Raw genomic sequence first — 139251 nt, 5'->3', positions numbered from 1 at the left:
TGGAGAGCTTCTTCAGCTCAGGAGGAATCATTCCAGCCTCCTGTGACTCACTTTGGAAGGGTCTGAGTAAACGAATGTCTCATTCCTAAGATTATCCACAAGGAAGGTTAGTGCAGGAGAATGAGTTCCTTCAGTTTTAACCACAATAAGAAACCTGACTAGCAAACATAAAAGATTTATTTTCAAAGTTGATATTTTGTTATAGATGAAGCTGAATTTTCCGGACTCCAACAGACACATGATAGAAACCATCTCTCTTTTCTGATTATTTTCCTTTAAGCACCATGCAAGGTACTTTTCGCCCCTTTCAAAATAATCCGTAATGCTTATAAAGCAATTTCCACTGGGAGGTCTTAAATCACTTTAAAGAAAACTTAATGCTCAAGATCCCTTCACGTTAGGTCCTGCCTTGTCCCCTTTGTTTGCTTGCTGGAGAGATCAACAGCCATTTCCTTTCAGCCAGCTGACCCAGAAGAAAAACTGAAAGCAAATTAAACAGAATACAGTTTACTCTGAAATGGAGTCACAGAAATGACACTTTTGCCAACGCAGGAAAAGAAAGTAAAATCTGGCGAGAGGCTTCCTGAAGTGCATGCAAAGCAATTGCAATATATTTGGGCATTATTTCAATTGGACTTGCAGACTAACGCCTCTGCTCTTGTTGCTGCTAACATGGATGAATCCAGCTGCCACAGCCCATGTACCATACCACACAGTCACACAATAGAATAAAATAACACTTTATTGTGCCCAGCTTCTGTTTAACAACTATAACATTAAAGGCTTCCTCAGAGCAAAATGATACAGGGCAAAAAAAAATGATATGAAGGGGAAAACGGCACAAGAGAATGAGAGGGACAAAATGAAGGGGGAAAAATGCATGGAGTTATAAAGGCCAATAGCAGGAGAAACGGTGACTAAATGGTGCCCTTCTGCATGTGCAGGGTTCCACATAACACCTTTCTCTTTCAAACACCATTCTGAGGTAGGGCTGTGCTCTTGTGCGTTGTTATCAGAGCACGGAAAGAGCAAAAAATATTCCCTGATGGGATGTGACCTTCCAGGTAGGAGAAACGGGGCAGCATTCACACTGTACTGGTGAGTGTTTGTTCCCTCGTAAGGCAAGGCCAAGCAGCTCCTTTCTCCCCAAACCCTTTAAAAACCCAGATGGAGGATGCAGGCAAGACTGGCCAAGGCACCCAGAGCTATCATGGTGTAACTGTTTTTCACGCTGCTAGCACCACTGATGTTGCACAAGGAAGTCTCGCAGCAGCTGGTGGCAACACCGGCTATGCCGATATTCAGGTCAATTGTTGGGCAAAATGCAGAACATTTCTTGGTAATACGCTGGTTACGGTCATTGCCTGAAGTGGGAAAAAGAGAAAACAAGTAAGAAAATCAGGGGTTTTATCTTGTATATTTTTTATTAGACTTCAGTGACTGGCTGTGCAATATCCAGTGGGGAATACCTTCTTCTGTACTTAATGCTGTTGGTTTTCCCTTGGGTTTCATCACCCTGCATCATTATTTGTGTATATGTGACCTGTGGAGACCTTCTCCAGGCCTAATAATCCTCGGCTGTTTTCAGGGCCAGCTGAGTGGGACCAAGGGCAAGGCTTTGGAGATCTAATGCATTTGTACAGTGCAAGACTGCAAGACATTATCGTCACCGTGCCTCAGGATTGCTCCTTCCAAGGTACCTGGCCCTTTCCAATTCCACCACCTCATGAGCATATATTTGAGCCTGGAGATGAGACAAGGGGTTTGTGCAGGTAAATCCTCCCTCTTCCAATGTCTCCCTTTCCTGAGTGTGTTTAATTAGCAGTGCAGTATTGTTACGATATACTGCATCAGAGATAGGCTACGCTGAGTTCCCACCTGCTGCAAGATTTGCTCTCTGTGTGCTCTGATCCTCATTAATTCTTGAACCACACCTCATGGCAGGAGGAGGCTCTGCAGTCAGCCTAACCCAAACCCAGTCTTGTCATCAGAACCTTAGAAAAGCTTCACACTTACCAAGTCCCGTGGTAGAGTAGGTTGTGAGACAGTACTTCTCGCTGCCAGAGCATGTGGTTGTGCTGAGACAATGTATATTGGAAGGTGCATCTTTGCATGTGAAGCATGTCAAGGAGAAAGCTGCAAAAGAACCACACAACACCCGTCGATCACCTCTAGGAAGACCCACAGGAACACAAAACTGGTGGTGCTGGTCCAGAAGGAGGATCTGTTAAGCCCAGCAGCCACAGGCAGGCAACCTCCTGAGTGTGTGAAACTTGGCCCCAGCGACTCTCCTGGACCCAAATTACTTTAAGCTCCTATTCCTGGCACTGATGTGGTTTTGATCATTTAGTAACCCTCAAGGGATCCTCCTTCTGGATACTTGCTTGAGTGTCCCTTGAAGCCAGTTAAACACCTGGCATCCCCAGTGTGCTTTTGGAAAGAGCACCCCACCTTACTACCACTTGCAGCTTGAAGCTCTTGTAGTTTCTTTCCAGCCTGGCTCCTCCAAGCCTCAGCTGCTGGCCACTAGTCCTTGTATGGAAAGAGACCAGTGGATTCCTGCCCACACTTTTTCACATCCTCTTCAAGTCATCTGAAGAGCCCTGTTCTACACATCCTTTCTCAGAGTACAGAGACCAACACTGAATTATTTAAAAAAAAAAAAAAAAAAATTAATACAAAGGAGACACCTAAAAGTAACCCCTCTGGCCATACTATGCATGAATATTTTTACAGAATCACAGAATAGAATCATAGAATTGTCTGGGTTGTAAGGGACCTTTGAAGATCATCTAGCTCCAACCCCCCTGCCCCGGGCAGGGCCCCCTTCCCCCAGCCCAGGGTGCTCCCAGCCCCGTCCAACCTGGCCTTGAACCCTTCCAGGGAGGGGGCAGCCACAGCTTCCCTGGACACCCTGTGCCAGTGTCTCTCTACCCTCATAGTAAAGAATTTATTCCTGATATCTAATCTAAAACTCCCCTCTTTCAGTTTAAAACCATTACCCCTCATCCTATCACTACACTCCCTGATAAAGGGTCCCTCCCCATCTTTTTGCTGCATGCCCCTGCAACGTATCTCAAATGAGGGACAGGTGACCTAGATCTGCTTCTCGGTGTTTGCTGGGAAGATGGATACTTGCATCTGGCTGGTTCGTTTTCAGAGCTCTCTTGTGTCGGGAGAGCTTCTCCTGGAGATGACAGGGCTCAGCAAACCACCCCCTTGGCTGCAGCAGATTCCTTTTTACAGCCATCCGTGGGTGATAACTGCCTAACACTACAAAATGTGTACATCTGTAACACTGTGCATCTGCAAAGTGCTGTGCTAATATGAATGAATGAAAACAGCTTGCACTCAAGGAAGCTAAAGCAGTCATTCATAGCAAAGAGATCCTCGGGGAAGGTTTCTTTGCATGATAAGGGGAATTTCCTACTTGTCTGTTTATCTGGAGCAAACACTCCTGCAATAATGTCACCCACTGAGGATTCGACTCATTCGTCTCATTTCCAGGCTATCCCTATCTATGGCCAGTTAATATCCATCTTATTCTTGCACCAGCACTGTCCTTTAGCTTAACCTTCCTTGCTCTTCATCTCCTTCGCTCTTGCTCTTCATCATCCTTGCCCGAGCTTCATTGCTGTTGTTAGTGCCTTTGCCAGCAGTGTCCCAACTTCACTGCTGCCCTTGCTTGACCTTACACAAGCCCGTCTGGCCCAAACAGGCTCTCTGCTCCTTAGTGTCCTACTAGACCAGTCTTGCCCCCAGGTCAGACTGTGACCCCAAGTGAGCATGGTTGCTATATTTCATAAGAAGCCACAAAAATGCCTTTTAGGGCACTCTTCATCCTTCTCTGTGTGGAAATTTCCTTGTCTCCCCACTGCAGCTAGCAGCCCCTTCTTCCTTTTGATGGCCGCCCAGCGCAGACCTTCACTTTCCTCTTGAGGTCCGTAGACCTCACGGTTCCTACTCTCCTTCTGCTGTCTCTTGCTGAGGAGCAGGTAGCAGAGGACACGGAGGCCAGGCAACGGGGCTTGCAGTGACTCAGATCCCATCTCCATCTCTTCCCATGCTTGCTTATGATTTCAAGAGCCTCAGACCTGGCACCCAGCTCGTTCTGCCTTGATACCAAGACTACTGCAGTGTGCTTCCTACTTTGGTCATTCCTATCTCCAGAACTTTTCAACTGCCTTGCCTGGCTCTTGTATACAGTTTGTCCTGACACTGTAGGCTAAAGGTTTTTTGATGTTTTTCTTTTTTCAAGTCTGGGACCCTCCTTTAGACCATCAGCACGCAAAGCGGTGTGGCTTCATTCTCTTTGCTGTGCAAAGCCCAAGTAGGTACGTTTCTGCTCCACCCCACTGGGAACCACCCTCTCCTCCCACAATAACTGTACACTGGAGCAGAGTCCCCAAACTGGGTTTTCCAGACATGTAGCTTATTTTATTCCTTAATTAAAACATCTTCTTTAATCAAGCCCATTCCAAGAAAAACTTCCTGAATCTATGCAGGAAACGGTGGAGCTTGCTGCATGCCCAAGTCCTGTTTCATCCCAGCCTCCCAAAGCTGCTAATTTCAGAGTCTGGTTGACCTGGGACCTTTCTAGCCAGAAAAGGGGGCCAGCACCCTAAAGGGGTGATCTTGCCAACCCCTCTGCTCAAGAGGTTTCTCTCTCAGTTGCCATTTACTATAAAGGACTTTGGAGGCCCATGGGCTCCTAACCTGCTAGCTCAGTTAAGACCCTGAAGCCGGGTAGGACAATTTTGCGCATGCTACTGAAAAAAAACACCTCTGATTTTATTGCATCTGTTGAGCTATCTGTTGCAGCAAGGGCTGCCTGGGGAAGGGAACAGTATTTCTTTCGAAGTGTGCCCCACCCAGGATGCAAACCTGGGGTTAAACCAGGCTGCCCGTGGAGGTTCCTGTCGGCATCCAGCAAGACCTCTGCTCTAATTGAAAAAGAACATTTCTCAAGGAAGATTTTGATGTGAATAATTCGAGGCACCCAGATAAACAACTTACACATGTAAAGTATTAGCAAGTGCAAGTGCCGGCAGAGGCAGGATTTACACCGTTAAAATCAGTCAGGTTCAGGATTAATTGGAACAGCAAGCAGCCTTCTGGCTAGATCGCACAGCAAAGTGGTGCTGCGTATGTGTTAATTTTCACTCACTCTTTTGATAAGTTTGCTGTCTCATTATGTGATCCTTTGAAAAATGTGATTACAGTTGCTAAGCTTCAAGAAAGAATCCTTTTAGTGCCCTCAACCTTCTCAACCCCATTGCACACAGTGGTTTAGCACATGCTAAATTTAAAGCCTGTGAAGTCCCACAGTAAGAACATTTCCAGCCTCAAATTAAGTGTGAGCCTAAGTGCTCTGCTAGACCAGGACCACAGTGGCCAGTAATTTGCGGGTAAAACCCTACAGCAGAGCCTGAGAAAAATTCAGTTTGCAATAAGGCAAAAGCCCCACAAGCTGATGGCATCAACTACTCCCCTGGAATAGTCAGGAAGATATTCAGGGCTGTTTTTTGCCTGGCCCACAGCCCACCCCTCTGCAATGAGGACTTCTCTCAGAGGCACAGGCACCCATCCTTAGCAGAGCCCAACCAGGCAAAGTTAAAGTGCAGGTTCCCAGTGCATCCTTCCCAAAAAACTCAGGCAGTTATCAGCATGAGAATGGGACTCTGTGTCTCCATCCCAGACCCGGGCATCAGCAAAGTTGCACCGCAAAGCAACAAACTGCAAGAAAGAGGTGGGAGCCAGACTGGCATTTTCTTTTGGCATGACCAGCTCTACCAATTTAAGTAACGATGATTTGTAATTGCAACCAATAAACAAGCAAGTGAAAAAAAAAAAAAAAAAAAAAAAAAAAAAAAAAAAAAAAAAGAAGAGGCTGTAGTTAGTTATATGTCAAATCTGCAGCTTCACTGCACATGCTGCCTTCTCCCTGTCCAGCTCTGTATATCCCTCAGCTAATCCCCCTGCTCACAGAGCTGCACCAAAGGCTCTCAGCTGCCTACACTGAGCCACTCCAAGGGCTGGGACTGCACAAGGGAGTTGAGGTGGGTATCTCATCCCCCCCACGTCAGGTCCTCAGCATATTCCAACTTCTGGTGGGGATAGGTCCCCTGGCTTCAAGACTGGAATCTTGTCTAGAGTCTAATTAGCCTTCGGCTTTATGATTCATAGTGCAACATCCCCTCGTCATCCTGCAGTATCAAAGATGTGCCCCAACTCTGGGGGTTTTGCTAGTGCAAAGCAATCCTTGGAGACTCACCGCTCTCCGTGCACAGGGCAATGACGAGCACGACAAGAAGAAGAGAAGTCTTCATCCTTTATAGGTCTCGCAGCCTCCAAAACAAGCAGGACTCACCCAGGGCAGGTTTTATACCTCTGCAGTGTTTGCTTTGATGCTACGATAATAACTATAGGGTTGCTGTGTCAGATGGTGGATAATTGAGAGTAACGTGTCAGTGCTTGTATGTGGAAGTACACTTTGTTGGAAATCTACAGGCGTATGTTCCCCCCCCCCCCCTTCTTTTCCTAGTTGTTTCATAATGCAGCTTGTTCAACTGGTGTTAATTATGCAACAGTTTCTAATTCTGGGTAAGTGGAGGAAAAGCAAAACACAAAAACAAAACAGTGTCCACATAAGAAGAGGAATGTTTTCTTTGCCAGGCCAGCTTGGGTCTCAGAGCAAGCTGCATCCTTAAAGATCCTGTCCTCGTGTACTGTTTTAGTGCATATGGAAATTGGTTAAATTTAAAATTGAAATTGGGATTGAAACTTCTACAAAATGTCTCCCAGGATTGTCAGTACAGCTAGATCAGAAAAGCAGTATCCTTCCACTGCATTTCATAGGGGACCAGACGTCATTTTCTGTGGGCCTTTTTAAGACAGCAGTTCAAAATCATAAATGTTTCTTTTAAAAAATTGGATATTTTATATGAGGGAAAACGTTATCTTATTAGAAAATAAATTCCATTGGGCAATGAAAATGACCACTTAAATTAAAAAATAGAAATAGCACCCACTCCCATCACATTAAACAAGCTGTGAATTTTTTCACGAATTGCAAAAAATAAATGTCAGGGAGAAAAAAACAAACTAGTTAAAGCATGGAGAATGAGGGATTGCCTGATCAAGGATCTCAACTCATTAAGCCTTCAGAAAAAAAAAAAATCATAGCCAGCCAAAGTTATGTGAAATGCCAGATAGGAGTACTCCACTGGATTTCCATACGGTGCTCTTTATTCCTCCTTTTTTTTATCACGTTTCATCCTATCTCCCTGTGTAAAATCAGAATCTTTCCCATCTTCTTCTGATTGCTGTTGCTTTTTCCTCCCACTGTTGTCTTTCTGCCGTCTAGTCGTGGGGACGGAGGCACAGTCCCAGAAATGGTCCAGCTGGATCCCTTTCACATGACACTCAGAGCTGCAGGGACAACCGGTGTGCCCCAGGCCTCTGCCAGCAGCTCTGCCCCTTGCTGCTCTCCATCTGCTTTATTTCCCTTTGTTTTTAGCCTCAAAGTTGCTCAGATTTCCATCTCCCATTAAATATTTGGGCTTCCAGTGTGACCCACCTACGGTCCTTATCTCATCGAAAAGGCATGCCTCATTCTTGAGGTGATGTAAGTCTTTCCAACACCTCTAAATTGGACATATAAATATTGTTAGTATGGAGACCTGCATGACTAAGGTGAGGAAATTTCTGCTTTCTCAATAGGTAGAGAATGAAATTCAGTTGGAACAGAGGTGGCAATTAACCAAGAAAGCTCAAAGGACGGGCGTTGTTTGGCTTCATATGGCCAATGCCTTTGTAAGGCACCGGGCAGGAGGAAAACAGAAGCTGGCACCCTCCATGCCAGGCAGCGCAACCCTCTCTGCCTTGTGAAATATTTTATTTTCCCTGGTCCAGAAGAGATTTCATGAGTCTTTACGGGTAAATCAACTTTTATTGCTGACTATTTGAGGTAATAGCAGAAAAGGGGGCTCTAGTCACAAGGCAGTGCCATCCTGCAGCTCGTATGTTGCGCTGCAGAGGCAGCCCACATGCAGATTTATTTCAGCCAACAGCATCCATTAACAGGTACAGAAATAGCAGCTCAGCCAGGCACTTTTTTTTTTTTCCCCCTCCCTTGTAGTCTCATCCAAGCAACAACTAAAATATCTCTTGTCTCCTGCAAGCTGCTGAAATTTTGAGGTGGCAAGGCTGTATTTCTTAAAGGAGTTATTGCAGGATTTCTGACAGTTGAGATTTTCCATTAGATGGTCCTGCACTGTTCCAACTGGTCCCATATGTCCCCCTGATATTAATGTTATCTTCATCCCTCACCAGTGCCAGGTGAGATAGATTGAAAAGAACCCATGGGAGTAGAAAGGACACAGATGATTAACACTCCAGAGGAACCAAGGCAAAAGAGAAGATAATATCACAGTTTACAAGTATTTGGAAGCTATGAACTTCAGTAAGATTTTGGAAAGAGTAACAGGGGATTTAACTGGGGGTGGAGGATCGGGTGGAAAGATTTATTTCCATTGACACAGTTACTGAGTGGAGAAGGAAGGAGAGCATTTTGCTCATCTTGTTTTAAAGCTGGTTGAAATTGTCATGTGAAAAGGGCAAACAATTTTTTTTGTTTTGGTGAAAACATGTAGTTTTCATGAAACAAAAGCTGAAATTTGAAAGCAACTGCGAAATTCAGGATTTTTTTTACTAAATATGGATTTTCAAGTTGGTCAAAAGCTTTGAGAATCATTTCAGAAATTGCTGTGATTAACATATAGGAAAAGTGATGGGAACCGTGGTTAAAAAAAGCGCAAACCCCCCAAGTTTCTGTTGGTCCTCAGCACAGAAATGCTACAACATTCCTGTTCTTCAGTTAGCCCATCTTGTATTTAAATAAATGCCAGAACACTCTGCTTGCCCAGAAATTAAATTTTTTATGGCATGACTAAACCTAATCCCATGTTCACAGCCTTCAGCCAGCGCTGCGGTTTCTCCCCGTTGCAGAGGGAGACGTACCCTTTGCAGCTCACCTGGAGCGCTGGTGGAGCAGGACTCCCCTCAAATCCACTTGGGCTGCAAACATCAGAGCTTTTTTCCCGGGTGCCACTTATGCATAATCCTTCCCAAAATGCAGCATTGCATTTATAAACTCCTCAGATGGGAATCGTGAGCCCTCCAGCTCCGAGAGTGCATGTATTTTACCCATCTTAGCTATAGCCCCGCTCTTCCAAGAGCTGCAGGGGATTACCACCCCGTCTCCTCCATCCCCAAGCCTGGAAATGCAGCAGTGACAGAGGAAAGGGAAAGAGCAGAGACCTTCCCACCGCATCAGACACCCGTTCCCTCTGCCAGGCTTTTTTTCTGCTCGTTTTCCCTAGCGGGGAGGTCATGAGCAATCACAGCGGCGTCTTCTCCAAGCAGGCATGGAGCTCCCCTTCCCATGAGGACAGATTCCAGCAGCACCATCCTCATCTGGGCCACCTCCAGCATCTTGGTGCGGGCTCTTTACCTATTTTAAAAGCTGAAACCATCCGCCCTGCAGAGATCACAGGAGAACTTTGCAACACAGCCAACACCTGGCAACCCCCCCAGTCCTGTGTGTTAGCAGTTACAAAACAGTTCTAGCTGTTGCTTGCAATGGGAACAACACAAACATCTTTGACCTTTCCAGATTGACACCTTCATTCGTTAGCACTGAGTGATCAGGCAGAACATCTGGCTCCATGGAGTGTCTGTCTTGAGCTGCTGGATACAACAGAGTCAGTTGAGAAAGGCAGCCAGAAGACTCCCAGGTGTTAAAAAGAGGAATTCAATGTGAAGTAGAGATTCAGACTATAACCCTTTCTGGCAGCCCTGTTTTCTCAGACCGATCTTAGTGTGGATATAGCAAACGCACTCTAGAATAACATAAATCTTTATTTTGCCTGAAAATTGTCACACACTTGCTATCAAAAGAGCTTTCCCAGGGAAAATTAGTACAAAACAACAAATGATACAGGGGAAAAAAGAGGAGCTACACTGTCATGCCATTTTGTGGATGGGATCTGAAAGCGTCTTGGAAAAAACAGGGTAGCATAGACCCCGTTGGAGACACTTGACAGAGGATGTTGGTTTCTCAGTTGGGGAATACCTTGTAGGTTCTTGGGTTGTCACACCTTCTCCTGCCCCTCATCACAATCCTGCCCTGATGACACAGATCAAGCTGGCCACGATTCCCAGGAACATCACGGCATAGCTGATTTTTACACTGTTGGCACCACTGAAATTGCACAGGGAGGTACTACAGCATTTGGTGGAATAAGCTGCCATACCGAAGTTCACGTTCGTTTCAGGACAGTCTACAGAACATTTCTTGGTGATGCGGTGTCCCACGTCCTTACCTGGATGGAGAATAGACAAGAAAGGAGAGCTGTGATTTCAGATTCTTCCGCAAGAGCAGATCAGAAGACAATAGGAGGAGGTGTATCGCACTATGCTTAATTTGTAATGCAGCAATAATGTCGATCAGCAGGTTTGATGAGTGCTGAGCGTGGGTCCACACAACCTGGATCAACTGCATGACACTAGAAAGTCCTTGGTAGAAACCCACACCATGCTCCATGTGTGACAGCAAAAAAATCACTGCCAATGAATTTTCGGTTTCTAAAACCACATTGCTTACGTCCAACCCCTTTCCACCCTCCATCGCAAAGCAAGGCTGTGAGCTCTCAAATCAAGCAAGAGGGTCTGCTCGTTAAAATCTGTGTGCTTCAACCAGCGCTGCCACAAGGTGATGAGGAACATAACCCCAGGTTGTGGATCACAAAGCACCGCTGAGGGATTCACACACATTACATGCTGCAAACCTCAGTGATCAGTTCTTTCCAACAACACCAACTACTGCCCTAAAAAAAAACTATTGCCCATTAGTTTCTCTGGAGGAACAAAACAAAACAAACAAACAAAAAAAAAGCCTCGAGGTGTTGCTGGTACTCACCAAACCCAGCAGAGCTGTATGTAGTTGTACAATACTTCTCATGGTCTTCACACTTGTAGGTTTTAAGGCAGTTCCAGTTGGAATGCTCATTGTCGCAGGTGTAGCAAAACAGTGAGGAAGCTGGAAAGAGCGCACATGACACATATTAGTGGTTTCCAGCAATGCCTTCTTGGGAAGAAAGTGTCAAAAGCCATGTCCCTTCTTGGAAAATACAAGGTGAAAAGTACGTTACGAACAAGTTTTCATGACAAGTGAAATAAGAGGTTCGTTTTGATTAATGAAGCTGAAAAAGCAAACTAACAGAACAAAACCAGTTTTCTTTCATTGCTTGAGATTTTCCGTGATTAAACCTGAAAACATTTTTTCAGCCTGAGCAGCACTCTCAGGTGACCTTTCTTTCTCCCCAGGTCCACACTGGCCTGGTTGAGCGCCAACCTGTAAAAGCATAGCTCACAACATGCCCAGCTGGATCTAGTATAGATCTGGCAAGGAGAGGATGAACTCGCACTGTTCTCAAGTAGGAGCTTAGTTTTAGTATTTTCAGATTGCATCTGCAAAACACCGTACAGACATGAATTAATTAAAGCCTATGACACCCCTGTGAGCTAAATTACTGAGCACAGAGCCATGTTAAAGGGAGTTCCCTGGGATAGGTTCCTCTGGACAATAGAGAGATTATTTCTACCAGTGCCTGGAACAACGTGTTCTCCATGATATTATTAGCAGGGCTGAGCCAGGTCTATCTATTACAAATCCAGAAGGAAGTAGGATATGTATTTCTGAACAAAACTGAAGTAAATTGAGTCAAATTCCCAGGCTGGCCAGCTGGCCATGCTAGAAACACAGGCATGTGCCATCTCGTTCCCTGGAGGTGGATTCACAACTTGTGGAAACTGTGTCTCTCCTGTTCAGAATCCCATGAAATGTTCCTCATTTCTGAGCAGGGGTGACAGAGGCAGATAAGCTGCTCTCAGGACAGCCTGCTCCATTGTCACCAGGGGTGGGGAAGCTCTTGGTTGAAGGTGACCAGATTGCAAACCAGGGGAGGTCCTGCTTCAGTCTGAAATTTCCCTGGTTCAGTTCCTCCTGGCTTTATCAACCCAGGAAGGCTCTTATTTCTGCACAGAAGAGTCCCTTTCAATTGAAATTGAACTCGTTTTTAGCAAGGAAACTCCGCCCAGGGACTCTCCAAAGCCCAGCTGCTGTTGATTCAAATTCAAAATTGAACCTGCCCACAATGCTTGGTTAGACAATTCCAGAAGCGGTTTTAAAAGAGAATTAAAAGCCATTTTAGGCCCTAATTACCCCAGGTAGATGAAGAAAAGGCCTCCCCTTTGTGATGTGGGGAGCTCAGGTGCCTTGGGTACAGCTTGGATGCCTCAGCATATGACTGACTGTCTTGCTCTGAAACCTGCACAGATGCACATTTTTCTAGTGCCAGGTGTTGTGAGTGCAGGTGTTCTCCATAACAGCAGAAAAAAATCCATGTTGCATCCTGGTTTTAACTCCTCTTTAACTGACAATCCAGCACTCTCTGTTTCTGCATCACTTGGATAAGTTAAGCCTTTCCTCTCTCCTCTGGAGCCCGAGCTGTGGGCTACTGCCCTTTCGCAGACCGTGCCAGAGCACTCCCAAACATGCTGCCTAACAAACATTAAGTTCATTTTACAGACTCTGTAGCGCTCTCTGATCTGCTTTTCTGCCAAATCTCACAAAGTCGTTCAAACCACTTCCTGCTGCAGATGGAGCCGAGACCCCAGCATGTGCACGAAATCAACTGAAATGCTCTTGTGTTCACTGCCTGATGCAAAGAAAATCCCTCCCAGTCAGGAAACAATAACAGCTTAAACCATTATAGCTGTTATAAAGCCTTGCCTGCGTCTGGCCTCCACCCTCCATTAGCTCTAGTTTTGCGAATGCAGCCAGAAATAGCCTTAACGGTGCAAAAAGGCTTGCAGTACTCCTCAGGATTGCAAACACACACTCAGAGCCAATGTCTCTCAACTGGATATTTCTGCACAATTATCCAATTATATCTGCACCTCCTTTTGAAAGAGAACAAGCACAGAGCATTGTGGATCCCATTACAAACACACTCCCAGACATTTTAAAAAGCTCTTCAAACCTGTGAACAAAGAGCTGTTAGGCTTTCAGATATCTGCCAGCAACCTAGTTTCTTAATTGTAATGTCATTGCGGGAAATAAAGTGAAACGCTGGCCGAAGACGCGGTGTCAATACCAGCCATGCTACCTTTATCAACAACTCCTCAAGTTTCATTCAGGAACAAAATAAAACCAAAGGCAAAACTGTGAGCCCAGCTTAATTCCTATTAGCATTTTTCAGGTCACATGTCTGTCTTCAGATGTCAGTGGTCGGAGCTTGATACCTGAGGGTGTGAGAAACCAGAGCAGTGAGCTTTTCTTCTTTGGGTTATGGGTACGTCAACAGGACTCACCCAGAAGCTAAGACTCAACCATGCTAAATACTGCTTGATGCAGCTGACGCCAAAGAAAAGCTGCACTGCCAAGACCTCACCAATTGCAACCAAAGATGTCAAACCTTCTTGTCCCTGTGTTATCTCTAATATTTCTTCTGGTATTTTCATCCTCTCTATCTGGCTCTCCCAGCTTCCGAAGGTCCTTACCTTGCTTGGCACACAGCACTGCCACCAGCAGGGCAATCAGAAAAGCCTTCATGGTCGTTGTGCCCTCGGAGCCTGAACAATGTGGGCTGGTGCACCACGGTAAGGTTTTATACTGGGACCACGTTTACTCTGACTTCTGTTGATTACAGTAATTTGAGGTTTGGGGAGTGACAGCACATAAGATGTGATCAGTGATGGGCGTGTTTGCGCGTAGGAACCCATTACGAGACTCCGGGTAGCAATTCTTTTTACTTCCCATTCAGATCCAATCTTTTTTTCCAAGTCCTACTCCTGCTGACCATGTCTGCATTGCTAATTTGGGGAACAATTTATCTGATTCAAACATGGGAGTCTCATCTTACTCTGTTGGGCTGAATGGCAAAAGCTGGAGCAAAACAGAGCCAGCTGCACCAGTCTGGGGTGGCTTATTGCTTGCAAGATAGTAGGCATCACCTGGCATCCTCCATCCTTTCCCCCTACCATGATATGAGAGCTTCATCTCTGTGGGTAGTAGGAGAGGAGGCAAAAAAGATTTTCACTGGTTTGTCCACAGTCATTCAGAATTATCTCATTTGTACAAAGGCAGAAAACCAGCTTGTATCGTTTCTGCACTGACACTGTTTGAGCCTGGAGACTGTCACTCAGAGGCTCCCATGGTCCAGGCAGGGATGGGGTCCGATGGTTTTGTTTTGTTTTGCTTCTCTGTCCTCCAGAAGCATCCAGGGTTTCCAAGTGATGATGTTTGTTGCTACCTGTAGACCAATTCTGGAGTCCATCAGGTTTTTCCAGTCCCTCATGACCTTTCCAGTCCTTCTGGGCTGCCTCCTTCTGCTCCCACAACCACTACACCTTCTCTTGACAGATGACTCAGAATGCATCAGAGGCACAAAGTGCATGGAAATGGCTTCAGGAGTTAAACTACAAATGGGAGCAAAAATGACTGAGAAATAAAACAAGTCTTGGTCAAGAAGACATCTCAGCAGACCAGGACCTTTCACCTTTAGAGAGAGGAATGACCAAGGGGAGCTCAGAGTCAAGGTTTGTAAGGTCACAAGTGGTGTGGAAACAGAATAAGGAACAGCCAGTTGCTCTTTGTTTTCCCCAAATTACTCCCCAAGGAGTTGGTTCATAGGCTCTTCCTCTGATCTCCTGTCTGCAAGATCCTGGGCAGATGGCCCCATGCCCAACCTCTGTGATGAGTCTTTTGCTTCCAGTCATTCTTCCTTTGCCCAGTTCCTCCTTTTTTACAGCAACTTTAGCCCCCAACAATTTCTGTCTTTGCCTGTGCCCAGAGCAGGGTGGAAGGGATAAGCATCCAGTTTTCAAAGTCTTCCACTCTGTTCTCTGGATCTGCCCTGACCTTGAGCATGAATCTTTAATTAGCTCCTCTTTTATCAAGGATGGGAAAGACTCATGTGACAAGTAATGTAGCAACTATACATTGGAAATAATCTGTGAAAAAGCCATGCTCTCTGAACAAGACTGTGTATAAATACATGCATGAATTACATCAGGAAGGAAGCATGATCTGCTAGAGCATGGGGGAAAATAGCAGGGATTAGTCTACATGTTTGTTTTACGTATAATAGCCAGGCTTCTCTCAGTCATCTGGAGAAGTGGAAAACAAAACTTCCTTCCATTCCATCCACATCAAAAATCCAGAAATGAAACTGAATTACCGCATTGAATTCAGCTCATCTTGGAGCCAAGCAAGCAGAAAAATGCAGGTCCTCAGCAGGAAGAAGGGAGCAATGTATGAACACAGCCCACAAGAAGAAAGAAGAAAGGGTCTGAAATTAAAACAAATAAATGAACAGTAAATAAATTATACTGTTAAAGCGAAGTTCAGCTGAATAGAAAATCTGCAAGTGAGAAATGGGCTGTAGGAAGTAGAAATGTGAGAAAGCATTTAAATAGATTAGAGAGAGGGAAGGTTAATAATAATAAACAAGATTAATATTTCACCCAGAACTGGAAAGAGAGAAGGAGGGAGCTGAGAAATATTGGTGCAAAGCAAAATAAATCAAAGCAAAACACACAAAGCTTGGGGGGAAATAATCAAAGACAGTCAAAGTGAGGGTAAGAAATAAGATGGGATGGGAGGGAAGGATCGCTGCTTTGCTGTTTCTCCTATGGTGGCATTATTGTGCAAAATGTACATTTTGTTATGTGCAGACAACATTCAGGTATTGACCACAGTCCGTCAGGGTCTGAGGAGCATTTTCTACAGCTCCCCAAATCGAAGTTTAACCAGCCATTGGAGTTAAACTGTGGACTCTCCTGTGGGGCCTGGATGGGGAAAGCATCTGAGGCATCACTTGGCCCCTATCCCTGCATCCCTGATGGAAAAGACTGCAAAAGCTTTGGGACCCAGACTGGGGTCTGGCCAGGTCCCAAAAACACATTATTCTTGTGTGCTGTTGATATTGCGATCACGCCCAGGGCCACTGCAAGGGCTCTGGACTCCAACCAACACCACAGCCATGGGGTGGGGGACGGGTGGCCTTTAAAGAAGAGAGCAGCCCAGTTTTTTCAAGCAAGGGGTGAAGAGAGCTGGAAGGAAAGCCAGAGCAGGGACAACTAGGGCAGTGGGAAGTGCAGGTGGCGTCAGGAGAACAGAGTGGAGGTGTTAAAACTACATCCCCAAGGACATAAAAGAGAGGGGAGAGTAGCAGGGTGAACCCTGCTGCAGAAACTGAGCTAGGCGGGTGCTAAACCTGACGGTTGTCACAAAGGGCAATAAACAGTTAACAGAGCCTGGGAATTTTAAGGAAGAAATCTTAACCCACTTCAAGCTTGGCAGCTGACAGCATGTGTTTGTGCCAGACCTTGGGAGCATGTTGTGCAAGGCCTGCCCATTTTGTGTAACTGGAGACAGACAAAGCGTGTTTTCAACCCATGATGGAGGAGCGAGGTGGAGCAAACTGCCAGGTCTGGGAACGTTTTAATGTCAGCTCTCCCTATTTTCTCCCTTTTTCTTTCTGGAGGGCGGCTCCAGTTTCAAGTCTCCTCCACAGTGCAGGGAGAAAAACTCTCTGTTTCAAGTCAGGGTTGTAAACTACAGCCTCGACAGGGAAAAGAAAGGCCATGGGACAAGGTGAGAAGGTGGCAGCCATGGGCAGTGCTCCCAGTGTTCCTGAGACATGAAAATGGTTCATGCAGGGCAAGCAGTCCAACCCAGACCCGGACAGCATCACTGATCTGATCGTGTCCTCTCCTATTTCCTTGACAGGTCAGGGTGAGCTGGTTTGCTTCATCTGGCCATGAAATGGCAATAGGGTTAGGCGACCGAGCAGAAGGTGTAGATCATGGGATCCAGAAACCCCAGGAAAAAAAAAGGAAGACCAGTATGTGATGTTTTGCCTTTCTCACTGAAGGCTTGACTGTTGCAGGCAGCCTGCTCTATTCTTCCCTTTCCCAAAGCACATCTGGGTCTGGAGCTGATTTGGTAGGCTCCAAACAACAGGACAGAGCTCCTCAAGTCATCCCCTTGGCAGATGTCCTCCAGATAGGAAAGACAGGGGTAGCCCAGGTACACTGTGTCTGGCTGAAATACAAGGTGATCTGGGTAGACTTCCATCTCATCTTGACAGCAAGGTCACCAGGAGCCTTGCTGTTGTTCACGATGGGTGAGAAACCTGAGTCCTTTGGGGCTTCAGGTACCATCCGACAGGGAACCAGAGGCGTTTTGTTACGTTCCCTTAACCTCCAAGGTCCTAAGAGATAATTCAATTCTGCCAGGTTGGAGGCTTATGGGGAAATATCAAACAACACCATCATACATGGAGTCAACTACCATGATTCACAACCCCACCAATGCCCTGCCTGAAAGGCCAGATCAAGACCAGCTCACCAAACAGGGCACGAGCCCAGCCCCAACATCATCCGTGCCATTCAACCATCAACATATCTTGGTCACACCCCAACCAGCATTCTCTCAGACAGTGCCCTGACGCGGGGCTGCTCCTTGCAAGCAATTTGGATGTAGCCACCCTGTTCGTAGAAGAAAGAAGTTAGAGTTATGGACGTGAATCACCCTTCTCGGATCCAAGGCCAAGGTTTGTTATTCTGTGGTGGCATCTCTGCAGCCAGGAGAGGGGATATTGGAGACCTGCAGCGTCTGAAGGGAAACAGGCAGTGGAGAAGGATGGTTGGAGGGAGGAAAAAGAGGTGAGAAAGCCCAGCGCCCTCTTGGGATTCCCCCCAAAGAGTTAATGCCAGTTTTCCCCAAAGAGGACACCACTGGCCACAACTATGTTTGGGGAGAAATGATCCTCACAGGTTTATTTAAGTTTGCACTTGTAACACAGCTCATTTGATAATTCCCACATCTGTCACTGCTTTTTCACTGAAAGTGGAAAATTCCCCTTGTCCAAGGTCCATCCCTCCTGATCCTCTTCCATGACATGAGCAGTCAACATGCCAGCACTAAAATGGGACCATCCCCTCTGCTGAATGTTCATACCGGTCCTGACAAGCAAGGCTCTGAGCTTTATTTGGAAATACTGGGCTGGAATAGGCATCTGAACCGTGCCAATGTTAAGATATATTAGTCATTTGGCTTAAATAAGTTTTAAATATAATTAATTGCTCAGAGTCATTTAGCATTGGGATGCAGGGGTTACAGCATAACGTTGTGCGGTTTGGTATGCTGTTTAGCATTACTTGCTTAGCATGAGTAGCTAGATTTGCTGAAGCCTTAGGCCGCAAGCTGTGAACTTGCACCTAGATTTGCTGAACTTTTGCCTAGTTAAGCAAAAGAGAGCCTCCAGAGCCACCACAAACGAAAAGATAAGGAGGCTCCAAATATCAGAAGAAGCTGCAGCTTGACAAGATAAGAACAGTTAACGGCCTGCCTGGAGACAGAGAAGGAATCCAATCAGGTGTTAGAAGATCCCAGACCAGAAATCACCATTGGGCCAGAACACACGTGAAAGGCACGTGAAGAGCGCGTGAAGGGTGGGTGCATGGATTGTAAGTGCATAATTTCCCATAGATTTCTTTTTTTTTGAGTTTCCTCCCTGGAAGCACCTAGATCAAGCTGTTTGTTTTTTTTTTTTTTTCCGCCGTACCATCTGAATAAATTATTTTTCTAAGATTCAATGCCTGAGACTCCGTTGTGCGAAACTGAGGGCTGAACCTGAGGAAGGAGAAGCACTTGAGAGTGAGAAGATGTGTGTGAAAGGCGAAGAAAGGGGCACCCATTGGCTTTCGGGATTTGCCCACCACGAAGGGACCCTGGTCCTAGCAGGAAAGACTCGGGTGGTGTGAGTGCAACTGCTAGGATGGTGTATGTGTGCTCGAGTGGCTACTCCCTTAACAACGGTACAAACGCTTATGAAAGGCCAATCAAAAGCTTTGCCACAGCAGATTTTGGCCAGCCTCTCCAAGAAGAAAAGTAAGTGACAGCTGACATGTTTGTCTTCACAACTGTCTTTCTGATCACTGTAGGGGTTTTGTGTTTGCTTTGTGGTTTTTTTTAAATTAAACTTTACGATCCTGGAGTTACACGGTGGTGTAGAAAGCAGTCATTTGAACCTCCCAGGCCAGTAATAAGTGAGAGAAGCTCATCTACGACATAGTTGTGGTATCAGCTGGCCTTCTGAGAGCCTCCACAGCTGTCCGCAAGGATATCAAGAAAACCATAGTCTACTCATCCATTTTTCTTCTGTAAAAAATAAAATTTTCCATGTCTACCTATTATAAAGAGTAGACATGCATATCCTGCCCCAGAAGGCAAGGCAACAGTCACAATTTTCAAAATTGCTCTTTTTTTTTCTTTTTTTTTCTTTTTTTTTTTTTTTGGTCTGCTTTAGGTCTTGACTCATCGCTTGCATGATGGGTATTTCAGGCCTGGAAGTGATCCTCTGTGCTGCAACCTAATAGCTGAAATTTCCAAGGTTGGGTGAAAGCAGAGAATAAAATGAGAAAAGTGAGTTTCTCTGTCTGTGGAAAAGCTGTGATGAGCTCCATAGACAACCTCTCTACTCTTAATTTCTTCTAAGGGCTATGGGTCTGATTTTTTACAAGAGGGTCCCAACTGAGAGTGGAAAAACTCAACAAGAGTGGAAAAACTTGGCACAAACGTGGGAAGATCAGGATGCTCTGGTTTCTCTCCTGACCCACTCCTGCTGATCCAGCCAGGTATGGCATCAAAACCCCCAGTTGCACAGTGAGAAAAAGAGCTTGGGCCACCCCTTGTTACGTCTAGAAACTTGTCACACCTCAGGTAATAGCCATGATGAAACCTTGGCAACTGCGGCCCAGGAGGGCAGGGAGAACAGGGCTGTCCCCAGAGGAGGAGAGCCCATGGCATGCAGAGGAGCTGCAGATCAAGGAAAGATCCTGGCTGAAACCATCCCAGCCCAACGGGTGTGTTCAGCAGGGCAGAGAAACAAACAGGATGATATCTGGGAACACAATCATACTCCTCACTGGGCAAGCAGAAGGGTATTTTCCCAGGAAGGTTAGCCAAAAACTCAAGGCATTGTGTTGCCTTGGGGTGTTGAATTATTATTATTTTGGAAAAGTGGGGCATGGTTTTTCTAGGGTGTGTTTGTGTTAGTGGTAGGGCAGAAGGAGAGAAAGGCATCGGTCCACCTCAAGAGCATTCCTGCACACTGCAGCTGGGCTTTGGCTTCTCTCACCCCATCTCCACCACTCATGGGGTACGGTGAGAGCAGCTCACGTGCCATGATAGATCCCATCCACTGGCAGAGCAGCCCCTCTGAGCCCAGCTAGCCAACCACTCAGTGCAAACAAGAGCTTGTAAACCTCGTGGATGACAGCCTGGGAGGGACATGGGAACCAAAAGCCACCCACACTGATCCAGGGAGCAATACCAGGGTGGAAAACTCACCCTGGGTTTGAAGACACCCTCCTGCTTGCCAAGGAAAGGGCATGGTAGGAACGACTCAACTCATCTCAATTGCACATGCCGCATACCGGGCTTCGACCCACTCCCAACTTGTTAAAACGTCAGGAAAAAAAAGACAACCATGTCTCGAAGGGACCTTCCAATGTTTCAGCAAAGCCTTCTAGAGCCTCAGAATTGAGTCTGAGTGAAGGGGACTCATGCTCAAAGTGGGAGCGCGGTGCCTTTTGCCCCTCAGCCCATAGGAGCTGCAGTCAGTGTTCCCACCAGCTTTGCTTTGCAGCCCGACTGCTGCTACAGGAGCAGGGCTGGGGGGGGGGTAGCGGAAAGAAAACAGGATCGCTGATGGGAATAAAAGCCCACGAAGCTTTCCTTCCTCTGAGAGCAAAGCCCAAAGATGTGCCCTCCCATTTCTGGGCTGTAAACACAGCTCTTGGCATCAAGCCCTGATTTTGCTCACAGTTGCTCCCTCCCTGTGTGGAGGAAACCCTGCTTTTGTTCAAGCTGAAAGGGAGATGGGATGAAGGAAGCGCCAACAAAAAATAGCTCTGAGGTGAGCTCAGCACCATGAGACCCATTCTGCAGCCAAAACCTCATCCCCTGTCCTCTGCTTTCACAGCAGATATACAGGATATCTCATTTCTGACATGTCCACAGCACCAAGAAATGCTTCTGGTGGCACTTCCACAGCTAAAACCAGGTTCTGACATCTCCAATACCTTCGCTGCCACCCTGGTCCTGATGGTGGGATGGGTCCTGCCCACCCACTCCGATCCCATCTCATTTCCTCAGGGAAGGATGGCCAGGAAGGGGAGGGTGCAACACACTATCCTAAGCAAGCAAACCTTGCACGTGCTCGAGTCAGACATTGCTTCCTTTGGGTTTCTCATGCCAGTTGTACATCATGGTGGGATCCCAGCTGGACCCATGAAGTGCTCTGTTAGCAAAAAAGGGCTTTGGACCTACTTCTACACCAGTAAATAAGTCAAGGACAGGGCACCGGCTCTCACGTTTGCCCAATATCAGCATTCACCCATGCCAAGAAACACCTCCCAGACCATGCCCGGGGGACAACCCAAGGCCAGTCAGTCATTTGGATGTGTCCACCCCATTTTGGGGAGGGAAAGGGTGCCACAAAAGCATGCTATATCACCTAGATTCGGGGCTGAAGGATAGACCCTGCCCTGTGCTGTTTACCTGTCTGGATGGAGCCTCTCCCTGGAGCATTTAGCCTCAGAAGCTTCTTTTTCCCCAGTTTGCTTCTTCATACCATGAGGCACAGCATTTAGCAAGGAGGATCTGGAGTGGGAGGTGAGATTATCTGTGGGCATGCTGCTGTGACAGCCTCCGACCCAGCTCCCTCTTGCTCCAAATAAGAGGAAGAGGGCCACGCAGGTAGGGCCATTTCAGTAATGCCTGGGAGATGCTGAGCACCACTCCTGCCCGTTTCCTTGGAAGCAAGGACAGCATCTCGGGCAGCACTGGGTTTGTGCCACCACACCTTGGCGACGGTGGGTATTTTGGGAAATGAAATAAGGTCAGACCCAGAAATTCGCCAAGCTCCGCTTCCTCCGAATCCTTCAGCCCCACAGCAGGCAGCAAACCTTGGGGAGAGCACCCCAGGTACATCCACCCCAGAAGCAAGGTCCACATGCCCAGGGAAGGCTTTACACCACTCTAAGCATGGGGAAAAGAGACACAGAGGAGGCTGGAGAGCCTTTCAAGGCTTTCTGAGGACACAGGGCTTTGCATCTCATCCAGGGATCAAGTCCTGGAGCTCCTCTGTTTGCACTCTCAGGAGACTTGAAGTTGAACAAGGGGTCCTGGACCCCATCAGACCTACTGAGCAGCCTCAGCCCATCATGAGACCGGCTGCCGGGCTGACAATAAATCAGGCGGCGGTCAAGCGACTGATGCACTGAGCAATGCCTGCACCCTCGCCCTCACCTCTGTGTCTACACCCACCCATTATAAAAGATCCCGTGTGGTGGGGAAGCTGGGGAGAGATGTCTTTCTGTGCTGTTTTGCCTGCCCCACTTCTAACAGAGTGCCTAACAAAAGCTCCTCGGCACCACAGTGAGTCAAAGAACAGCATTTCTGGAGGAGTGAGTGACGTGGGAGCAGCCCCGGCTTTGCCACTACAGGTTTCTGCATCACATCACGGAGAGGATGAGTGTTCACACCGGTTATAGCAGCACAACGCTGCAGGGGCCTGGGAGAGGCAAGCTCTGAGTGCACAGACATCTGCAGTGGGTGGGCAGGCTGGACCTTCCCGGTCCCAGTGTAAGGACATCCCTGGACCAGCTGGGTGAAACATCACCGAGATATTGAGGGCTGAGATCCAAAGAGCCCTCCAGGTCAGGGCAAGAAGCCCTGAATTGTTGTCTCCATCTTAAGCACATGAATCAGAGACACCAAATGACTCTCCCAAGGTCAGACACGGGGAAAAGTGGTGGTAGAGCTTGATTTGAAGTCTTGCCTAGACCGCCTTCTCCCTAAAGACCTTCACCATAGACTTCTTCCCTTCTCTACTTTCATACAATTGCTGAAGGCATCAGGCAGTGGGTTGACGACAGGGTCAAAGCCCACAGGTGAGGAAAAATATGGAATTTCCATTATTTACATGCATGGTGGGTTGCAGGTGCTGGACTTGCTTTTTGGCTGTGACCATTTATGAGAGGAATGGAGGGAGTTAGTGGAGTTTAGTATTAGAGTGGCAGGAAGATGTTTAGGGAGTCATTGCAAAGAGGGAATGTGTAGGAAAATCAGAAAGAGGGGACAGAATCACCCGTAACGGGACAAAAAGGCGCAGTACCCTTTGATTTGATTCCCTCTTTACTCCCCAGGACCTCGTAGATGCCAAGAAAATAAGGTTCCCTTCATGCTGCCCAGGACCAGCCCAGCAATTCTGGGGACTCCCAAGCACGCCGCAGCTTTAGGAGAGGGAGGGACAGAAGGTCGCGCCCCACTTCCAAACAGCCCATGGCCACAGGCTCTGGATTGAAACCTTGTGCAGGGCTCGGTACCAGCTTGGGAGTTCGGATGCAAGTGCCACCTCTTCTAGCGCAGGCAACCCAGGAGCTTATATTAGATGCACAGCCCAAACCAAGGCACGTCCCCGGCGTGGGAGTGAGCAGACGCTGGAGGCTGGCCAGGGCTCGCCATCAGAGCTCAGCGCGGCTGGCATCAGCAGCGCGGTCCCGCAACCATCCTTTCTTGGGCTGCTTCCAGCACAGCCATCTCATCCCTCAAATGGCTGCTGGTTTTTTTTTCCACCCCCCCCCCTGGAAATTGCTCCAGGAGCATCGGCTTTCTGCAGGCAGACAGCATTTTGTGGCCAGTCCGGCGCCGCACAGAAACACCAGCTCCCTCTCGTGGGCTTGGTCTGGCTCTCTGCACTGAAAATCCTCCAGGATTTCCCAAGAAAGTGGTATTGTTGTTGTTGTTTGTTGTTGCTGTTCCTCCCACCATAATTCAGAATATTCATTAGTGCACCAGACATGGATGTTTTATGGAAATGTGCCAACTTCCATCAAGTTTCCTCTTATGGGTGTTTTTTTTTATAGTTTTGCCACTTTTTTTTTTTTTTTCTCAACGAGGCTGGGATTCAAAGCAACTAATTTAGGCATATAAATGGTAGGTCTCTCTGATTCACTTGCCCTGGGCCTCTGAAAAGAGTTGGGAGTCTCCATTGAGCCCTTCAAGTGCCATCTTCAATGCCTGTCCTAGGAGGGGGGAGTCACCCCAGAAGTCCACAGCTCTCTGCAACTTGGGGGGCAGGCAGAGACTGAGGCATCCAGCACTAGATAAATCAATGAAGGCCACAGCATGAGTCCCCAGAGGCCATTTCAGTTTGTAATGCTTGAAATGAAGTATATTTTATGAAGTCAAAGTTCAAGAAAGAAAAGGAGAGTAAAAATTAAAAAAAAAAAAAAAAACCTTTGGTTTGTACCGCAACAACGTGTCTTGACCCCAAACAGTGCCTGGGAAACTGTCATTTCAGCTTCTACCTTTGGTTTGGAAAACTCCCGCTTTCCCCAGATTGCTGGAGTTTCCCCCACCCCAAGCTGAATTTCCTGCAGCATTTCCACCCAAACCCCCAGCCGGGAATTGTCACCAGTCCGGAGAGGCATTTGTCCATCCTGCAGCACACCCTGCTACCTGATGGGGACAGCCAGGTCACTTCCCCCCCTCTCCCTCCTCCCTGGGTTGTGTGATCCAACACATCTCACCAACGTCCCCGATGATGCTGGCCACCCCGCAAAAAAATCACGGACCTCACACCCAGCCCTGCACCCCACACCCCCCCGCCCCCCATCCCCGTCTCGAGCCTTTCAGATAATTGAGCAACACATGAGGGGCTGCGCTTCAGAAAGGTGGTTTTGTGATTTCCTGCCTGGTGTGATATTCATCTGGGTGGCGTGGGTGTCTGTGGGTGACTGCTGGCCACAGGAAGGCTTGGTGGCCACCACCCATGGGGACCTCTCCCCCTTTTTGCAAGGCTTTGACGGTCCCCTCCAGCCTTGTCCACACGCAGGAGTAAATTTATCACGTGGGTTTGAGTGTTCGAGGTAACCCGGATAGCAGAAGGGAAGGGTGACAACACACAACAGCGAGTCCAACTGTCCTGCAGCCTGGACTTGAAGGAATCACGTCACAACTCCCCCTCATGTCCATCCAATGAGTCCCTTCGGTATTTAAACTGCTGGTTATTATCTGCAACCAGGCATTTATTGCGCCATTTGTAATTGTTTATTGCTTCATCTCAGCGCTGCCTCTGCCTGCCAGCTCCAGCCACGGAAAGGACTCTGTGTTTGCTTTGTGCTGCCTCTCCTCAGTGCCATGGGCACTTCTTTCTCCGCGGACCTTTCGCCACGCCTTGCACCGGGGTCTGTTAGCCCCTTTGGAGGACAACAGCCCTCTCTCCCCATGGCTGGATGGTTGGTTAACCCCCCTTCCCCAAATGCCTGCAATAACGTTGTGCTGAGGCTCTGTAGCATCTTTTTCCCACGCTCTGGACCATCTCCAGCTGAGCTGTCTCTTTTGCACTGTGGGATGCCCTGAACCACTGGGATGATGCACCTGAGCCCTGCCTTGTGCCGGGGAGAGCAGAAGGGCTCCTTCACCTTTCTCCCACCTCTCCCATCACCATCACATCAATGAATCGGGTCAGAGAAGCTCAGTGCAGTCTACAGCAATGAGAACAACTAGTTCCTATCCCCTCGGTGCGCAGCCCCTTTCTGTTTGGGGTCCTCCAACCATCTTTCAAGCCCAAGGGGTGAACGTTGCTTTGCACGATGACACAGCAAGGGGCACAGGCTCAGGATAATTTTCTGGACAGCTTCATCCATGTCTTAATGATTGCCATCACTCTGTGCTCCGGACTGGCTCTAATTCCCGGTCAAAATCAGTGGTTAGAAATCACACCCACCTCTTCTTCCTCCTCACGTGTCTCAAATGTATTGGAGAGGAGTAATTGCCACCAAGGTAGCTTTGTACCATGGGAGGAGGGCAGATTTCGATGTCCTTGAGCTGCAATGCCCTTTGAGCAAGGGAAACAGCCCTTTGCTCTTCAACTACACCCAGGATGTTTTATTTCCCCTTATGTTAGCCATGGGATACAAGAATGCTTTTCTGCAGCAAAGGCAGACCAAACCAAGCAAAAAAACCCAGTCAGTTTTGCTTTAAAGTGGCAAAAAAATACTTGACTGTGTTTTCCTGCAGGCTGTGGGGCACTCTGTCTCCACTACTGCAGGACGTGTAAATCCAATGCAATGAAATATTAATTATTAGTCTGCCCAACTGGGATTCCTCAGTGCTTTCAGAGAGCTGAATAATTCTGGCACACAGGAAAAAAAAAAAAAAAAAAAACACACACACACAAGTCCCTTTTTTTATGAGAAAATATTGCATGAGGAGTAAATTAGAGCTTTTGAGCATTCAGGCTGAGGGAGAAGAGGAGGCTTGGATTGCTTCAGGGCAAAAAATGCAAATTTCTAAATAGGAAGAGATCCTAAATGTGAAATAATATTGCTAAATATGAAAAAGATCATGATCTGATGAAGAGGCAAAGGGAAGTGGATCACCCAGTGTGGCTCCTTCGACATGGAGATCTGCCCTCATGGCATGGCACAACTGTGAGAAGGATGGGGTGAAGGAAAGTAGAAGTTGATTAATAAAAGAGAGCACACATCTCCGAAGACTCCTGTTATGCAGCACTTCAGAAGAAGTCATTCATCCAGAGCAGCCATGGGCACTAGCCCAAGGCCGATGTGCTCAGCGCAGCTCAAAACCCCTTTTGTCCCTCTTGTTTACCAGGGCTGGGTTCGAAGCACAGCACAGAGCATCATCCCTCGGCTGAGCAATGTTTTGCAGACTTGGGAGCCCAGGCTGACCCAAATTTAAGCATTTCCATGCTTTTTTCCAGAGCAAAACTCCTCCAAAAAGTGCTGCTTGGGAGGAAGGAGAAGCATTCAGCAGCACCTCTGGCAATGAAAAATCTCCGAACTCTCATCATTGTTCATTTTTCCAGATTCCTTTTACCATCATTTCTCGGCAGCCTCTGGAAACATCTACATGAAATATCTGGCCTCTCTGAAATCTGTATTCTTCTCTTACAAACCCCTCTACTGTTCCTCAGCAGTTCAACCCGAATGCTGCAAATACTTTTCATTGTGCTGCGGTTGCTTTGGGGGATGTCGGAGGGACGGGTAAATGAATGGCTTGCTGGGAGACACATTACCAAGCTGTAGGTCCAGGGCAGTGCTAGCCCTGGCTAAGGTCACTTGGCTGAGATAACCACCAGCAAGCAAAGCAACATGATGTACGGGATGACCGAGGTCAGCTGCTGGAAGTGGAGGTGGGGACAAAGCCTGCAGATGTGCGTGGATGTGCAGGCTGTGCAGATAAGCGTCGTTTTGATAAAACTGTGGCACTGCAGGCAAAGCCAACAGGAAGAGGTGTGTGGCTGGTGTGTCTGACTGTTAATGGGGCACCCGGGGATGTCATTGTCCCTAGCTGGGGACTGGGAGCAGGAGGCTGGACAAAGAGGGTAGGAGGTGCAAGGGAGGAGAGTTGTGGTTAGCACCCATGGCCGGCTCAGCCTTTTATACACAGATCTGCCTTTTTCCCTTCCCCAGCAGCAACCTTGTGAGTTTGCACTCTTTCCCTTCTGAGCCGGTGTGGAGGGGGTTGTATTTTTTGTCCACCCCACCTCCCCGAGCCTGGAAGCTGCTTCCATGCGGCTCCCAGCTGCCCCTGAGATAAGGTAAGGTGGGAGAAGAAACCCCTCTCGAGATTTGCAGGACATGCAGAAGCAGCATCTCCCTCCCGCAGGCTGCAAGGGATGTAGCACAGCCGCTTTCTCCACCAAGCTGCCAGAGCGCCAGAGCTCAGACACGAGAAGCAAGAGAGAAGCTACGGGTTGGGAGGCAACACAGGGCAGGAGATGATGACCATAATACTTTATCTACTCTGCAGCATGCTTGGTGTCCGTACCCTTTCGGAGGAATCTGACCGTGCCCTTCAGGCCTTCAGGAGGCCCCTTTCTCCCACCACCGCTGAGCAGGGTGAAGAAGGACACGGGTACAGGACCCCCCCTGCCATCTCATTGCCGAGCTAGCCTGGGTCCTGGGCATGCGCTGAGGTTGCACAAGAAGGTTTTACAGCAATAGGAGGTGTAGGAGGCCAGGCCCAGGCTGAAGTTGTGGTGTGGGCAGGTCTGGGAGCACTTCTTGGTGATCCTCTTCCACAAAGACAAAAAGCCTTGTCCAAAGAAGGGAGAGAGCCGTATTAGCAATGAGAGTTTTTTGAGTGCTCCTTGATGTTGTACAGGAGGGAGGTGGGCTAATGGGTCCCACTGTCCCTCCCACAGCCTTAGAGACCACCATTGCCAGAGAGACCCATCCCAATCCCACCACAGCCCCATAATTGCTGGTGGCCAGCAGCACAAGGCGTTCAATATCCCTGCTGGGCAACTGGCACCTCCCAGCATGGACCCTCATTTCCAGGCTTTTTTAGGTGTACGATATCATCCATGAGACAGTGCTCATGCCTGGATCGAAAGCACATTTCCAGGTTTCTCTGCTCAAAGGAAATAATTTTATTCACCTCTATATCTCTCTGGACCTTCTCATCCACCCTGGTTACATGCTTATTTTCATCTCCTTGACTAATCAAGGTTCAAATTTGTTCTTCCTCTGAAGGATCCTCTCTTTGTCCTTCTTCTTACCCCAGTGTCCCCTGACTTCCCATGCAGGCATAAAACAAAGGCTAAAGAGGATAATCTCAGTGTTTGATGAGGAGGAGCATTTCAACCCGCCCAAACTTCAGCAGTGCCAGGCTGGGCTAGCAAGGGCTCCACCTCCCACACGTGCTTCCCCATGACTCCTCAGCCCATCCATCAACAAAGGGCAACCACAACAACTCCGGTTAAAACCCCTCATCCCATTCCTGAGTCCCCATCAGAGGATAAACAGCCAGCACATACCAATTCCTACAGAGGCAACATTGGTCACACAATACTCATCCTTGTCCGAGCACTTCTTGGCCTTCAGACATCTCCAGTTGCTTTGTTCCCAGTCACAGGTGTAGCAATACAGGGCTTTTGCTGCAGGAGGAGACACAGGATGTAGAAGACGGAGACAAAACATCACCAGTCCTGGCAGCAAAAATTACTACCACCTTTCTGTCGACTCTCGAATGCACGAGGCGCAGGGCTGCTGGAAGTAATGGATCTGCAAGACCCAGCCCTAACCTACTCTGCTGTCCGCACACTTGCACATTTACACCCCACATGTGCACGCGGGCACACACACCGATGGTGCAAGTCTGCCCTTCCTGCCCTGCGCTCAAAACAATAGCGCCATGGCCCAAGGGCACTGGGTTTGATGTGGTGCAGGGAGCTGGGAAGGACCCGATCCTCTGTAAGAGGCTACAGGGATGTCCCAAGTCTTGGGGGTCACCCTTTCTAATTGCTGAAGACACTATAACATAGACTATAGCCTAATTGGGTGGTAAGCACTGACAGCCGAATAGAGTTAATTGGGACCTCCACAGGCTAAAGAAGTCAATGCCTGTGTCTTTGGGTGGGACTTCAATGCCCTCGAACATATATCCATTACCTCGGTTAAAATAAAGTGAGGAGAAGGGCTTTTAACTCTTCGCCAGGTGAATTCAGCTCTAAGACACGTGCAGTCTAACATTTCATTTTTATTGCCTAGGTTATCTAACACGGATTAGGGCAGTCTTCGTTTTGGCACTGAAGACAATCTCTCTGTCCCCTGGGCCTTGTTAACACTTGGAAATTTGTCAGAATCACTATTCTGGTAAGTGAACAAAGCTAAATAGCAGAAAGGTATTCTTAGGCCACAATGAGACAGAAATAACTGTTCCAAGAAATTATTTTCTGCACCAGACAATGTGGCAAATTTCCAAGTGCTGGCAAACCCTGTTCCTCTTTACAAAATGAAGATAACATTTATTCTCTCTGGTTGCTTAACTGCCTTGTCTATAGAGGCTATAAGAGCATATACTTAAAGAGGGCTCTGATTTAATAGGTAATCTCTCTGTGAAATAAAATACATAACCTATAATGCAAATAATATGCAAATATACATCTCCACCCAATATCCCAGCATAAGGCTGCTTAACCCATTTAGTCCGCAACCCAACTTCTCCCTAATTCCCCAACTTTGTCCCGGAATCTCTGGGATCAGCAGGCTTGCTGGGTCTCTGAGATGGGAGGACAGCAGAGGCATTCAGCAGGCAGCCACACGAAGCCAGATGTTGTACATCTGGCCCTGTCCCGCTCCTGCTAGAAACGGCGTCGGTGCCTGCAGTAGGAACCAGGTGCCTGGGGTTGCTGATATATTGTGCTATCGTAGTCTAAAGCACTTCATCAATATTTAGAAATAACCACAGTCTTGCATCATTTCAACAGACACTGGAAAGTCTCTTAACAAAAGCAGAATGGTGGCAACTGCTTCCTTTTTTCTATCTTGCTTTCATAAAATCCAGCAGTACGCGCGTCTATAGGGAAATTTCCCTGCAGAAAACAAACATTTCACACATCCTGGCTGAGACTACAGATAAGAAACCCAAAGAGGAGCACTGTGTCTTTCAGCTGCACCATTGCAAGAGCTAAAGCACCCTCTCCCATGACTTCTTTCCCTGGCCACGAGGCCTCCCTAACTTTAAAACACGTAACTAGTCTTTGCCTAGTAGCAAACCGTGATACCTCACCTTGATTTGCGCACAGGATCAAAGCCAGTATGGCAAGGAGGGAGGCCTTCATCTTCTCTCAGTTGTCTCCGCAGTCCAGAAAAAGCACCCTCACCTGGGGACAGGATATATAACTTCCCTGCCTTTGGACTGAGTGATGATGAAGACAACAATTTTGAAGGAGTGGGCAGGGATCACGCATTATTTGAGAGGCTAGGAATGCATGTGGGCTGTTTTCTCACCTCAGCATTGCCTTCAGGCTGGTCTGATGGGTCCTGAGAGGAGTGAAAGCACTAAGGCAATTCATTCCATTTATTGCTTTTAATACTTTAATTTATCTATGGTCAGGCTAGCAGTGCTACTGATGTCTGAGTGGGGTTTTTGTACTGTTTAGCTCCCATCCGATCATCACATCTGTGGCCAGATAGTTCAGTGAAGGCAGCTACTCAAAGCTAAATGGTAATAAGTTGCATAAATTGATGGCTTCAGCTGGGTGGATTATTGCCAAGTGCATTTCCACGGCTAGACCTGGAGAACTCCCAATATCTACAGTCAAGGTATATCTAGCTATATATTCATGGTTGTCAGTATAAATAGGAAATGTCTTATAATTTCCTTTTTGCCTATAAAAGCTGCTGGTCACCTACAAAGTCCTAAATGCTCTGCACCCTTGTTTTGAGAGCAGCTGCCACAAGACAGCAATGGTTTGGGGGTTCAAATGCAGAGGCCAGGACACTTGAGGTTGGTTTCCAGCTTTGCAACAGCTTTCCTTTGCTACATCTGAGCAAAGGGTAAACATATCTTTGTCCCCCTTCTACATAGAGCATCCGATTCAAAGTCCTGCTAGATACCAGTCAGATATAATGTTCTCAGCCTTTACGATTTCTCTGCATGCTTACATTTGGGTGGAGTTGGAGATGATAATTTCAGCCCTTCTGGGGCCTCCTTTTGACTGCCTGTCCCACTTCTGCTTCCAAGGTAACAGTTACCAGGAAGTTTGGAGCTGGATATCAGCAGACATCACCATGAGTCACCCCACACCAAGCCACCAAAGAGCAGAGAAGGTGAAGCAGGAGCAGCCCCTCTGAATAAAGCTGCTTGGGCAATAAGCCATCTGCTCGCCCCTTCCTTCTCCACCCTGCAAGACTCAGTCTGCAGGAAAGAGAACTGAGACTCGGCTGTAGCTACGCAGCCTGGGGTTTAGAAGATGGAGATGCAGAAGCAGAGGGCTCAGAAAACATGTGGAAGAAAGACATTAGATGGACAAGGGGAACGCTAAAATGATTGGGGGCCAACGTTTCTGGGTAGGATTTCAGTCAGATAAGCAAATATCCCTGAATCAGGGGTCATGTTCATCAGAGACATTTAGAGCATCTGATGGGACTAATCATTGCTCATTACAGTGAAGGCATGGCCAGAGGAAGTTCAAAGGGACACCAAAACCCATAGCATCTTCCTTTTCAAGAAAAAAAAAAAAAAAAAAAAAAAAAGGACGGGCAATTACTGGGGTGAGATGTTTTTGGTTGATTTGCAGATATTTCTGAGGTTTCTGACACCAGCGTTAAACCACTGGGTCAGCCAATGCAGCTGACATAAAGCAAGATCAACAGGATGGTGAAGTCAGCTCTGATAACCCCATGAGCACTAACCATTCCCCGCCGATGGACATACATCTTCTGGGTGTGGAGAGGAGAAGCCACATCTCTTGCCCAACAGATGAAGTTTTGCCAGACTCAGGTGCTGCATGCCACCGTGGATGCCAGAGGTGGTGTGTCAGTCCTCCCAGATGTCACGAGGCAGCAACTGAAGAGCTAGACCTATTCCAAGGAATAAGGATTGCCCAGTGTGATTCACTGCGTGGTATCCTCTTGCAGGGATGACTCCTTGGGGGAGTCTGGAAATCAGCCTAGGAAGCCAAAGCTCAGTGTCCTGCAGCAGCAGGAGCACCCTGGCAAAGGCCTGTGCTGATAAAGCAGTTTGCTTTAACCAGATTTGACTCTTTTTTTGAGGAAAAAGGGGACAATTATTGTGTTATTCTTCAATAGGATTAAGGTGTATTCTTGATTTTTTTTTTTTTTTTTTTTTTTTTTTTTAAACAAAGAAACATGTCTGACTCGGTTTATTCCCTCACTTCCAAGGACTGATGGGGTGAACACATCCTCTCCAACACAATGCTGGAGAGGAATCACCTGGTCTAGGGATTCAAATCTGCTCCTCACTGACAGCAGGAAGATGATCTGCAAGGCCATGGGAAGTGGTCCACCACTGGTCCGCTGGCAGGAGTGGTTTGATGGACAAGTGTGATGGTGGACAAGGGTGCACCATGGGCTGCTTGGCATTTTGAGGGTTACCAATGGCCCATTGAGCCAGATAGTTGGGAATTTACCATCCTGGCCTCAGGTATGTCTGATGGACAAGTGTGAGGTGTGGGACTTCCATGGCTGGCGTTTCCTCAGAGGCACATGGAAGACTGAGGATGGTGGTGGCACCCTGGGTGGTCAACACATGGAAGCAGCATGACAGGCAGTGCTTGGCTGGGTCAGGGCAGAGCACTGCAAAAAAAGTGTCCCAGTATTCAGCATCACAGAGCAGAAATGAGGCTACAGCTACAGCAGTAAATTAAATGTGCCCAGGACCATCTCCAGCATGGAGGCCAAGAGGTGGCCATCATCAACAAGGCCTCTTGTGAATAGTCCTTCCCTTGTGCTCTCTCCTCTGCTTTTTTCCATTGCATGGGACTACGGTGGTTGGTCCATATTAAAACTTTGCCAGGGAACGTGCTAGCAATTAAAATAATTAATTCAAAGTTGTCAATGATGGCATTACAGAGCAGGGCATGTTCCCAGGAACTGTTTATTTCCCTCGCTTATGTTCAATCTTGGAGATCAGACCCATGCAGGCATGTGAATCACATCCTTCAGGGTGAGAGCTTGGTCCCTGATTTTACTCTTGGCTGTGCCATGCTGCACTACGTGATTGTGTTAGAGCTGGCTAGTAAACATGGCTTGATTTGGCTGCCCTCTGAAATGTTCTGGCCCTTGAGTCTTCCTGGATGAAGAACAGAGATCAGAAGATAATGAACAGAAGTCAGCCAGGGATCTGCTTATTTTCTGGGAGCCTCGTACAGGGGTCTTCCCATGAAAGGCCACAGGACAAGTGTCCACATGTGGAACCACAGCAATAAGGAGGGACAGAAACATCATGGCTTGGTATCATAGGACCTCTTTTTTTTATTTGCCCGAAGTTAACTATTCAGTTTCCCTGTGGTCAGAGCATGACATCTGCCTCATCACTTCATAGGTGGCATCTCAGAAGGTTCCCAAATATTTCCATCTATCCCAGCATCACCCCAATCTGTATGTGTTGCCACTTCCACCCACTTGCTAATACTCCAGGGACTGACAGGGGTTGCAGGACAGAAGATGTCCTCAGCATCAGGTATGACGTGGGTGCCAGTCTCTCGTCCCAGGTAACAAGCGATAGCATGAGAGGAAACGATCTCAAGTTGCCCCAGGGGAGGTTAAATTGGATATTTGGAAAAAAATTCTCCACGGAAAGTGATGTCAGGCATTGGAACAGGCTGCCCAGGAAGTGCTGGAATCACAATCACTAGAGATCTTTTTTAAAAGACATGCAGATATGGCAATTAGGGACAGGGTTTAGTGGTAGACTCAGCTGTGTTAGGCTAACAGTTGGACTCAGTGATTTTAAGGGTCTTTTCTGACCTAAATGATTCTATAATAACAGTACCAGGGATTTTCCAGCCCTAAATAAAACCCATTGAAGTAATTGGAGAATCTAATGCTGTCATGTTCCCCATCCTTCACTGTGGGTGGGGTTGTAGGGGAGGAAGAAACCAGGTCAACATGGTACCACTTGTTTTTGGCAGGGAAGACAACAATTTGAAGCACACGCTGCCCTAGGAGAAAAAGACAGGATTGTCTTTTGAGCACGCCTTGAGTAAGGGCAATCTCCAGCTCTTCCCAGCCTCGAGTCCAATGACTCAAGTCCAATAGTGATTTTTCCTTCTGGCTCTTTCTCTCCGTCTTTCTCCTCCTCCCCGGGGATTCACCTGTAGTTGGGCCCGCAAGGCTCATTCTTTGTATCCTTCTTGGTTGCAACCTCCTCAAACTCAGGACAGCGAGGTGGGTTGTCACCACCACCCCACTGACACAGATCTGTCCCCACCTCAAACCTTCACAGATTCTTTCCTGCTTAACTCCTAGGGAAGCCTGGAGCTAAACTCACCCATGGGTTTACTGAAAACTAACGTGGGCTTAAACTCTTTGCATGCCAAATCGCTGAAGGACTCAGACCCTGTGGCTGCTCCTGCCTCACTCCCCATTCCTGGGTGCTGTGAAGGGCCAGGTACTCACTCTGGGAATCCCACAGTGGGGCAGAGATACTCAGGTTCAAGAACACAGCTTGGGCAGCCTGGGGCCAGGTTACACCAAGGTGTTGAAATCCTTCTGAGAACCTGGCCTTTGGCTTCCTCTCAAGCAGGACAGGGAAATGGTGCCCCAGGGGCATCTCAAATTGCCATTTACCAATAGTACCTGATTTTATGCAGTCTCTGGGACTCCTGTATTGCTCAAATCCCAGCTGGGTCTGGATTAAGTTACGTAGAGAATCATACTTGTACTTGGGGGCATTAATAAAGGTATCCAGCAGTGATGTCCAGGTGGCACAAGTTCCAGAGGAGGTCACCACCCTTCCAGCTGCCCTGGGGCTGGAACCAGACTGCAGAAGAGCTCTCGCAGAGAAAGCTATGTCTATATCTACATCTATGCCTACCAATAATACATGGAGAGCCCATGCACAGTTTCAAGGGCTGTCCCACAGTTGTCCACCTTGTTTAATTGTTAGCATGCTCCTCAGCACATTTTTGGCTTCACCATGTAAGACCATCCCAGATCATTCCAGATCAATTTTCCAAGTGGTATTTTGGATCCAGCCACCTTATTTTGGAGAAAGAGAGCTCGGCTATACAGATGGGCACCAGGTGACCCCAGGGTCAGGACCTGACACAGGGTGTTTCATTTGCTAAGTTGCTTTCCCCATGCTGTCCCAGCCCTTGTCAGGACCAGAATCTTGACAGCATACTAGAACACCACCATTGGAGATGCAAATCCGTGATTTTCCAGACCCGTTCTCTAAGCCTTCAGCAATTTCTGCCTAGCTGAAACAGTAAGAAACACACTCTGATCTGGGGCTGTGCTGATCGGGATTGTATCTTCCTACTCACCTCCATTTGTTTAGCTCTCTGTGTAATTGCATGAACAACCTGACCATGCTGCCTGCAAAACCCCAGCACTGCTGTGAGTCAGCACTCAATAGAAATTTCCAATATTTTTTTTTGTTTTTTTTTTTTTTTTTAATGGTGGCTGAAGAGTCCCGTTGCATGAGAAGCTGTAAAAGAATAACTGAGGGATCTTTTCTCATAAAGCTCAAGCTAGCTTCAGACTGGCCTTTCCGTGCCTGAACATTCAGAAGACATTCTGGGAGCAGAGAGGCAAAATAACTGCAGGTGCTGGGGGATGAGGAGGGGTTAAGCAGCTTGCGTGTGTTACTCAACAGGAACCTCATCACAGTCCAGTCCAGAGCAGGAGCCTGATAACACTGACCAGAACTGCAGTTCCTAGCACCACTGTGGGAGGTCTCATCCCAGATGCCTCATTGCGATTGCAGTTGTGCTGACTGCAGCATTCATAAGGATCTTGAAACGTACCACAACTTGAAATGCAGTTTTTGCTGATCAGCTTCTGTTGGTGAGCGCCTGGATAAAAAGTCAAGCAAAACCAACCCATGACTCCTTCTCCCAAAAGCAAATCCTGACTTTACTGTGTAAGCAGCACGCAAGATCACCCAGATCTATATGGGTTATGGTGTTCATTTAACTACCCTCTGACTCGCTGTTCAAGCAGGGAAATAATTGGGCTTGATCTGTAACCCAACGTTATTCAAGTTCTCCTAAAGCCCCATGGAAGGGAAACATTTTAGATCTTAGTGCACTGGAGCAGAAGCGGGGGGAAGGACAAAGACTCACTGAGATCAGGGCTGGGACACACGAGCATTGGGAGGTCACATCCCAGGCAGTTCATGGCAGTAGGACTCACCAACACTTATCTTCTTAACTACAGTCATACAGGCTGTCTCATTTTTGGTACATGGGGAAGTCATCAGGCACTGATTGTTGCTGGTCTGGTTGGTGCAGGTGTAACACGTCAGTGAGTTAGCTATAGGAGGGGAACAGAAATGATTTGCATGAGGTCAAAGCAAGAAAACCCTTCCCAGCTGGACCTGTTCCCATGCTCATGAAGGCCACAGGATATAAAATAAAACATAGAGGATTTAGCTGAGCTAGTTCTACCCTTTCTAATATCCTACATCCAAAATTGCTAAATATACACTTCCCTGTAGAAAAACACTCATCCCAGGCAAGTAGGCAGCAGAGTCTTTCTGTGAATGTTGATATTCAATTACCCCGCTTCAGCATTTAGCAAACAGAGCCAGAAAAGCAGTGAAGGTTGCATTCAGTTTTTAGCTTAAAGCTTAGTTGCAACCCCATCCAAGAAGTGTAGCCTTCACTGCAGATCTTGAGATGTGATTGGGTTTGCAGAGAAAACCCCAAAGGATCTTCCTCCCAGTGGCACAACATGAGAATCGGGGAAGATTTTTGGCTTGCTCTGTGCAGGGTGTCTGCAGCACAAGTCCTTCAGCAGCTATGATGGCACGAAGGAGAGGCAAAGCTGACTGTGCAGACCAACTCTTTATCTATCACTATCTATTGATTTCTTAAGGAAAACTAGACTTAGAAGTTACGGATGTGACTTCTCCCCCCAAAAATGCCAGCTCTCTCCATCACAGCCCAAGCCTTGCAGTAATCCTGAACAACTCACCAACGTCCACGCAGAGGACAGCAGCCAGATATGCCATCAGGAGAGCCCTCATCTCCGTTTGCTCTTCTCTACCTCCACAGTCTTCAGGGGAAGCAGCTCCCAAGCCTCCGGGGAGTCCTGGCTGGGAGGGTGGGTGATGCAAAGGCTGACACAGGTCAATCCATGTGTTGCACAGCGTGCACGGCCCAGACAAGGGGGCTGACACCTACTTGCAGGGACCCAGTGCTCACATCTGTGGTCCAACTTGTTCTCAGGCAAAGGCAGCACCCAGACATTGATTAATATCTCAAAATAAGCCAAAAGGAAAGCGGTTGCTACCAATAACAGCAGTTCCTCTTTGAAAGAGGGCAGGAGATAAAAGGTGGGTAGAAAGTGGTGACCAGCCTAGGAGGAAACAAAGCCACCAGAATGGTGATGGGCACTCTTGGACTTGCACGCTATGCATTGAACCTAGAGAAAAGGGGATATGCATTCTGGGTCCAGCGAGGAGGAACCAAGATGCCCATTTGAGGTCAAGCCTGGAGCTTTGGATTAGCACCAGTAAGGCTTGTTCCCCCTGCAGCTATGCAGATCTCCCTCCTGTGACTTGGCCCAAATGCTGCTCTACCAGCTGTGTTACCGCAGCCTTACGCTTGTCGTGGTACCAGCAAGATCAACGGAGCCCAAGAGGAGCAAAAACTGGGAGAAAGGTGCCATGCTACTGCCACAACCTCAAAACCTCATCTTGTGGGTAAGGAGAAAGCACACCATGCATGTGTATATACATAGCATTAATGTAATTGAAAACTTAACAGTCTCATCCAAGAATGATTGTTGGTCTAGACCCAACTACTATAGGAAAATAAAGAATATGCAGAATAATATTAAAATTATTACATCCACTTTGCGGTTTCTACCCCTTTTCTTGGTGCTATGCTCACCTTTCCCACTCTTGGGTGTTTCACGCTGGTGGCATTACAGTGAGTTGTCAGCATCTGCGCCAGGAAAAATGAGACATCCATAGTGATGGTTCCTTCTTCTTCTCCCTAGGATCCACTCAGGGTCATTTCAATTATGTTTAGTAACTCTTTTTTTTTTTTTTTTTTTTTTAATATGCTTTTTTCAGTGATCTGCAGCTGCGTGCTAAATCTCAATTTATTATATGCAGTGCCTTTTACGTACGGTACAAAAGTAGTACCTAACGTATGTTATTTCTAAAACCAGCCTAGTCCAGCTCTAGGTCTGCATTTCTTCAGCTGAGCGGTTTATAGGCGAGCGGTCTCCAGTTCCAGCCCAGGCCGCCTTTTCATCACCCCATGCCTGCACTCCTCTGCACTATATCCTGCATCTCCACTTCTCAAGACCTTTGCTCTTGTACCAAGCCTGCATTTGTCTACACTATGTCCTTGGGTCAGTCATAAATGCCTCCTTCTACACAGAGTAAGAGCTTGCTATTGCTATCTATACAAACCTACAGCTGCACTATACAAAGATATACAAAAGTAGAATTAATTAGCCACAGCCACTTGGTCAATTTGAAAAATTGCTCTTACCACTCAGAAAAGTTAAAAAAAAAAAAAAAAAAAAGCCTCAGGCAGGTCAAGACAAGCTCAGTCAGAGAAAACCTAACAAGCCTCAGTCCTGAGGTCTTACAGACTTCTTACAAAGCTTACAGACTGTTACTAGCAATGGCAATACCAAACTAAAGTGCTCAGGGATAACAAACCATCTTGTCTTAGACTCTCAAAGGGGAAAAACTAGATTGAGTTATTCTCCATTTTATCTATAGAATGATATCTTCTGCTTTGGGTTTTTTTTGTTGTGGTTTTTTTTTTTGTCTGGTTGGTTATTTTTTTTTTTTTTTTAGGAAGGCACTATGAAGAAAACTCAGCACAACTTCATGTAGCAGCTCTGTCAAAGATGATAATATAAAAAAGAAAAAGAAGAACTTGTTTGCACAGTAAGGGGTCAAGGGTTGTGCAGCCACAGGGCAGGCATGTTGCTTGTTAAAAGGGCCACGCTGCAAAGCCTGCGGAAGTGGCTTTAGGGAAAGTGAAACTAAACCAAATAAAACTAAGAGCGATGAACGAGGACGTCACAAAAGGAGTCGTGACTGAACCACAGTTCACATGCCAAATTGCAAAGATGTTCTGCTCTTTGCCAGCACTGCCAAGACCTCATCGCATCCTCACATGGCACCCATCAGTATATCAAGACAAAGGTGGGGTTGATGACTGCCCCATGGAAGACATGGGGATGAAGCAGACAGCTGGAGATGTGAGGCTGTAGCCATCCCATACAGGGTCCCAAGGAAGAAGGAAGAGAAACCCAATACAAAAAAAAAAATGGGATTGTGTCACATACCTGGGCTAGGAAGAGCAGCTGGACCTGCTGGGTCCAGTTTTTCACCTCCCCTCACTGCCTTAAAATCTCATCCCTGGAAAGGCAACCAGGTGAATTTAATTTTACAGGCACTCAAGGTCATCCTGGGCCTGGTTTTGTAGGAAATCCTTCTGCATGCAGAAATGGGGACAGTGCTGGGTCCAAGGATGCACAGGAGAAGGGGTGGTGGAGATTAAACTCCTCCACGTCTTGCCTCCAACAGAAGCGAGGTTTGCAGCACCAGGAACAAACCACGAAAAGTCAAGAACTGTTTCTGCCAAGAGGACTACCAAGAAGAAAACGTGAGCCGTAATGGAATCCAGTTGTGATAACTGTCATTCCATTCTCTTCCACTTTGGCAAACTAAGCACTCAGGACCTGAGGAGTCCAGCTATAGCCTGAGAAATAAATGGAAGAAATTACACAGAAGATCTTAAAAAAAAAGAAAAAACAACCACCAAACCAAACCAAAAACACGAAACCAAAGAGATCATTCAAGTATAGGTGACCTCAGGGAAGAGTTTAGAGAGTCTTCCTTGTCTGGCCCGCATTGGCAGATAAATAATCTGCCCTGTTTACAAGAGAAGGGGAAGTCTGTATGCAACCCATCAAGCTAGAAACACAACGGTTTTTTTGAAAGGCATCAGCTCTCTGCCTCATCATCCCTCCTGCAATACAGGGTAACCCCAGGGAACCACTGGAAGCTGCCTCAGTTTGCAGAGGCCTTGCGTCACGCTCATCTCGGGCTCATGGCAGCAGAAGGAATATATGAGTCCTCCTGCAGCTGTGAAAGCACTTGTACAAAGGCTTATTTCTGAGTCAAGCCAATCACTCATAATTGCATCTTAATCCAGACTTGGATTAAGAATATTAATATAAATTATTTATTGGAATTCCTCGTGCCCCATTTTGCAGTGCCTCAGGATTAAACGTCTAGAGAAGCCATTCTCAGATCTTAAGACAAGTTAAACTGAGCTCTTCCTGATTCTTTATTTTCTTTTGAATAACATATGTTCAACTAGCCAAAATAATCACTATTATGGCTAAAAAAAATCTGGAGGAAGAACCAACCTGTGTGTTATCGATACATTCCCTGCGTGAGACCCATGATAGGCAACCTTCCCCTTCCTACAACTGCATGGAACAAGTGCCAGTTTTCTTTTGCAGGGCCCAAACCTGATATCCTAGAGTTTGATCCTTGCCTTGGAAGCCTTTTCGCTGCTCCTCATTAGACCGTCCTTCATTTTATCACCAGGATCCAATTTCTCATAGGTTAATCGTTCGCTTTCCTTTGCAGCCACTCTCCTTGGCATCAGCACTGCCGCATTTACAACCACATGGCCAAGGCTAATGCCTGTCCAATTTGAGCTTGTTTTACAGCAGTTTGAACTTGGATGACTGTTGACGGACACAGAATACAACTGTGTAAATCCAAGGAGCTCCTCAAGCACACATTTTGTTTCTGCTAAACCACAGATGTGGATCATCTCTCCTGCTAAACCATGCTAGAAAAGGAAATGTTTCCATTTGTTGTGTTCAGAGACAGAGGTCCTGAAGCACAGGCGTGGAAAGGGACCTGGGGGTCCTGGTGGACAACAAGGGATATGAGTGACCAGTGGGCTGCAGAAGCAAAGAATTCCAATGGGATGCTGGGCTGCATCAACAAGAGCATCACCAGCAGAGATAAAGAAGGCATTATCCCACTCTACTCAGCGCTTGTCAGGCTACACCTGGAACACCATGTTCAGTTTTGGTCCCCACTATGAAAAAAAAAGCTGTGGCCAGGCTGGAGAGTGTCCAGAGAAAGGTCACAAAGGTGATCAAGGAACGGGGCAGCCTGCCACGTGAGGAAAGGCTGAGAGAGCTGGGTTTGTTCAGCCTTGAGAAGAGAAGGTTTAGGGGAGACCTTATCACCATATTCCAGTATTTAAAGGGTGGCTACAAAGAAGACAGAGACTCCCTTTTTACAAAGAATCACAGGGAAAAGACAAGGGGTATTGGGTTCAGGTTACATCTGGGGAGATTCCAACTGGACACAAAAGGAATATTTTTCACAGTGAGAACAATCAGCCACTGGAATAATCTCCCCAGGGAAGTGGTGGATTCCCCAGTATTGGACACTTTTAAGATTCAACTGGACAGGCTGCTGGGCCATCTTGTCTAGCTCGTGCTTTTGCCAAGAAAGATTGGGCCAGATGATCCTTCAGGTACCTTCCAACCTGGTATTCTATGATAGTCACAAGTGTTCTACCCCTTTCCTCCCACACTGACAAAAGCATTCCCCTTTAAAGTTTCTGTTCCATTTTTCCCATTTTTTTTTTTTTATTTTTTATTTTTGCAACATCAGACCTCAAGGGAAGGCAGCAGGGGAGGAAAAAACCTCTGGAAACCTTTCACATTTCTCTTGCTCACAACCCCACAGGGGTTTCCCACCTCTCACGTGTCTGCCAGACTACAGCTGTTTTGTTTTCCCCTTAATGTGATCACTCACCAGGAGGCAGATGCAGAGCATAAGCAGCAGTTCAACAGCAAATGCTCCTCACTGAGGAGCTTTCAGCACACCCACTTCCCTCTCTACACAATATTAAGATGAATCAGCTGAAAGCCTATCACTCTGAACCACCTACGGGTGAGCAAAGGCCCTGTCATTAAGCAAATGAAAGAGCAGCTAAGCAGCTTTGATGATGGCCCTTCCTCATATCACCCACCGGGACCCCTTCTCCACCCCACGCAGCCCCGGTGGACAGGGGAGCAGTGCTGCCAACCCCACTGCTATGGAAGGCAGCTCTGAGAAACAAGAGGCTGATGGACTTTTTCCATCAACACGGATCAATAATCTGTTGGCCACGCGTCAAGAGCTTGACTCATCCCCTGGAGAAAGCACAACGTGGGAAGGTTGCTGATGAGCATGGCTTGGTCCAAGGGCTTTAGTGCCTGCAAAAGGTGCCAACGTGCAGGCTTTATGTTCCCATCTCTCCAGAATGATGATGTAGAAGCAACAGGCAGGGATAGAGCCCCATCAGAGCCTCCACCTGCTCAAACAACTTATGTGGGGAGAGGTATTGCTTGTATACCCCCAAGCTAGAGCTTGAGATGGTCCTACCTCCTTCAGCCAGAAGCTCCTACCACATCCCTCCAAGGCTCATCAGGCTGGTGGAAGGTGAAGCTCAGAGTCCCAGATACGGGGTTGAATGACCCCATGCTCCAAGGCAGGCTGGAGGGGAAGAGACTAAGGGGGGAGATAGAGCTGCTGCCTTCAGCAATTTAATGGGGTGTGGCTATAGAGAGGCCAGATCCAGACTCTCCTTGGAGGTACGGAGAGAAAGGACGAGCAGCTGGTTACAAGATGCAACAAAGGAAATTCCAACCAGATATAAGGAAGAAAAAAAAAGTTTGCCAGGGCAGTAAATAACTGCCAAAACAGGGACCCTGAGATATGGCGGGAGAATCTACCTCCCTGGAGATACTGAAATTTGTCTGGAGAAGGCCCTGAGCAACCCAAAGTTGGCCCTCCTTTGAGCAGGTGGCTGGACTCAAGCCCTCCAGAGACCCTCTCAAACGTCAGCATTTCTGTGAAGAGGCTGAGCATGGGCAGCAGATGTCAAAACAAAACAAGAAGAACTTCTCACTATCTCCTATCACCCAGAGGTTTATCTTACTAAACAGCCACAGCATCAGAGTTGTCCTTGTGCCATCACACAATGCAGGACATCTTCAGCCTCCAGGCAGGGAGACAAACCCTCCAGCCCCCAGAAGGTTTTTTTTTTTTAAGCATCATTATGTAACTAGAGCAGCCCTAAGCCCATCCCAGTATCAGCATGAGCAGACAGCTTTGTTCCTGGTAAATTTGCCTTGATGTCTTCTCCCAACCAATATGAACAACAGGTTTTTATGAAAAGCACATTAGTAACCCAAGAAGGTAAAGGAGAAAGTACCACTTCTGGTTTTGCCTGAAGCCAGATCTTCCGCTTTTTTTTTTTGTAATTATTTTTTTTTCTTTAAAATAAAAAAGTAATTTCAAAAGGAAAAATGCTAAACTTTTGACTTTGCATTTCACTAGTTAAACACTGGCAAAAATGCTGTGTCTTGACTTTGGGCTACCAAATGTCTTAGGCATCAATGCACAGGCTTTTCTGTTCCTGCAGAAAAGGCACTTAATGGGAAAAGCTGAGTTGAAAACATCCCCGGCAGGGGCCAAGGTATCCAGGGTTCATCTAGAGTCACCAGGTAACCCTAAACTGTTGGGCTGGGAGAGGGATTCTACCCTCAGAGGTTTCTGTGATAGGGGCATGATCCTGCTCCAGAGGGTCCTGAGCAGTGGAAAAATCCCTGTCAGATTGGGCATTAGGCCAGACTGCTGTTTCATGCCACTGTGATGGCAATGGCAAGTAGCTCAACTTCTCCAACCTGTATCTCACTTGCTTATGGCTAAGGGCCAGTAGGACACTCCCCAGACTTATCAGCCTCTCTAAAGCTTAGCTGTTTCAAACACATTGTGCTACTCACCCCAGTATGTGTTATTTGATGCTCAGCAACATGAACTCTCCACCTTGCCTTTGCTTCATACCACCCATGCACTTGGATTTCCAACCTTGGTTTCACTGAGCTTTTTCACAGAAATGGTCAAGCCCCACAGACCATGGTTTATAGGGCAACACACCCTTTGATGAAAGAGCACTTCATTTAAGTTCCTACAGAATAGCTAATAATTACTATTTAGCTGACACTGGCAGGTCTTTGCAGCCCTGACAATCCAATCATGGCCAACAAGTCCTTCAGTATTGCACAGAGCTCATCTGCCAGCCTGGCCCTCCTTTTCTGCTGCAGAAAGCAAACACAAGACCTCCAGCTTCATTAGCTGAGCTCTCACTGGAGTTGAACCAGCTCAATTTTGCCTCAAGCATGGCCTTTTGGTGAGAGGCAGGATGTTTTGATAGGGACAGTGGAGCTGTTGAAGAAAGCACAGCCCTGTAAGCATGAAATATTGCCAAGAACAGACTTCGTGGATCCACCACCTCAGCAAAAACAGGGTGAGGATGGACAGGACCATATGGGACTGCAATTACCCAGACTTTTCCCATCCCCACCCAGCAGTGGTGGGAACATGCTGGAGAAGGGGCCAAGAACCAAGTTACTCATCTGCCCCCAGAACTGCAGTAGGATTTGCTTTTTGGGGTGGTGTTCCACTGCTCCCCCAGCAGCTGCTACTAATGCAGCTCCTTTCTCTCACATGGTACTCGAGACTTTTTCCTTTAGGAAACACCAATCTTGCTCATTCAATTACGTCTTGCTCTTTTTTTCCTGCTGCTGGAAAACAGGAGCACTGTTTCACTAGGGGCTTAGCTAGAATTACTCCTTGATTTGGGATGAACAAACCTTCCACCACACTTAGTGGCAAATATTCACTTTATCCTCTTTTGGAAGCCTGAAAACATTTAGCAGGGTACACAGAAAAACATCTCCACCCATTGGGACCAAAGTGGTTACCTCTGTTTCACAGGTACAAATCCAACACAGAGGTCAAGGCATGCTTGGCAGCTCGTGTCTGTTGCTTGTACAGCTGATAACTGGTCTTCCTTTGCCAGAAAAATAAACCTTGCCACCGTTCAGATTTATTTAAATCCCTGTTTTAAGAGTCAGTTGCCTCATTAAAACCAGCTGGAGCTCTTGGGGCTTGCAAAAACAGTCTAGTTAGAGTTCCATAAGCTGCCACATCTCAGCCAAGTGGTGGAGCACACTCCAGTGCAGTTACGAGATAAAACAGCGTTGGCTTCACCCGTGCATTTCCCCTTACATTTGTCACGACTCTGCTATCATGCAGCAATTAAATTGCGGTGGCTGTTTTGTGCTTGGTCCCTAAGGGCCCATATGCAAAATTTTTTTTTTTTTTTTTTTTGAAGATCTGCAGGCAGGCTTATTGCTCCAAGGCAGAGGATTTCCTATCAAGCCTAATCCCCTGCAGACAACTGAGCATACACAGACCCCATTATAGAGGCTGAGCCCTGACTCAGACTTCTGCCCATCAGCTCACAGCAGAACCGCATCCTGGATGAATTGCAAAAAGCCTCTAGTCACCGATACTCAGGAAAAAAAAAAAAAAAAAAAATCATTTCCACTTTTAATGAAATGCATTTCAAGTACTCGACTTCCAACCAAAATAGCAACGGTTTAAACACAAGAACAAGTGGCTGTGAATAAACACATGGGAAGCACCGAGCTTTGGACTACAGCAACCTGAACATCAGCCCTGAGATGCCAGAAGGCTTTGCTGCCAATGCAACAGCTTGCTTACACCTGAGATTCACTGGTATGTAGGCTAACTGTTGCCAGGTACATGCTGATATCGCTTTTTTTTTTTTTTTCCCCCACCTCTGAAAAGCAGCCAATTAGGCAGCAAGCACCAGCAGTTTCTACCACCCATCCCTGCCTGCTCCATCCCCACTGGGAACAGACTGGGGAGGATGCAGCTTGATGACAAAGCTGTTCTCCCACGCAGGCACAGCTCCAGCAAGCTCGGTGCCTCTCCCCAGCACCCTCACATCCCACCACAGTCTGGTCCAGCCCCACCGCATCATCCTTTCCCAGTGCTAAATCTGGGGCTGAACAGTTTAGTTTCTACTATGGGTACAGCGAGGTGAGCCAGAGCCAACCGAAGCAAGTAGGGGAAGGAAAGTATGGCCCCAAATGAGATGTTCTCTCCCAGACCAAGGTTTAACCACAGAGGGGTGAAAAAGTACACTTTGCTCATGCCGAGGTGAATGTCATCCGTTCAATGTGAGGATTTTTAATCCTGCTTTTTAATCCAGCATCTTCCTCTCCCTCCTCCTCCTACCGTGACATTTGCACTGTCCCAGAACATTTTTCCATTTTTATTATGTTTGTGCAGTTGCACAATTTTCTTCTCTCCTGGAGCTGAAAGACAAAATACCCTGACATGTAAAACTCTGAGATTTTTTCCTTTCCTTCCTGCATATCCCTGACCCAGGCCTTATACTGCAGCTGCCTGTTTTGCTGCTGTTATTGGCTTGTATTTCCCCACCAAGCCAATTCAGAAAGTCTGAAAAGGACAGCACAGCTCCATTACATCAAGGAGATGGGATTAGGTCTAATCTTGTTTATCAGCACAATTAAGGCTCTCATTCAATCTTCTTCCTAGACTCCGGAAGAGGAAAGAAAAGATCCAAAGCACTTGGCAACTCTAAAGAAGAATTAAAAGTTCACAAAGTCACTGCAATCAGGATGAGTGTCACAAGTCAGCAATACCTGTTTCAACTAGAAACTGGGTGTTTTCTTTTGTATGCAAAAAGGCACAAACTGCCTGTATCAAAACCCTTCATTAGACAACCCCCAGCTCCAACCCGGCAACAACTGCAGCAGCATAAAAGGCACTGTTCTCAGAATTCGAAGTCCTCATCGGCCATATCGATCGCCCAGGCAAACTTCTCCCTCTGAGTCTTGTTGTAGATCTTCTCGATGGGCACGCCGAACTTCTTGCACCTGTACAGACCATGAGACAGCCGTGGGGATGTGCTACCCGTCCCACTCTGCTCCCACCACCGCAGTCCCCTCCGCTTAGGGTACAGCATCTTTCACCCATGCAAACTCCTTCGCCCCAAGCTCCTTAAGGAATTTTCTTTGTGTCACTGCTAATAAAGACAAAGTGACCCCTTCTCGCCCTAAACCCAGAAGGAACATCTTGCAAACAGTTACTTGTAGTAAGGGAAGCCTTAGCTTTGGATTTTGCTGACCGCCAACACCTCTAGGGCTTGGGCCGGTTTCTCTGGGCAGAAACCAAGTTTATTCCTTTCCTCTAAGGGATCAGGCATGTGTTTATTCCCCTCCCCAGGCAGTTCTAGGTGATCTGCACATCTCTAAAGGAACTTTTGCCCCATAGCATGCCCAAGACTTACCAAGCGATGCTAATCCTGGGGTCCAGGTAATTCAGCTTGGACGTGCCCAGAGCTATCTGCTTGTTCTCCTCCTTATCTGTGGCCTGGACATTCAACTTGGCCAGCTGCTCTTCCAGTCGCTTCAACAGTTTTTTTTTCTTCTCCACATTGCTGAGGGTAGAGGAAGAGCAACACAAACAGCATGTTAAAGGAGAAGCAGCAGCAGAGGTGAAATAGAGAGCAGTTCTGGTCTGCTGCTGCCTGGGAGCGTGATGGAAAGCCAACAAGCTTCAGCTCAGAGCAGCCTCTACATTCACCTTAAACCAAGAAATACTCCTGAATGACAAAGTGGAAGACGCCATTCAGCACTAACCCATTTCCCAAGTACACGGACCTCATAAGACACTTTTAAAAATAGAATTATTATTACCAAAGTGGGGCAAGCACAAAAGCCAGCACCCAGCAGAGACCACCTCCTCAAATCCAGGGTCCATGAGCAATGACCATCTCTGACAATTTGCTCTGCATCTCAGCAACGCAAGTCGTGAGCGGAAAACAAGAAAACCCAGAGTAAAACATAAGATACAACTCTTGTTTCTCTTCTCCAGCCTTCTCTTGTCTCTGGGCAGCAAGTCACATTTAGGGTCTGGGAGCAGGGAGCAAATTTGGACAGTCCCCATGCAATGACTACTGCAGAGATCAGAGAAGCCACAATCCATCACTCAAGTGTCCCACAAGAAAAACACGCATCGAGGCCAGTCTGTGTATCCCCAGCTCCAACCTCAAGCTAGTCATCCTTTGCACCATGACATTTGGAGGATAAATCCAAGGCAGCAGCTTGGGTTGAAGTCTCAGTATTCAGCGAGGTGTGCCCTATCACAAAGAAATCCCCCTCAAAGGACCTTTTTGTAATCCTACTGTTACAAGAAAGTATGTACAAGGCCACAGAACAAGAATATCCAACAATGGCATGTCAGTTCTGATGAGCTGCACCTAGGGTGTTGGACCACATCAACCCCATCTGCAGGCCCTCAGCACTGAGATCCCTTTCACAAGGGAATTGTAAGGAGGAGCCACTACTCACGCTTCTGCTTTGGCATCTTTTGTGTCTTCAAACTCATCTTCAGCTTTTTTCAGCTCTTGCTGGGCTTCCTCCACCTGTTGCTTCTTGGCATCGATCTGTGACGGTAAATATAAAGTCAGCCCGTGTGTTCCTCTCCAATTTCTTACCAAACCTACTCCAGCCCCAATAACTTGCCCCTGCAACGCCTGCTGAGCTCAAGCATTTCTTAGCATCTTGCAAAAGATCCTCGCAACCCAGATGCCAGAAACACAGCTCTTATCTGTTTGTCTTGTGCAACTGTTCAAGACCGACTGGCTCGTGACAGTGCTGGGACCCACTGCAAAGCCCCAAGCTCACCAGTGGAATGTGAGCAAGAGCTGAGGACAACTAAAAGTGGTAGTTTGAGCAAACCCATGAAATTTCAGTTGGTCCTCCTGCAAACATCCAGACAGAAAAAAAAAAAAAAAAAAAAAAAAAAAAAAAATCAATTTCCCTGGTCCCAAGCCAACTGTCTTAAAGCTGTGCCATCACAAAAGGCACTCAACTTGGTTTGAAGACACCAAGCGATAAAAAAAACAAACTCTATGCCAAGTGTGCTTCATCCAGCATTTGACCTTAGTCCATCCCTGGCTTGCTGATGTCTCTGCACTAATTAAAAAAGCCACTGTTTCTGGTTCATTCCCTGTCATGCTTGATCAATGTGATCTCTTTAGGCATCAGATTATTCACCCTCCCTCTCCCCATTCCTGAAAAACGAAGATCAGAGGTGAGATCGGGTCTGGGGCTCTCAGTTTGGTCTATCTCACCTTGATCTGGAGGTTTTGCATTGACTTCTCAAAGGTTTTCGGTGTGGACCTCTGATGGTTGCACAGGATGGCCACAGCTCGGTTAGCTCGGTTGTAGGAGAGGAGCTTTCCTGCGACATTGTCTTCAGCTGAAAATAAATGGAAGCACCATTGTCACCTTCCTGGGAGGTGGGGAAGGCAGGGAAGAGATCAGAACAGCAGCAAGTTGTTTGCTTTTCCCATCCTTTGTCAGAGGAGAGCGATACTGGTTGTGGAAATTGGTGAAGGACACTTAAGCATCACCGAATCCGACACTGCCTCATTACTCCAAGGTGATGTGGCAAAGGCAGGCAAAAATAATGCAACCAACCAGCAATTAAAGGAGTGGGGGAAAAGAAATGCTTTCATCTTGGCTATCAGTCAGTCAGGCTACTGCTGAGTGGGTAACTATTTCTCACTTAACATTGTTCCCAACCTGCCGCATGCCCCCGTAGGTTACACACCACCCTACAACGCGGTGCATCGCTTGCCAAGGAGGGGCAGGCAGTTCTAGGGACCCCAATGCAATGGATGGACATCAGTGATCCCACTGGCAGCATAATGCAGCTGGTGATACCGTGAACAGTGTTATAACTCACAGTTCGTGAGTGCCTTGAGCTGCTCCTGCAAGGTGATGGAGGCATTGTAGGTCCTGAACACTTTGGCACTCAAACCATCCATCAGACTCTGGAGGTGTCTGTTCAGAATGGATGTCTGGGGGAAGGAAGACAGAACAAAGTGAGGGGAAAAGGAAGGAAGAACACACAGAATCCAGGACAATAAAGTACTTGCTTTGCAGACCATCTTCTGCCTAAGCAAGCAAATCAAGCATTAAAAAAAAAAAATAATCTCCTGTAGCTTGCAGATCTACTTGGTGGGTCAGGCCCACATCTACCAAAACCTGTCACAAATTCCACCTACACCCACAAAGAATTTCTCTGGAAGTCGACAATTTCTGCCCATCTGTGTCCAAGAGGACACATCTCACATCCAATATCACATCTCACATATATCATATCTGGTATGTCTGTTTGACGGAGCACATGGGCCTGTAGTTGGAGTGGAAACAGAAGATGCTAAGAAGAGTCATCCTGGGTTCGGAGGAAGCCTTATTTGTACCAAGAAAACCTATCACAGATAAATCCTATATAATCAGAGAGGAGCAGCCTCTTCAGAAGAAAGATAAGCAAGTGGCTTTGTAGGAGATGCGAGCAGAGGGGGACATGGGTGGCAGCACCCCATATCCCATACTGAGGAAAAAGGAAGGAGAAGGCTTTTGCAGGGGAGTAGCTCAAGAGGGAAGGCTGCAGCACATCTCTCCGGCATCCCTGTGCTCCGGCAGCCTCTCACACTTCTTCCGAGCCTCAGCAAGGTGTAAAAGCATCAAACAGCTGAGGTTTGACACTTCCAGCAATGCCCCGAGCAACATGTGCGTGGGCAGGCCTTCCCAGGCTAAAAAAAAAGCCCAAGCAGATGAGTTAGAGGAGGGAAGGAGCAGAAAGCCACCTCCTTAGCAGGGACACAGGTTACTCATGGGTGCAGGCAGGCAGCCAAGACCACATTCAGAGGCAGAGATGCTACCAGTGCACAAAGAGGACTGAAAAAATGAAAATAAATCACAGCACCCCAATAAGGTGTGTTAAAATAGTTACAGTGGTGTCTCTGGAGGGGAGATAGCCCAGCGTGAGGGATGACACTGATGCAGCACCACAGCCTGGGAGCCTGCAGACTGGACAGGGATGTCACAGGTTTGCTTCTACTCCCTTTGGGCCAGCAGTGCTGTTGCAAAAGCTCAGAGGTGACAACTCACATTGAGCCTGTCAAAGAGGTCATCTGCTGGGTTCTTGTTCTTCATGAAGAGCTGCAGGTTCTTGAACACCTAAAAAAGGAGGAAGGGATGGATCTGGTCAGGGACATGAAGAAAATCGCTCCCAGATATCTCCCTCATCTCTACCTGCTTCTTAATCCAGACTCAGACTTGTGTAGTATACATCCTACCACACCACCAACCTTCTCAACTTCAAGGGCCGCCACTGCGACCTCTGAGCCACTGGTGCCACAGGCTGTTTTTTCTCAGATCTCTACTATCCCTGGGACTCCAGTTTCGCCACAAACACCATTAAAATAATTTAGGCCATAAGTTGTTTAAGCCATGGGTAAAGCAAACAAATAAATATCAACGAGTTTAAGTCCTAATGTCCACCCATAAACGAGGGATGCTCCAGGAGGAAAGACTTCTCACTCATAGTTCATGGGCTAGAATGACCTTGAAAACCCTACCCCCCAAAGTTTCTCCCTGTTCTCTAGGACAGGGTCAGCATGTGGATGTCCTCGTCACCCAGCACGGTCGCATCTCATGCACATGCTGCCACTGTGCTGTTAAAGCACAGGAGGCATCTTTGCAACAGGTTTCAGACGCAGATTTGGGACTGACAACCACTGAGCGAACCGAGCCACCCAACTAACCCTGCACCAAATTGCCATGCCAGCCGCTGCCTCCATTTCCACCCCACTCACCATCTTCTCCACTGACACTTTGTTGTAGTAACGGATCGAGTCTTTCCCAAGGAAGTCAAACTCCACCACGTGCTCCTGCCCATCCAGGTTGGGGTGCAGTTTGATGTGCTCCACACGCAGGGAGCAGCAGCCAACCGTGTCCGCAGTCTCCCCTTCCTCCTTCTCATTGCCAGCTCTCAAGGCCAGCTGGAAGCAGACAGTGAGTCATCCAGCCCACCTCAATTCCCCCTTCCAAGGTTATTAATGTTGACAGCAGGGACAGGGGGAAAAGAAAGCTTTCTCAGGACAGTGCCTCACTGAATGACTGCAGGGACCCTGGTGGATACCAAGCAGTGACTGCCTCCAGCAGAAGATTATTTCACTGCTCAAAGAAACCCTAGAACATCCCCCCAGAATAAAGTTATCCAGCTCTCCAGTGGGGCTTTCGTGGTCACACAGACACACGCATGCAGGTAGAGTCCAAGAAGGACAGCACAGCTCCTGTGTCCTCACACAAGCATCATCAGATGGTAAGAGTCCTCCATGATCATTGCCAGATGCCTCAAAAGGAATAACTCTGGCTAGTACAGCCAACAGACACCAAAAAAACCTGCAGGTTGGGGTGGATCAGGTAAGCTAAGCCCAAACTTCAACAGGGCTGGGGGACCTGGGGCCATGGTGAGGCTGCAGATACCTTATCAATGAAATAGAGGGCCACTGCTCTTTGCCTCTTCTTCATCTCCTTGGATTTCCAGTCAGCTCGGTACTGAGCACGGATTTTGTGGACAACATCCTTTAAGCGCCGGGCTACCTCATATTTCTGCCAGTCCTTCTCTCCCTGGAAAGAGAAGCCGAGACATTTTCACCCAGTGCCTCATCTTCTTTCCACCCCTACTAGTCAAGCCCTGTTCTGGGAGCACCTCCAGCATCTAACTTCTGCTTAAACCCCATTGTTTTCTTGAGAAAAATCCGAGCAGAAACGGCTTATCTAGGGTTTCTGTGCCCTCTGCTGCCTGTGCTGAACTTGGGATCCTGGCCAAATCTGAGCTGCTCATGGTCTGGAGGTGTCCTCCACCAGCTAGCAGCCAGCACACAGCCGTTGAGGAACCAAGGGGTCAAGCACTGCGTGGCCATGGCCACAGCTGCTTGGCCACCACCGATGTAGACTGACACAACACACTTGGCTCAGTTGTGCCCAGCTTGCACACAGTTTCCTCCTTTACTTTGAGGACTGGAAATAGCTTTAAATCACCTTTCCCTCCTCACAGTGTTCACTCCCTCCCTTCTATGGCACTACAGACGGAGGATAAGGAGAGGTAGAATCACCATTTACTGGCATAAATTTATTCAACCCCACAGACACTAGTCCCTGTGGACCCTCTCAGCCCCTGCCTGGCTTTCAGCCGCCTTCCTTGGGCACACATGACCACCACAACACAGGGATGGCTCCACCAGTAGCAACCCGTTCCCTGGAATAGGTTTGATGCTTAACAATCATTTCTATCCTCTCACCGCTCAACGGCACAACAATTAATTTAGTTTATCCTCCTTTTTTTTAAAGGGGGGTGGGGGGGTGGGAAGTACACGTCTGCTGATGTGCCACATCTCTGCTTTCCCATGATCTTTCCACCTGGCAAAAAGCCAGTGGCCCAAAAGATAACAGCTCTGTCTGAACAGCAGCATCACTCCGACCTTCAGCTTGGAGCTGGGGTTCAGCATGATGTACTTCAAAGTGTTCTGGATGTTTTCCGTCCAGGAGGCTAGCCAGGTAACCGTGTTGTCGAAGCGCACCTCCTTCCACTTGTGCCCTTCTGGTGGCTCGGGGATTTTGGAGTCCCTGTGGGCAGAGCAAGGTTAACAGCCCTCAGACCATGAAGAAGCACCAGGTTGTCAGCTCAACTGCTTCTTCGCAGTGAGCCAAAAGATGGTCACCACATTGGAATGTTACTTACAGAAAACATACAGCCCGCACAAAATTGCTCCACAAGATGATCAGCTCTTTAGCTACTGGGGACAACAGGAGAAGTCGCTGGGCTGCTGGGGGAGTGTTTTGAATCAAGGCCATAAGGTCTTCACATGGGTGGTTTAAGACCAATCCAACTCATGTAACTTGGAGGGCAAACACTCTTAATCCCATCACTGATTTTCCTCCCTCCAGTGAGTATCCTGATGCTTCCAGCCAGCACAAGGGAGCCATAAAGTGAGGAGGAATGGCTTGTTTGGAAGAAGGGCACAGGGGGAGGAGTACGGAGTTGTCCCTTTTTCCAAGAGGCCATAGGAGCACTGCAGTGTTTGCAGTTCATGTTGGGTGAACACTGCAGGCACCAGTGAGAGATGGGAGCTGCTGACCAGCTCCCTGGCCACTGTACATCCACAGAAAAAAAAAAAAAAAAAAAAAAACAAACACCAAAAGTCTGACCTAACTGCAAAGCAGGCACGTGGAGGTGCCCAGGAGGTGGTTAAAAGGGACCCAGTGAGTTCAAACCTCAAGGTGTGTAAAGCAGTGATTGTAGGAGATGGCAAAATCCCCATGGTAGCTCCAGGCTACCCATCCCAAAAGCAGCCCCACGAGCTCAGCGCTTCCCACAGCAACTCACTTGCTGCAGTTGATGACAACATCTTCTGGCATTATCCTCTTCTTCAGCATGCCCATTTTGGGGTGGTCCCCACGGCCACGGAAAAGCCCCGGTGGCTCAGTTTTGAAGTTGCCTATCTTCTCCCGGTGCCCATCAAGGATGCAGTACCCATATTCCTCCTGGATCTTATCCGCCTCCTCCTTCAGTTTCTGAAACATGGACCATCTCACAGGATGAAACCAAAACCTTACGACTGGTAATTGCCTTTTGCTACCCTCCTTTCCCCAGAAAAAAAAAAAACAAGGCTGGAAAGGCAGACCTCAAAGGGTTGGAGGAAGAGGTGAGCATTGGTCCAAGTCCACTCCTAACAAATAGCTCATCTCCACCTACTTTGGAAACCCTCACAGTGATGCTGTCCCAACATTGATGGAACAAGCCTACATACCACTAGCCCCTTAGCAAGGTCACCCATCCTCTGGACAGGGCAGGACCCCAAACTGTGGTCTGAGGATGACTGGTACCCTGCAAAGCCATGAAACATGCAGTGTCTGCAGATAAACTTCATGAAGAGGGGTCTTGATGGTCATTGAGACAGAGTTGGTCCACAGGACTAAGAGGTCCCAGGTGAAGGCATAACACCAGGAAAGGAGACAAGCAGGAGCCAAAATACCCCAAGTTGGTCACAAAAACATATCAGCCAGTCTCAGATGTCCTAGGATACAGTCCTCACCTGCTTCTCCTCTTTAGAGAGTGCTTTCCGTGCCTCACTTTTGTCCACAAAGTACTTGTGGATCTCCCTGAAGTCACACTTGTCCAGGTCTTTGATTATTTTCTGCTCCTTTGATGTCATCTCCTGAGCAAGAGATGAGAGGGGCTATGTAAATCAGAGAGGCAAAACTGACTCCACACAGGGCTGCTGCCTTGTGCCTCTCCTTCACGAAAAAGGAAATGGAGACCCACATGCCAGTTCTTCAGAAAATATCAGAAGGAAGCAGCCACCCCAGCTATCCTAGCCACAGCCACCCCAAGGGCAGACAAAGCTGCTGTGGCAGGAGGCCAGGCTGCCTCTGGACACCTGAGTCTGCACCCACAAATAAGCAAAACGAAGCCAGATCTGGGGTGGAACAACCTCTAACCCCTTCTGTGGAAACAAGCAGCCTCCGAGCACGACTGCAAGCAGAACTGAAGGTATTTGGGGGCACGTAAACTTGCCCTAGGAGAGGTCTTGCTTTTGCCTGGGAACTAAGCCATGGTGCTGTGGGAGCGTGAGGTTAGTCTTTCAGAAGGACACACGGCCTAAACCGTTTGTGAAGTTGTTTGCAAGACCCAATACCTGCTTTCTTAGGCAGCACCGCTAAAACTCGGGGGGAGCACAAGGGTCATCATGAAGCCCTCGAGGATGCTGCAGACAGCAAGCCCCAGCCCAAACCCACAAGAAGCAAGAAAGATAAGCATCTAATTTAGGATCTCATAATTGTAAAGAACTAAGCCACAAAATAACTCCTCATCCCCTCCAACCCACACTGCAGCCTACGGTCTGCCTGGGGATTACAAGTTTAATGCCGCATGTATAAAGCAGAGGATGGGCAGCAAGGAAGCCCTCACGGGGAACGTACCTTCCTCCAGTCATTGAAAAAGTTGTTCTGGAAGATCTCCTTGGTTGTATATTCATGATCAAGCATTTTGGCATAGAAGGTGGCAATTTCCTCTGTGGCCAGGCTCAGCTTCAGGGGTTTACCTAGGAAGGGAGAGGACCTTTAGTATCAATTATGGGGATAGCCCAACCCTGCAGCCCCAGGCAGTTGTTCAGCAAGTCCCCATGCTCACCACAGTGCCAAAATGGGGACAACGGATGAGAACAGACACTGGCAAGACTTTGGCACCCCCCCTGCACCAAGCACGGCCTCGTCTGCAGATCAATAACCAGAGCACTTGGCACACCAGGATGCTGCTGCAGCCCATCTGCAATCACACACTTCATTTTCTTTTCCAGGAGAGTGGAAACCCTGATTTACTTTAAGGTCACTGAGCCACAAGGCTTTCGGCAGCCACCATGCCATGACGAGTCCCAAATTAATGGCTCCACAGAGCAACACAGAAAGGTTTGCTTTCTGACCACGATCTCATCCAGGACCCCACTTGGAGAGGTCTTCTCTCAAATACTTTCCCACACAGATGGAACAATCATGGGAAGCTCAAAGCTGAGATTTTTGCAATAAATACGGGTGCAAGAGCCTCTCATGTTTGTCCAGTGGATCTTGGATCATTTATTGGAAGAGACAAAGCCACCATCCTCCCCCAAGATCTTTGGCTACAGTAATGAAGTCTAGTGAAACCAGGGAACAGCTTGGCTCTTCCTAGGAAACCAATGCTTTGGAATAGCATTTCTAGGCAAGTTATAGGAAAAGAACCCTGCAGAGTTCCACTGGATGGTTCAAAACCTACCTGCACCAGACACACTGGTTTTTGGGGTCCTGACCCCCACCCGTACCGGAGGGCATGGTGGGTCACAGCCTTAGAGCAGCTCCATTACAGCCTACATATACCAGCTCGGCCACAGTCCCTTCCTACTTGGGGTTGATACCTTCCCACAAACACTTTTTCATCCAAGAACAGGGACATCTTTTTGTAAATGAGCCAACGTCACCCAAGCCACCAGCCGAGATGCGCACAACACACTGATGGGTCTCCAACAACTCAGAAACCACAGAGAATGTCCAAAGCCTGTGCAGGACTATATACAGCTGCCAGGGCTTCTCACAGAGCCAAAGTCAGTCTCCAGCAGTGTCTCCCATCGATGTTCCAGCAGTGCCCTCTGGTGACAGCTTTGCCAGGCACCTCATTTCCCAAAATTGGCCTTTTATTTTTTTTTCCGACTGTAAAAAAAATCTGTAAGGTATAGGAAGCCCCAGTGAGGAGGTTGAGGACCACCAAAACCCCACGGAACTGTGATCCTTTCTTCTCCAGCATCCCTTGATCCAGCCCCAAAGTCCTTGTTGCCTCCTTCCCTTGATCTGGCAGAAAACAGTTCAGGGATGAAGATGAGAGCAGCGAGGAGTAGACAGCCCAACAGGCATGGTAGGAAACCAAGGAGGACAGCAGAGACCTGGATCTGTCCTGTCAGGTCTCAGCCCCTCACTGACACCCTGAGTTGTTGTAAGGAGATACATGGTGGACCTGGGGACAACATCAGGAGCCATGACCAGGAACAGCCCTTCCAAGCCCTGCAACATCTTGGAAAAGCAAGTGATGTGTCAATCACTGAGGCCACGAGACAGGCCAGCTGCAGCTCTCAAAAGCAAAACCACCTTTTCCCAGTTTTTGGGGAAACCACGAATGAGCTCACTTAAAGCTCAAACCCAAAAGGCATCTTAACGAGAAAGAAATTGTTCTTTTTTTTTCCAGTCCACCTTCACCGGAGGTACATGAGGACTTCAGGGAACAGCATCAAGATGCATTCCTTCCTCCTCAAGAAACTTAGGGTCCTGCCCCACCACTGCATGTCCTGCAGCCAGGAGAGGCTGTGAGCAAGGGTGCAAATCCCAGCTCCACACATGGTTGCATCATAACACCCTAAAACCAGCTTCAGGCACCTGCACTGAAGCCCTCACCCTGCCTAGGGTTCTCTGCACAGGGCGGGGGGATGCATGAAACACCCTGCAATCACCAAGGGCTCATTAGCTCCTCAATAACCCCTTAACTCCTACCATGTGTAAAACCCTCTAGCTTTAACCCAGGGTTCAGGCTTTATCCAAGGGGATATTTAGGCCCTTTAATAATTTGTGGTCTGCAACGCTTCCCCCTCCATACAAGAGAAGATACCAGCTCTTTGTCCAGGCAGAGGACACCACCACATGCCCCAGGTCCCATCACAAGGCAGACATACCATCGTAATAAAATTGCACGTCGTCAGGCAGCGGCTCATAAAGGGGGGCGAAGTAGGGTCCTCGGTGCTCCAGCTGGGTCCACTTTACCCCATCTTCTTTCTTCTCCTCTTCCCACCTGGGACAGATGCACAGGGACCCGTGAGAACATCCCAATCCTGGGGTTTGGGACCTTCTCCCAAAGTCACCCTGGGAAGATGCTCCGTGAGCAGCAAGTTGCTGCAAAACCCAGATGAAATCCTGTTGTCTCAGCTACTGCCTCAGTTTCCCCTTTCTTTCAAACGAGGAAGACTGCAATGCAACCCAGGGAAAGGCGTCTTGGGGAAGGGGACACGCTTGGTGCAGTCACATGGAGAGATGTGGCAGGGCAGGGGGGAAGAGAAGGGATGGATCAAACTCATCAGCACAGGCAGAGCCACCCCGCTGCTGCGCCGCAAAAAGGCTTCTCAGTTTGCACAGAATGGGCTGCAAGGACTAAAAGGCACCCTCCCTTCCCTCCACAGCCATCGCTGCCTCCTTTTTTTAAAGAACACCCCAAAAAAAAAAGGAGGTTCAGAAGTTCACGTGCATGTGCCAGAGATGGGCAACACACAGTGTTCATAACTATTTATGCCCATGCTCTTAAGGTAAATAAGATTTTAATGTGTCTCTCCTCCCTCCAGGATTTTAAAGTCACTGCAAGCCTTAGATGTAAAATGAAGATTAAAACAAACAAAAAAATTAAAAGAAAGTCAGAACACCCACCCTGAAGTTCAGAATAACATTAAAAGAGATAACCCAGCTCAAGGGCAGAGGAAGAAGCCCTCCGGAACAGCGTTGCTGACAGCAGCGCGTGGGATCTGCACCCTGTGGCTCAGCACCAGCCAGGCTGGCACTGGTCCCGTAACCCCAGCATCTCTGGAAAAAAAACAATGATTGCAAGATTTCATCCAGAAAAAAAAAAAAAAAAAAAACAAAACAAAACAAAACAAAACAAAACAAAACAAAAAAAAACAAAAAAAAAAACCAACCACCTCCAGTTTTCCTCGTTCAGTAATGCCCCGGAAGTATTTCTGACTTTTCTCCTCCCCTCAGGAAGCGGGAACCTCATCAAAAGGTCCGTTGTGCCAAGAAAACGTAAGAAAAAAAAAAAAAATCTGAAAGGAAAATCAGCAGGCTACAGAAAACTTAGCTGGAATCTTCTCAGACAGGCAGCTGCAGGGATGGTTTGAGGGGTGCTGCAAGGGCTTCATTTCTCCTCCCAAATCCCTGCGCTCCCCAGCACGGCATCACCCACACTCACCTCTTGCTGCCCCCCGAACCCGGCCGGAGGCAAACGGGGGTGAAGCGAGGGTGACGGGCCCTGCGGCCAAGCACTGAGGAGGCGAGACGCCGGTACATGCCACCGAGCAGCCACGGGGACGGCGAGGCTGATGGATGCCCGGCTCACCCCAAGTATCCTGGCCCGGCACCTCGCTACCCACCGCGACGCGGAGCTGGTGGGACCTACGGCATCGCCACGAGAAACCCCACTCTTGCCCAAGCAGTCCAGGTCATGGCACTCCCCCGCGTGCCGAGGCGGTGGAGCCTTATGGGAAATGTAGTCCTGCACGTGTTTTGGGGCAAAACTGCTGTAAAATTGTGCTGATGCTACAGACCAGCCTCTCGCCTCCTTGCCAGGCTCCAGCCCCCCACCACGTCAGTCATTACTTTAGCAAAAAACCTGCTTTATCCCCTTTTTCATGCCACCCTGTGCCCCACAAGAGCTATCCCCAAAGGTTCGGGCAACCCTGTCAGGGATAACACCCTAGCAGCTCCCCAAAGCCCAAATTTGCAACAGATTCCATAGCATCCAGCCCCCTAAATGCCCTTTTCTCTGCCCCAGATATTGGGGTGCCCTGGGAGACAGTGACACCAAGTGGCCAAAGCTACTGCTCCCTGCCACCTCGGGCCAAAACACAGCATCCATCAGCCCCATTCGTACCTTCTTTCCTGCCACAAAGCTTAACTAGATCATCCAAAAACTGTTGCAAAAGAGAGGGGCAAAACAAACAACCAAAAAAAAAAAAAAAAAAAGCACAGCCCCTTTATATCCTCTACAACTCCCGCCGTCTTGGAAGCTGTTTTATTACAGGGGGTTGTGCAGATCATCTCCTTCCATCAGCCATGAGCATCTCCCTTCCCTGGCTGGGCTCCAGCAAAGCCATTTTGGGAGGAATACATATCATACATACTGTTACAAGAATAATAACAAAAAAAAGTATTGCACAAATACTACTGTATATCCAGAACCTCCCATTATCTCTCGCCCCCTTCCTCCTGTCAAGACTGCTGAGTTCAAGGCTTAAGAAAATACAGCAAAGCAGTCAAAAATAGTAACTAAAAAAAAAGAGTTTTCACAGTTTTACCCTAAGAAATAAAACTAAAACCCCGGTTGCATTAGTGTTAAACCAGCCCACAGGCCAAAGGCACACAGAACACTTACCATTTCCATTTGTTTTCTGTCTCTTCTTTCTTGTCTTCCTTTTTAGCCTTTTTGTTGTTGTTGTTCTCTTCTCCTTCCTTAGATTTCCTTTTCTGGGTTTTCTGGGGGGTCTCTTCTTCATCACTCTTCTTTTTGTTCTTCTTCCTCTTCTCTTTTTTTTCCTCCTTAGACTTTTTCTCCTTGATTTTCCCCTTTTTCTCTTTCCTTGGCACATCTCCCTCCCTTGCTTCATCCTCTTCCTCCTGCCCATTCTCTATATTCTGCATCTCTTCCCACCTTTCATCCCCTTTCTCATCCACCTCCTCTTCCTCCTTTACTTGTTTTCCATCCTTGTTTTCCTTTTCTACCCCATCTTTCTCCTCCAATTCATCTCCCTCTCCTTTATTCTCATCTGTCTTCTCCACTTCTTGCTCCTCTTCCAACATTTTTTCCTTCTTTATTTTCTTCTTCCCCATCTTCTCCACTCCCTCCATTTTCCCTTTCTCCCATTTTTCCCTCCCATCACCCCATCCCCAAGTGCTGTTACTGCTCCCTTGCTTGGCTCTGCCCCATTCCCCTGCCTGACTCCTGACCCCATCATCACCCTCCTCCTCCATGCCCTCCATCACATCCCCAGGGCTTTCCTCAAATTCATATTTCTTTCTCCCTCCTTTTCTCAGCAATCCCTTTTCCTGCTGCTTCCCTTTTTTCAGTTTTTTTATTTTGGGGTCTTGGGTATCCCCTTGCTGCTGTAGGACAAGGGGGTCCAGCTCCTTGTACTCACCCCCCCTCACAGCAGCGAGCCCCACATCCCCCTCCAAAGCCCCACAGGGTGATGCAGCCCCACCAGCAACACCATCACCTGGCTCTGAGACCTGTGAAAACACCAAGAAGGGAAGAAAAGCTAAAATTGGGACAGAAATGCAATTGTCCCAAAGTCCAGGTGCAAAAAGGAGATGCTAAAGCATGAGCCCCATGCAGAATTGGGTGGGGGGGGTGTGTGTGACAGATTCCCATGGGTTTCCTACCCCAATTCCAGCTTTGGTCACTGAGAGCCACTGTCCTGCTGCTGGTCCTGCTCTCTTGGGTTTGTGCTGCAACCTATGAGAAAAACAAAGCCACTTCTCACCTCGTTGGTGAGTGGCAGCCTCCACCTCCTCCGTGGAAAATTACAGGATTGTTCCCAAATGAGCCCTTGTTTCCCTTCGAGCATGGCAGCACCCTGGGTGCTGTGGTGACTGGAGATACCCCAAAGCAGCAGTGGTCAGCCCCCCCGGTAAGAACAGGATGACCCCAGGTTGCAGCTTATGGGATGAGGAAGCTCAAATGAACAGGACCACAAGGTCTCCAGATCAAATGGGGGAGGCAAGGAAATGTCCCCAGAGACATGCCTGCCCAAAGAAGGGGACTTGTTTGCAAGGTTTGGCAGCACCAGCAGAAAGCAGGACAGAGATGGCATTAGGCCGAGCATCATGGACACTCTAGAGGAGACCTCACGATAGGACATATCCCCTGGGACTGTGGGGACAGACTCCCCCCACTTCCCTCCTAAGAAGGCAGCCTGAGAATTGGTACGACAGGGAAGGACACAAGCTTCATCGATGCAACAAGCTGGAGGACAAGAAGTGTCCAGATCCACGACCTCCGTCATCAACAATATGGGTGGGGAATGCAGGAATGTTTCCCTGGTCAGCAGAAAGGTCAAGTGAGTTTTGGGGATTTCTGTGGGACTCGCAAGCATTATAAAGCAGCAACGTGCCCCTATAAAATACTTTCTCCCGAGGCCTCTCCTAACCAGGCAGGGAGTTGGGAGCTTCATCTTTCAGTTGCTCATGTTCTAAAAAAGCAAAGCAAGAGATGAATGAGGGAGTAGCAAGCACAGCCTAAACCAAGCCTACATCTTCTAGGTTGAGCCTGCATCTCCACAAGGTTGAGGTGATGGTATCCCCCTTGACCACAGGGAAACTTGGGGCTGTCCCTGCTGGGTCGTTGCCACTTCCCAACTGAGTGAGATGTCCACCAGGCTATAGAGCATCACACCCCCAGCTTGTGATGAGCACCACCATAAAAAAAAAAAAAAAAAAAAAAAACACAACCAAAAAACAACCAACCAACCAAAACAAAACCCCAAACCAAACAACTTATGGGACCAACAGGTCAGGGCAGCAAGTGAAAAGCAACCAGAGCCCCAATTCCTCCAGTCCGTGCTAGGCAAGCTTGGAACTGAGCTCAGGCCCTTTAACCAGCCCATGGGTCAGACCCATTGCCTGCCTCTCCCCATTCCTGGCATCCCCCCAGCAGGCCCAGTTTGGAAGCATGGCCAGCTGCCCCAATGCCATCCAAGAAGGAGTTGAGAAGCCAGGTTTCCCCATCCAAGGAGAGTGGTGATGTCCCTTCCTGCACATCCAGGCAAGCACAAAAAGCCACGATTTCTGTTTTTAGCCAAAACATCCTGCAGATATAGTTTCTGCAAGGGAAAGGGAGATTTTGGGCCCATTTCTAAAAGTTCATTTAGACTGATGTCATATTACCAGGCTGTGGGACATCAGAACTACACAGGAGGGCTCAGAAAAGCCTTACAGTCTGTTCGTGATGGAAACAGAAAATTCCCCCAAAGCCAGGGGCTGGGTGCTTTTCCAGGCAGCCAGAACACACATTACACAATCTGCACTAAACTCATTAGGCCAAATGGCCCAGCAAAACACACTCGGCCCCTCCAATCTCATTAGCAGCTGAGCACCAGAAGATTCATGACTCAGAAGGCAAAGTCCTGCCACCTTTTGGGATGGGCTCCTTCCCCAGAAGGTCTTATTAGAGGCCTCTCGCCTGACATGAAAGCCCCTGCCTCTAAGATGCAAAGAGGATTAGCCTGCTAAGGGACAGCTTTATGAATTCATCTTCCTATCTCTGCCCAGATCTAGCATGGGGTGACAGAAATAAACACCCTTTTCCCAGGCTTTGGGAGGCTGGTTTTCCCCACCAGCATTCTCCTACCGCCTACTTCCATATTTATGTAGGTATGTGTGCATCTGAGCAATCGTACCCTGCTGACTCGAGCATCCTCAGGGAGGTTGGATGGGGCCAGGAGCCTCTCCCTCCACCCTCGAATCCCAGGATGGGGCCTCAAATTCCACAGAAAAATTGTGATGTTTCTGGCACGCTTTAAGGTCACTGAAGGCACCAGGACGTGGCCAAGCTGCCCAGTGAAGGCATCAGCAGCAGAGTCGTCTCAGTGATATAGGAGGAAAAAAACCACAGCTCTGCAAGCCCATGGCAAGAAGAGAAAGGACAAATTTCCAGTTCTCTGGGCAAAAAGCACTCAAAGTAGCCTGGCTTACCTTGGAGAATCTTGCAGCTCCACTGATGGCCCTTGATGGAGGGTTGATTCAGTCTCCTCCTGAAAGACATTAACGCTGTTGATCTGGGAGAGGTTAGCTGACATGAGTACCCCAACAGCAGCATCACCCCCAAGCAATCACCCAGCCAGGCCACAGTACCCACATCCCATTGACATCACTTTGCCCCTCCTCATCCACCTTGGCTAAAATCCAGGAGCCCAAAATACCAAGTTTTTCCAAGCTTTGAGGATTTGTGGGGTTAGGAAACCCATGTCTTACTTCCAACAACACTGAAAAGGTATTTTATAGAGCAAATACGGGAAAACTATCACCCATCCTCAACCATGAGGTTCACTAGATGCATAGGTGCTACTGGGGACACCCGTCCTGAACAGCAGAAAGGACGGGAGGGCTCCAAAACAAAGACGCATCATTTAGCAGCTTATGTGCATCCATGCCAGCTTGGTCCTTAGAAAATTAAATGACCCTTGTAGCAGATGGCAAGGGGGAAGAGAGGTGGGGGGCAAAGTCACAGGGTGGGAAATACAAGGGTGTACAGAAGGCAAGGAAGAGAAGGCCAAGGAGAAAAATAAAGCACAGGGAAAACGGGGACAGGATCTAGAGGAAAACAAGCTCGAAGGGGGACTTGGAGCCCTAAAAACTGACCCGTGGTGGCCACCTGAAATATTATCCCACTGTTTGCACACTCGTTTTCAAAGCTGAAGCCAGGTTGTTCTGCCCCCGGCCAGGCAAGGCTACGTCTAACTATGCAGCACCCTGAAACCCATCCCAGCTTCACCCGATGCTTGCCAAGCATCAAGGCTCTCGTTATAAATTCCGACTTCCCCGAGTTTCTCTTTCGAAGGCTTTCAAGGAAGGCCAAAACCACACAGGTATTTTTCTTGAAAGCTGATGCTGAGAAGCTGCTGGGTTAACTCATTAAGGGGGAAAAAAAAAAAAAAAAAACAACTGAGTTAATTATAGGTTGGTTATAGCAATGTACACTTTTGTTCCCTGGGAATACGCCTGCTCTCATATTCACAATCCTTCAGCCACTGTCAGAAATCAGGTTGGTAAACTCAAGGGCAGCCAGCCACAGTCTTTCAAAAAAAAAAATTCCTGCATGCAAATGTCTGGCAGTTGCACTGGGAACACCGGCAACACCAGGACACTGGCTGCAGGCACCCCTGGGGGGGTTTCAAGACTGCAGCTTTGATCACATTCATCCAGGAGAGTTTGCTGACATTTCAGACCCTGTTTGCAAGAGGAATGGAGACTCATCACGGGGAAGGGAAAAAACATTTCTGCTGGTTTTACACACCAAGAGGACAAGAGCAATATGTAGGGGGAATCAGCCAGGATCTTTGCTCTCCAGCATCATCCCAAGAACAGCAGTAAAGACCAAATGCGTTCGAAAGGGATGCTTGTCAAGGTGAGACCAATCGCAGCCTCGTGCTTGGGAAGTGATGGAGTCACCCAAGTCCTGGTGCTCTCCATTAGTGCCGGTTCATGCTCTTGGTCCAGTGCCAACGTGTGACTGATTCAACCCCAATGCCAACGTGTGACTGATTCAACCCCAATGCCACATGCATCTGAGCTTCAGGCAATTTACGGCTTAATTTAATTCAGGATGCTCAAAGGATCCCTTTCAGGCGCTTGCACGCAACCAGAAGTTGTAGGACACCACCCTCCCAGCTCTTTTAAGAGCAAACCACGAGCGCACTCCTTAATCCTTCGTCACAGGGACCACCACATACCAATCCAGATGCAACTCCCTCCTCTGCTTGGACCCCATCCTGCAGGCTCGAGCCACCACCTTTCCCTTCTCCAGCCTCTCGCTTTAGAGAGCTTCTTGACCAAAAAGGAGACAAAGAACACAAGTTTTTTCCCAATTAAGAAAACTTCTTGATAATAAAAACGGTCCAAGGAGAGCAGAGTTGGGCACAGCACTCTTATGCACAACTCTGGGGTGAACCCAGATGTGGAACCCCAAGACAGTGGGGGGGGGGTAAAGCCCCACTGATGCCATCTGCTCCCCTGGGTGCCACCACCAGCCCTCCATCCAGCCAAGGGGTTACCTGCTGATGGTGTTTTCCTGCAGAGGCTTCTCCTTGACCCCTGGCGATTTCTTCTTCTTCCCTTTTACTGCAGGGGGCTGCACGTCAGGACAGAGCAGTGTAAGAGAAAAGGAAGTCCATGGAGCAGGTTCAACACCTACAAAATACTTGGGACAGTCACAAGGGTCACCCCAATGTCCAGGCATGGAGAAGGGTGGCTGATACCTGCACCGTGCATGGTGTTTCCTCCAGCTCCTTCTTCACAGTCTTCCTCCTGGGTGCCTTCGGCACCTCCTCTTCCCCCTTCCCCGACTCGCTCTTTCGCTTCCTGGGGACAAGAGCAAATTTGTCCCACCCCGGCCAAGCAGGCAAAGGCTGCAACAAACCTCTTGGTGGTGGAAACAGGCCGTGGTACGATTCCACACTGCCTAATCCTTGCGTCCAGCAGCACTAAGAAAGCGCTCCCAAAAAGAAATTGGAAGGGATTTCCTCACTGACCATTCTAGGGTCAAGTTGCCCAGCAGAGCCAGTTGCAGAAAGTATGATAATGTAATGCTGGAGGCCCCCCAAAATCCCCTGCCATGCCCCATGGCACCCACCTGCTACTGCTGCTCTTTGCCTCACTGGCCCTTGAGACTCCCATGGCTCTGTCATCCACCAGCACTTCCAGATGTGACACAGGGTTAGACAACAGTGTCCCCAAGGATGGCCACTGCAATGAGACCGAGATGGCAGATGGCCAGTAGCACCTCATTTTTGCTCTCAGAGAAAAAACCCAGCAGATGCTCGCTCCACAGCTTGACCCTGAAGTCTGCAGGTACCCACAGGGTTAAGCTCAGCGTTAACAAGGACGCGATTAAAACACCAAATGGAAAAAAACTTTAGCTCAGTCCCTGGGCTGCTCTTGGCGATGGTAAAAATAAAATTGTTGCTCAAATAAGAGGAAAGCCCCCCTCAAGCAATATAGGAATTCACAGTTCCAGGTGGGTAGATGGGGGCTGTGTGCTGGGGCGGATTTGCACCCCCTCAGAACAGCCCAGGGTATGCAGCAAGGATTATCCAGGCCCTAATTACACCCAGAAAGCCACAACAATAGAAAATAACGGAACACAATAAAGAAACAAAAGCAAAGTTAAGATATTGACTCCCCCCACCAAAGCAGGCTGCTGGGCCACCATCGCCCAGCTACCACCTCTCCTTCTCATGGCTGGAGCAGCCAGATCCCCCCAGATCACTGATCCCCCCTAGAAACTCAAGACCTCAGAGGGTGCAAGAAATAAAGATTAAATTCAAACAATGTCAAGGTAGTCCACATCCACAAAGGGCCTTCAGCACTGAGGAGAAAAGGGGGCTTTTCCAGGAGAGAAAACAAGCTACAAAGCACTGCAAGACACCCTGCAAACTTTTCAAGGAGTAGAAAACACATTGAAAAACTTCCCTATTTTACCAGCCTTTGCCAAGCCCTAGGCACTTGCAGCTGCCCAGCGAGACCACGCTCAGTCAAACGCAGGGTGACACACGCCTTCAAAACCACCCAAACAGAAGAAGACCTCACCCCTTGCCCTGCTGCCTCCCTAAGGGTAATACCCCACTGCAAACAGCTTATTTAAAGACTCCCTCAGCCCTGATTGGAGGCCCCCAACCCAAGATGCACCCTGGGAAGTGAAGTTTTAACCTAAAAGCTGAATTTGAGGAGATCCTCCAACCAGCATCTCCTTAGCAAGGAGACCTGCTAGGGGGAAAATGCTTTGCACAGCTCCATTGGAAGGTGGGGCCAAACCTATTGCTTTAAAAACATCATAGGAAAATCTCCCTGCCAGATAATACACCCCCCCACCTCCAATTAGATTATTAAATTAGTGCCTAAAATCCAGCTTTTCTCATCGGTCTCTTACCTACCAAAGCCCCATGGTTGGATTTGAGGAGGTCTTTGAATCCAGACTGGGGGTGCACAGGCCAGGTGCTATATGCTGTGACCCATAGGGCCCCCCCCCCCCCCCCCAAATCCCTCCCCCAAATCCCTCCCCCATCCCCTCTTCTCCAGCCCTATTCATGCAGGTGAGTCTATTGTTTTCACCTGCCCACGTTGTCATCCAAGCCCTCCCCACAGCTGAGTCTCAAAACGGCCCCAACCATCCTCAACCCCACGGAAGCAACGCTGCTGGGAAACACCTGGTGCAAAGGGGCCACGGGGGTGGGGTGGGGTGGATTTTACACTGCAAAGCTTCCCCCCCCTCCCCCCCAAAAAAAAAAAAAAAAAAATCCTGGAGTTTGAAGGAAAAAAGAAGGCATTGCCCCACGCTGAGATCCCCTGCCGGGGTGAGTAGCGGGGGCCACTTGTTCCCCTGGGAAGATGCTGCCCAGTTTGTGGCGGGGAGCGGGTCACCCCCCCCCAGAGGCAAGGCTGGCTCCGGGAAAGCCCCTTTGATCCTGGGTTGCGCCACCCGGGGGGGAAAAAGCATCCCAGCCACCTTTCTTGCTGGATGAGTAAAAGTCGTCAAGGGATGGGAGCCAGCCCCGGGGCAGGGAGCAGGAGAGGACGACTTCATGCTGGGGCTTGTTTGCTCTTGGCCGCCTTCTGCCAAGCCTATATTTGATTTTCTTCCATTTTCACCCTGGGTCCCATATAGATTTATTCAGCCCTGATGCTTGGTGAAGGTTTTTCCCAAGCTCTCCACGCCAGTTGGCATGTCCTTGATGGAAAACGATGGGGTTTGCAGAGTGGGTGAGCTGGGAGAAACCTGGCCCCACCTGAACCAGCTCCAGTTTGCCCGCCCAAGCGCAACCTGGGTTGAACCGCTTAATAATGAAGATGCATTTCATCAATTTTTATATATTTGCTCTTTGCAATGGGGGGAGATGGGAGCCGGAGGGCTCCATCCAGGGGTCTGCAGTGGGGAAACGTGGATCACAGAAGGGATGTGGCTCATCCTTGGGGAAAACCAGGATGCAACTGGAGTCCTTGGCAGTTCGGTGACACAGCGGGGAGCTGTTGAGGGCCGTATCGATGACAATATCCAGCGAGCTGCGATCTCAATCGGGCTGAAAGCAGCTCCCTCGTCAGCAGAAGAATAAATACTTCTTCCTCCGCGCTCCCCAGTGTGCAGACAATTGCGGCCATGCCATTAAAAGCAATTTTCTTTGCAAACCGCTGCAATATTCATCAGGAGAAGCCTTGCCGCCATTCCAGATGAAACAGTAATTTCACGTTTCTGCTCCAGCAGCTCCTTTTGGATTGGAAAATCCAGGAGGGAGAGAAAAGTCCTTCCTAACATTCTCCTGGGATCGCGTGCAATCCTTGAAGCCCTGACAAGGGCAAGTTGGCTGGGAAATTGTGGAAATGGTTTAATATATTCAGACAGTTATAAAATAAATTCATGCGATATAAAAGCTTTAATGTATGCCAGGCTATTTTTTTTTTCTTTTCTCCTCGTTAAAGGGCTCAATCTGCATGGTGTTCCCCGTGCCCTATTGACATGAACAAGATTAATCATGCACCAGCGCAATCTCATTAACTTCATTACAGAAACGAAGCCAGGCCCTAGTAAAGACTAACAGACTTTTCCGTGGTGACACACACTGGGGACAACCCAGCTCAGCATCCCTGTGCCGAGCACTGCACCCGTTAGGGTCCCGTGTGCATCTTGAAAACTGGATTTTTCCAACCCCTGGACACTTTTCCATGAAATTTTGCAGGATTTCATGCTGTTGCCCAGTCTGGCTCTTGTTTTATGAGCGTGACTGAGTAAAACTGTTCCGTAGTTCAACAGTATGAATCAGAGGGGGGGAAATGAGGTGGGATTTGTCGGCATCTGGCTGGAAAAAGGAAGAAAGTGGATCTTATTTTATTTCTTCATTTAGTTTTCTATTATATTTTGTGGTGTATCGAGTTTTGTACAGGAGCAGGGTCTCATGGCTATAGCAGGGTGAGGGCACCAACAGTCCCGGGTGTTGTGGAATTGCTCGGGCAGCTGTGAGAGCTGCAGCATCACTACCCAGATATTGGCTTTTTTTTTTTCGGGGGGGGTGGGGGGGGGTGGGAGGGGGGGAATATGTGGCCAAGGGGCCACCCAGGGGGGAGCACCTAGGGCAGGAAGCAGCTGGAGCTGGGTGACAGGGTGTGGGGGTGCACGATGGGTGCTGCTTTGTGGCACCCCCAGCCACATCAGCCCAGATGTTGTGCGAGGCGGGGGGGGGGGGATCGTAGGGTTTGAAGGGAGGTGGCGCCCAGATGTGGTCTGGGGGGGGGGGGGGAGCGTCTGGTTGATGGTGGGGTCGTCCAGATGTGGCTGGGGGCGGAGCGATCGCGCATCCAGATGTGGTGCGGGGTGGGGGGGGGGAGGGCGCCCAGATGTGGTGCGGGGGGGGGGGAGAGAGGGCGCCCAGTTGTGGGCGTGGCGCCCCGCGAGGCCCCGCCCCTCCCGTGACGTCCTCGGCGTTCTAATTCCCACCGTTGCCACGGGCGACAGCCTCTCCGCCCCGCCCCTCCCCGAGCCGCTCCGTTCCTCCCCCCCCCCCTCCGCTCTTACCATCCCGCTCTTCCATTGGGCAGCGACGCCGCCGATCCGCGCTGTCCCCGTCTTCTATTGGCCGCAGTCGCGCTTCGCCCCGCCCCCCCCGCCCTGCTTATGCTCCGCGCCGCGACGGGGCTGGCGGTTGCGATCGCTCCGGGCTGGCGGGGCCGGGCGGGGGCACCGGGGGGGTGAGCGGAGGCCTCGGCACCCGGGGGAGGGGGGGGGGCCGCGGATTGGGTCACTTGGCGAAGGGGGTTATTTCTGTAAGGTGGTTTGGGGGACGGGGGGGGCGTCCCTTGGCTGCAGCATCTTTGCAAGGGGAGGGGGGGGGGGTGTCTGTAGAGGTTTGCACACCCCCCCACCCCCATCTGAGGTAGCTCTGTAAGGGGAAGTCTGGGAGGGTTTCCTTCCCCCCCCTCATCTGGAGTAGCTCTATAAAGGGGGGGGGGGGTGTCTGTGGGGGTTTGCACACCCCGTTTGGCTGGGAGGGATCTGTGGGGTTTTACTTCACCCCCCGCCCGCCGGCTGGGGTAGCTCTGCAAGGGGGGGGGGGGTGTCTTTTGGGGTTCCGTGTTGTGTTATGTACACCCCCCCCCCCCCCCCCCAATTTGGGATAGCTCCCCAAGGGAGAAGCGGACAGCAGGCTCGCATTTAACCCGATGTTAGGTGCGTGGGGATTTGCAGCGTAAGAGAGCAGGGGCGAGCGGGGGTTTAAACCCCCACCCAGGACAGGGTGAACATCCCCCCCCAGGGGTTAGCAGGGTGTGGGGGGTAGGCCAGGAGAACCAGAGCAGCCCAAGGAGGGGCCACCGAGCCCCCAAACCCCACCCGGTGAGGTCAGGCAGGAGCCCCCAGCTGCGGGCGCACCCCCCCCCCCCCCCCCACTCTCTGAGCCCGTGGATGCTGCACCCCCGGAGATGATGCCCCCTGAGGAGGAGAGCCCTGATGGCGGTGGGGAAGGGGACGGGGACAGTGGCCTTGTCCTCCTGCGAGCCCTGAAGAGCGGCAGCACCCGGAAGGTGAGGCACGGCGGTGGGGTGGGGGGCACAGGGTGGCAAAGCACCCAGCTGATGCTCCGTGGGGCTGGGTACCTTTGGGTCCGTGGGGGGTGGTGGTCCCCATGAAAGGGGGGGGTGGGGGGTGGGGATGTGCAGGTCCATCCCGGTGATGAAACCGTGTCAGGACGTGGCGAGGGGGGGCTGGATGGGGAAAGGCTTGATGCGCGATGTGCGGTGGAAACAGGTCCAGTAGCTCATCCACAAGCAGAACTGTCCCATTGCTTAATCATCTCTGAAACTCCGCTCCTCTATCCCATCTTCCTCCGCTGGCTCCATCCGCAAGCTTCCTAGTGGTTTAACCGAATTCTCCCATATTTTGGCTTTTTTTCCCCCCTTCCTGCCCGTAGCAAGATGGCCCAGCCAAGCACTGCCTGCCCCCCAGCACCATCGGAGGTACCGGGCAGGGTGTTGCTCTCTTCTTCCCCCGGGAGCTGCCCGCAAGGAAAATCGGTGCAACGGCAACTTGGCTGTGCGTGCGAGATGGGGCCGATAGCTCCGCTGGCGTCACTCGTTTAATTAGTAACAACGGGGTGAAGCCAAAGGGGATTGTCCTCGGGCTGCCACCAACCCCGCTGCTCGGCTTTCCCCGCCGTCCCTTGGGTGTCGATGCAAGCTCCTGGGGTCGAGGAAGCTTTCAAGAGAGTTGCTTGTGGCAAAAAAAAAAAAAAAAAAAAAAAAAAAAAAGTTGGATAAACATTAGTTTTTGGGGCTGTTTAAGTGCGTCTTCCGTTAGGTCTGTCCCCCGGGAGCCAGCCTGAGAAGCCTGCAGTGGGTTCGCCCTGTAATCTGATCTCTTCTTGCGAGTATATAATTTTCAAAACTCGTTCTTCGGCAGCGAGAGGCATTTCCGGAGCCCTTTGGCCAAAAAAAAAAAAAAAAAACCCACCACCTGAAAAAACCCCAACAACCAAAAAAATAAAACTCAGTTGGGCTCTAGAGGTGTTTTGGGTTGTTGTTTTGTTTTTTGTTTTTTTTCTTCGTAAGAGTGCAACCTTGGCTGAGCAAGCATCAATCTGATCTTGAGTCACTTGAGCTTGGCCTCTCTGACTGCAGGCAAAGAGGTTGCAACTTTAAACCAGGTTGGCGTTTACCCAGGGCCTTGACTAAATAGCAGGTGCTGCTTGTAAGGGAAGATTAGCAGGACCCTTTTTTTTCCAATTTATTCTGCATACGGACACACCATTTCCCTTGTAAGAGCAATTAGTTTACCCTGTTTGGGTGTATCGGATGGTAGCACAGAGAAGAATAACATAGGAAAATGTTGCAAAGCTTTAACAGAGGGAAAACTGTCAGGGGATATGCAGCATCTGTCATAACATGATTACTTTTTTAATTTAAAAAACACCTGATTAGATTTCCTATTAATGATAGAAGTTTTTTATTTAAAACAAACTATCAATATAGCATCTTCTAGCTGTTGTGGTTTTTTTCACCCTGAAAGCAGCAGGGGCCACTGCACGTTTGCTCCCTTGCAAGCGATCCTCAATGCTGCTGCGATGGTGAATTTTATTTTTCTTTTTTGCCAGAGTTCACATACTGGGGCTGAAGATTTAATACATCTGTTTCCTGTTGGCTCCCTGCCCTGGCTCTCATGATACCCTGTGCCTCCCCCAGCTCCCCGGAGCAGTTTCACGCTCCTAAAATTCAAGCTCTGGATGAAGGTTTTGCCGTTTAAAAACCCAGTTTGCCATATTTTTATTCCCCCCCCCATTTTATTTTTCTTTCCTCTCACTGAGTGCACTAGCCAGCAGTGAGGGCACTTCATTGGGAAATTTAAAACCTTAATCCTGCACTCGTGTTCGTTTAAAAGGCTGCGTGATGTAACCATATTCTCAATAAAAGGTTTTAGAGGTTTTAGCTGGTAATATCTCCCACAGAAAACCAGCTTGCAGCCGGAGTGCTTCATGAGATTAGTTTCATGATAGGGACTTTTATGTGTAGATAGATATTTGGGGAGTAAAAACATTTTTTTTGTGACCTACTGGCTGTCTTGCAGCGACAGCCCATATTAATTTCTGAAATGCCCTTGACTGGGAGGAGAAAGAAATTATTGATAATCTGTTAACAAGGAGAATTTTAAAGCCCGCTTTTGGGTGCAGAGTGGTTCTCTGGCTTTTGTTTTGCTCTCTATCCCACAGGCTAATGCGGCTAAACCAGGGTCACTTGGGCACTTGTTCTGTGCTGGCCTGACTCAAAAACTCATGGGTTGTAAAGAGGACTATTAATCCCAGTTGACAGCTCTGACTCTATCAAAATAGCTTATTAGACCAGTGTGGTTATGGAAATAAAGCAGGTACTGAGAGCTTGATGTTCCAGTTACCTTATTTCTACAGCAAGCTTTCCAGCTGCTGGATCATCTATCCACTTGGAAACCTCCTCTTCTGGGGACAAAACTCTGTTAGGAAATATTATCGCTCCTGAGAGCAGATAAAAATAAGTTCCTGTCTTTTTTTTTTTTTTTTTTTTTTTTTTTGAGCGGGAGGTGGTGTAAACATTTACTGGGTAAAACCTGCAGGGTTGAGGTCATGCTTCGAGACCACGTGCTCATGGTCGGGGTCGTGGATCAAGGGTACCTCCGCTAATGAGCGTGGTAGCTCATGTGTCAGCGCTTCCTAGAGCTGTAGAAATTGTTGTCATCTTTGGCTGTTCCTTGCCTCCGCGTGGGCGTTTTGCTCGGGATTTACTACAGAGCAAATGTCAATATTCTGGAGTGTGCCTTGATGCGAGCTGGGTGAATTAGTGGAGAGCAAACGCAGCTTGAACTTGACCAAGGCTCATGGGCTCGCCCACCTCCGCCTGAATTATTCTTCTGCCCCCTTCCCCAAGCACTGATCCCCAGCTCTTTAGGCACCATCCCTGCTGGGTTGAAGGTTTCCTTGGTGCGAGCCATACGATTTCCTTGTGCTTTAGCACCTCGTGCTCCTTTGTGTGCCATTTTCTTTGAGTTGTGACCGCGGACTGGTAGTGCTGGAAACGTTGGTTGGCCACTAACTTGATGTTGAATGCTGTAGGAGCTCACCACCCAGGACCTACTTAGCAGACAGCTCTGAAGGCTGGGGGCCTTCAGGGTTAGCAGCAAACCGTATCTAGCACTGGCATGGATTTGGCATTGCCCATGAATCCTGGTCCTATCTAAAGGAATTCGCTTCTGGATGAGAGAACAGCTTGCAGATGGGATGACTCATGATGTCCAAAGGTTACTGGGGATCAGTCTGGAGTGTGGCCCTCGTGGCTGTGAGGTGTCAAACCGAGATATCTCAGGCTTACTTCATAGCTTTGCTTGGCTTTGCCTTTGGCTCCAAAGTTTGTTTGTTTGTTTTATTCTGACTGCCAGTTCTATCTCTCTGTGAAGGAGCCCTTGGGGTGGCTCTTGTGGGAACTGTTGGGGTAGGAGGAGAAATGGAGGTGAGAAATGGAGGTGAGACGTGGCGAGTCAGGCTCCAGCAGAGCTCCTGTCATTTCATCTGAAGGGTGTATTTATGTCCTGAGCAACCAACCTCAGCAACTGGTTGGTGTGAGGAAGGAATAAGGCAGCGCTGGAGAGGTCAAATGAGTGAAATCCCAACGGGTTATCCAACAGAGTTGAACCGTGTCTTCTTCCTTTCCTGGGGAAGGATTGAATAAATACACTTTTGATGCCTTTTGACTCCCTTCCCTTAAAAAAAAAAAAAAAAAAAGCGGTAATCTCTCTGTTCCCTGGAAGGGATAACATACAAAATTAAAACAAAATAATCCTTAAGGCTTTAAGGAACATATACAGCAGTTTGGGATAATGGAAATGCTCGAGGCAGTTGAGGCTTCAGGGGATGTAGCAGATGAACATCGTGGGTACCTTTGTCAAATGCAGCTGGGCTACACTTAACGTATTCATGGTATCCACCATCTCCTGAGTTGGTCTGAGCAGTGGAAGCTGAGATGGGCCTAATCCTGCTGCTAGTCCTCAGCTGTGTCCCCGAGCTCTGGTCATCCAATGTCAAGCATGAGGACAGGCTTAGAGAGATTAGGTTGTTCAGCTTGAGGAAGAAAAAGCTCTGGGGAGACCTTCTAGCTTCCAGTACTTAAAGGGGGGTACAGGAAAGCTGGGGAGGGACTCTTTATCAGAGAGGGTAGTGATAGGACAAGGGGTAATGGTTTTAAACTGACAGAGGGTAGATTTAGATTAAATATAAGGAAGAAATTCTTTACCGTGCGGGGGGTGAGGCGCTGGCACAGGGTGCCCAGAGAAGCTGTGGCTGCCCCCTCCCTGGAAGGGTTCAAGGCCAGGTTGGATGGAGCTCTGAGCAGCCTGGTCTGGTGGAAGGTGTCCCTGCCCATGGCGGGGGTGGTGGACAAGGTGATCTTTAAGGTTCGTTCCAACCAAATCCGTTCTAGGATCCTCTGTCGTTCTGCGTTGTGAAGCTGGGTCTGACATCGTGTTGCCTGACACGAGGTGCCAGGACTGTGGTGCAGATGTGTTGCTGCCCATGATCTTAATGACAAATCTTAGGGCAGATAATTTGATTTCCATCAAACCAGGTTGTCCCCTCATTGAAAAAGATAATTGGGGGGGTGGGTGGGGAGGGGGAAGAGAGAGAATGTAAAGCCTAGGTCAGCACCTGGTGACAACTCCTTGCTCCACTGCTGTATTATGGATGTCTCCAGTCTGCGTGCAAATTAAACTTTAGTTTCTCCTGCTATTCTGTGGGTACTTTCCAGCCGCTCTAATTGGCAGGAGTCCTGGTGGTGACTGTTTTGTGGCTAAAGCTGGTCTTGAAGATGGAGTGACTTGGTCCGTGTTCCAGCAGGTGGGCTGTGGAGCACGTCCGGTGATCCAGCAAAGCTCTGCAAGAATCTAGGAGCTTTTGCTTCAATACCCACTGGGGCTATAACTTAACTCCTAGCTACAGACCCCTTATTTCTCTGAAGAAATCCATGCCAGCATACTCCTGGTCTGTGCCTGTGCCTCTGGGCAGGGATGCAGCAGCCCCTCAAGCAGCCAGACCTGCATCTCCCTTTTTTTCTTGCTTATATGATCATGTTTTCCCTCCTCACAGGTGTCACAGTAACAGCTTGCAGTTGTCCTTTGATCGCTTCATACACTGAAGTTTTGCTTTCACTCCACTGCTTCCAGTGATTGAGCTTCTGCTCTAGCAGAAACGAAAGAGCGGAAATTAGTCCCTCTGTGCATGGCTTTGCCCTTTGGACTGGCTGGCATCCACCTCTTCCTACAGATGATTAGGTTTGTCTGTCATTAGTGCTGGGAAATCTGGGAGGTGACGGCCTTGTTTTGGCACCGGGGTCACAAATAATGCTCTAGGTCTGCCTCGTCACCCAAGACACATCTGGGTTTCATCTCCTTGTGTTTACCGGAGATGTGAAGTGCAAAGTACACTAGGTGATCATCTCTAAACAAACATTCCCTAAGGACTTGCTTATAGAAGGAAACCTAACCACATAATTGTCCTATTTAACACCCCAGATGGTTGCTCTTGAACTGGAAGAGGTGTTGGGGAGTTAACACCACCATTCCGTCATCGTATATGTCCCCTGCAAAGGTAGGCTTTGAGTTGTCAGAAGCCTTGACATCCCTCAAAGGGGTTCTCTTTGTCTTGTCCTCCTCTGGAAGGGGTCTTCTGGCTTCTTCCCTTTTCTTCCTTATGGGGAGGCATTGGCTGAGCACTTTCTGCAACGCTGCCACCTTTCCATGCCGAGCATCGAACGCAATGTTGCTTGGCAGATGTCTTCTGAGCATAAAACGGCCTTGCAACAATAATACTGGCTCTAATCCTGCTTTGTCAGAGGCAATAAACTTCAGATCTGGACACGAGTCGTGGAACTTAATGACCCACACCTCATTCATTTTCATGGCTTTCTTAACATATGTTGTCCTTTGTGTACATACAAGCTGTGCCGTTCCCTGGCTGCTACACAATTTATGGCCTCTTGCCAGAAGAGTTATGTGCTTGCTTCTCCTTTGTAAAAGATTTAAACTAGGAAGGCTGATCAATCTCGTGTTCAACCTGTCCACTTCTTAAGCACCCAACTTGACTCTTCTATCGCTGTCCCTAGGTGCACCCCAAAGCCCAAGAGGCTGGTTGAAGTAACGCATCTTTCTTCTGACTTTAAAGGGTTGTCTTCAAGAGCGTGTACAAAGAATTAAGCAAGGAAAATCCCTTTTATAACCTAACAGTGGGGTTGGGTGTTTTGTGTGGTTTTTTGTTTTTTTTTTTTTTTTTTTTTCCTTAGGCCCCCCCCTTATGTAAAGCATGCTTAAATCCATCACCGCTTTAGAAACGGCTGTAGTTTTTAGCTTTTGGTTGCAATTTGGAGAGTATGGGCACAGGCAAAGTGGTGGGTTCCATTGAATGCAAGCTGTTGGAGGAACTCCTCTTGATTCTATCTCCCCTCTCTACCTTTTGATTTAAATATGGCCTTTTTTTGCTTGTGGTGATGTTTCCTTTCATATATAAGTTAACCTGTCCATCTTATTCTGGAGCTGAATTTCCTTCTTGCTCCAATATTTGTGAAATAATGTAATTTCTGCAATGCTCCAGGAGCAGCTGCAGACTAGGCTTAGTCGTTTCTCACAGTGGCATAATTTTGATATTGGTCCGTGCCGGTGAAGGCTGCTGCTCTGGGACCGACAGCAGATCCTCTCAAGGTGAGATGTTCTGCAATCCCATGGGTTACAGCAGGTACCCAACTCGATAAAGGGTGAGGAGGAAAGCAAAGTGCAGGGAGATCACATGAAGTCCCTAAGGGCAGCAAGTCTTGAGATCCTGACTCGACATCCTCCCAAGGCTTCAATATTACATCAGGTGCTCCAATACCTGATTTTCCAGCAGCTTTTTGCTGCTAGTTTAGGAGCCTAGATGGGAATTGATACTATCTCATTAAATCTGATTGAGAAAATGCCCAGTGCTCAGGCAGGGGGGAGGACACACCTCACAGCTCTACAGATGGCTTAGTGTCTCTTGGAGGGAGAAGTCTAGGCAGACCCAAAGGCCGTGCTGTCCTGGATGATGTTGAGCCGTGCTCGGTCTCCAGCTGCATCGGGGCTTGCGAGCGTTCCTGGAAGGCATCTCCTTTGTGCCCTTGTGGAAGGATAAAGTGATTAACGATTATCAGCGCCGCTCTGTTTGCGTGCTTGAGAGGGGTCTTGTTCATCAGCTTCGACACTGTGGTGACTCCAGTTTTGCCTCTTGGTGTTGTCTCAAGCTGGGTGTGGGAGAAGTGGGGAGCTGCCAAATCAATTAGCTAAGCCCATTAATTGCATTTGCAGTGAAGAGGTTTTTAACACTGTCTTTGACTATCTTGTAGAGCCATCTTAGTGTCTTCTCATGCCACTTTGCATTTAATTTTTATTAGTTTCTTCTTGCCTTGCCTCCAGACAAGGAGGCATTCATAGACCTTCTCTGTGGTTTTGGATAATCCTTCTTGTGCCTCTTCCACCATCTCATTTGCAGTTCCTCTGGCCTCTTGCCTGTGTATTCAGGTAGTCTTTTGCTCTTCTTCCCCCTGAAAAAAATTTTAGTCCTCTGACGGCTTTCAAGCAAACCTTTCAGAGAAGTGGAGAGATCTCAAAGGTGATGAAAGCTCTAGTAGGAAGAGCTGGAAGCAGAGAAGAGGTGCTTTCCACCTTCATTGGTTGCTACCAGGGCTGTTGAGTTTTGGATGGATTTTTATGGCTCTGGAGGCAGAGAGGGGCCCTGGATCCTGCTCACTTGCATGTATTTGGATATATTTGCATATGCATTTGGCTTCTGCGTCTCTGGAGCTGAGAAGCGCGCTCAGCTCTCTCTGTAAACCTGAGGGGCTGTTGTAATTTTAATAAGCACCACCTTCTCTTTACAGCTCTTTTCCCCCGCCTTAAGCTTTAAATTCCACGTATAGGTTAATGTCTTGTACCGTGTGAAGAAATATCATTGAAGGAACGATGTTTATAATCAGCTTTAATAAAAGCAATACGCATTCAATATCTTGGGCAACATCCATCTGCACGAGCAGCTACTTTCTAGACAAGAGTTTGGTGCTATCTCCTTTGCTTTGAGAGCTTCTGGGTGCTCAGATTTGAGTAGTGCCTGCATGGCTGGGGTGTGGTTTGTTTGTGGTGTTTTTTTTTTTTCCCCTCCAATGGCCATGTTCAGTGATGACCCAGTTCCTTCTTGCTGGACAAAACCTGGTATGGTCCTTATTGGGCTTCATGATGTGAGACTTCTTATCCTTTTTTTTTTTATTCCCAATTTCCCTATTTTTTTTTTTTTCCAGGGGAGCCAACACTGGGTGCAGGATAGGTGGGTTCTCCCAAGGGAAATCCAGAAGTTGCACTTCTGGATCAGCCTTTCCTGTATTTGCTCTTCAGTGTTTCAGTCCCAAGATTTGTGCAGCTCTTGGGGTGTTTGCCTTAATGTCCCACTTAATTGCTTTTCCAGAATAATCAGGGTCTCATGCTTCCAGTTTGTCCCTCCAGTAATTTCAACAAATTTACAGATTACTGTAAAGCTCTAAGCCTGCAGATTTGTGGACCAGATAGAGTGGGTCTGATTCCTCAGTCTCCAATGCATCAATTAGGAGCTCAAATCTTTCACTTAAGTGAAAATGCCAATGTTAAACATGGACCCTCTTAAAGGGGGCACCACTTAGTGGACTTTAAATACAAGAAATTTTCAGAAAGCCGAAGTCCATGAAAATGCAAAATTTTTCATTCCAGACTTACTAATCAAAGCTGGTCTCATGCTTTCTTGAGCAAGGATTTCTTTTTTTTTTTTTTTTAGTTTCCTGCTTCCCCCCCAAAAAAAATCAAATAATTTGTTAGAAGTAAGTTTTCCTAGAGTAACACTAGGACCTAAAGTGTTCTCTGGAGAGGTAATCGAATGTTGCCCTGGCTTGTTGGGTTCGAGACTCTTGTGACCCATCCTGGAGGATGAGGTGAGACCTTCTGAAGCCCACCAAGATTTCGACACGGAAGAAATTTGCTGAGGAGGTGTCTTGGACAGGACTCTGTAGAGTCTCTTGGGTGGCAAAACCCCTTTTAGATATGGAGGCAAGGGCTCCACCAACAGTGGTAGAGGGAAGGCAGTGAGGAGCCGAGTAAGATTGACGTACAAAACAAACGGAGGTTTTCTAAGGGAATCAAGAGGGTGAAATAGTGGCTTTAAGGAATTTTTCAGTGCTACAGTGGATCTTAATACGTTCTTGGAGAGATCTGCCTGTGCTTTGCACTGCTGTAGGAAAAGCAGGCTCAGATGTCTCCATCCTCTTAAACTGCCCAGCCCTGTGCCTTCCCAAACAGGGATTTTTTTTTATTTATTTTTTTTTTTTAATCCAGGGGGTCTTTTAGAGGCTCATTTCATCCATCTAGACCCCTCCTCACACAATGGGAATCATCTCTGCTTGGGCAGAGCTTTTGTGACCCTGGCTTCAGAGACCCTCTTCGTGGCAACCTCTATGCTGGGGGCATCCCATAATAACCTCTTGCCCCCACGAGACAGAGGGGATATTGCCGCCTGTTATTTCCTGGGGGGGAGATGAGACGTGTTTCCCTGTCTGCAGAAAATCCGAGGCGAAGCCAAGGAAGGAGGCAGGGCTGGAATTAATTTACTGCTTTGTGCAACTCGTTTCTCCACCCCCGTGAACTCTTGACTTGCTGCCTGCGCTCGATCCCCGACAGCTGGCAGGAGATGGGAGCACTCACAGACATGGGGTCACGTCTTTTCCTGAGCTCGAGGGTTCCCTTGAGCTCATCTGCAGCCCCCTGGGTCTTTTCTTGTGCCCGGCTGGCGAGACCCTGCGGAGGAGATGCTTAGTGCCTGTTCGCGATTGCATTTGGGAATCCTTTTCCGAATAGCTTAGAAAATAAATTGCTGTAAGCAACACGTGGGGTTAGATAATAAAAGCTATTTCAAGTGCAGTGCCAGGCTCTGGAAATATTTTTTTTTAATTCCAAAATGGTGGTTTGTTGTGGTTTTGGTTTTGTTTTTTTTTTTTTTTTTTTTTTTGGTGAGACTCTGTGCCTCTCTCTCTCAGCAGGGCTGTGACCCCTTCGCCCAAACCCAGCGCAGCAAACTGCAGCATCGCCGGGCGCGGATTAACCAGCAGATCAACAAGGAGATGAGGATGCGAGCCGGGGCAGAAAACCTTTTCAGGTGAGTCCTGGTCCCCAGAACATCCCTCTGGCCCAGGGATTTGGATGGGGGTGGAAATATGGCCTTGATGTCTTGGAGGCAGCGGATGCTGGCGTTCCCGCGGCTGCGGTTGGGGTTTGCTCAGTTTTCCCTTGACTTTGCAGCATTCGTCCTGGAAATGCCTGCCTTCCCTTCGGTGTAATGCTGATGCTATGCATTTTAATGCAAAATGATAATTTTAACGTCTTGGAAGACTGGTACAAAGCAGGGTGTGGGCAGGTGGAGTAATGGGAATGAAATTTTAACTCGGATTGAGCTTGGACTGCAGAGTTCCTGCCTGATAACCCCAGCACGTGGGTCAAACCCAGGTTTAAGCACAAAAATCCTCATCCCAGTGTTTCCACCAGAGCAGAATCTGAAAATTCAGGTTATGTCTTTGCAGATGGGCCCATTCCGGTGGCTTTTCACCCTGTTAGAAGATCTATTTATGGGATGGGGCAAAAGTTGGGCGCTTTTGGCTTTCAGATTGCAGCTGGTCCAGCACATTCCTGCCTTCCCCCGAGGAGTGTTCATGATGCAATTGCATGATTTTTTTGCAGCTATTTGACCTTTTTTTAACCCAAGGATGACCAGTTTTGGTAGCCCTCGCGTGTGTCTCTCATGCTGCTGTAGGATACTGGAGCACGTGTGCAGGTTGGGTAGGTCTGTTAATAGAAGAAAATATCATAAGGCTGCCCTAAAATAGCTTTTTTGGGCATATTTTGCCAGTTTTCTGATTTTTTTTAATTTCAATACAAGAAGATTGACTTTTCATCTGTGAACTTGAGTGATTTAACGTTCCTATTACCATGCCTATTGCACCTGGAAGAAGGGAGTATTAGTTGCTCCATCACACTATAGGAAAAAAATAGTATTTTACTGGTGGACGAGGACAGTGGGGCTTCCCAGGGGAGGTGAGGTTGCAGCCTCTACACCCCGCTACTCCAACCAGGCTGCCATGCCTTATCTAATTAAAAACAAAAAAACATGAAATCCCAACATGTGCTGCTCCACGGGACTCCCTTTTTTTTTTTTTTTTTTTTTAATAATAAAGAAATTTGTTGTCTCAGCAGAAATAGGCCTGGCCATGGTTTTGATGCAAACGGTGAGAATCGGAGCCGCATGCAGGGGAGTGAGCAAAAATGTGATGCAAGACACATCTTAATTACTTGGCCAGGGAAATGCACTGACAGGGCTCTTTTTTAAATTTTTTTCTTTTTTTTTTTTTTTTTTTTCCGCTTGATCAGCAATTTGAGTGTCCTTTGGTTCCAGCCACTTTTCCTCCCTCCCACAGGTCCATTTTGCAGCTGAGTAATAATGTGGGTTTCTGGGCACTACAGTGCTCAGAAGTTCTGAAACACGGGAAATCTGGGGACAAAAAAAAAAAAAAATCACGCTTGTGCCTGAAATTAAAGGCCGAGGGGAGGGATTTAGGATGTAAATCTAAAGGTTATTGCTTAAAAATTACAGACTTGTTGCACAGAGAAACTTCCTTTGTGTCTCTCTAGGCCAGAGCTAAATGCAAATGGAAAAAAGTCGTGGGTTGCCCAATGTGGAGCAGAGTTTGAAGCTGAACTTGCTGGTTTCTTTGCCTCTGCAAAAAAAAGAAAAAAAAAAAATAGAAAAACCCCATCCTCCCAATTAAAAAAAAAAAAAAATCAAAAAAAACCAAACAAAAATAAACCAACCAAACAAAAAAAACAACAAAACCCAAAACAACCATCGCTCAATGATTTAAAAATAATAGTCTCCTGGACTGTTCTGTTCAGCATATCAGTCTCCTTTCCTGGAGAGGTTGCCATGAATGGTGTGTTGGAAAAAATGCACGTGATGTTTGCTCGGTGGTGTTAAGAGGGTTTATTTGCTGGGTAAATAAATGGGCAGAGGCAGGGGAAACCTTTTCCTTTCTTGTTCAAATACTGGCACTGAGCGAAGCAATCAGGGAGATAAAGGTGTCGCCAATAAATCAGCTTCTCAGAAATAAATTAAAAAAAAAAAAAAAAAAAATCAGAAGTCTTCATTTGGTGTTAGGAAAGCAAACAGCTGATAACTTCACCGAGGAGGTTGATGGAGACACGTAGGCTCAGCGTGCTCAAAGGGAGATCAGCGCTTGGCCCAGGCAGGGAACACAAAGGGCCTCGGTGCAGATTTGCTCACAGAAATGACCGAGTGCTCCCCTGAATTACCTCTCCGAGAGGTGTCGTGCTCTTAAATGTTGCGTGTGGCGCTTGCGGAGCGACCTTGGGCTTTAAAACCTTAACCTGGTGTGGCGGGTCCTGGCAAAACTTGCACGTGCGGGCGCAAAATCCTGCCGAGCAAAACGGGGCTTGGCAGGGTGATACGTCCTTTCTGCTGCAGAGCAGGGGTGAAAACACTGGCCAGAAATATGTCTACATGCAAATGTGACCCTGGTATTGCTGGGTTGCAAATCAGCTATTGGTAATATAAGAAAGAAAAAAAACAACAAAAAAAATATTGTTGCCAGCAGTGAGCAAAAAGGGGAAACTTTAATTTAAATTGGAAGAGAACTGTAGCGACAGCAGTGATGTGCCTGGGGTTTGGAGGTGTTGTGATGAGTGGAGGACTAAAATACTGACTAATTACTGATTTATATGGAAAGAGGGTCATTACTGTATTGAGACCGTATGGGGAATTGCAGAAATGCTGAAGGATGTTTAAATGGAAGCATCCGCAGAGATCTTTGGACCTGCTGTGGTTTTGCTTTGGTTTTGGTTGTTTTTTTTGTTTTTTTTTTTTTGTTTTGTTTTGTTTTTTTTTAGGATAAAAAAAAAATGCATTAGTTTTGGGAAATCCCAGCCAAGGGGAGTCAGGGGAGGAGACACTGAAGGACCAGCATCTTGAAAGAAAAACAGTGTAGCTCCTTCTACTGCCCTGAGCCAGGTCAGGGCAAGGCCCCTGAAGGATGATAGCCACAAAAAAAAAAAACAAAACCAAAAAAAAAAAAAGTCAAAGGCAACACGCTCTGCAAAAGGTGGGGGAAAACGGTGCCCTGGCCGAGCAGAGCTCATGCACGTGTTGTTTTTCCTGGAGCCTGGTGTGATTTAGTGCAAGCAGCCAGACCCCCCCCTTTCATCCGACGGCTGCGCGCTGTCAGCTCTGGGTTATCTCTCCCCGCTTTCCTTCGGAGCAGATAAGAAGGTTAATATCAGCCTGGGAGCTTGTCTTGCTGGGAGCGGGCAGCTGAAATCAATCCTTGGCGTTTACATCTCCTGACGTGCACGAGTGGGAGAGGGAGAGCAGGGTCCAGCTCTCCTAATGGGCCGGCACAACAGCCCTCTTCTCTTACAGAAGGGTTCTCCGCACCCAAAAAAAAAGTTTTTCCTTCTCAAACCCAACCGTGAAGGGCTTTTATTTCGTGTGGGTGAGCACCTTGAGCTACACTGGAGGGGGGAGCGTGGATGGGCGAGGGGGAAGTTGCTTTGGGGCACAAATAGCAGGGTTGTCTGAGTAGGGTGCGACACTGTAATGAGTTTTGCCTGGCCTCAGCCTTCACAGCACAGTGGTCGGGGTGCTCTGGCTTCCCCGGTCCCAAAAGGCTGGAAGAAGTTGAGGGTGATCAGCCTGGAGAAGAGAAGGCTCCAGGGAGATCTTATAGTGGCTTTTCACTTCTTAAAGGAAAATGAAGACAGACTTTTGAGTAGGGCCTGTAGCGACAGGACAAAGGGTGATGGTTTTAAACTGAAAGAGGGGAGATTTGGGCTAGATCGTAGGAAGATGTTTTTTATAATGAGACTGGTGAGACACTGGAACCAAGTTGCCCACAGGGGTGGGAGATGCCCCATCCCTGGAAACATTTTAAGGCCAGGTTGGACGGGGCTTTGAGCAACCTGGTGTAGTGGAAAACGTCCCTGCTCGTGGCAGGAGAATCGGACGAGGTGACTTTCAAAGGTCCCTTCCAACCCAAATCCTTCTATGCCCGTGTGCGGAGCAGGAGGCGCGGTTCTGCGCGAAGGTTTGGATGGATGCACGTGGTACTGCACCCCTGGCTAACTTCACCTCTATTTATTAACGCAACCAAGCGTTGATAAATAAGGGCAGGGATGAAATGGGGGGGAGGCCTCATCCACGCCGCGTTGTCTTGCAGGGCCACCAGTAACCACAAGGTCAAAGAGACGGTCGCCCTGGAGCTGAGCTATGTGAACTCCAACCTGCAGCTGCTGAAGGAGGAGCTGGAGGAGCTGAACAGCAGCGTGGACGTGTACCAGAACGACAGGTAGGCCGGGCAGCTGCCTGTGGTGTGGGAAGAGCAGCTTCTTCAGTTGGGATTTTCATTTTATTTTTATTTAATTTTTGCTTTATCGGAGAGCAAGGCAGCCTCTCACCTTGTACCTGTTCCTCTGCCTCCCTGCTCTGCTGAGGGTTTGGCCCTCTGGCAGGGACCATGAGGTGGTGGCTGGAGAAGAGGGGAGGACTTGGGCACGGGCCAGTTTTGCTGGAAACCGTTTTTCATCCGGGGAACATCAGTGTTTCATTTACAGAGCTGAAAGGAGAGCAAGCTCAACGGCTTTTCCTAGCGGCTACTTACGTGTTTTGGGATGGACAATGCATCCTTTGGACACTGATGTCCCAAAGCAGGAGGAATCGGTTAGAAACAACCATCTTCACTTGCATCATCCCACCAGGGCATGACTTTTTTTTTTTTAGTCGGTGAAATAGGGTATTTAGCAGAAGAAATTAAAAACGTGGTTGCTCAGGTGCTCGACCTCCTGTTCTGGCTGTTCCCAGAGCAGATTGCTCCCCGATTTCTTTTCCCATCGAGAGCATTAGGTTATTTTTCTCTCTTTCTGAGGTTAGACCCTTTTGTTAATTGAAACGCTCTGTCGCTTTGAAACGCTTACCAAGCCACCTCGGGCTTGACTCACCGGGGCGGTAATCCTAGCGCGCTTGCCAGCAGCAAACCACCGTGCCAGGGCGGCTCGGCAGCGCTGTTTCGCTGGGTGAGAAAAGCAGAAATCCCCGAGGCAGAACAGACCGGGAACGCTGCAGCAACGTGGGAGCCACTGCCGCTCCTTCCCTTCCCGAGACGGAGGGGTGGATGACGTTTGATGACAGCAAGCTGAGCGATGCGCTTGACGCGCCTGAGGGACGGGATGGCATCCAGAGGGACCTGGAGAAGTGGGCACATGTGAACCTCGTGAGGTTCGACGAGGTCAAGTGCAAGGTCCTGTGCGTGGGTCAGGGCAACCCCCGGTATCGATACAGACTGGGGGATGAAGGGATGGAGAGCAGCCCTGCGGAGAAGGACTTGGGGCATTGGTGGATAAAAAGCTGGGCGTGGGCTGACAGTGTGCGCTCACAGCCCAGATATCCAACCATCTCCTGGGCTGCACCCCAAGCAGCGTGGCCAGAGGGTCCAGGGAGGGGGATTCTCCCCCTCTGCTCCGCTCTGGGGAGCCCCCCCGGAGCCCTGCAGCCAGCTCGGGGGTCCCCAGCACGGGCCAGACACGGACCTGTTGGAGCGGGGCCAGAGGAGGGACACGGAAATGGTCCGAGGGCTGGAGCAGCTCTGCTGTGGAGAAAGGCTGAGAGAGCTGGGGGGGTTCAGCCTGGGGAAGAGAAGGCTCCGGGGGGCCCTTCGAGCGGCCTCTCGGGGCTTAAAGGGGGGACAGGGAAGGTGGGGAGAGACTTTCTAATAGGGCCTGTTGCAGTAGGACAAGGGGTAACAGTTTTAAGCTGAAAGAGGGGAAATTTGCCTTGGACATAAGGAAGAAATTCTTTATGATGAGGGTGGTGAGACACTGGCCCAGGGTGCCCAGAGAGGTGGTGGATGCCTCATCCCTGGAAACCTTCAAGGTCAGGTTGGACGAGGCTCTGAGCAACCTGGTGTAGTGGAAAGTGTCCCTGCCCATGGCAGGGGGGTTGGACTAAATGACTGACCTTCAAAAGTCCCTTCCAACCCAAACCGATTTGATGGTTCCACGATTCAGTGTCCATCCATGTGCTTTTCCCAGTACATCGTCCACCTCAGGGGAGAACTGCTGTGCTGCTGGGGACAGAGAGAGGTGCAAAGACCAGGAGAGCATCTGTGACTCTGTCCTTCAGGTTATTGCAATGAGATTAAATACAGGACCAGGATAATCTCAGTGCAGGATTGTTTGAGGGTCGCAGCATCTCCTATGGGGAGAAAGCCAAGGGAGCCCTTCACCACCCTTGGGTGTTTGCTTCACTCGGAGGGTCTGTTGCAGTCCCTGAACATAATCCTGGATGTTGCTCCTCCTTCTGTGCTAGAAGTCAGGAGGCATACAACATCTCCCATGTTACATGCATCCTCCCCAAGTTCCTCCCTATCAGGGATGCTCAGCTCTTCCAACTTGTTTGTCCTGGCTTAAAAAGAAAGCAGCAGCAGCAACCCCAAAACCTTGCCCAGGCCAAACAAAAACCCCTTTGTTTTCTCTATGCATTGGATTCAAGCGGAAATCTTGTTAGGGAGCAAGGAATAATGGCTTTTCTGCACTAATTATAGCTCTTGAAGCTGTTTATTCAGTATGAACAGATGAAAACGTGGGTGCAACCTCCCTGTCCCACTCCCCGGGTTTTTGCAATTTTGCCTCTTTTCCTCCCTGGACTAATGAGTGATACGCAAACAAGTTATCAGCAGTTTCTGGAGGTAACAAGAGGGGGCTGTTGTGCAAACCTGGCTCGGCGAGAGCTTGATCTTGCCTGACCCACCTCCCATCTCACTCTCTGCCAAACTTTCTTGTCTCATTAAACCAGTCCCCTGGGAGGCCAAGTGTCCAAGGATGCAGTAACATGGCTCAGTGCCGGGGCTGGGGACATCCCCAGGGGATAGATGAGTATCAGGGAAAGCATTTGCAGAGCCGATGTGAGCTGCAGGAACCACGGCAGGTTCCCATTCCCCATTTCTTTATACAGGAGTCGGACAACGTGTTTGGCTTTGGGGGCTCTTTGCAGGGCTGTAATTTTTTGCGTGCTCAAGGCTCTGCTGCTTATACAGGTCATTTCTTTACCTCTTGACAGCAGAAAACCAAAATAGGCGCAAAGTCCCCCAAAAGATGGTCCTTCCTGGCTGTCACCCTGCAGCACTTCTTCCTCAGTGCTGCGCAACTGCCCTGTTTTAATGTCAAAACACAAACCTCTCCCCAAGCGGGTGTTCCCAGAGTCATCATCATTTCCAGCGTTGTACAATATCATACAGGCTCTGCGATGAGCTATTATTAGACAACTGCTTTTAATAGAGGTAGTAAAATTTCAGTGTCAGGTGGAACACTGCTGCTTGAGCAAGTCCTTATCAGCGCCGAAGCCTGGCTTAGCTCGTAGGAGTGGGTGAATCCGTGACCTGTGCTCACATCACACCCGGTTCCCAAGGGCTGGTAATTAAAGCAGCTTCGTCGCTGGAGCTGATTTTGTTTTTATTGTGTTTGTCATGGCGAGAAAAGCAGAAGCTGGAGGAAAAAGGGCGATGGTTCCGGGTTATTTACTGTGCGCCTTTCCGCCCACGCTGCTGTTCCTGACATCACGTTGGGAAGAGAATCCTTTTAGTTTTACCTAGCAGAAACCCAGGGCAAAGAGCTGCTTCATTTTAGTACCCTGACACACAGGGTCTTCCCAAGGCTTTTAAACCAACCATGAAATAGGTCGCTGTCTTCTTCCAGCGAGTCCATCAGCGTCCCCATGATCCCTTTGGGCCTGAAGGAGACGAAGGAGCTGGATTTGCTGGTACCGCTGAAGGTGAGCATTGGGGTTTTGCAGGCTTGATGCGAGGCAGTGCATTTTCTATTTTGGAACAGCTGCAAAAAAATAAATTTACGGGCAGGAGCTGGACTTAAAACACGGGAAAGTGGGAGATGAGGGTCTGGAGATGCTGGAGATCAAGAACTGGGCAGGGGAGGAGATGGTTTTCCCTGGCGCAGGTTTCCTTGCGGGAGAGCTGGCAAGTTGCTTATAGAGATTTGCCCAAAGTCACCCTTTAAATCATGAAAATCTGTTTTGAATGGTGACTCAGGGTTTTCTTTTCCCTTCTTCCCCCCATCCAGGATCTCATCAGTGAACACTATGGAGAGGAGGGTGCCTTGTTTGAAAAAGAAATCAAAGAGTTCATGGAGCTGCGGCAGGTGAGTGTCCCTTGAGTTGCGAAGTCTTGCTTTGGCTTGGCCAGAAACGCTCCTTGGAGGTGCCACATTTTGCTCCAGGGTCCCCTCAGCCTCGCTTCAAACTGCACCCTTACTCTTACATCTCTGGGTGTGGGATTCCCGTGCTAGAGCAGCTCAGCTTTGGTTCATAGGTTACAAAATATTACAGACCTTTCAGTAACTGTTTTTTTTCCGTTTGTTAACGCCCTGCTGACCTAGAACTGAGCAGCAATAAAAGTTATAATGCAGTCCATTACAGGTTCATGAATATTAGTTCACCCCCGGCAAGGCTAAATGCTGCTCCCTCTCCAGCGCTTGGGGAAGGGGAAACATAAAGAAATTTGGTAAAGGTGAATTTTCTGCTCTCCTGTGTAAGAGATCTCAGAAGTAACTTCAGGTTTTGCCTCGTGAAGCTTTGATCTGGGAGAGTGGAAAGAAAGAGGCTCGCTTAAACCCTTGCGAAGGGCCTGATCCTGCTCTTCATGCTGTGGGAGAGGAGCCCTGCAAAGCCAGAAGATGGGAAAAGGCTCGTGGTTAAAATTAGGCATTAGCAGGGCTCTGACCCTCCTCCCCATGCCAGGTCATAAAGCTCAAGGGCCTTTTTATTAAAAGCAAAAAATCCTGTTTCTTCTCTAGTATTTATGATGTCAGACTTTGCATGAGTTTTTCTTAAAAAAAAAAAAAAAAAAAAAAATCCCAGCGTGGTTTAGATGAGCATTGCCTCCAGCACAGCTACCGGGCTCTGGATTTGGGTGCCCCAGCACCAAACTGGTGCCTCTCCAACCTTTCCCACAGCTGAACCTGTGCTGGGAGGCATCTTATCTGCTATTGATCTGATCTTACTGATCTAATAACTGGGGTGGAGTTTCTCCCCTCTGGGCTGGCCAGCACCTGTAGCTCCATAAATCCGTGATTTCCCTTCCCGTTTTCCCCCACTCTCTTCCCACCCACGTGTCTCCTCTCCTATCCCCACAGGCGATGCGCACCCCGAGCCGCAACGAAGCCGGGCTCGAGCTCTTGATGGAGTATTACAACCAGCTCTACTTCCTCGACAGCCGTTTCTTCCCTCCCACGAAAAGCCTGGGTGTTTTCTTCCACTGGTTGGTGCAGCTTTCCCCATCCCACCGGGGCATCGCGAGTGGGGAGGGAGCCGGGGCCAAACCTCCATGCCGGGATCGCTGCCTCGGCAGCAAAGCCAGAGCTGGGTTTTCCCCTTGCTTTGGGCTTTTTGTTACCCTGGGTGGGTTGGTTAGGGGAGAGCGGGGCAAGTGTGTGCCCCACGGGGCTGAGCCGTGATGGGAACGGTGACAACGAGCCCACGTAGAGCGCCGAAAACCCTCCAGGCTCCTGTACCCGTGGGCAAGGATCCGGGGATGGGCAGGAGTTGACTCTTCCCTTCCCCAGGTACGACTCGCTGACGGGGGTCCCATCCCACCAGCGGGCACTGGCCTTCGAGAAGGGCAGCGTGCTCTTCAACATCGGGGCCCTGCACACCCAAATCGGAGCGCGGCAGGACCGCGCGTCCCTGCCGGGGCTCAACCAGGCCATCGATGCCTTTCAGAAGGCAGCCGGTACGTGGATTCCTCCCTCCCCTGGTTCCCCGGGGGCAGGCAGGCAGCGTTTCCCTGGGGTGGGAATGACCCAGGCGAATGCAAGAAAAGGGAGGGAGCCGTCGTGCAAAGAGGGAGGAGGACGGGGCGTCTCCAAGGGGCCACAAAACAAGTGCGGGGTGGCACCGTGCTGAATCTGTGAGGTATGAAGAGGAGCTGGGATGAGCCAACAGCCACCCAAAGGGCTCTCCCTTGCCACACGGCAGTAGGGATGTCCCAGCTGGGGAGAGAAGAGTCTGCGAGCAGCTGGGAAAGAAAAGGGACCCTGGGGCTGCCATCCCCCGGGGCTGCCATCCCCCAGGGCTTTGGAGAAGAAATCTGTGGGCACAAAGGTGGTTTAGAGAGCGAGGGAGGGACCCCCGGCCCTTTTTACCCCACCAGTTTAATGTGTGAGCTGGGTTGCCAACTCATCTCCTCCTGTGCTGATGGTGGGGAAACCTTCATGGTCCAAAAGACCGACCTTCCCGCTTACGAGCCCGGTGGCTACCAGGAGCTTCTCCCTTGTGCAGGTGCCTTTAACTACTTGAAGGAAAACTTCTCCAACGCTCCCAGCCTGGATATGAGCGCCGCCTCCTTGAACATGTTGGTACGGCTGATGGTCGCCCAGGTCCAGGAGTGTGTCTTTGAGAAGATGACCTTGCTGCGTGCCCAGCACGACTTCCTTGCCCGGCTGCAGCTCGCCCAGGAGGCGGCAAGGGTGAGCACCTCGGGGAGGAGAGGACCTGGTGGGGCTGTCACCACTGGAGAGGCTCCTTCTGTGGTCAGCAGAACCCCCTCAGGAGAGGCCAGCCTGCTGTCACTGTCTCCAGATGGATGTCCTACATCTCAACCCATGGCTTAGCAGCTTGTCTCTTGACACCCCGCAGGTGGAAGACGTCTACTCGCTGGTGCACCAGACGATGACCCAGGCCCACGTGAAGGACTACGTTCCCTTCTCTTGGACCACCATGGTCCACGTCAAGTCGGAGCATTTCAAAGCCCTCTCCCACTACTTCGCTGCCATTGCTCTCTGCGACTGCCCCGGTGAGTGTTACAGCTCAGAGGCAGCTGCTGCTCGGCCAAGTGCCGGCTCCACGTTTCGGAGGTGTTAGCCTGGTGTTTGGGAGGGATTGCAAAAAAAAAAAAAAAAAAAAAAATTGAAGGGAGCCATGCAGAGAGTCAATCTGAAGTTCTTGGAATGCTCTGAACTGTTGATCTCACTTAGTGACTCAGCAATTCATGCACTGGGCAGATTTCCCCCGTATTTCTGGTTTGCACGGTGCTTGCAAAGCCTTTCGAAGAAGCTGAGCAAAAAAGTGCCGTGGGGGTGTCACCTGCTGTCCCCCTTTGGGACTGGGTGGGTAAATAGGGCGTCAGCTGCCTGCTGACCGTGCGTGTGCCGGTGTCCCCGGCTGGGCATCCCCAGGGGCACCCTGGTCCACGTGGAGGGGCAGCTGGGGAGCTTCAAAAAGAACAATAAAGCCAAAAAAACCCCAGGATATCCCTGAACAAACTGGTCTGGGCTACTCAAATTTAATTACCAGCCTCGTAGCCTGCTCTCCTGGGCATCCCAGGGTGGGAGGTGCTGGCAGCAGGGTATGTGTGGCTGCGGCAGAGCCGGGCTTCAGGGAGCCAGCTGGAGCACAGACGTGGGATGCGATCCGTGATCTCCATCTGTGCCGGCACTGACACCCGTTGGAGCAATTTCGGGTCAGGCGAGAGGATCTGGGCGTAGGCAGGCGAGAGGGCACGCCGTGACCGGTTGTGCCGCCCCATCGCTTGGTGGGGTGGCTGAGGACAGGCTGGGGGACTTCTTGGGGGGGATGGTTGCCGAAAGCAGAGCTGTGAGGGCGACGGTTGCCAGACTGTCCCAGCATCCTCCCCCGCTCCGGAGTCTGCCCAAAATCTTGCTGCCAGGCTTGTGCCGCGTAGGCGTTGCAGAAGCAGGATTGAGGAAGGAGAGCTGCTGGGGAAGAACCGGGAGAGAGTGGGATACCGTGGGGCTGGAGCCGCTCAAAGACAGAAATGGCAGAGGATGATGATGGAACTGGGTTTGCATGGGGTTGCAAGGGACAGGGCAAAGCTTTCCCCTAGAATTTTGGGGCTGTTTGCCTGTCCTAGTAACCTTAGGTGCTGAGGGAAACACAAATCTGCAGGAAACACCTAATTTGGGTGTTTGGGGATTTTTGTTGCTCCAGCTGGAGCTGCTGCTGTGCGTGCCCGTTCGCTGCCTCCCCCCTGACCTCCTCGTTCAGAATAACAGATTTTTTTTTTTTTGCTCCCATCACCAGCTGGCAATGAACTCCTTACGCTGCAGTTTAATCCCCGGAGGGGATGCTGGCACGGAGAGGGCTGGCACAGGGAGAGCCAGCCCTGGGGCTACTGGTTCCCAGCCCACTGGATGCCAATACCAGGGTGCTCACCACGCTTTGGGATCTTCCATTTGGACCAGCACGTCCACAAAGCTCCCTGGAAACCTCTGGGTTGCTTCTTACTGCACTCTGTGCCCAGGGGAGGAGGCTGCCGTGCAACCCTGAGCTCTCTGTGAGCCAAAGAGGATTAGGAGCAGCTTTGGTTGGAAATAAAGGTGTAAAAATCAAGTGTACAGAGCCCAGCGTGGAGCGCCTGTGCTAGCTGTATCCATCTCAGTTTCTGCGTTGAAGGACCCCCTTGGTTGCACTACAAGCTCTCTGCCCATGCAGAGGTCCTGGGCACAGCAAGGAGGGCTCAGCTCCCAAGTTACACTTCATTCTGCCCTGCTTTTGTGCTCTAGTTGTTATCTGACTTGGCTTCGTGTCACTCACCTCCAGGTGGGGAAAACCCAGGGCTCTTTATTTCCCATCCTGCTTCCAGACCGGAGGGAAGGAGATAAAAGAGCCCGGATACTTGTGCTGTGCACAGGACAAATCCTGCACTTAGCCTCAAAGCCTGGTGCAGCCCTGAATGTGAGAGCTCGTCCCTCTCCCCATCGGGGACGCGGTGGTTGTCGCAGGCTGCGGTTGGGTGAGAGGCAACTGTTGCTGAAGTTGTGGGAGCCACATGAACGTGGATGTGGCTTCCTGGTCCCCTTGTCCCCACTGCCCCGGGGGTCTGGGTGGCCGAGCAGTGCCCTGACTTCTCTCTCAGCCCAGCCCCACCCGTTTGTTTCACGCAGCGACATCCGATGCTGAAATGCCGGAGCAGGAGAAGGCTTTTATCCAGTTCCACGTCACCATGCCAGAGGGACCGTCGCTCCGCGTCCTGCTGCAGGACCCTGAGGAGAGGAGAAAGCTGGGTAAGCACCTCAGTGGGGGCAAAAGTTCTTGCAATAAAACCTCGATGCACAGGCAGTGAACTCCGTCAAAACCCTACCCGTGTAGGCACGGTCTCCACGAAGGCGCGTGAGCTGCGGCGGGGGGATCTCTCCAAGAAAATGCACCTTATTTTGGGGGGGGGGCTTGCTTTGAAAAGAGCCTCACCTGGGAAGGGAGGAAAGCATCACAGTTCCCCGTCAAGGTGTTGAGGAGCAACTCACGGTGCTTGCACCAACCTGTCCAGGCGAGTTTGACAGTAAAAACCCCGGCGCCGGGGTGTCGTGTGCCAGGTAACGTCACCCAGAGCAGCGTGGAGAAATCCGCAGGGACACGGGGATCCTGGAAGCTTGGGCTTGCCGTTGCCTTGGCTTGGTGACAAGAAGACACGGCAGATGCCAGGGGGCGGCTTTTTTAGCTGCATCAAAAGGCCTGGGAGACGAGAACTTCCTCCCATGCGGATTTTCAGCTTCAGGGGAAAAACAGTGTGTTGCTTATTCAGCTGAAGTCATGTTTTGGCAGCCCCCTCCCTGACGAAGCTGCAACGAGAGCAAGCTCAGCTTGATTTTGGGGTGTCCTCTCCTGTTTGCCTCTGCCAAGAGCTGCCTCCGGGTGCTCTTTCCCCTCATCGCACACATGTGAAAGGAGACGGGTCCCACCAGCCATGAGTTTGTCATGTCTCTGGCCCCAGCAAATTCCTCCTGGCTGCTCGGCCAGATTTCACTGCTGGGGATGGGAGGTGGAGGACGTGCACGAGGAGATTCTTTAAAGGAACCCCAAAACCGGAGGGTTACGGCAACACCCCTTCAACACCCTCAGCTGCTGTCGTCTGGTTTCACGATTTGCATCAGCCCAGCTTCCAGCTCTGTCTGCTCTTCTTGGAGGGGGGGAGTGGGCCCTGTTCAACATCTGCTGGTGAAAAATAAACATGCAGATGCCAGCCTCGGCTCTGGTTTTGGTTTACAGGAAGGGAAGAATCTTGCGGCATTAAAATCATCCCCCTGGAAGGATATATTTTTTTTCTCCCTTCCCTTGTCTCCTAGTCTTACAACGTTATGTTTTATCAGACATAATATATTCCACCATCTTCAGTAGAGCAGAACCAAAAGGTGGCACAACTTGCACACTCGAACCTCTCTTCCCCATAATCTCTTGGAAATAGCACAAGTAATTGATAATCATTAAAAACTAGTTGCTTTCTTGTTGATGGTGCTTTGGTAAACTGCGTTTGATGCATTTGATACAACTACTCTGAAGAGTCTCTTCCTCTCTGGTTTCCATCCAGCCTCGATATATTTCCTCGATTGTGACTTCTCATGGGGGAAAGGAGAGGTCTTCATGCCACTGGCCGCAGTCCTCATAATTCTGGAGCAAACTCCAACCATCTCCCTGGGTTATGTTGCCACCGTGTGTCCTAAAACTGGAAATGCTACAGGCACACGTGTTTCTATGATACGTGTGTATATATATATAGCTTTATCGGTAGTTTAGCGTTGGATACGGGTATCTCGATTGCAGTCTCTTGCAAAGAAGATGCTTGCAGTGATATCCATGGGTCATCGTGATTTCATCTCTTCCGGCCATTTTTCGGCTCTTCTGTTTTCCCGAGGATGGGAACATGTCGAAGGCAAGTTGAGAGGAGCAAAGCAGGAGCAGATGCCGAAGGGGATGGAAAAGCAGGACCAGCAGGGCAAGGAGAAGGCTTTTCTTAGCCTAGAAAAGAGGGAGACGTGTTGCATCTTCCCAAAACTAAAAGGCTAATACCCGGAGGACGGGGCTTAATCGTCCTCTGTGTCCCTCCCCGGGGGACGCAAGGCGATGGAGAGAAGTTAATTTGCAGAGGAGATTGAGGTTAAGCGTTCGGGGGGACTTCGGGGGCGGCGCAACGCGGTGGCAGCTCCTTCACCGTCGGTTTTCGGGAACATCTGCCAGCTCCGCTGCCGGCGCCGGGGGAGTGAAGTAGGTCACCCTTCCAAGGTCCCATCCCAGCCCCCTACATCGGGGGCTCGAGCTGACGGCTGGGACCTACTCCATTTAACGCACGTTGAACGCCTGGCAGGCTGCGAACGTGACTGGGCTGTCCCTGAGTCACGTCGGGTGACACAGCCGCCTCCAGCCGAGCGAGCGGAGAGGGACGGGGCTGCTCCGCTCCACTCGGGCTGCCATCTCTCTCTGCTCCCTCGCAGGCAAAGCTCACCTGAAGAAAGCCATCATGAAGCACGAGGAAGCCATGAGGATTCACGGTTTGTGCAAGATCCTGCGGAAGATGGATATCCTCCAGGAGGTCCTCTCCTTCGCCCACAAACGCTCGCTGAGCAAATACTCGGAAATCGACCACGAGGAGGACTTCTTTGAAACCGGAGATGCCCCAGACATTCACCGTAAGTGTTTTGTTTTTCAGGGCAGGGTGCAGCTGGGGAGGGGATTTGTGGCAGGTGGGATGGGGTGGGCAAACTCCGCGGGGAGTTCGTGGCATGGCACTGTGGACCAGAGCTCCCTGCTTTGGCGGTGGAGCGTCCCGGGGGGCTCTGGGTTACACGTCTGGCAGCTGCCTGAGCAGGTCCCAGCTCTTACGGGTCGTAGCATCCCTCCTCGGGGAGCACTACCTGACCCTGTGTGCTTTGCTTTTCTCTCCCTGCCCCTAGCCAAAACGCACCAGAAACCAGAGATAAAACCCCCCAACTTCTCCCAGGTGAAGGTGACCGACCTCTTCCACAGGCTGGTACGTACAGCTCCGGGATGGAGGTTGCCCCGAGGGAGCAGACATCTCCCTCCTCCTCCCCTGCATGCTCTGCTTGCCTGGTTTCCTTCCTCCCCGCAGCCTCTTCTCCCTCTCCTGGTGCAGCTCTCACGAGTGGCTTTCCAAGGAGGATGAGCCACCTCCTCGCAGGCAGGGACCCGTGCAGGAGGAGGGCTGGGAGGGCATGGATCCATCTCTGCAAGACCTAAATGGGTCACGAAGCTCCTCCAGTGCACAGGGCGCAGGCATTTTGGGGGGGATTTACTTAAAAAGGACCCAAAGGGACCCTTTAGAGGAAGGTTTTTGGGGGCAGGGTGGGGCCAGCTGGGAGGCACCAGGAAAATCCCACTAGACCTTTATCCCTACCCTCTTTAGGCTTACAGGGTCCTGGGGAGCAGGACTGAGCTTCGAGGCTGCTGTGGGACCTGGCGGTGCTGTTCCCCTCCCCCGGGCACCCCATAGAATAGAAAAGTAGGAAAAAGATAGGAAAATAGGAAAGATTTGGGGGAGGATCTGACCCCGCAGAAGTAACCTGTCCAATAGCCTCGCACCCTGCTGCTGGACCACCCCAGCCAGGCAGCAGTGATGTTTGTTTTTTTTTTTTTTTTTTTCTGAAGGGAATTAAGGAGCCACCTCTGCCCACTGGAGCTTTGTTTTGTTTGCTCCAGGATTAGAGAGTCTAAACTGATGCCAGCTCGCTGACTGTACCAAGACGTCCTCCTCCTGCCTTGCAGGAGTGGGGCAGAGCCAGGAGGATGTCCAGACCTAAGCTTTGGGCAGAGGGTTGGACCAGAGACCTCCCGAGGTCCTTCCCAACCCGCATAAATCCGCTGCTGCTCATAAACCCAACGTCTGACATGGGCTTTTAAGCACCTCTAGCTTCATAGTGCTTAAATCTGCATTTTTGGGCATGCAGGCAGGGTAAACCACCCCGTAGGCTCTAAATCATCCTTAAAAAAAATACAAAAGCCAGGCTTGCTTGCTCTGCCTCCTCCCCATCAGTGGGTGTTTCCGCAAGGTTGCACGTCCCCGGGGCGTTGTGCTGGCACCCAAAAAAAAAGTGCTTTCCGTCTCTCTGCCTTACCCCAGGGGCCCCTTTCGGTTTTCTCGGCCAAAAACAAGTGGTACCCAGCGCGGAGAGTCCACCTGATGAGAGGAGAGAACGGTTTTGGGTTCACACTGCGAGGAGACTCCCCCGTCCTCATTGCTGGTGTCATCCCGGGGGGCTGCGCTGCCGTGAGTACCCCAGGCTCTCGCTGTCCCCGTGGGGATGCCTGGAGATGAGGGGTCAGGGCTTGCCTCGGGGGGGTACCCGATGGTTTTTGGTCTGACCACTCAGTTGGTGACTGCACCGGTGTGCTCAGGTGGAGGCATCCCTGCCGGATCTCAGCCTGGGGCTTGCAGGTGGGTGTCGTGAAAGAATGGAGGTATTTTTAGGAGACAGCTAAAGAAAAAAATACGGAGGGTAGCTCAGATTTTAACTGCTGGCAGCCGCTCTTTGGCAAGCACCCAGCTCCCTTCTCCCCCATTTTGGGACGTGACAGCGGATGGAACAAGGTGGCATGTCTGAAACGTGAGTTATCTCAATGGGAACTCACTGTACGGGCTCTCTGATGTATCAGGGGCAACTTTGTTTTCCAGCAGAAGCTTGCTGGAGCATCCTGGTGGGATGCCTGAAAAGTCTCCCCTCTCCCTCAGCACTTGTTGACGCCTTGATGGATGAAGGGTGTGCCGAGAGCCTTGCCGAGCCTGTTTGTTTTCTCAAGGATTGAGGCTTGCAGGAAATATTTTAAGTTGTTTTGTTCTGGTTTGTTTTTTTTTTTTTTTTTTTTTTCCTGGAGACCTACAGCATTTAGCCTTTTTCGACGGGTCAGAGCTGAATGCACCTTCTGCAAGGCTGCAAAAAGTCACAGGGCCGAGCGTTTACAGCGTGATGGATGTCAAGCAAGACATTCTTAGCCTGCAGAGCACCCTACTTTTGCAAGCGTGCCGCGAAGCAGATGTAAAATCTTTAGGATGCTGAAGGCATCAGCTGTCCTGTGCTGTAGGTGGAAGGTGGACCCCACCCCTCCCTCTGGCCCGGATCTCCACAGGATTGGGACCTACGGAGTGGGGTGGAGGCTGAGCAGAGCTCCTGCAGTGGTATCCGCGAGCTGAAACGTGCATCTTCTCTCTTCCCCCCGCAGGAAGCCGGGCTGAAGGAGGGAGACTACATCATCTCGGTGAACGGCAAGGACTGCAAGTGGTCCAAGCACGCCGAGGTGGTGCAGCTGCTGAAGAGCACGGGGGAGGAGGGAGTGGAGATCGGTGTGATAACCCTGCAGGGTTCAGAGGGACCGAAATCCGTAAGTCGCATCCCGAGCCTTAGGTGGGAAACTGCAGAAGAGGTTCCCCAGTGTCTTGGTGCGGGGCTGAAGCCAGGCATGGCGCCTGCAGCCCTGGCTTCACGTCCTTCTCCTTTCCCCTTCCCAAACAGGCAGATAAGAAGCCAGCAGCAATGTCCTCGGGCAGCGGGCTGCTGAAGAGCAACAAGGAGAACAGCCGAAAGAGCCTGATGAACAGCAAGAGCGCCAGCACGCTGCTGGTCTGGAGCAAGAAGAGCAAGAGGAGCAAGAAGAGCACCTACGGCGTCCCCTTCACCGCGGTGGGTGACAACGAGGCCACGTACTGAAAGCCACCGCCGGGTCAGGCTGTGGCCCCACGAGCTCCGGGGCTGGCTGCCCGTGGACCCTCGCAAGCACCAGTGGCCTGTCGGTGCTGCAAGGACCGTGGGGACGTGCTGCTGGTCAGAGCCTCTCCAAAGAGGCGAGCGCTGCACAGTACCGGACCCCTCCGTCTCCCAACCCCTGTGCTAAACGATCCTCAGCTAAACAATGTGGGGAAACGCTGGTTTATTCTCAATTTTTTAAAATATTTTTTGGTTTTGGTTTGGTTTTTTTTTTTTTTTTGCTCTTAAGGGGTCGTGGGGAGCTGTGCTTTGCCATCAAGCAGGGACTGGTTTGTGTCTTCTGCTCAGTGCAAGGAGCAGCCAAACCAAGCCCCGGCCATTAAAGCAAAAGCTGTAACCTTTAGCATCTCTTGGGCTTTCTCTGCAAATGGTGGAAGACGGCGCTGCTGCCACCGCTCGCCGAGAGCTGCTGGCAGAGCTGACTTGTTCAGCAGCTCCAGCTGGAGGTCACCTTCGACTCCCCTTTTTGGGAGAGGGGATAGCTGGGGCATCCTTGACTCACAGTGACCCCATCGTGGGGTCCAGGACAGACCTGCCCAGGCAGCACTGGGCTGTGCATCTCTGCCGCGGTACCAGTTAGGGATGTCCCAGTGAAATGGGTTGAAGTTAGGGCAGGTTTGACCATTTTTCAGCGCTCTTTATTTTATATTTTTAATGGACACCCAGGTGGGCCCTGCTGACACAGCCCAGCTGCACAGCCTGCTTCTTTGGAAGAAAAGGGAAAGACTTAACATGCATTTGTTGTCTCTCTTTTTTTAATGAGTAGAGGTGGATTGCCCTAAATATGTGAGTAGATTAATAGCTAAGAGCCTTGGGTTTTTTTCCTTGGTATGAGATTAAAATTCCGGGAAGATAGCTCCTCCAGATTATTAAACTACTAAATTTGTGCTAGTATTGGATCTTGCACACATTGCTAATATCCTAACACTGTGCTGTCAGCATTCGTACCCGAGCTGGGCTGATGGATACATGCATCTTGATAATTGTACTGGAAATGCTGGGAGACTACGAATACGCGCTTAGATATATTGGCAAAATCTTCTCAACCCCATTTCTGCCTTGTGCATTATTTTTCTGAAGGCTAAAGAGCTGTCTGGTCTTCAGTGCTTGGATGATCTTGGTAGGTATAAAATACCCTTCAGAGACGCAACTGTATTTTTGTACTTTTTAAGTCGTGACAAATTTGTAGCGGTCGTTTGATGAAGTGAACGCGCGCTGGATCACCGTCGCGAGAGCATCCCCCCCCCCCCCCCCCCCCTCCCCCGGGGTTGTACCATGACTTCTTCTAGGTGGCTCAACGCCCACGTGCCAAGCTTTCGGCCCTGGTTTTGTTTAAGGAGAACTAAAGGAGGGCTTCTAGCTCTGCGTTATCGATCGAGACGCCTCTCCGTAGGCTGAGGCATCGTCAGACGGGATCACGGGTCCGCCTGCCGCCACGAGGCCATCTGGCGCAGTCAGATTTTCTGTGTCATCTTGCCAGCTGCTTGGCGCGGGAGTGGGGAGGAAAAGGCCACCTTGCCATTAAAGCACCCTGGCAACATCTTGCCCCCTTCCCTCCCCCTCCCCCCCGATCCTAAATGCGTTGCCGACACAGACGTCTCCGGGCTGGAGATGTATTTATTTAGAACGTGCACAAGCGGCGAGCCTGCGCGTCGCGTTCCCACCCGCATCACCCAACTCCTCCGTTGGCGTTGGCGGAGGGGTTGTGTTTTGTGTGAGTTGGATAATTTTCCTAACACTGGTGTTTTCATCTTGTTTTTTTTTTTTTTTTTAATTTGTACGTGGACTCTCACCTTTTATGGATTAAAAAGCACTGATTCAAAACCACTTCGTAGCGCCCTTCTCTCGTGAGTCACAGGTGGATCCGCCAACCGTGGCGGGGGGAACAAGCCCCGGTGGGGGTTCCGAATGGGTCAACTTTGGGTCATGTTTGCAATGAATCTGGAGCTGTTGAGGTTGAGAGAGACCATTTGGCTCTAGGGTGGCCTGATCCAAAGCAAACCAAAATCCTAAGCGTCCGTATTAACCCTTTGCGGACCGTCTTCATCTCCAACGTGGTGTAATGGGAGCTGGTGGCTTCGTCGCGTGATTTATTTAATGGAAGTAATGTGGGAGGTGAGGAGCGGGGCTCAGGCTTAGATCCTGTGGGATTTTTCTCCTGGAAAAAAAAAGAAACCATTCAAGAAAGTCGTCTTTGCTTCATACAGCATGTTTTGATCTGCTGCTTTTGGATTTCCAAAACAGGGTTTCCAACGGCCTTATTACTAGAAGACCACAGCAGTGGGCATGAAAAGCATCACTTGTGCTGGAGGAGCTCACGGATAGCTGGTAAACAGCAAAGCCTTGACGTGACATCCCCTGTCTGTTATCCCTCAGGGGTCTGCGTTTCACTGGACCCCACCTCCTCCCCATCCTGGGAAGATGACCAAGCCCGTAGCTGTGGGGCTGGACCATGGGTCCTGGCAGCCAGACGAGTCCCTTGTTCAAGGAACATAAACCCTACAGGAGGTGAAAAGACAGAGTAACTCCTCTTCAGAGACACAGAGGTGGGTTTAAACCCCCCTTAGATGGGAATAAACCAAGGACAGTGCTTTCAACACTGGGTTAATAGATAAAAGGGTGGTGGGGACTTTCTCCTGTCTAGCAAGCCAGGGTTAAAACAGCTTCTGACTTTTTCGGGACATAATTTGTAATTTTAAGGTGTTTCCCCTTTCATCAAACCCCCTGCACCAGCACCACCCTCAAAACCCTACCAGGTTTTTTAAGCCACCCCCAGTAAGTTGTTCTGCTGCAGTAGATCCTTTTCCCACCTACGATGTGGGAAACTCGTGACTCTGGTGCCAGAATTGCCTCCCCCTCTGATGAGATGTTTTCAGATGAGACGTGTGCTCCATCAGCAGGAGCCTGGTGCTTCCTCCCTCTCTGCCGAGAGGTTAGGGTGCTGGATCTTTCCCTGCTTGTCTTCTCCATCTGGACCAGGAGGTGGAGGGGTCCTGTAGGATCTGGGGAAGGGAGGACACAACGTGGACAGAAAGCACAAGAACTATTGCAAAAAAAAAAAAAAAAAAGAAAAAAGCTGACAGTAAAAAAGAACTTGTGGTCTTTCCAACCTCTATCCCTGCAGAGGGGAGCTCCAGGTGGGCTTGGGAGCTGAGACCATCTGCAACACCCTTCAGTCTGGGCATCCTGGGACCAGTTAACGCAGCTCTTACGGGCAACTTACGACCAGAGAGGAGGTGCAAAGAGGGTGTATTTTTATCCCTGATTGATTTCTAGGGCCCTTGAGACAGAGCCCACCAAACCCACAGAGGTTCAGCCCAGTTTCCTGCTTTTGAGGTTGAATTGTCCCCCTTTCGGAGCTTCATGCTCGATAATAAAAATCTCCTGACCCATAGATCAGCCCTTCCAGCATGGTGGGAAGGTGTTTTGATTTTCCCCTCCATTAAGTACACAACGGCTCTCTTAATAGAAGAGGAGAAGGTACCTGCAGTGTCGGGAGCCACGGCCATGTGCCTGCCTTCTCACTTCACGCCTCGTTGGCACCGTAACCCGTAATGGTTCCTCTGGAGCTGTCACCAGCTACAAATTAATACTCCAGCCTGTCCCTGGGGACAACTGAGGCAAAGCAGCTACTGGGCTGATGGCCCCCCACCCTAACGTGGTTTGGCTCTGGGACACGGCAGCTGTGCAAGGTGCTCCCACTGGTTGTTACGCTGAATTTGCAATTTGTTAGCGGGATCAGGCCCTTCAGCAGCCCCTGGTGCTGCTTTGAAACAGTCTCGGGTCAGGAGCGGGTCGGTTTGGGTGAAGGATGGGGCAGAGCAGGATTTCTCCTGCTCCCAAGAAGGGGAACGAGGCTATCCCCACTTGGCCCCTTGTCTGACGCTCACGCCATCCCGTGGAAGGTGTCATCCGCATTCCCACCTCCCACCTCTAGCCTTGTTGAGCACCCGTGTGCTCGATAATTAGGGTGCCCACAGCCCACCTTTCCTTTCCAGGCTGAGCCCACTGGAGGGCAGCAGCACCCTGTCCAATGCACCCACTCCTCCCACAGCACCAGCACCCCGCATCCACCCAGCCAGGCCGGCACCCCTCGACCCATGTTGACACCTGAAGGTGAGTAGAGCTGACCCTGGGGTGCTTTGGAGACCAGTGCATTGCCAAACATGGCATAAAAAGTAGTTTTAAACCATATATCCTGCAAAGTCCTTATGGGGGAAGGGTGCAAGAAATAAAGTCAAGCGTTAACAGGGCGGCATCCTCTGAGGTAGAGCACCCTGAGCTTGTAGCAAGCTCCATCCACCCTGCAAAGGAAGGATGAAATTTTGCTGGGAGCACTGGGAGCACCCATCCTGCTCCCACAAGCTGCCTTGGGGGCCCCACTGGGGCTGTGGTGGGGTATTTGCTCCCCTGGGCTGATCCTAAAATCTTTGCCAAGGTGCTGGCTGCGATTTGCGAGATCCCTTCTCTGGCCCTTGTTTTCCAGCTGTTTGGAGGTGCTAAAGCCCTCCTGTGTGACCTTGTGCGGCAATAAACAGCACTGGGAGGTTCATCAGACATGAAGCCACAAAAGAGGGGCTGTGCTGAAGGGGTATGAAGTCACCAGCACAGCAGAGCCAAGCGGGTCAAGGCTGGGCTTCAGGTCAAGGCGCTGGGAGCTGCAGGGAAGAGACCAGGAGGTTCAGAAGCTGGTGGAGATGTAAGCTGGGAGCGTTGCACTAGAGGGCAGAGTCAGTACATGCTGAATCCCGCTCCCCACAGCCCAGCCAGCCCTTCATCACCCCCCATCCGCCCCAGGACAGGGTGAGATGGTGCTCGAGTCCTGTTTTGTCGTGTACCCCCATGCATGCAGCGCCACGCAAGCGACTCTCTGCAAACCGCTCTACGTGCTCGCACCCAAGTGAGCTCTTGCTCTTACAGTTGCCTCGATGCTGCTCGACAGCAAGGCGGCTTGCATCTGCCCGGTGGGTAAAGTGCTTCTGGGAGGGGAGGGAAGGCAAACTGCCACGAGCAGGGACCTGCCAGTCACCTGCCTGTCCCCAGGGTCCCTCATCCTCAGCTACATCCTACCAGGGACAAAAACGGTGGCTGAAGATAGCCCCCCACACCATTCCTGGAAGGTCCCTGGGGACTGTTCGACCATTTCCTCATGCACAGGAGCAAGTGTCTCCTCCGTGGAGGAGGTCGGACGTGGCCCAGGGTGGGCCTGGTCTGGCAGTGGGGCAGGAGTGGGGAGGGGACCTCCTTTGATGACCTTGTGCCGTATTTTCTGTGGGACATGAGTGTTTCTGAAGGGTTCGTGCTCTGTATTCCAGAAGAGGATGGGGAAGGATGCTGGTCCTCCACTGGATTCATCCCCAGAACTTGTCTTGAGGTGTTATGGGTCACCTTTTCTAAGCTAGTAGCTATTGCACAACCCCTCCCTTCCTTATTTTAATCTGCAAAATTCTTACCCTAGGCAGAGTACAAAGCTGCCCCGCTTTAGGATTTGCATCCCCATATGAGGAACTGCCTCTGACCACCTCTTTGCAGCAGCAGCAACAAGAGATGGACAAGTTTCCATCTTGGACACAAACTCCACTGGCATAGGAGACCGAGGCCGAAGCAGAGATGTGGGGCTTTCACAGGCCACAGAATGCACTGGGAGACCAGTCTGGGTCTACAACAAGCCACAAGGGCAAGAGAGCCATGCTGTGGGGGCAAAATCATGCTGTGATGAAGGAAGGTCATGTTATGGAGCAAGGTGGGCGTGCTACGGGGCAAGGAGGTCATGTTGTGGTGAAGGAGGGTCGTGCCGTGGAGCAAGAGGCTCATGCTAGGAGGCAAGTGTGTCATGCTACGGAGCAAGAGGGCCGTGCTGTTGGTCAAGGACATCATGCTAGAGCACAACGGGGTTGTGCCGTTGGTCAAGGACATCATGCTAGAGCACAACGGTGTTGTGCCGTTGGTCAAGGACATCATGCTAGAGCACAACGGGGTTGTGCTGTTGGTCAGGGACATCATGCTAGACATCATGCTAGAGCACAACAGGGTTGTGCCGTTGGTCAGGGACATCATACTAGAGCACAACAGGGTTGTGCCGTTGGTCAAGGACATCATGCTAGAGCACAAAGGGGTTGTGCCGTTGGTCAAGGACATCATGCTAGAGCACAACAGTGTTGTGCTGTTGGTCAGGGACATCATGCTAGAGCACAACAGGGTTGTGCCGTTGGTCAAGGACATCATGCTAGAGCACAACGGTGTTGTGCCGTTGGTCAAGGACATCATGCTAGAGCACAACGGGGTTGTGCCGTTGGTCAAGGACATCATGCTAGAGCACAACGGGGTTGTGCCGTTGGTCAGGGACATCATGCTAGAGCACAACGGGGTTGTGCCGTTGGTCAAGGACATCATGCTAGAGCACAACGGGGTTGTGCCGTTGGTCAGGGACATCATGCTAGAGCACAACGGGGTTGTGCTGTTGGTCAAGGACATCATGCTAGACATCATGCTAGAGCACAACGGGGTTGTGCCGTTGGTCAAGGACATCATGCTAGAGCACAACGGGGTTGTGCCGTTGGTCAAGGACATCATGCTAGAGCACAACGGGGTTGTGCCGTTGGTCAAGGACATCATGCTAGAGCACAACGGGGTTGTGCCGTTGGTCAAGGACATCATGCTAGAGCACAACGGGGTTGTGCCGTTGGTCAAGGACATCATGCTAGAGCACAATGGGGTTGTGCTGTTGGTCAAGGACATCATGCTAGAGCACAATGGGGTTGTGCTGTTGAGCGCAAGCATCACCATGTGGGTCAAGGGTGTTGTGCTATGGAGCAAGAGGGTCATGGTGTGGAGCGAGGTAGACGTGCTAGAGGGCAAGAGGATCATGCTGCAGGGCAATGGGGGTCATGCTATGGAGCAAGGGGGTCATGCTGGGGTGGAAGGGGGCTTTCAGGGTCCTGGTACTCAGTGGGGATCCCTCATGGCTCGCAGCAAGCCCAGCTGGTGTGAGTTTGCTCTGCGTGGCTGGATGCAGTGGCTGGGCCGGGATTTGCCCTTACATTGAGCCAAACCAGCAACCTGCATGACCCTCCAGGAGCTGTGGGTCCCGCTCAGCTCCTGGGGACCAGGGGCAACCAAACCCTGCAGCATACAGAGGGGACCTTATCTGCAGCACCCAGGGGCAATAAATGCAAAGCAGCACTGTGGGGGTGCATCTCTCTGCTCTGCCTCCTCCCTCTTTCTCTCCTACCATGGAGCAACTCCTGCCGTGCCCCTAGACTCTCCCAAGAAACTCATCCTATTTTTTTTTTTTTCCCATCTCAGGAGCAGCCCTACTCTTTTTCCCTGCAGTCACGAAAAGCTTCCTTCTCCAGGGCCCAGTCTTTAATGGGAAGGACAGAACTGAGTCGTTCAGAAATGGCTCCTGAATCTTTAATAAAGCAAACATTGCCTGGGCCATAAACATATGATGACAGCAACAGAGGCTCTCAAGCTTATTGCCTGGCCGCTAGTTCTTTACTTAACTCTGCTATAATGGCTTTAATAGCCCGGGAGGGAGCTGAGGTGAAAGTCCTATTAAAAAATGTATTTCCGAATTTAATTGAGGCTCCATCTGTGGGGAAAGACAGAGAAGAGGTCGCTCCACAAGAGAGCTATGAAAAAAAAAAAAAAAAAGACCTCCCTCCACCTTCCCCGACTCCTGCCCTGCCCGGTTAGTGCCCAGCAGCAAATCCCACCCCAGATGGTGGCCCTGGGGACATGGGATCTTCAGAGTGTTCCCTCCCTGCTAGAGATCACCAGTCCCCTGGGACTGTCCCTTGCATGAAAGGGGAAACCTTCATTTGTGATCTATCCCCTCTGGCTTTGCAAGGGTGTCCCCTTGACAATCAGCCAGGACACGTGTCTATGTGGTCCACAAAGCCCATCAGTGTGTGCAGGCAGCACCACCATCCTTACTGGGCAGCACTGGCCGCCATAGTGGCCTCGCCAGAAGTGTTGCCTGGACAATCAATCTGACTGCCTCCCCACTCATCTGACCTGAACAAGGCCCTCCAGCCACCCATCAGTCCATCCAGCTGCTCCCATAGGATCCTAGACACCTGGTTGCATCTACATACACATATATATTGGCATCATCAATTCTTTTACTTCAGCTCCATCAATATCCATCCATCCATCCATCCATCTACTCATTCACCTCTATCAGTCTATCTGACCACCTCTCTACCTACCTATTTATCCATCCATCCATCCATCTGTCCATCTACATATCCATCAGTCAGCCTATCCATCCATCTAGCTATCTCTCCATCCATCTCTCCATTCATCTACCTACCAGTCCATCTATCCACCTATCTACCTATCAGTCTATCTATCCATATATCTATCCATCTCTATCCTTCCATTGATCCATCTGTCCATCCATCTATCTCTCCATCTTTCCTGTCACCCAGCACTCAGCTTTTCTCCATCCAGGGAAGATTTGTACTCTGAGACCTTCAGAACCCTTTAAAGAAGTCACCAGGGATGAGCCCAACACTTCAGGCTGCGAGACATCCCCGTATCCTGGATCACCACTGTTTGGGGCTAGACACCCTGAGAGAGGGTTTTTTTCTCCCCAGAGGAGTGTCTGTTGGAAGAGAGATGAATAAATGGACAAACAGACAAGGAGGCAGATGGATGGCAGATAGGGAAAGGAGGAACGAAAGACGAAACAGTTGGGATCAGGCTGGGAGACATCCCTGTCCGCTCGAACCGTGCCGGCGTGTGGGCTCGCAAACAGCCACTTTAATTAGTGATGAAGAAGAGGGGTTGGGAGAGGAGGAATTCACTCCTTCCTCCACCCCTTCCCTGCGTCCTCTCCTGGCGAGCATTACCCTGAGTCAGCAGATCTGCCGAGGTCACGCCACCCGCTCTATTAATTGGATTAATAAAGATGTACGTCACTGAGGTAATTACCCACTAATTGGGGATGACAAGGTTGTCAGGGTTTGTCCCTCGAAGGGACAATTTCCCGTCCCCAGCCCTCCCCTTCCCCAACACGCACTGAGTCAATCGCATTAATTAAAAATCAGAGAGTCCATAACCTTGTGCTGCCAAGCCCCGGGGAAATTGCTGCCTCCAGAGCCATGTGACAGGACAGGGTGGTGGCATCTGCCACCTCCGGCCACCAGCTCAGCTGGGGAGCACGGCCCAGGCTGCCAGCACCCAGGCAGCAAGTTGGCAGGGTCTCAAAGTTCCCTTCTCCTCCCCTGCGTCCCGCATTAACCCTTTGAAGATGCTGTGAGGTACCAAGAGGGAACGCATCGTTGACTACGTTGACGTGCAGCACCTCTCATGCCATAATATCCGGGAACACAAGGCCTTTGACTTTTTGAAAGAAAACCAAACTACACCATCACCCCCCCGCTTCCCCCATAACATGCAGGTAACTCTTTCAAAAAAGGCAATGCCAATTTAAAACGTTTCATTTAAAAAAAAAAAAAAATTTCCCTGAGGAAAGATCTCAGCTTGATGATATCTCGGTGATGAAACATTTCCATTCCCGGCCCTCTCCCTGGAGGGAATCCCTGCTGTCGGCTGTGAACTGTCTCTGCCTCTCCCTGGACTTCTGCCTCAGTGGGGATGTCCAACGTACGTCCAAGCGCCTTCTCCCTCATGGCCAAAATGCCCCGGGGAAGCCTGGTGCTGAGCCCTGCACAGCCGGACGCTGAATCCTGCAAGCAGCAAGCTGTGCCCTGATGTTCTGCACAGCTGGATGCTGCACAGCTGGATGCAGAGCTGCGCGAGGCCGGCGGTGCGTCCTACATGGGGATGAGGCGTCTTGCGCGGCCGGATGGGACTCTGACACAGCTGGATGCTGAGGTCTGCACATCTGGATGATTCGGAGCTGTGCGCAGGCTGATGCTGGGGCTTAGACAGGCATGAGGAGCCTGGCACAGCTGGACGGTGAATCCAGCACATCTGGAAGCTGCACAGGCTGGGACGGGGTCGGGTGCCACGAGATTGCGCGGCCTCAACACCGCTGGAAGCGCTGAGCTTTGGGGTCACAGACTCGTCGAGGCAGGGGGGCTGTTCCCACGGCGGCGGCAGGGGGGGGGGGGGGGGGGCACGGCAGTAAAATCGGCCCTGCCAAAACGAACACGATCGCCACAGTTTTGTTTTTACTGTTAGCAAGGCAAGAAAATTCGCCGCGGAGGGCGAGCAGTGGCTGCACAAAGGCATGTGAGCAAAACCAGTGAGTCACCGCCTGGCAAAACTCAAAAATTAAGAGCAGGTGGTGGGACTGGGAGGACTGGGGGGGGGTTCAGTGTCTGTTCCCATAGTGGGAACAGCTGGTTAGACTGGGTTCGTGGCTCTGAGCTCTGTGAAAAACAGGGAGGAGGGTTACGTGGCTTGCAAGGACACAAGGCTAGGGGGAGGTATGTTTGGATTCAGTTCAGCCCTGCGTGAATATTTTGCTTTTCCCCGTGTCTAGTTGGCTTGGCCCCCAAATCTCTGGGGCTTTCTTGGAGCAGTCCATTCTGCAGAGAGGGGAAACTGAGGCACGTGGGATCAGCTGGCTGGGCTGGGTCTGCTGCTGCCCCTTATCTTCTCTAATCGCCAGGTTGAGGGACGGGAGGTGGCGTTTCCTCAGCTGCTTATGCAATATAACCAAATCATTTAATCCCTGCTGAGCCAAAATCAGCCTTCCTGTCCAGGCCCCTTACTGAGGAGAACACAGATATATTAAAGTGCATATTAAATTCCTTGAACAGCCATTAAAAACTGCCGTACGTGTGTAATGCTACTAAGCTAATGTTTCCATAGAGACTTGGACTTCTTAATTACCCAATTTGGGCTGTGTTTACTTTCTCCTGACTTTTTTTTTGTTTTCTCTTTTATTTAAATCAGACCGAGGCCAACATGATTGGTTCTGTGATTTAAGAGAAAACTGTAGCTGGATGTGGCATCTTCACTGTGGCCTTTTCCCTTCCACATTCACAGCGAAAGGCTGCAGGAGTTGTGCCATGTTGATGTTACCTCCACCAAAACTCAAGAGAAAGGGATGGGAAAGGAGGCTGGGAAAGCGGGAAAGTCAACAAGCTGAATTTCTATCCTGGTACCAGGACAGGTATAACAGATGATGCATCGGGTAAATTTGGAAGAAGGTTTTTGATCTCCCCACCGAGGACCTGGCTGTTCAAAGGAGACTGGGCTCTCCTTTCCACGTTTCCCTTGGCAGAAAGGCAGACGATGAAAATATGATTAGAGGAAGAGATTAGCACAGGCTCAGGAAGCCTTTGAGCAAAAGCTCATCCCCGAAGGATACACCAGCGTGCCCTGGTGAAAAGGCAAATAGTGAAGAAGCAGCAGCGTTATTTTCCCCAAATCCCTCTGGGGATACCTGCAGAGGATGAGGAGGCCAGAGGAATTTCACAGGGCCCGTAACGGCCCTTGGATTCTGCTTTTTAACCCAAGAGCTGCTTTTTGAGAGCTCTGGTCTAAGTAGGGCAGGAGACACTGATGTGGGGCCAGCGGGTGCGGAAGGAGAGTGATTACCCAAACGATAAATCAGCAGTGCGGGGCTGATGATATAATAATGGCGATCTGATGTCATCTCAATTCTGCCCATTGATTTTTTTTTTTTCTTCCTTTTTTTTTTTTTTTTTTTTCCCTCTCCATGAACTGGCTTTTCCCATCCATTACCCTGCCCAAGCCCACACCGCTGCTGCTGCTGCTGCGGCGGCTCTTGATATCCAGAGCTATTGACTGAGTCCCAACACCATGCTACGGTGACAAAGAGCAATGCTTGCATGGGTGCAGCACCCTGGGGGTTTCCTCGGAGGGGACACCCTTGCTGAGGCACCAGGATGCTCCTTGTGAGCTGTCAGAGCAACCCAGTTGGTCTTTTAAACCTCACCTGCAGAGAACAGAAGAGTCTTTGCTCACAGCTGGGCTCGGATTTTGTTCAACGCTTGGCCCATGAGCTTCCTTTGGTCCTGTCCATGCTCTTCTTTTCCTTCTGCTGCTGCAGGTGAGAAAGAACCATCTCTCAACCCTGGCAGGCAGCATCTGGGTGCATGTCTAGGGCGAGAGGAGATGGGAAGTGAATCAGCACATCTCCTTGGCGGAGGCATTTAGAATATCCTCAAGCCCTGGTTGGGGGTTTGGGCATCCGTGCTTTAGCGGGAGCTGCTTATTTCATGTTTCTCCTGGCTGTGGCTGCAGGTTTCAGCCCTGCTGTCAACCCTCCCCATTCCTTTGAATGCACGTTCCCCATCCACAGGCAGGTCAACGTCCACACTACGCTGACACCCACAGCTACCGCCCCATGCCATGAGGACAACCCAAGGCCAGGCTTGGCTGGAACCCCACCACCTTCCCCATCACCTTGCAGCATCCTTTCAGGGAGGATTTTCCCCATCCCAGCATCCAGGCTTCAGCAGGAAAAGGACCGGGTAAGCCGGCTCCTCCGGAGCAGACGGGTTTCCATTAGAAATGCAAGGACGAACATTAATCCTCAGGCTCTGCCAAGTCTGGCTTTGCCAAGCACAAGCATGAGCTCAGGGCAAGGAGCAGCTCCCCAGCTTGATCCCCCCACCCACCTCCTCCCCCTCCTCCACCGCTCCACAGTCTTTCTCCCCCCCCCCCCCCCCGCCAACCTCACGGACGGGGAACAGCGCTGACCCCCCACATCAGATCAGGCTTTCCAAGGGGACAAGACCTATCACACAACTGGGGTGATACCAGGCAGAGTTTCAAATTAAAAATCTGGAATGAAAACTATGGGTGTGAAGATGCTTTTTGGCTGGTTTTCAAGCACTGAAACCCCGCGCCAATCCCCGGGGGGGGAGCTCACGAGGTGAGCCCCACCAGGATGTCCCTGCTCTCCTGGACCCCAGCTCCTCCTCCTGCCCCTGTCCCCATCCCCAGGCTTTCCGAGCCTTGAGGAAAGGCTGTGAATACCAAGCTCACCTGGGGAACTGAAAAGTGGTGAGCAAGGAGCAGCTGATGGATCGGCTGAGCTGCTGCCGGCAATTTCATGCAGGGTAAATCCATTTATCACCCCGGCATGAGGAGGGGAGCCACCGGCAGCACGAGCAGCCAGCAGATGAGCACATCTGTCACCGGTAGGCAGGGGGGACTCCAGGGCCTCCCCTGTACCAGAAAACCCTGAGCAATATCCTGATTCCCAGGGAGAGGCACCTTTTTGGGGGACGGAGCTACAGTGAGGGATCATGGCTTGTGGTGCTCATGAACCTCCATCCTCCTCCCTTCCCCGGGACACGACCGAGGGTGATGGTGGGGGTGGAGATGAGATTTCACAAGAGCCGGTAGCACAGTGGGTGAAATCAAGAGCAGTGGAGCAAATCAGTGGGCTGGGGAGGGACAGGGGTGTCACACTGCAAGATGGGATTCCCCAGTAGCTCCAAGGGCTCCTGGGTTGCCCAGAGGCTTCGGGACTGGTGTACCCAAGGGCTGAGCAAGGTCTTTTTGAGACTTTTCTCTCTCTCATGGGCCACCGGCACATTGCTGGTGGTGAGGTGCTGCACAGGACTCTCCACCCCATAGCATCTTGTCGCCCTGGCAGCGGTTTCTCAGCCCCTTTTCTCCCTGGAGTTTACCCAGACCCCACTGAAAAAAAGCAAAAACAAAAACAAAAACCAATACACAGAGCTCTGGGATGCATCCCCTTGCCTCTTCATATGTTGGCATCTGCTTTTCCATCACCCTCCGTTGCTGCAGTGGGTTCCTGTTTCCCTACCTGCCTGGATGGCCCCCAAGGGACAGGTTCAGAGCCATATGGGCACAGGACGAGCATGTCGGAGCCCCCATTCAAGCAACATCTGAGCACATTCCCCTCCAGCTCTCTGTGTGTGCACAGTGCATGCTTGCAACATGCCAGCATGCTTCGCTGCAGGCATGCACGTGGGCCTGCCATCCCCCCCCCCCCCCACCCCCCCTCCCTCCAAGCATGCAAATATGCTTCTGTGCATGTGGGAAGATGCTTGTGCGTGCAAATCCATCTGCAGAGGGTCTTGTGCAGCCCACAGGCCCCCGGCGGGGCATTTTTTGGGGGGGGTTCACGGGTGTTATGGTGCCTGCTCCTTTCAGAGGAAGCTGTGTTTCGCGGAGTGAGCACTTTGTAGCGTGCAATGTTAAGGCTGCAGTGGGAATTGCTCTCTGATATTGAACAGGTAAATAAAGCACGGCTTGGAAAAAGCTTCTAGAAATGAACTGCTTGCAAGACAGCCTTCCCTGGGGGGTCCTTAACCCACAGCCCTCCTCTCCACCCCGAGACCAGGGTGAGGGGCTGCCAGCCCCACAGCATGGAGGCCTGAGCAGCCCTCAATCCTCTTAACCCTTCCCTCATCCCTCTGCATCCTCAGAGAACGTAAAGTGCTCGTGCGAAACTCGGGGCCAGAAAGTGCAAGACCAGAGAGGTCCACCTCAACAGGGTGGTGATGACCCAGAATGGTCTTAGAGACCTGCACAGCCTCAAACCTCCTCGTGTGCCCCCCTCCGTGGGGCTGCCTTGCTTTGGGAGCAGATTCGGAGGGGGAAAATTCAGGATTTTGGAGGCCAGAGGTGTCTGAAGAGCACGCCCAGCACAGCTTTGTGTCCTGAAGCACCAGCTCTCGGAACCCCTTTCTGCAACCAAGGTGCAGGGTAGGGATGAACCCCATTTCCCAGAACATCCCGTAGCGGAAGGGGGACTTTTTCAGGGGCAGCCCTGCTGGGAAATAAACCCCAGCATCCTGCTCTTTTCCCATTAGCCACCCCACTCATGTTTTCCCCCCATACGACCTCTCCCCACGGGGTCTTTACCTTGTGCCCATCCCTGTTTAATGCAAGGCTTCACTAGCAATAGCCAGGAAGAATTTTCGTGACGTGACGGGATTTGCATGGATTTAAATCAAAAGAGACCGGGTGATGTCCCCCCAACCTCACCATGCAAGTGCCACCGCTTGTGCTCCTGTAACCCCAAAAACCCCACAACCAGAGAGGTCCCAGGCACCTGCCCCAATCCTATATTTATGGAGTAGCAACACACTCATCCCCACATGCACCCCTTTCCAATCTGATCCCCGCCTTTCTCCACGATCCTACCTGGTTGTAAAACGGTTACATCTCCACTGAAAGGGATCCGTGGCCGATAGTATATCAGGATTTTCACCTCCCCTTGGGGATCCATTTGTGGCATTATTGCTGTAAGGTAGACGGTTGTTACTACACGCAGGGTGGCCCTTACTTATGGCATTTAGACAGATTAATAGTAGGTTTCCTTCAAAATATTAAATGAAAATATTATTTATAAAAAAGAAAAAAGGCAAGGGAAAGGGAAAGGGAAGGGGAAAAGGAAAGGAAAAAATGAAAACCCTCCAAAGCCTGCATAAACCTCCACCTGAAGAAGGAATTGGGAAATGGAGTTTATTACTAAACAAAAATTTCCAGAAAAAGTGGTGTTTGGATGGTCTTTAAAAGCCTAAATCCCACTGACCCTTTTAAGATATTAATTAGGTGTGTTTGTTCAAAACTAACCAACTCATTTCCTCTGGTTGCTTTTTAAAAAGTGTTTTCATATATCAAAACCTTGGAAGTTGAGGCTTTGCATTTTCATTTTCTCACTGAAAACATGGAGAATTTCAAGAAAAATAAACACGAATGGGCGGAAGCACCGCTTGCAGGTAAGCCAGTAGGTTCTCATGCCCTTATCACTGAACTTACAAACTGCTTTGGTAGTGCAAATGGGGTGCAAAAAAGTGGCTGATCTGATCCACTCTGGTGTTTAAAACCAGAGGGTTTCCCCTGTTTGTGATTGCACCGTGACTTTGCACAGAGGGTGGGAAACACAGGGTATATGTGCATGAATGTGTATATTGGCCCTTGCAGAGCTGAGGGGTTATATAGGTTGGTGAAGAAGCTATAGCTGCCTTGGGGCAAGGCAGTTTTGTGAATTCACTCTGGGTTTTTTCCACCTTAAACCCAAGGGAAGTGATGCACCTGTTTGTCCAGAGGAGAGTGAGAACCTTCTGCTCGTGTGAGCTTGCTGCTCTCCCTGCCAACACTCAGCTGCGAGTGCAACCAGCTCAGCAGAACGGGCACAAACCCCGCAGGGCTGCCGGCGGTGGGTGGGAGGTGGAGGCACACGGGGGTGTGCTGCCTCCGCTTGCTCCAAAAGTCCCGGATGCCCCCCAAGAGAGCCATCCTACGCACATCTTCACGCGTGGGATCCCCGTTGTGTGTTTGCAGATGCCACGTCTGCGTGGACAACCCTCAAAAAGGCTGGCGTTTCCTGAATCCTTGGGACCGGAGCAATTAGGCAACTTCGCCTCAGATGGAAAGCCCAGGTGCCCAGTGGTCCCAGTTTCTCTGCTGGGTACCCCACTGTTGTTTACCAGCTGTTCTCCACCCACCCCAGCTCCTGACCTGGGTCCAGCTGAGCAGCTTCACAGCAAGACCTATCCCAGACCCTCCTGTCCCAAAGAGATGCAGGTTCAATCCGTCTGGGCCCCAGGGGAGCCGAGCTGGTGATGGAAGAAAAACAACACCGTGCCCTAAAACAGCCCTTTTTGAGAGCAAAAAGGCATTTGCTGTCCCTGGGGTGGTGCACATCAAGGTGGAGTTACTGTAAGAGGCTGTAGCCATGGGGAGAATTGGCTCTGGGGTTGGCCTTGGCCTTGGCAATATATTGCTCAGTGGAGTTGGATGAGGACTCCACGAGCACCAGGACTGGTCAATACACCTCGCTTCAATCAATGAGCAAGCAGCAGTAATTACATTTCCAAGATCAAATGGGCACATAAATGTTTCATCTGGGTAAACGTGTCATTGGGTGTGTTGGTTTGTTGGTGCTTTTTTTGTTTTTGATTTTGTTGTTTTTTTTTTCTTTTGTTTCTCCTTTTGCACGCGCTGCGGGCATCTGAGTGGATCCCACTGACCCAAACCAAGCCGTTCCACTAAGGACCAGGAGAGCCTTGCCTTGCTACCTAGGGACCCCCCACCCCCACCCAAGATCCCACTGCTCTTCACATGCTGTGGGGACCACCAACTGCGTGATGGCACCCAACCTCCCTGCAGCCCCGGCTGCAACGCCCAGCAGCGACGTGGGCAACCGGGCAGGCGAAGGGCATGCCTACACCGAGGTATCTGCCTGGATTGCAGCATCACTCCGGCATGCCTGGGCTGGCTCTAACTTCACATGGCCGACTGCCTTCCTACCATCTCCCAGCCTTTCTGACAGCTCTGCCAATGGGACCGTGTCTATTTTTGCACCAGTCCGGGGTAGCTGGGCACTGTCTACATTGATGCATTTGGCTGTGATGCAGACACAATCTCAAAGGACCTGATGCACCTCAGCCACTGATGGTGACATCCACTCCTCCAGCTCCACCGTGCCCCCGTTGGGATGCTCGTGGTGTCCATTCTGCCTTGCAGGCTTCCCTTCTGGCTCCTGGATCCCCTGATCTGTTGGCCAGCAGCACACAGCCATTTGCATCCCCATATTGCTCAGCAGCTGGACACGTCCCCCAGCAGCTCTGCTGGGAAGCATCTTCCCCAGCTACCACTTCTCCCTTCCCCTGCCATCCAAAGCCAGGCTGTTTTGCACAGCAAAGCAAAAGAAACCCGAGCAGCCTCTGAGGACACAACATAACCGCCTGGATCTGTTTCACCCTGCAGATGAACCCCCAAAGCATTTTCTTTCTGGATGCTTCAACCCTTTTCTGAAACCACCGACCCCTAGGCAGTGAAGTGCCAACAGTAAAGAACCGTAGGAGAAGGAGCTGGTTTCTTCCAGCACCAAGCAAGGACCTTTACACAGCTCAGGGAATGGCTGACCCCATCCCTGCTGCTCCCCATATCTTCCTTTTTCTTATCCCTGGCTTCCTCTACTCGTTCGTGGGCTGCTGCAAGATGGAGGCAGCTGGGAGGTGATTCTGGTGGAGTGCAAGGAGCAAAGCTCCTGCAGACCACACATGACTTTTTTAGGGGAAGAATGATAGAGAAGCTGTGAATATCACTTCTGGTGTCCGAGGAGCCCAGGAAATGCTTTTCCATGATTTTTCAGTGTGAAAAAATAAAAATAAGCATAAAAAAAAAAAAAAAAAAAAAAAAAAGTCGTGTTTTGGCTGCATTTGAGTCTAGAGAGGTAGAAAGGAGACTGGAATTTGGGCTCTTTTAAATATTTAGAAAGTCCAGTCTCAGTCTCTGCTGGACTGTCTTTGCCTTTGACAACATCACAGCACCAGAGCTTTAGTGCTCAGCAAAACAAGGGCAAATCTTCCTGTCGAGGAGAGAAGAAACCCTCTGCCTTTTTCTTCCCCATCTGCTCATGCACCAGGCTGGGACTCCGGTGATCCATGTGTGATGCTCCCTGGTGCCTCAGAGTCACTTTTATCTTCCTCCTGAAGGTCACATCTATCTCCACCTTTGCAAAAACACTGGGAGTCCCTGGAGCAGGGTCTGTCCCCTTACAGGGCTGGCCCCAGAAGTCCCCAAAAGTTAGGGGTATGGTAAAGGGTGTCCTGAACCTCTCACTCCCTGACCAAAGTGCTCCTCAACAGGAAGACAAATGACCTGATGGGCAGATGAACCCAAGACACCTGCAGAGGGGACAGTCACCCAACACCCACCTATCCCAGATTCGCTCTTATACCAGATTCGGGGATGAGTCCACCCCAAATTCCTTGCACTTCTTTCTCGACCTCTTCTTTCCACTCCACCCCTGCCACCACGCTGTGTGGCATCCTGGCATCCCAGCCCCATGTGGCCTCTGAAGGAGCATCGTCCTTGAGATGTCCCCCAGAAGCTGCTGAGGAGCCAGTTCCTGAGCTGCTGATTTGGTACATTGGCTGCTCTCACACATGGAGGCATTTTGGGGCCAACTTCCCCACCTGGGCCCTGGAGCTGAAATCCAACACCAGGTTGACCCTTGGAAGGAGGCTGACTGTCCTGTCCCTGCCAGGGAGGGGTTTTGCTGCCGAGAGCCAGGATGCTGCTCCCAGACCTCCCGTTTATAGCATGATCAGGCCAGGCTTTCAAACTTTTCCACCCATTTTTCAGACCCACTTGTACCAAGGACGAGCAGGATGACCCTCATCTGCACAAAACCCCTTGGGCCTTGATGCAGTTTAACTAACACTGACCTCAGTCCATCTGCCAAGAGCATGACCATCTCCTTGTCCAAACATCGGAACAAGAAGACCCATAGGGCCAGTAGAGATGGACAGATATTTTCCACTGTTCTTTGGCCAAGATGAGTCAACCATTTCATGAACAGGGCTGAGAACATCCCTCTCATTGCATGTAACAAACTCCAGAACTTCCTGTCTGCATTCCTAGGAGCAGCTTTCAGATTCTTCATGGAGCTGCTGTTCCTGGAGGGAAGAAGCCCTGCCATGACAAGTTGTATGTTGTACCCAGTAGTGAAATAAAGCAAAGCTCCCATGAGCTCCACCATGAGACATGTTCCTGCAGCATCTCTAGGCTCAGGAGCAGGAGATGGAGGAGAGAGGATAACGCAGCACCCCTGTGCTACACCTGACCCCATGAAAGATGGGGAACTTGTGAGAGGATGCTTTCAGGGCAGATGCAGCCATGCTGCCTCTCCTGGTGTTGTCCCACAAGACAGCAAGCCAGGAAAAGCTGAGTTGAAAGACCTGAGATGCTCCATCCATCCTTTTCCAGCTTCCCAGCAGACAAAACTTCCTGGTCCCTCAACCCCAAAGTCGAGACCAGTGGTTCTGAGTCACCCCTTGATTTTTCTCCTTCCTCTTGCCCCCTACACCCACCAGCCTTCACCTGGCCTTAGCAGACAGCACGTACCCAAGGACAGCAAAGGAATTGTTGCTCAGTGCTGTAGGGACACCCTACATTTCAGATGCCCCAGTGCACTAGGACAAGGCCCTGGCAGGGCTCCCTCCAACTTGGGTACCACCAACAGCTTTGTCCCATCAGCACAGTCATCCTCTTCAGGCTGGTGATGATGTTAGATCATCAGAAACACCCTGACCAATATCCTGTGGCTTTTCTTAAACACCATGAACCTGCTGTTTGCCTCTTTCAACCGTAACTTATTGAACAGGGCTACTAATTACATTTCCTGCTCCTCCATGTAGACATTAGCTGCCTGTGCCAGTGAATTCTCGTCTACAGAGGAACGATTGAAAGTGGAGACTGTCCAGATCTCATCCCCACCATCCTGCCGCACATCAACATGAAGAATTCTTCTTTTATAGAAATCTTTAAATGTCTTTGACGCAAAGACATGTGAACTTTTGGTTTCCTCTCACAGGAAACATTTCCACTGCTGGTTCTTTCTGGAGATCCAAAAAACTTCATCAAAAGAACTTACCAGGGTAGCCTCCTTTTTTTGTCAGCAAGAGGATTTGAATGGCAATTTCTGAGCGTCTTTGCTAGAAGGGAGCTTTGCAGCAGCACTGATTATCTCTTTGCTGCATCAAGAAGCCCCCAGTGAAGTGGGATGCTGAGGAGGAATGCAGTAAGAGACGAGCTCCGCTGAGCCGATACACCGACCAGTGCCAGGATTGCAGATGATGCCAAGTCTTGGCAGCAACGTCTCCCAGGTAGCTGGATCCTCACCTCCCAAGCTCATGACCTAATTGCAAGGGCCCTCTTTGCTAACGAGAGGTGAAGAGTGGGGGAGAGGCAGGTTCTTTCCCAAGGCACTGCAATCAGCATCATTATAATTCAGAGTATCGTGCCCAGCTCCTCTGCTCAAAACCCAGTTGTCATCAACCCATATCCACCAAAAAGGGTGAATTTGAAGGGCTTACCAAAACCAGGACCGTCACAACATCCCACAGCCACAGGACGGGGCGCTGCTGGCTCAATCTGTCTAAACCAGAAGAAATAAATGGACCCAACCCACAGCTAAATGGGGGCAGGCAGGGAGCAACCAAGAAAATGCAACCCCAGCAGCTGGCTTGATAACTTCACCCCTTAAGCAGTGAGTAAAAAGGGGCCTCACCCTCCAGGCTCCTTCCCCACGTTCCTGCATTGAAATAATTAGTTTTCACTTCTAAATGTTGTGGTTGTTTTTTTTTTTTTCCCAAAGCCCGGAAGGTCAAAGTTTAGTACCTCCAAAAATAAAAAATAAAAATAATACTAGTAAAAAAAAAATCCTCTCTCTGCTTTGCTGGCAGAAAACAGCAGGGGGTGAGGGGTAAGGGAAAAAAAATCAATTTGAGCTTGGGTCAGCGGTGTGTGTGAGAGAGACCTTTGGAGCAATAGAGATTAATTTAGTAGGGGAGAGAAGGCAGAGTGGAAAAGCATGGAGGGGGGAGAGGAGGGAGCCCAGCCCCGCTCTAAGGGAGTCAGGGACAGGTTCGGGATGTGCTTGCTCTCTTTTTAGTAAGAACCCAGCATGGCCAGGTGGAATTAATCACTGCTTTGTTAGTACACAGATGCAAAAGTGCCAAGTCAGTTGCTGCACTAAAGGAAAAATCTGAGGAGCTGCTGGCCTGCTGCTGTGTCCCAAAACCACCGTTCCCAGGGATGGGAGATAAGGGTGCCTAGATATGTCCCCCTCCTGTCTCTCTCTGCTGGAAACCCCACCAGTCCCTCTAGAGACCCTTTCACAAATCTGATAGGGGGGGGTCAGAGGTGTTTAGCATCTCCACCTGGAAGCTAGGGAGATGGTCCAGCAACAGCAAAGGTGCCGACTCTTGAGGACCTCAGCAGAAGCAAGCTAAACCCAGGGCAAGGTTGGGGTAGCAGCCTCGGTGGATGACGGGGACCCTGGCGAGGTACGGAGCGTCTTAGTGGCAGGAGGAATGGGCCCACTCGCTCATCTCCGCCTGTCAAAAGCATCATCCCTGGATTATGCGTTGCTATAACCGGGGGAGGATAATAAGCACCTAATCCAATGTCTGCCCAAGCCTTGGAGCATCTTGGTGGAAGATGAGCTCCTCTGAAAATCTGTCCTCACCTCTGCTATCACAGCGGTGGTTTCTGTGACGTGGGCATGTCCAGAGCTGCTTAAGAGCTTATGGAGTCCAGCTGGCTCATTAGAGGCACCTTCCGAGGCTTGGGATGGGAAATATGAATGTTTGAAGGCGGGGCTGGGGGGTGGGGAATTGAGGGGGGGAATGAGGTGGGGTAAGAAAAAGGCAAAATTAATCTATCCCATGGTCTCCCACCGCAATGGGATGCGGAAGGCCCAAATCATACTTGCTGGTAATGAGTCATTCATGGATTGATTGATTTTATCTGCAATAACTGCTGTAAAATATTCTGGGGTGAATTCTGACCGTATTGACCCTGGAGAACCCAGCCATCAAAGACAGTATTGACAATGATGAGTATTGCTATGGACAGCATCCTGGACTGACTGGGATGACGGCAGTGGTGAAGGGTGGCGGAGGGGAAAGAGCAAGCTTTGCTTTTCCTAAAGATGCTCCAAAAGTGCCAGAAGTGCAAGAAACGAACCCGAGTGGGAAATAGGATGTCGTGGAAAGGAAGCGAAGGTGAACTCAGGGCATCCTCCCACCACTTGGCGGGTGCTCAGAGACTGACCAATCCCAGGAGGGTGATGGAGGAGCAACCTCACTCACCAGGGAAGATTGGCAAGGATCTGGGGAGACTTTGCCTTCCTCTCCAGCCTAGGAGATGCTTGGCCAGCCAAGAACTTCTTGGCCACGGTGAGAACCTCAGCAGCACGGGCCATCACACAGCGTGGCCTGCCTTCTCCTCGCTGTAGGCAGCTGCTGAGAGCTGCAGCCCTTCACTTTTTGATTTCCATGAAGCCAGAAGTTCAACGCAGAGTGGAATACATGTGATGATGCAGATGAAATATCTCCCTGTGGTTTTGGCAGTCTGGAAGGAAAACTGAAGCAGTCACTTGAAAGACCCCGATTCATGGGGCCAGCTAAACCAGCAACTGGAAGAGTCCTGCCCCATCATCAGGGCTCTTCAAAGCTCCTCTCCTGTGCCGTTAACCAACACCCAAAACTTGCCCAGATCTTTGTATTTTACCAAACAGAGAGGGCAGAAGTGCTCGAAGATAGAAGAAAATGCCCAACAAGGAGAAACTGCTGTCACAACACCCTTGTGTTTTAGCTCTATGCTGTTTCTCTCAGGGAGAGATAAAGATATGCCTGACTTGGTGTTGTGCTGATGACCTTAATGCTTGCTGCCCCAGCTTCAGACCAAAGGTGGGTCTGACTCCACCAGGCTCTTGGTGACAGTCGGATCTCACCCAGCTGGAGAAGAAAATATTGCTAACAAAGCTCGTGTCCGGCAGGATTAATGGCTCACCAAATGGCCTCAGGCTTTCAGCATCCTTGCTCTGCCCAATCACACAAGCGGAAATGAATAAAGACTTTCTTATTGGTATTTAAAAGGCTTTTAGGAAAAAACAACCCAAAACCCAGCAACTCCCCCAAACCTTTTAATTGAGTCTGCAAAGTATTTAAATGCTTGACTGGTCAGCAATTGCTTACAAATTACTTTGGGAGCCACGGGGACTTCCCCGTGTGCGGCCAGTGTCATCGAGCAGTTCTGCCTCGTGACATTCCCCAGATGCCCAGGCATGTACCTCATCACTGGAGGATGCTCGTCCTGTCAAGGGCGCTTTGAGGCCAGGATCCGGCCCAAAAAAGCAGAGCCAAGGTGCAAGGCCATGAGCTGAGCAAGCAGGACCACTCATAATGTGGGCAGTCAGTGTGCCTCAGTTTCCCTGTCTCTGAAGTGGATCAAATGAATAATGAGGTGGATGGTAGTGGTGGGTCAGCTTAAGTATTCGTATTTGAAAAAAAGAAGAGCACTGTCTTAAGTATCTCTTGCTCACACACATGCATATATATACATATATATATGTATTCCCTTCTCATATTTGAGCACAGCATGAAAGCAGCCAAGGAGGAGCTCACTTTGCGCTGAAGGACTTTGTTCATGGTTTCACTTAGTGAGAACACCAAGATGTATTAAAATCTAAAGGGGAAAATCATCTTTTTTTTTTTAAAAAAAAAAAAAAAAAAGAAAGAAAGAAAGAAAAAGACCCAACTCGATTTGACTTTCATGAGACACCAGTTAAATTTTTTGTTAAGCTTCCACACAAAACGGCAAATCGTCTAAAATTAGATCTGGGGAATTATTTTATCTGCATGGGGAAAAGAGCTGTTTGATACTGTGACTGTGTAATAGGGGACTTCTCGGCTTCCCAAACATGTTAGCAAGATGCTTTTGATTTTTTTTCCCTTTTCTCCTCCTCTTGTCTTGGCAAGCACTCAACTTGTTATTTAAAGAAAAATTAAGAGGTCTTCTCAGGTCTGGCTAAGCCCAACGTATAGATTTTGTTTTAAAATAAAAGGCTGGACTGGGGTTTTTTTGTTATGTGCTTTAACACAGCAGAGAAGCACTATAATAGCAATTCCATCACCGATGCTGTTCCCAGAGCTGATGCTCCCTGTCCACCTCTCCCGGCAGCATTTCTGCCCCGCACGGTGCAGCTAAGGACAAGATGCCAGGCTCTGCCCAAAACATTTTGCAATCAGTGAATCCTTGGGTTCACAAAGACTGGGACAGAGAAGTAAAAGATCAGAAATGAAAGAGGATCCTACATCTGTTTGCGCTGCAGAGTCCTGGGGAAGGGAAAGATCTGCCTTGCACGTGTTGGAGCCTGTGATGTTGTTACCCGCGTGAGCGGTGAGGCTGTGTGACATATTTTAGGTTTGGGCTGCAGCACCTGCACCTCTCCAGGTTCTCCCCAGCTTGGGGTAGTGGGAATGTGTTGGCACCCATGGGTCCCATTACAGTGGGGATACTTGTTGTCAGGCTCCCGTTGGGGCTTTTCATCATTGCCCAAGTCCCTGAAAGCATCTTACGTGCACGTGGGGTTGTGGAAGGGGAGAGAGGCCAGCACGTGGGGCTGCAAACGTGGGACAGCCCCAGCTGGCTGGGGGGACAAAGCGTCGCCAGGGATCTGCTGTAGGTAGCTCCACGTCACCACAGATCCACAGCTCTGCAGGAGGCAAATCCCCCACCAGCCCCCTCAGGTCTCTGTGACCACGCACAGGACGGCTTGCAAGGCCAGGACCTGGGTTTTGTGCAACGTCAGGCACAGCTGGGGTCTGATTTTAGCAGGGGACTTGCATGAGGCAAGAAATAATGCTGACAGGGTAATAGATTTTGAGGCCAGAAAAATACATTGAAGTCTCAACTGACCTTCTACACAGCACCAGCTGGGCAAGGATGGCACGTAGTGACCCAAAATACTCATCTACTCAGTTCCCCCATGCTTCCAGAGGGCTTCTTGTGCAAATAAAGATGGAGAAGACAAGAGAGTGAAAAATGGCAATCCTTTCCTCTTGTGTGACTAACCCTGGGTGGACCAATAGCATATTTTGGGAAGTTTGTTTTTTAAAGACAGTTTTTCACCCAAACTTTTAAATACAGCCCTGAGAGCAGGGGACTTAGGGGAAAAAAGTGAAGATTTTTTTCTGGTTTTGTTTGTTTGTTTGCCTTCAAAACTGCCAGGGGAATTAAGATCTACAAGATATACTTGCCCATGATGCTGGATCTAAGCTCCTTACCTGTCAGCATTTCTAAATTAAAACCTGATCCACATCCGCCTGTAGCCCGTGGAACTGCCCTGCAAGTGGCCACGGTTGTGTTACACGTGACGGGTCCGAGTGTGAGGACCTGGCCGAGTCCCAGCAGGGCAGGAGGAGAGACCATCACATCCCTGCCCAGAACGAAGGTCAGATGTTCAGGCTGCAGCTGCGACCGTCTGGTTACCCCACTGTAACCTCCTGGAAAAGTCCACCTCGGCGTTCACCTTGCTAAACTCCACCACTACTGTCCTGTAACACCAGCAAGAACAAACTGGTTTCATCACTGGCCCAGCTTGATGGACCTTATTCTTGCTCACTGGCAGGAACACACAGGGAATAGATAGAAACAACTTGTGCAAGGTCCAAGTGTGGTGTTCCCCCCGCAAATATTCAGCTGGGCTTAGGGGCTGGGATCAGACTGGGCAGGGGACTTTATCACCAGTTCAGCATTTCAGTTGGCAGATAAAGCTGTGTTACTGGGCTGGTGCCACCAGTCAGTGTCCTGGGAATAGTGTGCTTAGCTCAGGCATTGCCATCAGCAATGCAGCACCCACAGACCAAGATCATACAGATATTATCACTTTTTTTCTGTGCTTCGACAGGACATCTGGAGTCTGAACTTGAAACAAAAGCTGTTTTGTTTGGTCTCCACCTTCCTAAACTAAGACTAAGCTTCAGATCTGGTGGTTGGAGAAAGCACACGCTGCCTCTCAGTAAATGGTTTTTCTCTTGAGGGAGTTGGAGAGTGCATTTCCTTTGCCTATAGTGACCATGAAATGGTGAAGTTCAAGGTCTTGAGGGAAGAGAACAAGAGAAAAAGCAGGATCACAGCCCTGGACATCTGGAGAGAAGGCTTAAGACTGTTTGGAATAATCCCATGGGGTATGGCCTTGGAAAGAAGAGGGGTCCATGACACCTAGTTGCTTTAGAAGGTTCATCTTCTCCAAGCTCAAAAGCAGTCTATCTCAAAGTGCAGCCAGTCAAACAAAAGTCAAGCTGGAAGTGTGGCACAGGCAGTTCAAAAGAAAGAAAAAAAAAATATAGCCAGTCTGGAGTCTACCTGCTTACTCAAAACCATCTCCAGCAAAATCCATTCCCAACCCATTTCCCAGGGGTAGAAAGCTTTGCTCTGAAAGTGCTCCCTCCAAATCTTCTTGTTCTCCACTCCTCATCCTGCCCTCACTCTCCAAGCCCCATCCTTGAAGTCACCATAACACAAACTCAGCACAGACATTGGGCAGCAGGTCTCTGCCACCAAAATCCCCTAGAAAAATTTCCTGGGAGTGGGCTGGAATTGGGAAACCCCATGCAGAGGTACATGGCAGCAAAGGTGACCAGCTAATAGAGCCACTCTCCTGGAGACCTCTGTTAGATATCAGTGAAGCCATTTACCAGCCAAGCCAAGAAAGCGTGCTCTGCAGCCTGTCGTGTCATATTAATGGGCAGGATCATTTAAGCTTGGATAAAACCCACAACTTAATTTTTTTTTTTTTTTTTCCTTTTTGGTGGTGGTGCTTGTCGCTGCTGCCTGTTCCAGATGATGAATGGTTCTGTTTCAGGCCGATCCGCTTGTTTGAGCACCGTGGTGGTTTCAAGACTTCATGCAAAAGAGGAGCCCTGGCCATTTTTCACTCGGAGAGATGAGCGACACAGGAATAAATTTTCCTGCTTAAAATTTGCTGGGCCCAGGGTTTCTTGGTGAGGGAGCTTTGACAGCCTGTCACTTTGCTAGATGTTTGGTTCTTCGAGTATTCTGGGTCCTTTTATTGCTTTTTAAAAGATTTAAAGGAAACAAAACCCTGGTGCATTATGACATTTAGCAGGGTCGATATGTGTATCTGACTCTATCCAGGCATCACACCGAAACATGCTGGGTCCTGATCCCATCCTTTCTCAGCCCAGCATAAATCAGGAGTGGATCAGTGGCAGGTGCAGGAATCTCAGGGCCATAAAGCAAAGAGAGGTGAGATCAGAGCAGCCCCAAATGCACAACTCACCTCTGGCTCGTAGGCAGACGAAGATTTAACGTTCTGCACTTTTCCATGACAGTGGGAGGGAAGAAATTTTTCCAGGCCTGATAAAAAATAGCAACACACATGCGATACATATCCAATCCACAGATCTGTGCTCTGATATGTCAGCACACAGCTGGAGCTGGATGCATTTGATCCAGTGACCTCTGAGGATCCTCATAACATGAGCAAAAGGGAAGATACAATGAGATCCCCCACCTCAAGGGAAATGTTTTCACTTTGAAGCTGTAGATTCAAAGTCCCTCTTGTCTGTCTTCTGACTTGCCTAACCCTTGCATCTTTGGCTGCACTGTGGTTCAGTTGCATGGGAAAAGCAGAATTCCCACCCTGTTCCAGCCTGTGGCCAGGACATAGAATCATAGAATCATTAAACGGTTTGGGTTGGAAGGGACCTTCAACAATCACCTAGCTCACCCCCCACTGCAACAAGCAGGGCCCCCTTCCCCCAGCCCAGGGTGCTCCCAGCCCCGTCCAACCTGGCCTTGAACCCTTCCAGGGAGGGGACACCCACAGCTTCTCTGGGCACCCTATGCCAGCGCCTCATCACCCGCACAGAGAAGAATTTCTTCCTTATATCTAATCTAAATCTACCCTCTGTTAGTTTAAAACCATCACCCCTCATCCTATCACTATCCTTCCTAATAAAGAGTCCCTCCCCATCTTTCCTGTAGCCCCCTTTAAGTAGTGGAAAGCCTCTAGAAGGTCTCCCCAGAGCCTTACTTTTCCAGGCTGAACACCCCAACTCTTTCAGCCTGTCCTAACAGGGGAGGTGTTCCAGCCCCCCGATCATCTTTGTGACCTCCTCTGGATCTGCTTGAGCAGGTCCATGTCCTTGTGATGTTGGGGGCCCCAGAGTCGGACACAGCACTACAGGCAGAGTCTCACAAGACACATGTTGGGCAGTGGGAGTGGTTCATCCAACCCCCTTCATACTGAGCAATGTTCTTCTTAGACACATTATCTACTCAGGAGATTAAGCACTCTGCAGAAGGAAGACATCCTCTCTTCCATCTCTGAGACTGTTCAAAATCCTGAAGCTACCATGACACATCACGGTGCTATACATTTCCCATGACCAGGGCCCTCTGTAGCCTGTAGAAGATTGGGCCACTCCATGGAGATTCGGAAATGGAGGAGGAATGGCATGAACCATTCTTTCAAAGTAGGTACTACTGTCTGTTAAGATCTCTCAGACAAGTAGCTTCACCATTTCAGGGGGACTTTATGTTGGAGAGGTTTTAAAGTCCCCCAGACATCTGCAATTCCTAGTTTGGTGTGGCCCTGACTTGTGCATTTTTGTCTGCTGCATTTTCCACCAGGCAGTGAGTGACAGCTGTGGACAGCAGCTTGACAAATGTGGAGAGGGTGGCTCCCATCAGAAGCCACCTGAGATTCACCTGCTGGGGTGATCTGGGCCATCAACTCATGGGGTGTTGGGCAGCCAGACCCATCAGCCCCATGGGGGCTGGAACAACTGGGGTAGATAGAGGTCTGAAGTGTGGGGCAAGGGAGATCAAAGAGCACACAACACCCACCATATGCAGAAGCAAGGGGAAAAAGGGTAGAGAATGCTCTCCAAGAGATGAGGTGTTGACCCTTCAAACCAGATGTCAAGTTGCTCATCTGGCTGAGAGCACAGAGCTCAGAGAACTGAGAGGTGGGGGAGCAACAGCAACAGTTCACAGACAGGAGATAACTGAGTCTCCCTAGAGCCATCACCACTCTCCATGGCTGGATGACGTTGAGGTGGGAGCAGGGCCAGTCCCCAGGATAAGCAGTATTGCTACTGCCGGCATGGCTGGGGGTGGGAATAAAGTCAAGCACTAAGCTAAGACCTGGAAAGTGGAGAGGAGACACACTCAGCTGCAGGTCGGACCTCGAGAGAGCTATTTGGGGTGAAAGCCAGCGCTTAGGGAAGGGTGGAAACCATCAGCTATAGGAATGGAGTCAGCCCAGCACTGCCTCAGCAGGGATTGTCCCAGGGAGGGGGAGAAAAGGGAACAGAGGATCAATTCCTTCAGCGCAGAGGCCAGTCTGGCCCCGCAGATGGGCACTGGGGGAACGTGGCTTATAAATGCTGCATGGAGTCCTGTAGGGACAGAGATTGGTGTCACTTTAAAAAGTAAACATAGGCAGCCTAATGAATGAGTTATATCCCAGACGCTCCATTCCAGGAGAGGTATTTAACAGGCACTATTGGATTCTGCGGTATCTCTCTATCTGTAACCAGTGCATTATGACCATTAATGGATTTTTGAGGCTGGATTGATTTTTCATTAATTTGGTAAAAATCTTTTCCCTCTCCCATATAATTCTGTCTTAAAACGCTCCCCCTGACAGACCGATAAGTCACTCACCTCATAATGCAAGTCTGGCTCATAAATCTCAGCGATCTGGTGAGGTGGGGTGTGGGGGAGCAGACTGGGCTGGGGGAAGGAGGAGGGAAAGGGGGAACCTCCCTGTGTCTGGATGGAGCTTCCAAGGCAGCTTTCATTGCATGTGGACAAGGAAAGGTCCATCAGGAATGGAGTGAGGATGGAGAATGGGGACGCATGGGCGTGCTGGTTTGTGGGGGCTGGTGGTCATCCAAGCGTGGGATCCAGAGCCCACCTTGACTCCCCCAAGCCTTGTTCTTGTTTGTCCGACTGTAAGACAGTGCTGTGATACACTGGGGTGCACTCAGTGGCTCCCTGTGCTTAGCTCAGCTGGTGAGGGGCATCCACATCACCCCAAAACTTTGCACCCTTTGGAAGGTGCTGTACGGGGGTGAAAGCTCACGGCACTACATTGTGTTTAGCCCAGGGCATCCTGGTTAAAGACTGCATGGCAGAGGGTCAAGAATTCATTACTTTTTCCAGTATGTTTTTAAATTCTTTGCAGAGGGGTGGTTCCTCATCCAAGGTTTGTTCCTTCCAAGAGTTGTATCCTACCTCCAGGGAAATCAGCCAAGAAGATAGGAAGCAGCAGACTGGGACCTGTTTCCCTGAGAGTGTCCGGGACACCCTAGGACTCTGGGAGGTCCTGGATACATCCTGTGACAGATTCTGGGGTGCCCCAAAGTGAAGGCAGGATGGAGTTGTCTCTATCCTGACACGCCCAGAAAGAAGACTCCTCTAGAAAATGAATCACATCCTCCCTTTAGTGACCCATGGACCACTTAGCTGTTGGGTTAGAGGGGCAAAGCCTTGCAGAACAAACACACCTGAAGGATCTTCACCCAACCAAGCAAAGATCTCACCGCACCATTGGGGAGGGAGATGGGGCAGAAATTAGCCTGCTTGTGAACACTAACTAGTCATCGGGGTGTCTGCTTGCATGGAAACGGCCATGATGAGATGGAGTAAGGACAGAATTAGTAATCTCTGCTGTGCAGAGTGAGTGAATTTTTGTAGCTAATTTGGGGATGGGAGTTTACCGTGCTCTTCTGAATCTGCTGCCCCCTGCACGGTCCCCCACAAATTACAGTGACTGCAGGAAGGTGTGAGAGGCCCACTTTAGCTCGCACTATTGGATTTCACTGAAGCTCTTGCTCCTGCTACGTAACCAGTGCATTATCACCATTAATGGATTTTTGAGGCCTGATTGATTTTTCATTAATTTGGCCCCAAAAAAAAAAAAGGAAAATCTCTCTTTCTCCCCCACCCCTTCATAATTCTGTCTTTAAATGCACCCCTGGACAGCAAGGCAAGGCAGTGCTTCCCAATGCCATTGGGAAGGAAGACCTAGAAAACACATTCAGAAATTCCCCCTTGCCTCTTCCAAGTAAGAAACCCTGCACCAGCCCTACTCAGCAATTCTCTGATGAGAGGCCATGGCTCTACTTGCAGCAGAGTACTGTGTCCTTTCCTTGCCTCGTTCACAATGTGGGTGCACAGACAGATGCCCAGACACCTCTACGCTGGCCCGCACACGCTCCGCCAGCCCTCACCCATGTGCACACACTCATTTCCAGTCCTGTCATCTGTTTTGCACAAACCCATGTGTCTCCGAAGGGCTTGGGCGCAGACCCTGCACCCCTCGTGCTTCCACAAGCTAAGGGCACCCTGAATGCAAACTCTTTCCCAGTGAGGTGGGGTGCATTTACAGCAAGCTGGTCTGTAGAAGAACTGCCCCCCATCATAAGAAGGAGGCAGGCAGGAGGAGAAGGGGTAAGAACGATGGGGCTCTCGATCATCTGTGTGCTTCCATTCCCCAGCCTGACCTCCAGCTTCTGATCCAGAGAGGGTCAAGAGGGTTCCCTATAGGTCCCATAAAACATCTGCCAGCCTCAGGAGGGTGTCCTAGACACCCTGAGACAACTCAGATGACACACGGTGCCCCATGTTTCTAAACTGAGCCCATAACTCCAGAATCCTAGGCAGAAAAAGAAAAAGAGGTGCTCTGGGGAGGAAAGGCAGAGGCAGGAACTGAGTTCACCTCTCCCAAATCACATCCAGCACCATCACTGCCTTTGTGTCCTGTAGAATCAGGGGCTGTTAGACCAGTCCCACCATCTGAGGTGACCAAGGCAAGGAACAGAAGAGGAACTCACTTGTTCTCCGAGGGCAGAGGTTTTTCTCCATCCACTATGCTTACAAGAACATCCTGGAACAAAGGGCCTTATTAGCATGATATTAGCATTATATTAGCATGATATTCCCTTAATCTTAGAGCAGAGCTTGTTAGACACAGGGTGTTGGTGATTTTTGGTCACATCCAGTCTGACAAGGCCAGGGATCTCATTGAAAGTGAGTAGAATTTTCTAAGAGGCTACAAACTGTGTGACTTATGTACTATTTCTGAGGATATTTTCCTGACGGGAGGATATTTTTGAAGAACACCATAAAGAAGAAATAAGCCCAGGTCATAAAAAAGTTAGGAAATCAAATCCAAGCTTCAGTTTTTCTCCCTTGAAGAACTGCAAATTAACATGATGATTGCTTATTCAGATGGCCCATCTGAAATAGGTGTGTAATGTTTCCCAAGAAAAGCTTCTGCTGCTTGTTTTTTTATTATCTTCCAATTGTTTATTAAAAACCATACTTAATGAAGACTAACAAGCAAATAATCAATACCCATGCAAGTCACCTAGGAATAGATAAGCCTCAATAAGCCCTTGGGGATCGGTGTATTTACTAAGCAGACAATTACAAGGGTAATGACTATCCGTGCAATTTAAAATTAATAAGATGTGATTGCATCCTGAGGAAATGCAAACTGATTAGCAGTCTCACACATTGAGGTGGGCAGGCGTTTTGGAAACCTGCTTTAACCTGGGGTTGGCAGGATACCCATGAAGGTCTAGTGCACAAGATCTTCATTAATCTAACAATTAAAAGCCAACTTTGATTCTTCAGGCTTTTTTTTGAATCACAGAATCCAAAGAAAGTGGAGATTGGAAGGGACCTCTGGCAGTCTCCTGTCCAAACCTCTGCTTAAAACATATCAACGTTGAAGGTAGATTCAATTTCAAAGTTCATGCAGGATGCTCAGAGCCTTCTTCAGCTGATGTCTGGATATCTCCAAGGATGGAGATCTCACTCCTTCTCTGAGTCCCTAGTCTAGCATCTGATCACCCTCACAAGCAAATTTTTATCCTAGTATCAAATTAAAGTTTCCTCCACTGTAACATCCATGCATCTCCTCGTATCACTGTACATTTCCAAGAAGAATCTGAATCCAACTTTTCTGTAACCTCTCTGGACAGTTTATATTAATATCTTTGTTACTTATAGTGTTCAGTCCAAACCATTCTTTTCCCTTTCTCATGTTTTTCCCTTGCACATTTATAGAAATCAGCCATAACTTCTCTCAGATCACCCTTTGCTGACTAACCAAGCCAAAATCTTCTTGCTTACTCCTTAAAGCTGTGTTGTCCATTCCCCTAGCCCTACCTCATCCTTCTGTCCTAGTTCAATATCAGGTCTGCCATAGTGACCTCAAGCAAAAGCATTCTTTCTTGACCAATTCTAAGAAAGTATCCCTGCTGTGGTATATCTTACAGTTGCATTCACCCTTTTTCATGGTCACATGTAGTGACATCTCATAGCATCAAGTCAGTGATTAAAACTTTAGCTTTCGCTTTTTCTTTTCTTTTTTTTTTTTTTTTTTTCCAGATTATAACAGAGAACATTGTTGTAAGCCCATATATGCATCATCTTGTGCTCTGCAACATTACATTTCATTCCATTTCTCTTTTTTTCAATCTCTCAAGGTCATCCAGTGCTTTCCTGGATGTTGGTTTTGCCTTCTAAATTCATATCATCATCAGATTTCACCGGCAGACTCCTCCTCTTTGGAATGAGGTCATGTATGAAATTATGAAATAAAAGTGCTTCCAAAGAAATCTTCAAGGAACTCCATCAGTTCACTTCCCTTCAGTCTGATATTTCCCCTCTCAGACACTCTTCTCTCACTATCTGCAAGTTCTTTACCCATCTCACGGTTCTCATACAGATCCCACCTTCTCCAGCTTCATCTCTAATTATCCATGACGTGCCACATCATGTGCTTTTCTAAATCCGGATAGATGAGATCTACTGCATTCTGCTTTTCCTGGAAAATCCGTTATCCAAGGAAGATCTCAAGAGAGAAGGACACTACCTATCTTTAATAAATGTATTTCCTTTCACTTTTCATTTGCTCCAAGTCTTCAATAAGTGGCTCCTTGCATGCCCCTGAGACCAGGCTAAGAGCCCTGTAATTGCCCAGTTTAGTGTATTCTTAAGCCAGCAACTATATCTGCCAGTCTCCAATCAAATGGTTCCACTCAGACTCACAATCCTGCTACTCAGCTTGTGCGGTTTCCTATTTTCAGCTTTACCAGGATTCTGGCTGGAGCATAGTCGACCCCAATATGCTTTAGGTGTATATGTGGAGTTTCACGTGATATACCCTGGGTGGGTTTCTGGGAGTGCTGTCTCTCCTGGACTTAATGGAAGACATGACCTCAACTCCCAAACATATCTCTGTCTTTCCTTAGGCTGCCTGGAACAGGGACTCTGGGTCCTGGGCTGGAAATTACTGAAAATATCGATGGATTTCTGTATGTAGAGAGGAATATGACATCTGCACGGATTGTCGCCACATCAGAGAAGAGATCTAGACATGTCGTGGAGGAGACAGTCTTGGGACCTGCGAGCTGCCCCATCTGGAGAAGGCCAGGGTAAGTAGAGAAGCTCCTTTTCAGTAACTCTGCTATAATTGGCTGTGACGGTTGATGTCACTGTCTTTGAGCATTTCTGTCTGCTCCGCCAGCCCTGCCATTGTTATTCATCTTCAGTGCCACCTGCCTGCACTGGACAGAGCTGGATGGGTTGCAGACAAGGCCTTCTTGTGTGGGCTTCCTGCTGCATTTGTCCTTGCTTCTTTGCTGGTGTGACTTTGCATGATTTCTGTTTCCATAGGGCGATACCCATCGCTGTCATGTCAAAGGCTGATAATGATAAGGGGCAGAAAATACAAACCCCAAACAAGCTGAGCTTCCCTGCAGCACATCCCCCAAGTAAGAGGCCATCAAAGGAGGCATCAATGACACGTTTGTGTCACCTCAACATGGCAGCGCACCTTCATGTCTCCCTTTCCTCCTTGCAGACAGCTCATTAAAGCTGAAAGCACTGAAGAGTGATCAGCCACGGAGTCAGTAAGCTCTCAATCAGTCTTCTGAGTCTGGCTTTGATCAGTAAAAACCAAAGGTCTGGCTGCGTGAAGGCTGTTTTTTTAGTTGGGTTCTGGTTACCTGGAAACGTAACCTGTAATCCCTGGAAAACAGGACTGGGATGGGCACTGTGGAGTCATATAGTCATTCCTTCTCCTCGGGGTAAGAGTAGCAAGACCCATGTTGCTCTTGAGGGGTGTTTCACCTGACCTGATCTTGAACTCTTCCAGTGTTTGAGATCCCCCTCCTCCCCAGACATTGCTTCACTCTTTCCAGTTAAGGAGCTTTGCCTAATGTCCAGCCTAAATCTTTCTTTCTGCATCGTTCTCTAAACCTGCCCACCAGGGACACAGAGAGCAAACTATTCCCTCCCTTTTACTGTTTTGTTTATTTGATTTGAAGGCAGTTTTTCTTCTCTTAACAAGGAACAGCCCTAATTCTTGCAGTTTTTCCCTGTAGTTCCTGCCCTCTATCTCCCTGATCATCCTGGCTTCTTGTCCCGGTACTCACCACCTTAGCCCCAAACTGGACACTCCACCAGTATCTTCAGCAGTCGGGAATTTTCTGCAGGTCCATACTGTCAGAAAGATGCCTGCTGATACTGGAGATAAGGAGGCTAGTACCTGTGTGAGGGAGGTAAAGTTTTATGTGGAAATGTTCATCTAAAGCAGAAACACTTCTGCTCTCTGTACTTTTCTTCTCCCAAGCAGAAATGAGCAGTTTCAACCTCCGTTCAGCAAAATTCATCTAACCAACAGCATATCCTCATTAGTGGCTTTCCTTGGCAAATGACAAGGATAGGTTGGATCTTGTGCTCCTGCTGCAAGAGTGGGGTTAGATAGTTCATTTCCTTCTACCCTGGATCTGCTGTCCACAGATAGATTCAAAACCGGTTGTGTGAAAAACAGGGAAAACAAAATCCTGCTTGGAAGAGAAGGGGGGAGGTATCTGCATCACTTGCAGACTTCCCTGCAGGCAAGTGGTGTGACAGCCAGGAAACCCACCCCATTGCTAGGAGGTGAAATCATTGGAATACAAGCATGGAAGAGAAGGCCAAGAGCTAGTCATTTGGAAACTGCACATTTCTTGAACAAAAGAAAAAAAAAAAAAAAAAAAAAAAACAACCCATATTTGGGAAACCAGCTGTGATCTGAGTCATCTCCTTATTCCATTTGTGGAGTAACACTAAGTGATGCAAATGCTAGTCCATAACAAATGGAAATCGATAAATATGCCAGGTCTTATCTAGCAGCGGGATGAGAGGAATGCATTCCAAAACCACCCCATGTCCTTCTTTACACCTGCTCACTTCAGCTAGGTTCTTGACTAAGAAGCACTATCATTATGAATGACGATAACTCAGCTGGATGCAAAGTCAGGAGTCATCCTGGCTCCAAAGCCAAATCTTTGGAGATCTACCAGATTCGTTCCCTAGGCCTCACTGGGTTGGTTTGATGGGAATATGAGGACAAGGACTATGTTCAGACCACCTTTCTAGCTGCCTCAACTAGACATTGATTGGAGAGCATACGATGAGTTGTTAACTCTCAGCAATTAGCTCTCAAACCTGTTAATTTTAATTTTCTCTGCCTGCTGTTCTTAAACTCTCAGCTATTTAGCCCCAGGAGGCAGTGGAATACAGCTCTGATAGTCCGACCAGCATTGCTGTGACTTTCCAAGGCCTCTTTTCCAACTGTTTGAAGTAAAATTCCAAAAGTCAGATAGGAAATAAATGTGACGACTATCTTCATGCCAAGCTGGCATCAGCAAAACAGTTCTTATCCCTGGTTCAGTCATTAATAGGCAATTCCAGACTCTGGGACAGAAAAAAATAATCATAAAACTAAACTGTTATCCAGTGAATATGCATTTCCTCTCTTCAGAAACGTCTGGAATTTCTGTCTCTTTGTATCCAATTGTGGGATTATAACTCATGGCTCTCCTGGCAGCTGGTGCTGTAGCTCACCATTCATTTTATGGCTGCAAGCATTAACATTTCTGCAGAACATCATGGTAATTTTCTGAGAAGAATGATCATTTTTTTAGTGACTCGCAACAATTAATTATCTGCCTCTTAACAATTTGCTGGGATGAATGATCACCAGGGAGAAGCCGTTGGGCTCTTAGGGAAGCTGATAGTCTAATGGCTGAAATGGCAAGAGGTGAACAAAGTATATTCTGCTGTTTCGGTGAGGTGCCTTCTTGCACGACACTGCTCTGGCAGCAACTGATTCAGGTCATTCTATGCTTTGAAAAACAACCATGCCACACGTAAGTAGATGCATGGTCAGAAAATCTGTAAGTAGGTGTCAGCCAGGACCTAGTGAGATCCAAGTTCATGCTCCCCACTGGCGGGAGCTCAGCTCCACGTGATGTCTTACAAAGTCAGTGGTTTTATTTTTAGTCGGTGCCAGGCACCTGGAAGGGCACCTGGATGGATGCGCATTAACTCCTGTTTTCGAACACAAGTCAATGGTGCCCTGCACCCTGTCTGGCTAGGATGTGCCCACTTAGCATTATTTTGAGGGCTGAAGAGGAGATGCGCACACATCTGACGGGTGGTGGCATTGCCAGGAGTCACAAGAACTAGTAAAAGTAAGAGTGGCCTCCTTTCAGATGAACTCACGTTAAACACCTCAGGCGTCTCACGACATTCAGGTTATCTCATAAGAAAGGCCGTACCAGCTCAGACTAAGAGCTCATCTCCCAGCAGGACCTCACAGTATAAGAACAAGATGGTCCTAGTGAAAACTGCCCAGAATACCATCCCAGCTTTCAAAATCGTACAGCTTGCAACTCCTGAGCCAGAGGTAGTCTCGTATTTCATAGCCCTTCACAGATTTTTCACAGCTTAATCTTATCCAGTTTTTCTTTTTTATACTTTTTAACCCTTGTGAAGGTGTAGCACCCACAATAACCCATGACACAGCTTAACGGTGTGCTGTCTGAACTATCACCTCCACTTTTCTGTTTTGTTCCAACTCCGTCATCTCGTAATTTCATGTGATGTCCCACAGTCCCTCCACTGGAAGAGGCCATGGGCAACTCTAGCCCTGGGGAATGGCGTCAGGGTGGTTAATCTGGATTCAGAACAGCACTGTGAGCTTGCCTTTGCCACCTCATCTTTCTGCTAGCTCAGAACAAATATCTGCATCCCATCCATGACACGCACAAAGTACATCTGCCAACTTGCTACTACAAAACCCATTGCCTCAGCTTCACCCACCCGCGAGCTACGAGAAGGCAATACCAAGAGTCCTCTCCTGCCAAGCACTGCAGAAACACACTCTGACAAGGTCATGTCTCCTCTGAAAAGCT

At 49.4% G+C, this 139251-nt stretch overlaps 5 protein-coding genes across 16 annotated transcripts; 1 reads left to right on the top strand and 4 right to left on the bottom strand.

The window, feature by feature from the left end:
- Window positions 1-724: 724 nt before the first annotated feature.
- Window positions 725-6466, bottom strand: LOC104368236 (lymphocyte antigen 6E). The gene is made up of 3 exons (XM_009975528.3): window positions 6275-6466; window positions 2017-2136; window positions 725-1364 (listed from the first exon to the last, which is right to left on the bottom strand). The coding sequence occupies exons 1-3, from the start codon at window positions 6327-6329 to the stop codon at window positions 1156-1158; spliced, it is 384 nt and encodes a 127-aa protein (XP_009973830.1). The 5' UTR covers window positions 6330-6466; the 3' UTR covers window positions 725-1155.
- A 3437-nt stretch (window positions 6467-9903) lies between these two features.
- On the bottom strand, window positions 9904-13735 carry LOC104368237 (lymphocyte antigen 6E). The gene is made up of 3 exons (XM_009975529.3): window positions 13627-13735; window positions 10982-11101; window positions 9904-10385 (listed from the first exon to the last, which is right to left on the bottom strand). The coding sequence occupies exons 1-3, from the start codon at window positions 13676-13678 to the stop codon at window positions 10177-10179; spliced, it is 381 nt and encodes a 126-aa protein (XP_009973831.1). The 5' UTR covers window positions 13679-13735; the 3' UTR covers window positions 9904-10176.
- Window positions 13736-26120: 12385 nt separating this feature from the next.
- Window positions 26121-30821, bottom strand: LOC116965936 (lymphocyte antigen 6E-like). The gene is made up of 3 exons (XM_033011803.2): window positions 30743-30821; window positions 28989-29108; window positions 26121-28264 (listed from the first exon to the last, which is right to left on the bottom strand). Exons 1-3 carry the CDS (start codon window positions 30792-30794, stop codon window positions 28107-28109), a joined length of 330 nt encoding a protein of 109 aa, XP_032867694.1. The 5' UTR covers window positions 30795-30821; the 3' UTR covers window positions 26121-28106.
- A 15264-nt stretch (window positions 30822-46085) lies between these two features.
- TOP1MT (DNA topoisomerase I mitochondrial) lies at window positions 46086-61294 on the bottom strand. Of its 5 annotated transcripts, XM_033011799.2 has the most exons (15): window positions 59727-59753; window positions 59458-59610; window positions 58716-58831; window positions 56446-56567; window positions 55560-55682; window positions 54851-55038; window positions 53946-54090; window positions 52948-53091; window positions 52275-52460; window positions 51568-51636; window positions 50357-50471; window positions 49740-49867; window positions 48955-49049; window positions 47892-48041; window positions 46086-47478 (listed from the first exon to the last, which is right to left on the bottom strand). In XM_033011799.2, exons 4-15 carry the CDS (start codon window positions 56509-56511, stop codon window positions 47376-47378), a joined length of 1512 nt encoding a protein of 503 aa, XP_032867690.1. In that variant the 5' UTR covers window positions 56512-56567; window positions 58716-58831; window positions 59458-59610; window positions 59727-59753; the 3' UTR covers window positions 46086-47375. The 5 variants fall into 5 exon arrangements, with proteins under 5 accessions (XP_032867690.1, XP_009973833.2, XP_032867689.1 ...); XM_009975531.3 differs by lacking the exons at window positions 59458-59610; window positions 59727-59753 and adding an exon at window positions 61178-61294; XM_033011798.2 differs by lacking the exons at window positions 59458-59610; window positions 59727-59753 and adding an exon at window positions 59996-60243.
- A 9966-nt stretch (window positions 61295-71260) lies between these two features.
- RHPN1 (rhophilin Rho GTPase binding protein 1) lies at window positions 71261-114298 on the top strand. 8 transcript variants are annotated; one of them, XR_006164703.1, is made up of 18 exons: window positions 71263-72084; window positions 82129-82247; window positions 86371-86499; window positions 89882-89975; window positions 90281-90358; window positions 91352-91476; window positions 91781-91947; window positions 92496-92683; window positions 92853-93009; window positions 95120-95239; window positions 97442-97636; window positions 97901-97977; window positions 99085-99231; window positions 100182-100340; window positions 100472-101843; window positions 103100-103269; window positions 104722-104839; window positions 112404-114298. XR_006164703.1 is itself a non-coding variant. In XM_033011758.2 (16 exons), the coding sequence occupies exons 1-16, from the start codon at window positions 71983-71985 to the stop codon at window positions 100664-100666; spliced, it is 2217 nt and encodes a 738-aa protein (XP_032867649.2). In that variant the 5' UTR covers window positions 71261-71982; the 3' UTR covers window positions 100667-102542. The 8 variants fall into 8 exon arrangements, 4 of the variants coding, with proteins under 4 accessions (XP_032867649.2, XP_032867647.2, XP_032867648.2 ...); XR_006164704.1 differs by having other exon boundaries at window positions 112974-114297; XR_004409824.2 differs by lacking the exon at window positions 112404-114298 and adding an exon at window positions 105210-106697.
- Window positions 114299-139251: the final 24953 nt, after the last annotated feature.

This window comes from Tyto alba, unplaced genomic scaffold, assembly GCF_018691265.1.
Source record: "Tyto alba isolate M040663 unplaced genomic scaffold, T.alba_DEE_v4.0 Super-Scaffold_9, whole genome shotgun sequence".
In the NCBI taxonomy this organism is placed as follows: domain Eukaryota; kingdom Metazoa; phylum Chordata; class Aves; order Strigiformes; family Tytonidae; genus Tyto; species Tyto alba.
This window is presented reverse-complemented; position numbering and strand designations above follow the sequence as displayed.

What these genes read in the sequence shown, in the direction of transcription:
- LOC104368237 (XM_009975529.3), bottom strand. Translation starts at nt 13,678, where the DNA reads ATGAAGGCTTTTCTGATTGCCCTGCTGGTGGCAGTGCTGTGTGCCAAG. An exon ending in AGTGCTGTGTGCCAAGCAAG is followed by an intron (nt 11,102 to 13,626) that starts GTAAGGACCTTC and finishes CGCTCTTTCCAG; the next exon opens with CTTCCTCACTGTTTTGCTAC. An exon ending in ATACAGCTCTGCTGGGTTTG is followed by an intron (nt 10,386 to 10,981) that starts GTGAGTACCAGC and finishes TTCTCCATCCAG; the next exon opens with GTAAGGACGTGGGACACCGC.
- TOP1MT (XM_033011798.2), bottom strand. Translation starts at nt 60,093, where the DNA reads ATGTACCGGCGTCTCGCCTCCTCAGTGCTTGGCCGCAGGGCCCGTCAC. An exon ending in AAGTGTCAGTGGAGAAGATG is followed by an intron (nt 51,637 to 52,274) that starts GTGAGTGGGGTG and finishes CTCCTTTTTTAG; the next exon opens with GTGTTCAAGAACCTGCAGCT. An exon ending in GCTCAAGGCACTCACGAACT is followed by an intron (nt 49,868 to 50,356) that starts GTGAGTTATAAC and finishes ATTTATTTTCAG; the next exon opens with CTGAAGACAATGTCGCAGGA.
- RHPN1 (XM_033011758.2), top strand. Translation starts at nt 71,983, where the DNA reads ATGATGCCCCCTGAGGAGGAGAGCCCTGATGGCGGTGGGGAAGGGGAC. An exon ending in ATTTGCTGGTACCGCTGAAG is followed by an intron (nt 89,976 to 90,280) that starts GTGAGCATTGGG and finishes CCCCCCATCCAG; the next exon opens with GATCTCATCAGTGAACACTA. An exon ending in TGCTCTCTGCGACTGCCCCG is followed by an intron (nt 93,010 to 95,119) that starts GTGAGTGTTACA and finishes TGTTTCACGCAG; the next exon opens with CGACATCCGATGCTGAAATG.
- LOC104368236 (XM_009975528.3), bottom strand. Translation starts at nt 6,329, where the DNA reads ATGAAGACTTCTCTTCTTCTTGTCGTGCTCGTCATTGCCCTGTGCACG. An exon ending in TGCCCTGTGCACGGAGAGCG is followed by an intron (nt 2,137 to 6,274) that starts GTGAGTCTCCAA and finishes GTTCTTTTGCAG; the next exon opens with CTTTCTCCTTGACATGCTTC. An exon ending in CTACTCTACCACGGGACTTG is followed by an intron (nt 1,365 to 2,016) that starts GTAAGTGTGAAG and finishes TTCCCACTTCAG; the next exon opens with GCAATGACCGTAACCAGCGT.
- LOC116965936 (XM_033011803.2), bottom strand. Translation starts at nt 30,794, where the DNA reads ATGAAGGCCTCCCTCCTTGCCATACTGGCTTTGATCCTGTGCGCAAAT. An exon ending in GATCCTGTGCGCAAATCAAG is followed by an intron (nt 29,109 to 30,742) that starts GTGAGGTATCAC and finishes CTCCTCCTGCAG; the next exon opens with CAAAAGCCCTGTATTGCTAC. An exon ending in TGTTGCCTCTGTAGGAATTG is followed by an intron (nt 28,265 to 28,988) that starts GTATGTGCTGGC and finishes TCTTTGGACAAG; the next exon opens with GCTTTTTGTCTTTGTGGAAG.